General features: G+C 42.6%; 6 protein-coding genes and 3 long non-coding RNA genes across 12 annotated transcripts in view; 5 read left to right on the forward strand and 4 right to left on the reverse strand.

Moving 5' to 3' along the window:
• The window catches only part of LOC307030214 (uncharacterized protein), a 25,267-nt gene extending 19,947 nt beyond the window's left edge, over window positions 1-5,320 (reverse strand). For both annotated transcript variants that reach the window (XM_079666510.1, XM_079666509.1), the window contains exon 1: window positions 1-5,320. This exon is cut by the window's left edge and continues 2,070 nt beyond it. In XM_079666510.1, coding sequence (XP_079522636.1) covers window positions 3,875-5,206 — 1,332 coding nt within the window. In that variant the 5' untranslated portion in view covers window positions 5,207-5,320 and the 3' untranslated portion in view covers window positions 1-3,874.
• Window positions 5,321-8,053: 2,733 nt separating this feature from the next.
• On the forward strand, window positions 8,054-28,258 carry vps35 (VPS35 retromer complex component). Its single transcript, XM_079662778.1, has 17 exons — window positions 8,054-8,183; window positions 10,414-10,509; window positions 11,847-11,943; window positions 13,313-13,436; window positions 14,356-14,538; window positions 15,030-15,249; window positions 15,488-15,571; window positions 16,656-16,765; window positions 16,972-17,068; window positions 17,747-17,895; window positions 18,146-18,353; window positions 20,637-20,792; window positions 21,537-21,659; window positions 21,749-21,928; window positions 22,286-22,525; window positions 22,990-23,133; window positions 26,936-28,258. Exons 1-17 carry the CDS (start codon window positions 8,181-8,183, stop codon window positions 27,113-27,115), a joined length of 2,394 nt encoding a protein of 797 aa, XP_079518904.1. The 5' UTR covers window positions 8,054-8,180; the 3' UTR covers window positions 27,116-28,258.
• Window positions 28,259-29,660: 1,402 nt separating this feature from the next.
• On the forward strand, window positions 29,661-30,792 carry LOC307025811. Of its 2 annotated transcripts, XR_013804285.1 has the most exons (3): window positions 29,661-30,011; window positions 30,113-30,177; window positions 30,755-30,792. It is a non-coding gene; the product is annotated as an uncharacterized lncRNA (long non-coding RNA). The 2 variants fall into 2 exon arrangements; XR_013804284.1 differs by having other exon boundaries at window positions 29,661-30,177.
• A 1,278-nt stretch (window positions 30,793-32,070) lies between these two features.
• On the forward strand, window positions 32,071-52,915 carry cUnh16orf87 (chromosome Un C16orf87 homolog). The gene is made up of 4 exons (XM_079666504.1): window positions 32,071-32,360; window positions 48,474-48,573; window positions 49,889-50,068; window positions 51,991-52,915. Exons 1-4 carry the CDS (start codon window positions 32,295-32,297, stop codon window positions 52,107-52,109), a joined length of 465 nt encoding a protein of 154 aa, XP_079522630.1. The 5' UTR covers window positions 32,071-32,294; the 3' UTR covers window positions 52,110-52,915.
• LOC307030208 (E3 SUMO-protein ligase ZBED1-like) lies at window positions 36,831-46,702 on the reverse strand. The gene is made up of 2 exons (XM_079666503.1): window positions 41,500-46,702; window positions 36,831-41,330 (listed from the first exon to the last, which is right to left on the reverse strand). The coding sequence occupies exons 1-2, from the start codon at window positions 42,730-42,732 to the stop codon at window positions 40,785-40,787; spliced, it is 1,779 nt and encodes a 592-aa protein (XP_079522629.1). The 5' UTR covers window positions 42,733-46,702; the 3' UTR covers window positions 36,831-40,784.
• Window positions 52,916-60,536: 7,621 nt separating the features above from the next.
• LOC307030374 (uncharacterized protein) lies at window positions 60,537-62,571 on the reverse strand. Its single transcript, XM_079666749.1, has 3 exons — window positions 62,561-62,571; window positions 61,754-61,833; window positions 60,537-61,642 (listed from the first exon to the last, which is right to left on the reverse strand). Exons 2-3 carry the CDS (start codon window positions 61,804-61,806, stop codon window positions 60,688-60,690), a joined length of 1,008 nt encoding a protein of 335 aa, XP_079522875.1. The 5' UTR covers window positions 61,807-61,833; window positions 62,561-62,571; the 3' UTR covers window positions 60,537-60,687.
• Window positions 62,572-77,394: 14,823 nt separating this feature from the next.
• Window positions 77,395-84,870, forward strand: LOC307029629 (uncharacterized protein; the record flags this gene model as incomplete). The annotated part of the gene is made up of 3 exons (XM_079665710.1): window positions 77,395-77,413; window positions 77,573-80,439; window positions 84,816-84,870. The coding sequence occupies exons 2-3, from the start codon at window positions 77,642-77,644 to the stop codon at window positions 84,868-84,870; spliced, it is 2,853 nt and encodes a 950-aa protein (XP_079521836.1). The 5' UTR covers window positions 77,395-77,413; window positions 77,573-77,641.
• A 15,111-nt stretch (window positions 84,871-99,981) lies between these two features.
• On the reverse strand, window positions 99,982-109,053 carry LOC307030233. 2 transcript variants are annotated; one of them, XR_013805580.1, is made up of 4 exons: window positions 108,218-109,053; window positions 107,683-107,984; window positions 106,950-107,138; window positions 99,982-101,518 (listed from the first exon to the last, which is right to left on the reverse strand). It is a non-coding gene; the product is annotated as an uncharacterized lncRNA (long non-coding RNA). The 2 variants fall into 2 exon arrangements; XR_013805581.1 differs by lacking the exon at window positions 99,982-101,518 and having other exon boundaries at window positions 102,258-107,138.
• A 24,848-nt stretch (window positions 109,054-133,901) lies between these two features.
• On the forward strand, window positions 133,902-137,216 carry LOC307028051. Its single transcript, XR_013804827.1, has 2 exons — window positions 133,902-136,510; window positions 136,731-137,216. It is a non-coding gene; the product is annotated as an uncharacterized lncRNA (long non-coding RNA).
• The last annotated feature ends 2,715 nt before the right edge of the window (window positions 137,217-139,931 follow it).

Raw genomic sequence — 139,931 nt, forward strand, 5'->3', positions numbered from 1 at the left:
ATGTTTAACTTTGCTTTCGCTCTTTGCCCAGTGTCATTTTAAAACTCTACATCTTGGACGAAAAACAAATGTTATTTCCACCTTAATCTTCCCTCTTGAGGTAATAACCATGCTACAATGGAGAAATCAATACTCTAGATTGGAATACCATCTTTGGCTTGGTACTAGCTCTACCTTTAACATTTTCCATACAAATAAAGATTTGTCTGCTTTTATAGAGTGGTTACTAAAACCATCCCTTTAAACTGTAGGTCTATACTGTAACAAATTAAATCTTCCCCAAATTCACACATGAATAAAAAACTCTTAAAGAATAATTTGTTCATATGATGAAAAGATTGAATAATATGTTCTACCCTCAGTGTGTTTTTAGGGTTATTTAATAGTTTCCTTTTTTTTCTTTATAAATTCACCAATTGATTAATTCATGGCTAATAAATCTTTTTCTTTACGTATTTCTCGTTGGTGAATAAGTGTGTTTATGTGTAAACTCACAAACTCCCGTTTTCCTTCTCTCCCCCTCTGGTTGTCAAGCCACGACCCCCTCACATTCTGCCGGACCATGCCAACTCCTCCGTTCTTTCCTCTCCTCCATCCACCTTCTCCTCAGTCCATCTGCTCTTGGATCCTTCCGCTGTAACTCTTTTCAGTGTCCCATCTGCTTTGCTTTTCATCTCCTCCTTTACAGTCTCTACTAGTTGCTTGGAGGGCGTATTCCGCTCTCATGTCCCACACTCTGCTCTTGTGCCCAAATCTTGTGGCTCAGCTTGGAACTTCATGTCCTGTGGGGGACCGATGAGAGTGTGCCTTTTTATGTCACCTGGTTTTGGTTCTGGATGCCTCAGGTGGAGATAGTTCTGGATGCAGCGTTGGAGTTGTTGGTTCAGCTCTGGTTCTCTGTCTGTTCTATGGAGGAGGAGGAGTCTTCCGTGGTGAGGTCTTTTGTCTGCTTGGACGATGGGGTCGTAGCGTTCTGACAGGTGGAGAGAGAGAGAGAGAGAGATCTCGGGACGCATTATCTATAGTTAATTCTAACACACTGAGGTAAAATAAATCCAACCTTTTCCACTCTATTTTCCTAATCTTACTATCCATCTTAGTTGTTAAATGTCATCTAAACACAATTCATGTCTACTAATAATTTTACCATATCCCTAAACATTGCCTTCACCCACTGTAACATGTTTATTCCAATTAACTCTTTCAGGAAACCATTTTCTTCTATACCTTTAAATACCTACATGTTTCAAGCACCACATATTTCACACACTATAAAAGAACGTCTCCATATTTTCTCCATCACTTTAAATCTCACTGTTATTTAGAACCGTAGTAACTTTTGTGACTGGACATATCTGCAATGTCGCCACTATCTGCTGGGGAATCTTGTTCATAGAGTTTGTACGTACAAAGCTGTACTTGTGGGTTAGTAGCCTGTGTCTAACAATCATTTTCAATAATTGTGCTCAGGTCACCGATCGGTTGTTCATAGCTTAACAGGGGGTGTTTCTGGTACGGACTAAAACATGGATCCAGTGTATTTAGAGATTCCCCTAATCTGTAAATCCCCATGACTTACATATCCCAATCACTTAAACCCATCTCATCATTTGATACAAGAACTGCATATAAGGGGGTGAATCATCTTGATTATAACCGCCTCTTGTTTGGGACCGAGTATTTCTAACTCCTCCTCTTGTTGCTCAGCTGATCGTTTGGCTCTGGGGATAAGTGAAAGTCTCTGAAACCCAGCTGGAGTCTTGTTAGTGATGTGGGCATTCTATGAGTGAACTAATGGATCCATGTCTTACATAATATTGTACTCCCCTTCCAACCAGAAAGGTGCCAATTGTAATGAGCACAATCAACAATGCTATTCTGACTCTTATCCCTAGGGGACCCCACAATTGGTTTGGCTTTGTTCTTGTCATCATCTCTATTTTATCCCTGGTTGTGTCCGTTACAGAATTTAAATAATGAGTACAAAAATAACATAACAAATTGGACTCTTTTTACAGATGTAAAACAAAAACTAGGTTTTCACATTAATGTACAATCTATAAAAATCTATAGACAATTTGTCTTTTGAGCCGTTTCTATCTTTATCTTATTTCTATTTATTGTTTTGTTCCAGCTCTGCCAAATCAGTCCTAACTCCCAATAATGTTCTGGAAGTTGCCAGTGAAGGGTGACAATGTGTGAGGTGGTGTCAATTTGCTCCTTTTTCTTTACCTTTAAACCGGAGCGCGTTTGAAGTTCGTTACAACTTTTCACGCTTCCGTCCACCGGGGATCAGCCCACTGTCTTTTGTGAACTTTCACCCTCACCCAATCACCTGGCCGAACAGGAGTCTCTTCTGATGTCTCGTCTGGTATCTCTGTAGTTTTCCTAGCCTGCTGTGTAGACAAAACTTGCATAATATTACTCAGAGTTCTGACATATTCATCCACTTCTATTTGTCTAATATCTAAAACTGGACCACTCCCTCCTTGGAGAAGGCCCGAGCTTCGGCATACCTCTTGTTGACTACATGTTATTATTTATTAACTACGTCACTGAAATCAACATATCTGTATAATCATGACACTCCCTCCTTTGAGCATAAAATGCTCAATTAATATTGCAATGATTACCCTATTCTGAACAGGACATGTAAAACCCATAACGTTGCATTAAATAAATATAACTTCTCCGTGTACCCACAAGGGGTACAAAAATATCGTATGATTTATGGTTTTCTGATGGTATAAATGCATATTCACTAAAAAAAAAAATCAGCAATTAGCACTTCTAATAGTTTACTTGTTTCAATAATGGCTTTTGTAATGGTATTATGCATCATCGTTGCTGCGAAAAACAATACCCTTGGTGTCGCTAATGCGTCTCAATAATTCTAGGATTAGAGGATTGGTTGACACTGCTGAACTAACATATGATAAAATAATATTTCTCGAAACTGGAGGGAAAATATGAACTATTCTCTCAGAGAGTGACCTGCATGAAGGGCTGGTGCCCCTCACTCAAATGAGATATTGCCTTACGCACAACACTATAAATCAGTAAAGTTACTCAAGAATAAATAAATAAAGACTGATTCTTGAAACTGTTGTAAAAACCCTACAACTTCTTCATCCAAGCTCTCAATCAGTGTTATGTTATTTAATCTGCAGCTCACGCCTTAAAACAGATACTTCAGACCGATTATAAAATTGTGTTTATGAGAAAAATGTAATCTGACTCCATAAATCAAATAATTGTTTGATTAAAAACTGCACTTCTGGCTAAGAATAAATGAAGTTCCCCTTTAAACACAGCTCCGGTCTTCTGACGGGGTCCATCTATGTACTGGCTGGAAAATGTTGGGCCAGTCTCCGTCGCTCCGTCACTGTTCTCCCGCTAACAGTCACTCTCTAGTTCTGCTGGGTTCTTGTTGACTTCTTCACTGGTTTGAGACAAGCGACCCTATCGGACACCTCCCTTTGTAGCCAGACTTCACCACCACAGAATCGAGTTTCTGTTTTCAGGTCTGGACAGCTTCACGTCAGGTGTATCGCCGCCCCTTGCATATTTTGGGTGGAAGCCCGTCTTCTTGACCTCACTAGTTGTGTGGACACAATAGTTTTCTGTGTGGGGGAACAACATCACTTGTAATGTATTTTCCTTCTCATAATTACAAAAATAGTCTGCTAAATGTTCTACTCTGCTACTTCTAATCTGTGGATGCTCTGTGTAAATGCAATATTCTACTCACTATCTTTTAAATAACATTCAACCTCTCCCTCCTGTGGTGACATATGTGGCTCTATGTAGCTGGATTTCCAAATACTCTAGTGCTGAAGATGCATCACCTGATGGTCTGGTCCTCTAAGCTTCCTCATTGTTGTGGTTGATACCAGGCTGTCTGCGGCATTTGGTTCATGTTTGGAAATTCTGTACGTCTTTGACATCTCTGGGTTGCTTGGTATTTCATATCATGGTAAATGAGATGTTGTCTCCATTCTTCAATGGGTATAGCGTCTAATGCCACCACATCTCCCAGGCTTGCCTGCACTGATTGGGGAAGGGCGTTAATGACCGCGTTCTTCCACAGCATTACGACAGACGGTGAAACGTCATGTCGTTCTCCAGTGGAGTCCTCCCACACTCCTTCACATCTCTTCAGGAAGTCATACATGTCTTCCCCCGGTTCTTTTCTCAGGCTGTTGAGGGCATGTAAACTCCGTGTTGTTGGGTAGATGTGACGAATAGCAGCCCAATAATTCGACCTGATGTAGTTGAATGGAGTGTCATCTGGGTCATTTGTGCAATTGGCCTCGGAATCTATTGCTCTCACTTCAAGTCGTCTTTCAATCCGTCCGAGCAGGGCCCTCATGTCTCCCAAGCACAGGTGGTCCTGGGCTGTGTATCTCTTCAGATCATTCACCCACTTCTGACCTCCTTTCGTGAGTGGAGGTAGCTTTGACACTAATGCTTCCATGTCCCTGTGAGTCCATGATTTGTATTGAAATCCTCCTCTTCCAGCCGCTATCAATGGCATGGAGGTATATGCACCGGTTCTTCGTTCTTCTTGTTCTCTCCGTTGTCTATCTGCCATCATGTCCTGGAATCTTACATCTTCTTGTCGTCTTTCCGCCAGAAGTTGTTGGTTTTTATCTTCCTCCCTTTGTCTTTCTGCAACAATGTCATTATGGGCTTCAACTGACTTTCGTCTCTCTTCAATAATGTCATTATGGGCTTCAACTGCCTTTCGTCTCTCTTCCATTCCTCTGTTGAGTTCCTTTTCCATTATTCTGCCGAGTTCTTCCACATGTAAGCTGTTTGTCAATCCTTGGCTGGCATCTTCCAGATGGAATACCAGACTTGCAACCATAGCTTTTCTTTTTTCAGCTCTGTTCATAGCAATGTTTACAGGTCCATACCAAGAGGGTTGTCTGGCTTTGATCCATGCATTTTCCTGTTGTAGATATTCAGCATTCTCATGTTCAACTACAGCTTTTCTATGGGCTTCCGTTGGTCCAGGTTGATCATCTGCTGGAATCAATCCTCTCGTTTGCCACTGTTCTAACAGTTTCTCCATTTGGTTCCATGTCCTCTGTCTTTTACTTGAAACTGTTAAAGCATCGGATCTGATTTTCACCCTTTCCTTGATATCTGCAGTTGAGCCTGGCCCTGCGTCTAGTCTCAACTTAGTTTGTTTTGGTGACATGTTCTCTAATTATTTATGAACTTATCAAAGATGAAGCACTAATCTTCTGACTAGCACCTTCGTTGCTGTTCGTCCGAACTTTAACTTTTTTTTTTTTTTCTTTTTTTTTTTTTTTTCTTGCTCAAGGTTTTATTATTTTTATAGATTTTAAGTTTAAGGTAAAATATTAATAAAGTTAATTAATATATAAAAAATATGCAAAACTAAAATATGAAATGTTAAAATAAAGTTGTACCGTGTATGGTTTTGACTTTGAAATATGAATTTGGTTCAAATTCACAATGTTATGGTGTTTCCGCTATTTGGGTAATAATTCTGTACTACCACCAGAGTGCGCTATTTTAAATTCCAGCTTAATCCACTAGGGAATAGCTGTTTCAAAACTGACTCGTTTTTAACAAGGAGAAACTTAGTTTCCTCAAAAATATCTTTAAAATAGGAAGATCATTACACTATGGTTAAACAACACAGCACATAACCGCCAAAACACATTTGCAAAGAAGAATATTCACAAAACCGCCAATACACATTTACCAGCAGAAGTACTTCCAATAGTTCTAACTCTAACAAGAAGTATGATGTTCTTTAGAAGATGGAATGCCTAGCCTCAGTGTGTTAAAGCAAACAGAGTACTTCAATTAGCATTTCATGAAATGGCGACTGCCGTGTGGCTCACCGTGAACATGAGGTCAAGACAAGATGGCAACTGGTTTTCCAACCTTTGACCTGAAGAACAAAGGGATTTGAGAAAACACCTGGAGTTGAAATTGGTGAGGTGATATTTTGTCTAGTAAATTCAACACACAACACTGTAGTTTAAAATAACATTTCTATTTAGTTTACAATGATAAATGGGCCTCATACCCTTACGTCATAGCCCTCTACCCATGTACGTAAATGTTTTGACTTTAAGAGCCAGTATGGTCATCTCTTCTGTTTAAACACGCTATTTATGGGACAAATAGGACGCTATCCAAACACAATCAGAAGAATATCGTCTATCTAACGCATGAATGTCGCACTTCCTGCCGTAATCCACAACGCAATGTCTTGAAAAACAGAAATAAAGTAACCACTGAAAGCTTCAAACTCCTCAGGCCTTTTCCTTGAAAAATGACTTTTTTAAAACAGCCTCACACTGTTGTTACACAAAACACTCACTCCAATAACCTTAGCTTCAAACTTTGGCTGTGTCTTTGCCTCAAGCAGTCCCGACTGCTTAATGGCCTAAAACCATTCACGTAAAACGTAAAACGCAACAAAAGACACATATAGTGATTGGCCTCTAGCCGACATGTAATAACAGACAAACGAATAGCATGCAGGGTTAAATAGAAAAAAAGAAATTGAACTCACCCTGCCTGTAACAAAGCAACGCCACGTGGTAGGATACCAATGTTTATCAATTTAGGCTTGTTTTAACTTAAATTGCACAGCTATTTTCAGGATCCGCTGGCCGTCGTCAAACACACAGAACTAACATTGTCCTACATTAACTATTGAAGAATTCGATATAACAGGTTTCTCCTTACCTAGTTGATTTGAGCTCTCTGTGTGTTGAACGCATGCCAGCGGGTCCAGCAAGCAGCCTGCTGTAGTCTCTCCCGGTTTTGCGAGATCCCGGCTAGCTCGCCAATTGTTAAATATGTTCTTTATTCTCGCGTCCAGGAGAGAAGCTTTAAAATGAGACTAAATGGAGTCTCTGAAAAGATTCAAATGGGATACTTTAATTAAAAAAGGCGCGGTAGTGTTACAGACAGAATATTGTTCCGGCAGAAAACAGCTGTGATCTGGCTCTCCTGAGCAAGAAGAGAAGAGACTGGATCTCTCCTCCGGCGCTGTTATATATCCTCTGCTGGCTCCTCCCCGCCAGCCGGCTCACCTCGTCTCCAATGTCCGTTATTGCATTTAAACAGAGGATAGGTTCTTTTCATATTCAATATATGCTTAACACGCCGTTTCTCCTCTCTTTCATCACTTTTCATTTAACACATTCTAAACGCTGTAATCAAAACTCTAAACAATACTTCTCGGCTCGTTTGGTTTCCGGTCATTCCGGATGTTGTCACATGCTACTCTCGTCTGTAAACAATAATGTATTCAAATAAACTGTACTTTCATTTAATATTCAACATGGTAGTATCTCGACATCTATCGTTGTAGTGTTAAATCAGTAGGTTTCGGTTTTCACCACACCACGTCATTTCGCTTCTCAATTCACCTCTTTAGGAATTCGTATATTAGCCACATGCTAAATGTAGATGAAGGATTTTCAGAATAAAAGCTTAACTGCTTGTGCACAAGAATTTCTGGTTTTTCAGTATAAAAGAGCGTTTAAACTGACGGTATGTTTAAGCTACATTATACCATCAAAACATTGATTTTAATTTCTAACACCTTGTTCATTACAAATTAAAATGAAAAACATATATTTAAAAATATATATATTTAAAAAATATATTTATATATATATTTTTTTATTATTATTTTTTATTATTTGTAATGTGGGAAGAGGTGGGGCGGCGCCCCTAGCCTCCCTATGGGCCGGCCGCCACTGTCCATCTACCTTACTTTATCATCTGAGAGTGAGTAATTTAGTGAAGTAAGTCATTACTTTTTTTAAGTAAAAGTCATGTTATGCATTACTTCTTTTTTTTTTCACTACCCCAACAGTGATGGTGGTACACTTTATATACAGTTTATGGCTTTACACTTTAAATACACTCTATGGTGTTACACTATATATATAGAGTGTATGGTGTTACACTTTAAATATACATTATGGGGTGTAAAACTTCATTTATAGAGTTTATGGTAGGACACTTTATATACAGTAAAACTATGTGGTGCACTGGCCCCGCCTGCCCTGAGAGGTGTAGCTGAATGCGGACCGTGAAGGCAGCATTAATGTGTCACATGACAGGCAGCCTCTCCGACTGAGCACGGACCATAGGCAGAGACACATCAAATAATCATGGTAAGAAGTTTTCTAAATACAGCATTATTGTATGCATTTAAACGCTTCCTCTGTTTGCCTGCTTGTGTTCGGTTTCGTTGAATGCAACACCTATCATACAGTGTGTCCCTTCAGTTGGTGTAAAGGCTGTACGTGAAGCTGCTGTGGCCTAACGCCTCTGAGGCAGCGTCAGACAGCGACTGGCTAGGCTAACACTGCAGCTGAAAACAAGCCAGAAGCTAGTGGTTTTACTTTAATTGTATTGTATTCAAAAGCACATTCATCACATCCTGATATTCCGTCTCATGTTACAGCTTAATGGGGCCAGTGAGTGTAGCCTGTTTTAGATTTATGGGACTAAAGAAGTGTAACAGTAAGGCTAGCTGTTGTTAGCCTAGCGTTTCTCTTCCGCTCTGCTGTGTCACATTTACTGAGCTAATGTTATGGCCTGCACCGGATAAACAGCAGGAACTATGTCAGCTGATTAGCAGCGGTGCCATTCCCAAAATGCCATAAGGCAAGAACACATAAACCATAATATTTCATAAGTGTTCGTACAATAGAATGCCTATTTTTACACACATTGTTCCTGCGGACATGTATACGTCCTCCGTAAACAGTAGGCTGTCTTTACGCTAGATGTGGGCTTTAGTTGGAATTGGGGTTGACGAGTATTTCACTTATTTGCAGCAGCCAGTGTTTTGGAAGTCAATACATTAAAATAAAACATTGTCATGTCTTGTATGTTTTAATTGTACTCTGTAAGTTTGTATCAAGCATGTTCTTATTTTATTTACCTAAAGTGATGTGGATAAGGTCCTTTTCACGGTTCCATTTGTAATTCAGTCCAGTCAACTGCTTTAACTAGATTAAAACTAAAGATATGGAATGAAACTAAGTACATTTACTGTAGCATTATAGTCTATTTGAGTACAAATGTGGGGTACTGGTACTTACCTGTGTAATTCCATTGTATGCTACTTTTCACTTCCGCTCCCAATACATTTTGGAAGCCATTACTTTATGTTTTACTCCATTACATTTAACCAATTTTTTTTTAGACAACTTTTGCTAATTTACAGATTCAAATGGTTAAATAATACAAAAAAATACTCTTATAAATAAACATAATTATACCATAGGATATCCAGCAGTAGTAAAAGTAATTGAAATGACCTCCTCATTTAGCAGCAGTGATGAACACATTACTGCATCAAAGATCACAATCCACTACTTAAAGGTCCCATGTCATGCTTTCCCGGTTATTACCCGTCTCCTTGTGTGTTATGAAGGTTTTTCTGCATGTAAACGGTCTGCAGAGTCAAAAACCCTCAAAGCACACCCTGACGCGAGTAAAACTCTAACACAGAAAATACCTCTCTATGCTGCCCCAGAACACCTCGTTGGACATTTCTCTTTTTCCATTGTTTTCTTCCTGGGTACAGTGACGTGCCCAAATGGACCAATCCGTGGAGCCGTTACGTTACGTCTGCGGAGCCGTTAGGTTAAGTCCTTCCTCACACACTCAATCTTTTCTCAGCTGCAACTCTGCCAATTTCTCCTCCCTGTGTGTGTGTGTGTGTGTGTGTGTGTGTGTGTGTGTGTGTGTGTGTGTGTGTGTGTGTGTGTGTGTGTGTGTGTGTGTGTGTGTGTGTGTGTGTGTGTGTGTGTGTGTGTGTGTGTGTGTGTGTGTGTGTGTGTGTGTGTGTGTGTGTGTGTGTGTGTGTGTGTGTGTGTGTGTGTGTGTGTGTGTGTGTGTGTGTGTGTGTGGCAGACGGCCACTGGGCTCACAGGGGGGGGGGGGCAGGAGCTCCAAGACAGAGAGTGAATACACATACTACTGTATACAGAGATGCTGTATGAGAAACCAATGTGAGTTTGGAACATTGAACAATATAAATATATTCTAGTAGACCTCAACAATGGAATTATGATCAGTAGAAATGGCCATGACATGGGACCTTTAATGTATATGATTCTGGACTTTCCCATTGCACATAATGAGTACTTTTACTTTAAAACTTATTTATGTTTTTATTATATTTTTCGATGCCAGTACTCTTTCTTCAGTAAAATGTTGAATGCTGGTCTTTGAGTTGTAACCAGGTCGTTTTAAAATGTAGTATCACTTTAGTAAAACATTTCAGTACTTCTCCAGCACTGGTTAAAGTGACTGTTGGACTGTATTGATTTATTCGTCACAGTGTAAATCAAGATTGAAATAAGTTGTGTTTAATCTCCTGGTCTTCAGCCCACCTCGCAGTCTCCCCAGGACGAACAGGAGAAGCTTCTGGATGAAGCGGTGCAGGCTGTGAAGGTCCAGTCCTTCCAGATGAAGCGATGCCTGGTAGGTTGCTTCAGTATGTGAAATATATGGTTTTAGTTGAATAATTGTTTAAACCCACTGTTTTGCTGGTGAGCTACCCTGCCTTTAGGACCTATAATCAGGGACATATTGGCACGTCTTCTATTCCATTGATCAGTTTTCTTTATGGAAATGGATTCATCAACTGGCATCAAAGGACATTAGTGTACCTTGAGCATCTATAGCCAACAGGATGTCACCCTAACAGAAATGTAGAAGTCTCTTCCATTACCAGTCAAATGACATGATTCTTTATATCCTATTCACGGTACCACGGTAATAAACAAAAAAACTATTTACATTTAGAGCTAGGGTTAGGAAGTTGAACACATCACAATAAACACATTTAAAATCTATAAAAACTGTTTCATATGTCAAATACTTTAAACACTCAATTCGAGTTTCTCATCATTTACTACACTTTACGAGATAACATTTATACATACTGCAAATATTATAATTTTCCTCTGCCAAATGGAGTTTGAAGGCGTCAATGGAACCTCGCTCTGTTCACGTTAAATGTTAGCTCTATTGTTTACCCAAGCAGGACTGTTTCCAACGGCTGCTTACAGCTACTAGCTCACAGCTAACGTTACCTTTCTCTCCTGCTGCTAATTCTCAACAAGGATTTGTTGTTCACAGAGTAGCATTATCAGGGCAATCAATCACACTTTCTATCGTCCCAGGGGCGACAGTACAACGTCAGTATCGTCCTGGTAGCTGTGTGATAAAGAGTACCATCACATACACAGAATGTTGGCATGGTACCGAATTTCCTGTTCTTGTGACCCCCCTCGTTCAGTTTTATGCCTAAAATAAATTACAGCTTATGGTTGTACATATTTGTTGGACATATTGGAGTTAACCCATATTCAAAACAAAACACCTAGGAATGCATGTCAGTGCTATGGGCATGCTTTACAATAAGTTGCTAAAAGAGTATTTAAAGTAAATAAAAATGTGTCCTTGTATGTGGTCTCACTGGGAAGTAAATGAACCAGCATGTAGAGTACAGCAGTGACGACAGCATGATTATGTTTTAATAAGATAAGATATACTTTATCAATCCCAAAGTGGGACATGTTTTCAATTCAGCAGCATGTAAAACAAGTATTGCACATCATTCCAAATAAAAGAGTAGAAAATAAACATCTCAAAATGGAAGATAAAACGGAACTATAAGAGTGAAAATATAAAGGTTGACCATGAAGAAAAAAAATGTAAACTATCTGACAAACACAACACAATTGAAGGGTTAGGGTTGAGCCCCGGGTGTGATTATTGTGCATGTTAACAGCCTGATTGGTTTGTTCCTGCAGGACAAGAACAAGCTGATGGATGCCCTGAAGCACGCCTCCAACATGCTTGGGGAGCTCCGGACCTCCATGCTGTCTCCAAAGAGCTACTATGAGCTCTGTATCCTCAACAGCTACAATGTATGCATGTTGGAAATGTCACTTAAATGGACATATGGCTATGCTATGATACATTTGTTCACTTCACATATATCTTTGTAACATCACATACATTTTGTATGTAATCTTATCTAAACATGTTTGTCTGTATAATAACTAGTGCTGGCCTGTCTCCTAGAAAAGCATCTGACAAAACTTGTTTTTATGGACAGTGTCTCCATTTAAGCCAGTGTAGGTGAGCTGTGCTTGCTGATCATGTAAGAATAGATTTGCCACAAAAGCATTTTCTTTATATCTGAATGTTTCACCATTAATCTTCTAAGAAGTTGACCGTGACTTGTTTAGGCTGTATGACTACCGTCATTTTCGGACTATAAGGCGCACCTGAATATAAGCCGCAGCAGCTAAATTGAATGATGTGTACATATATAAGCCGCACTGGACTATAAGGCGCAGGTGTTTTAATGTTTAATTACCATATGTAAGGGTTCGTGCACAGAGGGGATTGTCGGGAAAGAGATGGCTGTTTGAGGAAGCTCCCATTTATTAACATTTCAACAAACAAGTTGCATATTTGCATAACGTATTCAAGTGTTAGCATTTAGTGCAATAGTAGCTACAGAACATGTACTGTGCTGTGTAAACTCTACTGTATCACATAGCGTTTCAGACACACAAACTTTTCAACTTTCAAACTTAAACGGTGCGCTCCCAGCGCACGTACCGGCAGTGATCTACAGCAGTGGTTTTCAACCAGTGGTACGGGGACAAACTGTCTCGCTCTTGTAATGTCTGTCTGTCTCTCGTTCTGTCTCTCGTACCACTCTCGGTTCCACTTTTACTTTTGCGCGCTACCTGTCTCACTCTTTTCCGGCCTCCAGCTTTTCCTGCTGGAGCCCACCGCTTAAAGGTGGGGTCCGCGGACCGGCCATAGAGCCCATAGAGTTAAAGGTGGTGGACTGTAACCTGTAAAATCCATAGATTTAGGAGATCCCCTAGTGGCCGTTAGCTGTAAAAATCCATAGATTAGCCGCACCGTTATATAAGCCGCAGCGTCGAAAAATGGGAAAAAAGGCGCAGCTTATAGTCCGAAGATTACGGTAGTTGTTTCCCCTCTATCATTATAACGGGCTGTTCACAATGAACATAGTAGAGTACAGGCGATATGTCTTGGAGATACCAGAGTGGAACTCCAGTGACTTGGTACTGGAGTTTGAGTGCTGCTGAAACTCTGGTAAAGTGTGCAGTACTGTGCCAAACACTGCCTGTGTAGAAACTTGAGGGAGGGTTAAAGCAGTTGCAATAATGAGCTTATGTTGTTTGTGGAGGGTCCATGGAGGCTGTGCACTGCTCCCTAACTATCCCTTTAGACATGGCTATCTCTGATGAACTGCACTACCTGGAAGTGTATCTGACTGATGAGTTTGCCAAAGGACGTAAGGTGGCAGATCTGTATGAGCTGGTGCAGTACGCAGGCAACATCATCCCCAGACTGTGAGTACCAACATCAAACATGACCATAACCAATATACGTTGTCTTTAAAATATCTGAGTTATTCCCTCTTTACAATAACATGTTTGGTTTGGCTGGAAACAAACAATTCTGATCCTTTAAATGCACACTAAGGCAACACTGTATTTATTTATTTGCCCCCTTTTATTGACTTATTTATGACATTTTACAGTCACAAGGACAAATCTGTTTCGTGCCTAAATATTTGATCAGGCATATGTTAGGTTTGCCAGAGAAGGACATCATTGAATGACTACATGGACATAAGGGATGCTGAGGCTGGGGCAGTGAGAGACAGGAGAGGGCAGCGTTATTGGAAAGTCTTCCAGGACTGAGGCATATATTTGAACATTTAACAAAATGACAAACCTGTTAATACTTCATAGATGTTTGTGTTATTTGTAAAATGGCTCCATTGAAGTGAAATAAAACTCCCAGTAAAGTGTAAACATGTTAACAGTGAAGATGCCCAAAGCAAGGAGAGCCCCGAGTGTATATTTCTATACGCTGTCATGATGTTGGATTTAAGCTAATCAAATGTACAATCCAAGTTTTAGTGAAGAGGAGCAGATTACATTTAGTTCCATTAATACTATTTGATATTTGTTCTTTCAAAAATGTGATTATATACTAGGTACAAAACATATGAATATGATTTGCTTTATTGCACCTCAATTCATTTCCATTAGCTTCTTATCTTTCAAACAATACCAGGCAAATGCATCATGGCTTTCTAGTTGATTCACTATTCATACTTGGTATGTTCTTCACATACTTTGCGTAACGTTGCTCACTCCATTTAAGTTCAGCATGTTCTCTCATAGATACTGCACATGTCAGGCTTCATACAGATTTCTGTTGTCTTTCACCATCAATCCTCTTACGCTCCTCCCTCCCCAGCTACCTGCTCATCACTGTGGGGGTGGTGTACGTGCGCTCCTTCCCTCAGTCCCGTAAGGACATCCTGAAGGACCTGGTGGAGATGTGCCGAGGGGTCCAGCACCCTCTCAGGGGCCTCTTCCTCAGGAACTACCTCCTGCAGTGCACCCGCAACATCCTGCCAGACGATGGAGAGCAGCCAGAGTAAGACAGCCTCTCTGAGTGTCCCTCATCCACAACATCCCGATACTACCATCAAGATGTTGAAAAGTCATCAGTCCTGTGAAGCAGCACCTTTTATGTCTTAACCAAGTTCACAGCAAATCAGGGAGAGAAAATAAATACTAAAACAGGTTTTACAATCTGAATTTGAAATACTTTGGAGAATGAATGTAAAGTTAACATAATACCAAAAAAGGAAATGTACAAATCTAATTCTTAAACTATCACAATGGGATAGCTACAGGAAAAGCTTTTGTTTTTATTTTTTTACTTTGGGATTTCTAAATATAAGACTAATGTACAAGTATAACACTCGAAGAAGACTGACACAATTAACTTCATGAATCGGTTCATAACCGCTCTGCTCACAAAACATGATGTTGATATTGCGCTTCTCGTTTCCATTTTGGATAGAAAGGGAACTTGACTTTAGTTTTGAATACTGCTCTAAACTCTTCATGTTTTGATCTCAGGGGAACAGAGGAGATGACTGGTGACATCAACGACTCCATCGACTTTGTCCTGCTCAACTTTGCTGAGATGAACAAGCTGTGGGTGAGGATGCAGCACCAGGGACACAGCCGAGACCGAGAGAAGAGGGAGAAGGAGCGGCAGGAGCTGAGGATCCTGGTGGGAACCAACCTGGTGCGCCTCAGCCAGCTGGAGGGGGTCAACGTGGAGAAGTACAAACAGGTTTGTGCACAATCAAGTCATTAAGGTTGGGAAATTAATTATGTCAAAGTGTACAACTTTTTTAATAGAGCGAACAAAAATGAGGCCAGATTTGTCTGGTTATTTTAAATTGTTCTAAGACAACAAAATGATGGTTTGGCCTTCACTACGGCAAAATCCAAAGACACAAATGTACAATCATTTGGCTTATAGGGCATTTTGTCCTGTGTGTGTATGTGTTTGCTGTTTGTGTCTCCAGATTGTTCTCTCAGGAGTGCTGGAGCAGGTGGTGAACTGCAGAGACTCTCTGGCTCAGGAGTATCTCATGGAGTGCATCATTCAGGTACACACCGGAGATTACAGCTTTTATTATCGTCAGTATACAGTACATGAAGGGCTGGGAAGGTAACTTCAAAAATGTAAACTGTTACGATTACTCGTAACCTGTAAAAGTCTGAATATGAGTATCAAAGTCAAAAAGTAACCTGAATACTTTCCGTTAGCTTTTGGATAACCTCAATATCAAATGCAATGCACATTTTTTTAAAGCGAAAATAAATATCAATACAATCTTTTTGACTGAAGTTTATTATGTAAGACAACAGAACAATGTGACCATAGAAAAGAAGAAAGAAAGATATTTAGGATCAAAATGTGTCATCTTAAATGATAGGCTAGGTATACAAAATAATGGTTTACAAATTCTGTTTTAGTTTCATACTTTATTAAAAGCTTAAAATATTTTTATTGAATAAATCAGTTGTCCACAAAAAGACATTTAACATAATTGACGTCTACCTATGATACACTGATCTTTATTTGTAAATGTATTGTAAAATTGTAATCCTGCTAGTTATCCCCATTTTTATAAAACGTACCAGTAATCTGATTTAACATTTGTCTTATTTCACCTTAAAGGAATGCAGTTACCTTTTTTTGTCTGATGATTATGTCATTCCAGTACTTGTAATCCATCCCCCCCCAAGCCTGAGTTCATTATTGCATAATGCAATGCAAGTCTATTCCAAATAATTAAATTCAAGTAACATATGAACAATGTTATAGGCAACAACATAGGGCAATCTATAAAAGGGCTAGTTAATAGTACCAATGTTTAAATGACAATTTGGTGGAAACAATGTGTTTGATGTTGTCCCCCTGTTTCCTGGGAAACGAGGACCTCTTCATTGCACAGTTGTTCAACCCTCTATAAGAATATATTTGAATGCTCAAATGTAACTATCTTCAGGACATGTTAGGATGTTCTGTTAATGGAACTACACTTATTGGTAGGGGCTTTCATTGTTGAAGAAAGAGGAGGAGAACAGATTGCACTGAATCCATGTGTATGTAGAATCCACTGTCCCTCCACACCCTGCTACAGCAGAGCCCTCCCCTCCTGGACTAAAAGACTCTTCTGTTGTCAGGTTTTCCCAGACGAGTTCCACCTTCAGACCCTCAACCCCTTCCTGCGCTCCTGTGCTGATCTCCACCAACACGTCAACGTCAAGAACATTATCATTGCCCTCATTGACAGGTACACTTAGCCTCTCTGCTAGTTCGCGTAGCTAATGTCAAAATAAGCTTTGTCTTTTCACTGTGAGAGTATCACTGCATCTTTGGAAAATAAGGTCAATGAACAATTAAAAAGTGGATTTAGTTTGAAGTGACTCTTTAAAGAAAAATGTGTGAGCCCAGCTCTGCTGCCTGTTGGTGGATGCACTCACTTTCTGTTTGTTTCAGACTGGCTCTGTTCGCTCATCGAGAAGACGGGCCCGGCATTCCAGCTGAGATCAAACTGTTCGACATCTTCTCTCAACAAGTAGCCACCGTCATTCAAGTAGGTTATACTGAGTTTAAAAGATCATTTCATTAATCAGTACAAACACATCCAAAGTAGCAAAGCAGCAGTCTGACTACATCAGACCTTAACACTTCTGATGTATGATTTCACGCTTTCACATTTAGATATTAAAGGTTTCATGTCATATACAGTGTAGTTTATATTTAATACATATGAGTTACAAGGAAACACTATTTTGTGTTGAATAGTTAGGTCTGCACAGGTCATTTACATTTGATCAAAATTGCAAAATGGCCTAGTTCAATATCCAAATTGCTGTAAGTGTAATATTTGATAGAGTAAATATGATTCAATGTTAATTATTGTGGGGTTATCCCTCCCAATCTGACAGGGCTTTAACTTTAGAATGAGAAATCCTCTACAAGTCCCACAGAGTTACAGCAAAGAGACAGATCAATTGAAAAATAAAAATGCAAGCACACTTTAAAAAAATAAGAACATATCCAGGGTTAAAATAAGTATAAAACTAAATAAATAGAATCCTGTAATTCATTAAATAAATGTTGCAGATATCACTGTTATAATATCAATAGTGACGTTACAGTCTGAAGTAGTGAAGCAGCAGCCTGTACTAACAGTAATACATTTCACAAAAGCACCAGCACCACCAATACTAACGTTGGACTAACCTCACCCTCTCTGACCCTCCTCCAGTCTCGCCAGGACATGCCCTCAGAGGACGTGGTCTCTCTGCAGGTTTCTCTCATCAACCTGGCCATGAAGTGCTACCCTGACCGTGTGGACTACGTAGACAAAGTCCTGGAGAGTACTGTGGAGATCTTCAACAAGCTCAACCTGGAACAGTAAGTCCTCAAAGTCCTGACACACAAGAAGACAGACGTTTGTGTTCACAGACGAGAGACTGAAAAGGAAAGAGTAATTGTTAAGAGAGGAGGAAGAATAAAGTTGGACAGTGATCAGAAATGATACTCATGAAGCACAGTTACTCCATGTACATGTTGTTATCACTGACAGAATTGAAAATAGATCATTACCCTCTTTGCCTGGCCTGCATTCCCTCTCATGTGTCTCTCTGGTTCCCCCCCCCTCCAGCATAGCGACTAGCAGCGCAGTGTCCAAGGAGCTGACCCGCCTGCTGAAGATCCCGGTGGACACCTACAACAACGTCCTGACGGTGCTGCAGCTCAAACACTTCCCTCCGCTCTTCGAGTACTTCGACTTCGAGTCACGCAAGAGCATGAGCTGCTACGTGCTGAGCAACACGCTGGACTACAACACCACCATCCTGGCCCAGGAGCAGGTCAGACCCTCACCACTGGTTCAGCTCTGAAGGCATTGTTGCTTTGTGACAGGAGGGGCGGGCAGACACACACGCACACCAACACACACACACGCACGGACGGACAGACGGATATTGTGGTCTTAGGTCGCATTCACACCTAATACTCCGCTTCTCTGGTGCTCACCAGACCACAGTTTGTTACATTGTTACATTTATCAGAAGGTTTGCGTTCAAACGGGCAAAACTCAAACAGACTATAAACTTTAAACACAAGTCATGTGCACGGAAATGCTGTTCAACCATTCGTCAGACACTAAGGGGGTAAAAACGCAAATCCCGGCAATTTCTACCGGAGCCACCGCCATGGAGCATCGGCACTTTCGGCAGGTTATTCTCATGCTGCTGTTAATCTGGAGAGCATATCAACAGCAACTTGTGACACGTAAATACTACGCTTCCTATGTTTTGGTGCGGACTGCGTTCACACCAGTGATGAAACGCTCCAGAGTTCACTAGCAAGCGGTCCGAGACCACCCCTTTTAGCGGACCAGAGTCCGATTGTTTAGTTCACTTAAGAGGTCTCGGACTGTGTTCACACCGACCCAAATGAACCGCACCAAGCGGCTAAACGCACCAGGGTTCGATTCAACCGGACTATACAAGGCTGGTGTGAATGCGACCTTAGACTATCTATCACACCCTTTTAGCTGTTCTTGTTAGAGTTGACTTTCTGACGCCAACGGCAACAGGAGTCCGCCATACGAAACTGTGGTGTATGTTTAACGTCACATTTTCCCCTGCAGCACTACATGGAGCATTGTACACCAAGAAGTCCTGCTTTAATTTGATCCCTTACAGCAGTGGTTCCCAAACTTTTTGTCTTGTGTCCCCCTTGAGCTGTTCTCCCTTCTATAAGAACATTTGTGATGATTCGCCTACATGTTATCTTGTGTTAAACCCTTTGTAATCCTTTTTAACCCAACTGCTCATTAGATGAAAATCACTTGAATAACTCACCCTTTACACAAATGCATTTAAACTTTTTTAAATATATATTATTCAGTGAAAGTGAATAACATTAAGACTCACTTCTAGCAGTTTCAACTTCTTTTGTTGAGACTAGAGCTTTCATTGTCTCTCAATGAGGGTTAGGTTAGCTTGCTTGTCTCTACTAAGGTTTGATAGTTCCGTGGGCAGGATACCAGGCTTATGAAAACTGATTTTAAAAAATGTGTGACACAACCCCTATTTTCTACAAACCCCCTCCCTTCCAGTCCCCTAGGGGTCCCCGTACCCCCAGTTGGGAACCACTGCCTACACTAACTAGGGCAGTGTTTTCCTTAAGCCCCGCCTCCGCTCGCCTTCACGTCAGTGTCACGTCTGTCTTGAATAACTCCGTATTCGGCTTTTAGCGCATTTAAACAATTTAAAACCTTGTGATTTAATAAGAGTTAAGTGTTTAATATGGGAAGTGCTGGTTTGCTGATTTCACTTTCCAAATGTCATTTTTGGGCCCTTAATGAAACAGGTGTGCAGTACCACTGTTTGGCCACTACGAACATTCACCTCACCGTCCGACTTACCTCCTTGTTGCTTGGAGTAGAATCCCTAGATCTGTGATCCCTTCAATTACAGTTGTGCCTCAAAATGTAGTCTAGTAGACCATTAAACTGTATACGCTGTAGCGCTGCTCCATCAAAACCTGTCAGTGTGTAGGAAGTCACTGCAGCCTCACAAGTACAGGAAAAAAAGAAAGACATTTGGAGATTTGTAAAACTGTCCCGACAAGCTGTTGCTAATGTTTTCGACTATATATGCAAACACTGAGGTATAATCAGCTGCTGGTGTGTGCAGCACGAGACCAATCTAAACTCGCTTTATCATCATTAGAGCATCTTATCGTTACACTGTCAGGGTAACTATGCAGCATTTAGGAAGCACCATTATTGATTTGTATTGATACTTGGTTTTATTTCCAAATTATTACTCCTACTTTGGCCCATTGTTAATACCAATATACATATTTACATGTTCTTTGTCTCCTGTTATCGTGACACTGGTACAGGACACATACAATATAATGCTTTGACTGAGGGTACATTTTCTAGAAATGTGCCTCTAGGTTATTAATCAAAATGAAGGCCCTTTGTAGTTGAGTTCAGTTGATGAGGTGTGGCCCCTTACTCCTGTGACTTTCTGACTGAGACCCATGACCTCATCACAGTGCTCCACCCGCCAAAATCAGGGAGGAATTTGAATAAAAGAACGTAACATTAATTTCCTCCCCCGCTGTTTCTCTAGGTAGACGCCATCCTGTCCCTGGTATCCACACTGATCCAGGACCAGCCGGACCAACCCGCTGATGACCCTGACCCAGAGGACTTTGCTGAGGAGCAAAGCCTTGTGGGACGTTTCATCCACCTGCTCAAATCTGAGGATCCGGATCAACAGTACCTGGTGGGCCCCCCCCCCCCCCCCCCTGACAGATGAATATAGACACACCAATCTGCTACTGTGTTACTGCTGACTCTTTAGGAAGTCTTGCTGCAGTGCTTCCTTTTTAAAGTATTTTTCCACCAGTTCAGACTTGATGTGTACTGCGATGGATTACATGCTGATTTTGATATCGCAGAGAAACAAATGCAATCAGTGGCTGCCGTGGAAACATGCTTTAAAGAATGTGAAACTCAGCAGCAGTCTTTGGATCTGAAACGTGTGTATCTCTAACTGACTCTGTTAGGGATGCTCCGATCGCCAATTTTGGGGCCGATCGCTGGAATCAGTATCGGCCGATGCCGATCCGATCGAGTGGGCGGGGCCTAAATGGAAGATTTAAACATCACTTGAAATCTTCCATTTAAAGTGATGTTTAGAACTCAGTTAATGGGGATAATTCACTGGAGCTTCCACAAACAACAACCAACTTAATTATTACATTCAAATGAAGTACATTATTCAAGTTTACATTAACTTTGGATAATAACACAGGAGAAATCAGCGGAAGTGCTCTCTTTTCCTCTCTCCCTCTCTCTCTCCCCCTCTCTCCCTCTTCTGACAGCCTGTCAGTATCTCACGCAGCTCACTGATCCAGTAATGAATGACCAGAAAAATAAATATATGTATAACTAGTTTAGCTTGTTCCAGAGGTAGATAAAATTGCTAAGTGTGTTTTGTTAGGTCTAACTCTTGTTTTGTGGTCAGATCCTGAACACAGCCCGGAAACACTTTGGTGCGGGGGGGAACCTGCGGATCCGCTACACACTGCCCCCCCTGGTGTTCGCTGCCTACCAGCTGGCCTTCAGATACAAGGAGAACTCCTCATCAGTGAGCAAACTGTCCTTCACTCTAACTCACATACTGTGTTTACAGTTTCCTCCATCCTGTTTCATGCCTTCACATCGGTCTGCCTTCAGGATGACAAGTGGGAGAAGAAGTGTCAGAAGATCTTCTCGTTCGCACATCAGACCATCAGTGCTCTTATCAAAGCGGAGCTGGCGGAGCTGCCTCTGCGCCTCTTCCTGCAGGGGGCGCTGGCCGCAGGGGAGATCGGCTTTGAGAACCACGAGACTGTAGCTTATGAGTTCATGTCCCAGGTACAGTGTTTCATAAGACTCAGGCCTGTAAAATGTACCGGGTTTAAGATAAAAACGCCTGAAGACTGTGACTCCTCTAATTATAAATGTGTTTCTGTTATACTCAGAGATTCATGTACATTTTCAAAGTAAAATATGTATGGAATGGGGGAAAGGTACAGGTGATGATGTTGATTTTATAAAAAGGAAGCGCTGAGCATCTTGAGTGTACTATTAAAAGAAGAAACCAAGACCTAAAAACTATTTAGGTTCAGGTTATCTATTTGTACCTGTAGGTAGATTTGTTTTGCAGATAAAAGTCCACCGATCCATTGTGACACACGTGTAAAAAATGGCGTCCCCCCCCCCCCCCCCCAGGCCTTCTCTCTGTACGAGGATGAGATCAGTGACTCCAAAGCGCAGCTGGCAGCCATCACGCTGATCATCGGGACCTTTGAGCGGATGCGGTGTTTCAGCGAGGAGAACCACGAGCCTCTGAGGACTCAGTGTGCGCTCGCTGCCTCCAAACTGCTGAAGAAGCCCGACCAGTGCCGGGCCGTCAGTATCTGCGCTCACCTCTTCTGGTCCGGACGCAGCACCGAGAAGAACGGGGAGGAGGTGTGTTGGATCATTCTCTTCCTATTTTCAAACATACTTCATCTGGAATAACATGTCCAGAATCAGTATGGTTGATATAGTGGCGTGCACAGCAGGTGCAAACAAGTAGGAAACACTTCTATACTCACATAGGGACATTATGTATGTGGGGGAGAGGTATTAAATGTTCAGTTGTCCATTAACCACACTTTCATTTCTTTAACTCATTTGATGCTTTTTATCAATTATTCAAGTTTTGTCTTGATTTGAGAAGTGACAGGAAAGTTGATCACATGGTCAACATCTTAAACCCTAAAGCTACCACAATGCCGCAAAAGGCCATAATGTCAAATGTAGATTAAAGTAAAGGGAAACCAGTTCTTTATGTTTTCTAACAATAATCAGTTATATATAAACCTGCCCAGTCACTTTGCTAGCTGTTCCACAGCTGTCAGTGCTCCGTACTGATGCTGTTCCATTTTCAGATCCGCGACGGGAAGCGTGTGATGGAGTGCCTAAAGAAAGCCCTGAAGATTGCCAACCAGTGTATGGACCCCTCGCTGCAGGTCCAGCTCTTCATTGAAATCCTCAACAGATACGTCTGCTTCTATGAGCGGGAAAACGATGCGGTAAGACACTAACGCCTACATGGTTAAGGGTGTTTCATGTTTCTAAGTGAAACTCCGCAGGAACAGGATGTCTGTGATGTTGTGTAAATGATAAAACCTGGTTTCTGTATATATGTAGAGGAAAAAGAGAGATTGCCCTGAGAGAGAAAATCGTGGACCTCTAACCGATGATAAAGATACCAGACAGGGAAAGTATTAGGGCTGCTCGATTTGGCAAAAATCATAATCACGATTATTTTTGGCCAATATTGATACGATTATAACCATAACCCTAACCATCCATTTATTGAACTTAAAAAGTTTGAACAGTATGTTTTTAACAGTTGAATACCCTGAACTTTGAGTGTAATTCAACTGAAAAACCAATACAAAAATAAATTACACATTTATATCTACATTTAAATAAATAATATCAAAATAATAAATACCAATAAAGAAGATCAACCCATATTTTGGAGTGCACTTCCACAACCTACTAAACATATATAAATATGATAACTAATATCACTCACAACCTGTAAGGTTTAATTATACTGCTACACGCAGTGCTCTTATTTTGGTAACCCCTTATCCGGAAACCGGAAGTAGCTGAGAGGCTCCGGCTTGACGAGTTAGTAAAAGTTGACTGAACCTGAGATCGGAGCATGGAGGAGCGGAGAATAGAGACACGACAACTAAAGCTTCCTTGTTACGTGTTTATATGGATTTATTAAACAGACACAACCTGGCCGAGAGAGCTTTTAGAGAGGGGAGCAGGATGTATAACGCAAGACAAATTGAGAGCATCATTGCGAAATGGAATGATGCTCTAGAAAGTATTGTGGCAAATTATATAATTTAATACAAACCCCAATTCCAATGAAGTTGTGTAAATTGTAAATAAAAACAGAATACAATGATTCCTTTTCGACCTATATTCAATTGAATACACTACAAAGACCAGATATATAATGTTCAAACTGATCAACTTGATGTTTTTTTGCACTCACTCATTTTGAATTTGATGCCTGCAACACATTCCAAAAAAGCTGGGACAGGGGCAACAAAGACTGGGGAAGTTGAAGAATGCTAAAAAACACCTGTTTGGAATATTCATTGGAAACAGGTGAGTGTCATGATGGGTATAAAAGGATCATCCATGAAATCATTCGTTCACAAGCAAGGGTGGAGCGAGGTTCACCATTTTGTGAACATCTGCGTGAGAAAAGCAGTCCAACAGTTTAAGAACAATGTTTCTCAACATACAATTGCAAGGAATTTAGGGATTTCATCATCTCCAGCCCATAATATCATCAAAAGATTCAGACAATCCGGAGAACTTTCTGCACGTAAACGGCAAGGCCGAAAACTCCAATGATTGCCGTGACCTTCGACACCCTCAGACGGCACTGAATTAAAAACCGACCTCATTCTGTAAAGGATATTACCACGTGGGCTCATCGTCAGTAACACAGTTAGTTGCTAAATCCACAAGTGCAAGATAAAAACTCTAGCATACAAAGCAAAAGCCATATATCAACCACACCCAGAAACACCACCGGCTTCTCTGGGCCCGAGCTCATCTGAGATGGGCTGGCGCAAAGTGGAAAAGTATGCTGTGGTCTGATAAGTCCACATTTAAAAAATCATGGATGTCGTGTCGTCCGGCTAAAGAGGAAAGAAAAGTTCAAAAGCCAGCATCTATGATGGTACGATAGTGCCCATTAATCATACAAAATGCACTTTTTGATGTCTTTTATACTTAACTATGTGTCCCCGGTGTGTCAGGGAACTCACAAAGTGTCAGAAATAAAACCCTCTCTCTTTTTCCTCCGTACCCTAATCTCTAAAAACGGGGGTACAACGGAGCTGATCCAGATTTGCGTCCGATATGAAATTATAGGAAATGTCGACCCACGGCCCTATCAGAAACGTTGCTATCAGAAACAATGCCCGACTGTTTTGGACGCAGTATGGTGTTTGTTTACATTAGCAAGCATCGCTAACACTCAAAGCTAACGCTGTACTGGAGAGAGCATGTGTAAAGAAGCAGGATATAAAAGGAACTCACCTTGTGGTAAACCCACAAGCTAAAAGAAGCTTCAGAAATATTCCTTGATGTGGTTTGGAACATAATATGGCGTTTAATCACGGCAACATTTGGCTGAGTATCTGCCGGCAGAGCAGCCACTCTTCTCCTCACAGAGCTCACTGCTTGTCTTGTGTGCTTCAAAGGGGGCGGGGCCAGCATCAGCCCAGTTCAAATTTGAAAGCTACAGTCAAAGAATCAGCACTTTAGTAACAGGGCTGAAATAGAGGGGTATGAGGCATGGCTAGAATGGGTGATCTGTTTGGTATTTTGAGCAAAACACTTCAGACATGTTTTGTATAGATATGGCCCTATAATATATTTTCAAATATAGCATAATAGGTGAGCTTTAATTCTGTGGGACATACAGTACATGTTTTAGAGCAACATCTGCTGTGCCATCCAAGCGACGTGTTTGTCAGGGGCGTCCTTGCAGGACAATGCCAAGCCACATTCTGCACACGTTACAACGGCGTGGCTTCGTAGTGAAAGATTGAGGGTACTAGACCGGCCTGCCTGCAGTCCAGACTTGTCTCCATTGAAAATGTGGGGTGCATTATGAAGCGCAAAATACAACAACGGAGACCCCAGACTGTTGAGTAACTGAAGGTGTACATCATGCAAGAATGGGAAAGAATTCCAGCTACTAATAATAATAATAATAACTTTAATTTATATAGCGCTTTTCATAACCTCAAGGTCGCTTTACAAAGAAACATACAAGGACAAAACATAAAAAATAAAAATAAATCTTCAACATTAGTGTCCTCAGATCCCAAATGCTTATTAAGTGTTGATAAAAGGAAGGTGATGTAACACAGTGGTAAACACGCCCCTTTCCCAGCTTTATTGGACAGCAGGCATCAAATAAAAAATGAGAGAAAATTTGCAAAAAAACAAAGTTTATCAGTTTGAACATTATTTATCTTGTCTTTGTAGTGTATTCAATTGGTTGAAAAGGATTTGCAAATCATCGTATTCTGTTTTTATTTACGTTTTCACAACGTCCCAACTGCATTGAATTGGGGTTTGTAGAAGAGAATAGATGTGCTTTACTGATTCCAAATTGGGAAGTTGGTCAGTTACAGAAGCATGTTTACAAGGCATCGAGTTAGAAATGTCAGTAAATGCATATATTATATATTATCTATATAATACACTATCAAATACAGAATAGGTTAGAATACACTGGTATAGACCAGCCTACTACTTAAACACACTTTTATAAATATAGGGGAATATAAACATATATTATACAAGTGTGCAAGTTGCATTTTTTTAAATAATAAAAAAACAGTTATATTAATACTGAAATGTACAGGTTTTTTTGTAAACAAAGTTGCTTAGCTGTTTTCATATGTTAAAATATGTTTCTAACCAACATGTAAGTGTGTGTAATCCTCAACATGCATTTCATCACTCAAAATATTTAAAAAGCCACTATAAACCATTTTTATTCGTCAATTGTGAACAACCATGTTTGCTAGCAAGCATTCCTCTTTGTGTGAGTTGCTACGCCTCATTGTGCGTTACGCCCACCACCACCAGTCAGAACAACAGTGGTACTGGCAGCAGCATGTCTACAGTAACAAAGGGCTCGTTGCATACACAATATACAATCAAATTGGGTGGTCAACTCTTCTATTGTTTTTAATTTTCAAAACAATGGACAGTTGATTATATGATATGAGAGTCCATAAAGCGCCTCCCTCTAACACTATCTCCCCCCCCCAGGTCACTGTCCAGGTATTAAACCAGCTCATCCAGAAGATCAGGGAAGATCTCCCCAACCTGGAGGCCAGCGAGGAGACGGAGCAGATCAACAAACACTTCCAAAACACACTGGAGCACCTGCGACTGCAGAGGGAGTCCCCTGAGGCCGAGGGGCCCGCCTATGAGGGCCTGGTGCTTTAAAACTAGATGTTTAACTATATTATGAATACACTCTCAAGAACTCATTCAATCCCATCATGTAGGATGGGAATAACAATAAATGTCAAGAAGAGCTAAAATAACTCATTCCTTCATTTTATAATTATTATTATTGTTAATTTTTCTGCATAATCTCCTCCTCACTGTCCCTCACTACAGGACGTGTTTCTGCAGCAGGCTGGAGATGTTCATTTGAAGAAGCAACACTCAGCTTCTGTGTGTCCTTTCTAAAGTCCTGCGCCATTGTTCTGTCTCTAACACGTATCATTTCATGTCAGTAGTAGACTTACTTGCTGCTCTAGGTGTTTCCACTGAGTCATCACTTGTTCACATCTTCCCATATTGAGAAGTGAATGTATTAGCGTGAGTGTATTATGGCTACAGAATCTAGCAGTGGTTTTACAGCTGTGTTGCATACAAGCTAGTCTCCTCCCCCCCCCCCCCCCCTCTTTGGCCCTGCAGGATAGGCACTAACTGTTGATGTTTTAAAACAGAACGTCTACATCATGCCAGCCTATTCAGTTCAGAGTTGTGTGGCATGATCCTCAATCCTTCTGTACGAAATTACAAATGACCTAAAAAATCGAGTTATTTGCAGGTGGAGAAATAGTAGTATTTTTCGAAAGAGTCTATCCTCCTACTAAAGCAGTGCTTCTTTTTAACAACATCAGATGTATCTCTCCATCTCTCTATAAACTCCATAATGTATTTTATTTCCGGAATCCTCATCAATGGATTGAGAGCTGCAGCATGTGTGTGCATGCTTCAGTGAGCTTGTACAGGCTTGGTTTTTAGTTTGCTGTACATGAATACAACCACAATAATGTCTGACTGTTCCATCATTTAGTTTTTCAATGAGATCCTGTTGCTCAGTGACGCTTGTCTAAGACTGTTGTGGGGGGTGCAGGGTTCCTCAGGTCTATGTGCTAGTTGACAAGTTGCCATGGTGAGATCATGATGATGTACATGTTTGCTGCAGCTGATTCCTCTCTTAGCTATTATTGATTTGTTCTCTCCCCTTTTTAAATCTGTGTGTAAACCCACATGTAAATCAGATGAATAAAAAAGCAGATGAAATAGCAATTGTCATTGTCATTTGCTGAAATAAAATTGAAATTAACAATACATATTTGCATTCTGTTAATTTACACAAGGCATATGAATATAATACACTAAACAGAGGCTGGATCTAAGCGGACATTAGGCGAGAGGCCGGCAGACTGTCAGTCACATTGCTAACCAGAAAGGCTAACAACTATACACACATCCAGGGCCATTTGGAGGACCTGTTAACATGCAGGGCTGCATTGTCAGATGCAGCTGGAGAAACTGGAAGAACATTCCAACTCCACATGGAAAGCCATGGATGCTTTGCGCCAGAGCAACTTACAATTCAGATCAGCCATGAAGATACAAAATCAAAACAGCAAGTTCATTGGAATAAGCCAAACCTTTTGAAGTGCAACATTCAGAAATGAGAAGATTTTAATTTTTTTGTAAAAAAAAAAACGTTTAAAAGGTTGGTTTTTCAGTCTGCGTCGGAAGATGTTTTACCTTTCTGATGTCCTCATATCGATGGGGAGCTCGTTCCACCAGTTTGGTGCCAGGATAGAAACCAGCTGATAAACAATGGAAATACTCAAGTAAAGCACAAGTACTTCAAAATTGTACTTAAGAACAGTGCTTTAGAAAATGTATATATTTTAGTATTGCAGTAGAGAACCCTCCTGATGTTGAAGAGCTTATGCAGCTAAAGCCCTAAGGTGTAGGACACATGCTATTGGCTATTGCTGTAATTTACTGTTAATACTGGCGCCCACTTTGGAGCCGAGGCAGGTGAAGGTCCAGGGGACAAGTACATTGGTGCAGAAGACTGACATTTAAGGTTCTGAGACAGAGGTAAAAAGCCATGAGAAAAAAAAGTCAGATGCAGGAGCCTGAGACTTCAGCAGTGCAGTAGGAATCTGAAGGCCTGTGGGAGCTTGAGGACATTTTTTAAGTGTTTATTACGGTGGCCGGCAGGTGCAAACGCGGAACAACGGCCAAAAACACATATATTTGCAGGAAACAACTGCAAATCCTGAAATGAAAAACAAACAAATCCTGAAAACAAATACAACCAAAAAACGCTGCATTTACAGAAATAATGCAAACTAAATACAACACACAAACCCCGAAAAAAAAAAAGCTGCAAATACCAAAAGATATGCAAAGTCCAAAGCACGTACAAATCCCAAAATACATACAAAAAAAATTCCGGAAGTGCTCCAGGGCTCTAGGGGGCACGCTAAGTGGAACAGATTGATGTCTGACCAGCCATAGAGAGAACTAACAAGAGTGATGGAAATTGAAGCCGGAGGAAACATCGAAGTGGAAAAAGTCGAAGAAGGTAAGTTTTGTTTTGATACAAAGAGCGTCATATTTACCCAGCTAGCGTTAGCTTGTTTGGTAATAGTTTGCAAGTCAAGAGACAGCACTGTGCACCTAAATGTAACTCTTGACATCATATAGATATATTAGGTGCAGAGAGGAGTTGGTTTATTGTGCCCCAATGTAAATCCTAATGTGAGAGTTAAAGGACGCTCAACAAAATAATGTACCTTTGTCAGTTTGGATTTATCGTGGCATCTATTCTTAATTAAAGTGAATTTATTTTATTTCAGTCAGTCATTTGTGTGTATGCAGGTGTGGGACATTCCAAATGTTCCAAAAGTGAGCACTCCACGAATGGACAAGTTTGCCAGGGTAAAATAAAACGTTGTCAACATATTATTTTGCGCCACAAGAAGCAGAATGTTTTAACAGTACAGTAGTTTGAATATATTTGTTGTTTACCTTTAGCAGACCTCTCAGGCACCCACAACCAGCGTCTGATCGGGTAAGACTAATTAAAAATGGAATTATACCATGTAGGTTTGAATTTGTGAACATGAAATCAATAAATACCTTTGTGTGCACTTATTTCCTGGGTAAACATAGGATGGAGCACTAACCCCATTCCAGGAAGAGGTCCAGTCTGCCCCGGGTCAGAACAACTTCTATAGGTAAACGATGTTGACAGTTGCATCGTGACACAGTTTTTTGCTGTGTATCTTTATTTTACATGTGTTTGTTTGTGTAGCCTCCAATCACAGTGGGTAACATTGCCAGGAAGCAGAACAATTATACTTTCATACATTTCCAAATGACACCCACAATATCTGACATCTTAGTGAAGACGATACAAAAAACACCCACAAATGTTTTTCAAAGATCAGATATTGCTTCTTGCATCCATTTCAAATGTTTACAAGGATTGTGCTGGAGTATGACAAAAGTGCTGTTGTCAGTTTAGAACCCAATGTATTAAAAAAACAGGAAGAGGATCGACATCCTTTTGTAAATATGACTGTCATGCTTATATAATGTATTTGAAAATAATTATTCAACAGTCTTCTCACTGCAGCAACTACACAAATGTGTATGCACTTATCATTATTGATAGCCAGTCTGAGCCAGAAGACAAAATGGAGCAACGGTATTAATTGTTACTATTACCACTTAATTGTTCTATTCTATACTGTAAATCTTATTACTAGCTTCATCATTTAATATTACAATACATCACTTTGTCTTTCCCAGCACAGAATACCTGACTGCGGAGGACATTGTTGCAGAACTCTGCAAAAAGAACAAACACATCTTACAGCAGGTTCAATATTAATAGAGCCAATGTGTGGGATGGAGCAATCCGCGGCTTCAAAGGTGCCTCATTCGACCCCTCTCATGAGATGTCCTTTAAGTTCACTGATGATGAAGGACACACTGAGGATGGAGTGGACACTGGTGGTCCCAAGCGTGAGTTCCTGACCCTCCTTATGGAATGCCTGAGAATGAAGAAAACATCATGTCATAGCAACTGTTTGTGCCCCATGGCGATGTGACTTTCCCAGCCGTTCACTGTCTCAAAAATGTATAATGTTCTCTATAAAGATAGAACTAATACACAATTATGAATGTATAATATAAGCTGTGTTGTGTATTTAATCATGCATTGGTCTACAATTGAATGATGGCTTCTACATATTTCACATGAACAGACAATGAAAAAATGTGTCCTTCATGCCGATAACTAGTGTATGCATCTGCCAATTAGTATTCTAAACAGAGTAGTGAGTTGACTCCTTATTTCTTGCGTTTGAAACAGATACAATAAAAAAAGTGAACTTACTGTTGTGTTCAACTTCTGCCAAAAACTGTACATTTTTGCCACAGGAGCCACAGAACACTTGAACTGTCCCCAGATGTTGGCCACAGAAAGGACAAAACATGGCAGCCTGAAAAGACATATATTGATGTAGTAAATCCATTTAATCAAGTCAATCAAAAACACATAGTCTAAATAGTTGTTAGCTAAATAAATAGAAAGATACATCATGTTTATCGTTGAATCTGTGTTTTGTCTCTCTCTCCTTGAATGTCTTCTCTATATATGTTCTGTATGTTGTAGGTTTAGCTTGCATCATTTCTGTAAATGCAGCGTTTTTCTGTTTTATTTGTTTTCAGGGTTTGTTGGTTTTTCATTTCATTATTTGCAGGTGTTTCCTGCTTATGTGTGTGTTTTTTGGCCGTTTTTTTGCGTTTGCACCTTCCGGCCACCGTAGTTTTTGAAAATCAACACATACATTAAGTTAATATACATTACATGATTATTTACATTACCTTTTTTTTTAATTCCAGGCTGGAGTGAATATGTTTTTGCCCCGCCTTATTTGGTCAGACCAAGGCACAAGCTGTCCAAACCCAACGCCTGTCACATGCACAGGATAGACACAATCTGCATTATTCATATCAGCAAGTATGGAAAACAAGTCCAACCGTCTGTGTTTATCTCTTTATTATAGACCTGATGAAGAGAACCAGAATGCGGAGAGCCTTTGTACCGCTTTTTTCAATGGAACTTGAATGCAACACAGCAGCAGGAGGACTCTCTCTGCGCATGCTCGCCTCGCAGCTTTAGCATTATTAGTCCACTGTAATGTCTGTGTGCTCCTAAGGCGTGTTGTCATCTCGCCACATCGCTGTGTTTCTTCCTCGCATGAGTTGGAGTACCTGCGGCTGTCAGGGGTCGTCCATGATTCACAGAGAGCTGTAGCTACGGTACAGCTGGAGGAAAAGCACTATGTCGGCCAATAAAACAAAGAAAGTCAAAATGGCTACTAAATCTTGTCCTGAATGCGACCAACAGGTGAGGAAAATGCATTTGTTCAATTGTGAACGTTGTTACTCATAGTGTAGCTTTGTGTATTGTTGATAATTGTGTTAATATCAGTCAACAAACACCCCGCCAGGCAGGGGGGGAGGGGCTTCAGCGGCCACCCCGCACGCGCTGTGCATTGATACAAGTTAGCACAGAAAGCCTTTGGATTTAGTCACATTTCGATAGAATTTCAGTTGATAACGTTTTCTGACAATTTTGTTTTCAATCTGACATTTTAGTAAAATTCATGCTTTATTTTGTGATTTTAACGTTGGTTATCCTCCCATGATTATTGTTGACGTTGCACGGTGGAGAAACGTAAGCAGTTGAAGAGCTGCTTCCTGTCTGCACCAAAGCACACTGCTGCACACTTCAAAGCAGTATGGGCAGGGGCGGACTGGCCTTCGGGATGGGCCGGTGTTCCGGATTAACTTGTTTCCCGATCAACTTGTTTCCCGATCAACTCGTTTCAGTGGGGTGCGTGGCTTTCGACTGAAATACACATTTCGATCGCTTTCTTCTGTCGTTTACATACATCTTTTCGTATATTTGGCTTCTTAGGAACACGTTGATGCACATCCAGTACCAGTGTGTGAGGTTGTGATCACGATGGCGATATCCGGACGCGAACAGTGAGGACTACAACAAGACAAACGAGTTGCTCGAATAAATCATTTAAACCGGCTATTGTTGCCAGACTTATTACGGAATATCGTTGTTAATGTCCAAGTCCATCTGTGTATACCAGGGGTCGGCAACCCCTGGCACGCGTGCCAATGCTGGCACGCGGCACCGTAACCAGTGGCACACTAGGAATAAGTGGAATAAGTGTGCAAAAATATTTAAATTGTATTTTCGGATCCTGATCGAGAACGCCGCCAGAGCGTGTCTCCCCGTTACCTGCAGAAGGAAGCCATGCACGCAACGCAGCCCCGCTCTCTTTAACTCCAAGCGACTTTCTGCCGCTTTCCTCCGTGGTTTAGAGCTGATCGTTTCACCACGGAGGAAAGCACTTCACTAATTGCAGTACCCATAAGGAGCTGTACAAATGCCGCAGTTTTTGCGTGGCTGTGTATTTAGTTGAAAGCCCAGTGGCGATCTGCTCATCTCTCATCGAAATAATATGCTACAAAGGGGCGGACTGGCCATCTGTGTGTTGAACTTTCCTGTCGGCACGCAGACCGTAGTCAAGGAGGGCAGAAGCAGCAAGCTTCAGGTTCAATAACCCACTTTAGCTTAAATGACTGGAGAGAGGCGAGCTCTTCTTGGGAGGCCGTTGCATTTATTTAGCTGTTCTTCTGTTTCACAAAATACATCACAGACCTCTGTTTTTCTGCTGCTTCGTTTCACTTCCAGAAACATACACGTTCCCTCACTGTCGCTCTACCATCCACACACACATGCACAAGCCACACACCCCTCTCTCTCTCTTAAAGGAACAGCGATCTCATCTCACTCTGCATGACCCTAATACAGGTGTGCCCTGGAGAATCACAGAACGGACGATCGTCCTTATTATTATGCCGTTTAAACCAATTATTTAAATGTGTTTGTTAAATTCGGCATCATGTAAGTTGCAATGACAGGTCCACACACTGCTTCCAGCGAGGCTCCCCCGCCCTCCTGCTGATAGTTCTCGATCGTTGGCACGCTGACAAACATTTTTTTTTTAAATGGCACTTCATATCAAAAAGGTTGCCGACCCCTGGTGTATACCTTCAGACAGCCTCCAAGTGAAGCACGGTGATACTCACAGTTTGAAAGCAGCGTGGAGAAGTCTTCATCTGTGTTAAACTGTGATCCTCCCAGGGAACTGGGACCCGCCCACGTTAAAATGTGACCCGCCCAGGTTAAATTGTGTTACGATTTCTGTGGCTATCTACCAGCGATCATGTTTAATATGAAAGACTACCCACACATGTATCCCTTTATAAAAACGGTATTGTGCAGCACTCATCCAGATAACATGTGACTGTTACCTCGTTTTGCAAAGATAGCAGCAGAAATGTCATTGGGGATATTTAGACTTTAAAATGCTGCTTGGTCATGAATGTTGGTGTCGGCAAACAATATTAAGAATCCTCTATTCAAACAAAATATTCAATGTGCATCTACATGAAAATAACAAAAGTTCATGCTGGACTCAAACCCGAGTCCCAACAGTAAAAATCAATCATGCCCTGCGCGTTATGAGTGCGCCACGAATCATCACATCCTAACAAATCACCACAGCTCATTTTGCTACATTAACATCGTCAACAAGTTATAGAGAAATGCAACCCGACCATCATTTATAATGTGAGCGAATGTATGTACACTTTAAGCAATATAATAAACATATTATAGTAGGCATTTGCTTAGAAATAGTATACTGAATGAGGTCTGTATCAAGCCTCATTAAGACCCACAGAGATCAGATATCATAGTTTATCAGCCTGCGAGCCCACATTATGTTGTGATAAGTGTTAATTTTACATATAAATGTGTTCTAGTGCAAACATTAACTTCCAATATGCAAATCAGGCCATGTGTTTCGTGATATTTGGCATGCAACATTATGCTGTACAATATAATATTTTGCCTCTATCTATCTCTATAATAATATATATTGGGGATATATAAATATCCCCAATGACATTTCTGCTGCTATCTTTGCAAAACGAGGTAACAGTCACATGTTATCTGGATGAGTGCTGCACAATACCGTTTTTATAAGGGATACATGTGTGGGTAGTCTTTCATATTAAACATGATCGCTGGTAGATAGCCACAGAACTCGTAACACAATTTAACCTGGGCGGGTCCCAGTTCCCTGGGAGGATCACAGTTTAACACAGATGAAGACTTCTCCACGCTGCTTTCAAACTGTGAGTAACACCGTGTGCTTCACTTGGAGGCTGTCTGAAGGTATACACAGATGGACTTGAACATTAACAACAATATTCCGTAATAAGTTTGGCAACAATAGCCGGTTTAAATGATTTATTCGAGCAACTCGTTTGTCTAGTTCAGGGGTCTACAACCTTTTTGACCAAAAGAGCCATTTTGCTCCTTTTTCTCAAAAAATGTTTTGTCTGGAGCCGCAAAACATATTTCATAGTTTGATAGCTAATAAAGTTGTATTTATTGTTATATCAGACCAAAACTACAGTTTTTTTGCATTTATTAGGCTATTTATTACATTATATACAACTGTTAACCTCTAATAAGAAACAAAGAACTCCTATAAGGAGAATTAGAAATAATACACAGGCCTACTTTAAGATAAATTAAACACAGCACTTGGGGAGTCCTCTGCACATTTGAAGGAAAAAAAAATATTAAAATGGGCCCACTTTGAAATAAATAAAACATATAGCTGCACCCTAAAAAGAGTTAAAGGTAGGGTAGGTAAGAATGGAGAAACCAGCTTGAGTGCGCTAGAATTTGAAAATACACAACCGGAAAAAATAGGCCTCTTCCTTCAGAGTTTCTTACAGAGTCCCTCCTCCAACACACACGAACGCGCATCATCAATGAGGCCACGAGATAAATTTGTGCACAGATGGAAGGCTGACAGGCAGGTAGGCCATCCAGTTATTTTAGCCGGGCCGGCTAAAATGATTGGTCGTGATTTTTACAGCGCTACGGCTTCCAGAGATTCATTTTTGTATGTATTTATTGTCAAAGCATTTAATATATTCATTGCTATCGGGACGTTAAGCGCATTCCATGGAATATAACAAAAAGTGTTTTCTGAAATAAATTACATACCCCATTGAATTATGACTGAAGATCGTCAGCTGTCTTCCTCTCCCTTGTTGTTCCTCGATACGTAAAGGCTGCAGCACCGTTGACAACTTCTCTCTTCATATCAAACATACCGGTAAACCAGCATCGTTTGCTGTGAAAGCATATAACTCTGTCCACACATAATTAAATCCTGTGTTCCTCCGGTACTTTTCTTTGATTTATCCATAGTTCGCTCATCGAGCCGAGGGTCCCCGCGCGAGTGCCTCCAAGAAAAGGCGCTCGCGCGGGACCGTAGCAGGATGTGACGCATATTTTAGTTGACCTAATTAAAACCGTTTTGTTTTTTATTTATGTGTCACAGTATCGCCTCAAAATACAAGATACGAAACATTTTCAACCGTGCAACAAAATATAAATAGTCCTACAAATACTTTTATTTTATATCCTTCTTATTTTTTTTCTAAGCTCAAGGGAGCCAGCAGAGGGCTTAAAGGGCCGCATGCGGCCCGTGGGCTGCGGGTTGCCGACCCCTGGTCTAGTTGTAGTCCTCGCTGTTCGCGTCCGGATATCGCCTTCGTAATCACAACCTCACACATTGGTACTGGATGTGCATCAACGTGTTCCTAAGAAACCAAATATACCAAAAGATGTATGTAAACGACAGAAGAAAGCGATCGAAATGTGTATTTCAGTCGAAAGCCACGCACCCCACTGAAACGAGTTGATCGAGAAACAAGTTGATAGGGAAACAAGTTAATCCGGAACACCGGTACTGAAGTGGGCCGGTCGGACGATGAGGGCCGGCCGGTAACCGGAAGGACTCAACATTAAATGGCCCACTGGCCCGGAAGCACTATTTAGACACCCCGGGCCAGCATAATGTACTTTTCCCGCTCGGGCCACTAAAAATATTGCTTTTTAAATTGTTTCGTTTATCAACGCTACAACATAGCGTTTTGTGAGTCGGTTGTCGTTGTTGGGTGAAAAGCAAACAGCTGTATGCTGCGGAGCGCAGCGCGAAGCAGGCTCCCGTGAGCGCAGCGCGAAGCAGGCTCCCGTGAGCGCAGCGCGAAGCAGGCTCCCGTGAGCGCAGCGCGAAGCAGGCTCCCGTGAGCGCAGCGCGAAGCAGGCTCCCGTGAGCGCAGCGCGAAGCAGGCTCCCGTGAACGCAGCGCGAAGCAGGCTCCCGTGAACGCAGCGCGAAGCAGGCTCCCGTGAGCGCAGCGCGAAGCAGGCTCCCGTGAGCGCAGCGCGAAGCAGGCTCCCGTGAGCGCAGCGCGAAGCAGGCTCCCGTAAGGAAGAACTGATGATTGAAGTAGTTAGTGCATAAATTACTATTGCAACAAATGTGTTAATTTTCTTCATTATTATTGGGGGTTTTTTTTGGACGAATGCTCCGGGCCAGTGGTTACAATGGTGGGGCCAGTGATAATACAAGTCCACCGGCCCAGAGGGCCAGCGGCATTTTAACCTTAATGTCTACCTCTGCGGTAAGTCACCCCCCACTCCCCCCCCCCCCGTCGACAATTTACTAAGGGTATTTACTTGCGGTACCGAAGTGGGCCAGTCGAGAGTCCCGGGCTGATTTGTAGTCCCAGTCCGCCCCTGAGTATGGGAAATATGATGAGCAATAGCAATGAAATAAGGAAAAGCGATGAGCAACGAGTTTGAATTACAATTGTCAATCGAATTTAGCATGGTTGGTTCTCTAAATCTTAAACTAGTATGCAAAGCTGAAGGTGAATTACAGCAACACACCTACAGCTCATATTCTCCTTATAAAGCCAAAGTGGCATACCAACCATTCCAAGATGTCCTTGGTCAACATTTGATTTTAATTGTTTGGTTGTTGCTTGTTCTTAGGGCCTTTTTTAAAAATGTAAAGGGTTTTATTTTCTAATCAAAGTCTGCAGGGCTTGGGAAGTAAGTTATGACCTTAGAAGTGGTACAATTGTGTCTTGAGAAATGTTTAGGCTCAATCAGGAGCTGCCAACGTCTGATAAGATCTCAGGTGATGTCACTGGAGGCATGAGGGTTGTTAGGACAAATATCACTCGTCACCGGCTTGGTCTTCAATATCAGGATACATGTATTTATTAACCTTGCAAGAATGGAAGTAGTCACCACACACAGCTGCGTGGGACAAATAATTTCCAGAATAGTGTCCTTCACATGCTTATATACAAGAGTGTTACAGTCACAATATGCAGAATACCGGTTCAAAGCAGTATTCAAAGTCTAGTTCAGATTAGCTAAGACCTGCAGAAGCAATACACATGACAGTCATATGTCTATCTCCATAGAGGCTGAATCATCATGTTAATCACACAGCTATCATATGCCTAAAACAGTCCTGATGCTCTTCTAGGTAATCATACATCCCGTCATGTACACAGCTGCATAGGGGTTATCATGTGTACTCTGATATAGAAGAGTACATTCAGTATTTTCCCAACAAGGGTGAAAGAATGTGTAGTTAGAGGGAAGTGATCTTTTCAGGCCTTTGTAGCCCTCTCCTCATTTCTGCTTTAGGTTAGCATCTCTAGACTACATTAGTGCTACCGGCATCAGGCTACATTAACACAATATCATAGAACTGGGAATCGCAGTGCATTCTGGGGTGTCGCAACCATCTTTGGAGGATAGTGTCTATAGAAATGGCAGCAGCCGTCAATATATATCAGCTTTCCCCGGTCAGCTGTTTTGAATAAAGTATACGCAATAATAAATGCCCTTACAAAGTCAATTTGAAATCCATGGTCCTTCTTTTATTGTGCTCTTTGGTCATAGGAGTGGCTGTTATAGCCAGTGACATAACAGTGCCTTCCAACCATCTTTAAAAATTGAAAGTAAAAAAAGATAGGCTACTTTTCTAGCCATACAGTTTACGTCAATTGGTTACGGTTGCTGGTATTCTCCAAAAATGGACAAGTAACAAGGAAAAAATAACTAGTTTGAGTGATTCTTCTTCTCTTTTGTTCTTTATGGGGTTTGTTAAACTGATTTCCAAACTGATTTTGTGTACATTACCACCACCTTCTGGAGTGGGGGGTTAAAGTTCTCAGCATAATGTCACACAAATGGAGAATTGACTCCTCCGCCAGAGCCGCACATCCTGTGACGACGCTGAAGTTGGCTTCCGATTCAGAGCATCCGATTCGGCAGTTAAGGGGAAAGTTAAGGGATATTTAATTTACAGCGCTGAGCGAACCATCCTCCGTGTTTGAACCTCTTAAATCGCTGTATAGCCGATTTATTTGGACTGGATTATCCCAGAGAGTCTAAAGATTATTTATAACCCAGTTTGAGATTTGTGAAACCTTTATTCTATTTGTGAAAATACAAACAAGGGAGATTTCAGTGCTTTTTTCGCATCCTGACCACATTAGACCAGGTCCTGATCTAAAACCACTAGACCTAGACTCGTCAAATCTGGACTGGATTATCCCAGAGGGTCTAAAGATTCTTTATAACACCGTTTCAGATTTGTGAAACCTTAATTCTATTTGTGAAAATAGAAACAAGGGAGATTTTGCAGCTTTTTTAAAATCTAGACCACCTTAGACCAGGTCCTGATCTGAAACCACTAGACCTAGACTCACCAAATCTGGACTGGATTATCCTAGAGAGTCCAAAGATTCTTTATAACACAGTTTCAGATTTGTGAAACCTTTATTCTATTTGTGAAAATACAAAAAGGGAGATTTTGATGCTTTTTTTTAATCTAGACCACATTAGACCAGGTCCTGATCTAAAACCACTAGACCTACTGTAGACTCATCAAATCTAGACTGGATTATCCCAGAGGGTCTAAAGATTCTTTATAACACCGTTTCAGATTTGTGAAACCTTAATTCTATTTGTGAAAATACAAACAAGGGAGATTTCAGTGCTTTTTTCGCATCCTGACCACATTAGACCAGGTCCTGATCTAAAACCACTATACCTAGTAGGGATGGGCATTTTAAGAAATCTCTTTAATCGATCATCGTGAGACGTTAACGATCAATTATCGATTAATCGTTAACATTTATACCCGTCAAAAAAACTGTATGACGTATTGTAACGTCCACCCGGACAGGTCGGAATGACGAGCGAAGCGTATACAATCTTAACAGCTTTATTGCGGTTACAGGAAGGGTCACTGTGGGCCGGGACCACGCCAAAACAACCAAAAAAATATCCCCGACGCCTCCGCGACATTAAAAAAATAAGAGCCAGTGTTCTTAAAACAAACAAAAACAAAATAAATACAATTCCGCCTCTTTTAGACATAAAACATTAACTAACAATAGTATAATGAGAAACTCCTGTGTTTAAATGTGCAAACAATAAACAAAAGAAATGTCGCGGAGGCGTCGGGGATATTAACAAAATAAGAGCCAGTGTTCTCAAACAAAATAAATACAATTCCGCCTATTTTAGACATAAAACATTAACTAACAATAGTATCAGAAACTCACTTCTGTGTTTAAATGTGCAAACAATAAACAAAACAAATGTCGGAGGCGTCGGGGATATTAACAAAATAAGAGCCAGTGTTCTCAAACAAAATAAATACAATTCCGCCTATTTTAGATATAAAACTTTAACTAACAATAGTAAACACAAAACAATAACACGTTATAGGCCTCGGTCTGACTAAAGGCTACGGTGGTTAGGAGGCTATAGCTTACTTAACCTACTGGTTTTTGTTGAGGAAAATTAGCATGTTAACATGCTCGGGGGTGAGACGTGAACGGAGCCGAGTGACGGTCAGTCCAGCGGCTGAAAAGACCCGCTCTGACGGGACCGAGGTGGCGGGGATGCAGAGATAGCGTCTAGCTAATTTAGCCAGCCTGGGAAACTTTCCACCGTTCACTTTCCACCAATCAGTCGGGCTGCACTCCAGAGGTGGGGGTATGTCCCTCAGAAAGTTCTGAGTCTCTGTTTCAATGCCAGTGTCCTGTGGGGTAGATGAGTATTGCTCCCCCAGGAGAAGTGCCATCGCAGAAACGTGCGTAGTGGCAGTGACAGTTGTGGGACTTCCCCGGCATGACAACACCGCCTCCTCTCTCCCAGTCTGTGGGATAGCCGCCTCACCTGCATCAATTGCCTCTCCCAGTTCAACCAGTTTAGCATTAGCAATTAGTCTCTGTGGTGGCGAAAGAAAGCTCAAATGCTTGTGACGGGGATCCAGCATGGATGCAATCATTGGGGCGGATGTCACAAACTCGTCAGACCAAACCTGTATAAATAAATTATAGAAAAATGTCGGATGATCGATAAAAAACGTTTGAAAATATGCCATATCTAAATAAGCAAAGCACATAAGCGACATTTAGCTATGCCTATGTCAGTCTCGTCATCAGCGGCTATTTATTATGAGTGTCATGTCAACTAATTAGTTAGTTTACCTTCATTCTGTTGCTGAGGGAGGACTTCACTTTGGTCTTGAATTCGGTTACTCTGGTCTCGTCTCCTTCTCTCCGCATGAGATGGGTGTTGATGAGGCTGAAGCTTACTGGATAAATGTTTGAGATGGAGACGTCCTTCTCGGCAGACATGGCAGTTGTGACCCACTTAAGTGCTGCTAACACAGGCTGTGTGTCCTCCATGAGCCGCCAGTGCTCATCCTTCAGCTCCAGGACCCTGGCATCTTGAAGCTTGGTCAGGGTTCTGTCCGAGAGGACAGCAACAACAGCCCAGCGCTGCTCCACAAGTCGCTCAAACATCTCACAGACTGAGTTCCACCGTGTTTTGCACGATTGAATAAGCCGGTGGGTGGCGAGGCCCATTTGCTCCTGCTTCTCCTTAAGCGCATTGGTTGCCACAGTGCTGTGATTAAAGTGGCTAACGAGTTTACCAGCTGCAGAGATGACCCGATGCAGGTATAGAGCAAACCCGTCATTTATGGCTAATTGGAGAGTATGTGCAAAGCAAGCAACAGACACCCAGCTGACTCTGGTGGGATTGTTGGCAGCCGTAATGTTGGCCGCGTTGTCGTGGACGCAGGCGATAACTCTGGCTTCAAATCCCCACTGCTCTACAGCTTCATTCATCTTCTCAGCGAGAAGGTCGGCAGTATGCCGGCCTGGAAGGCTTTCAGTGAGCAGGACCGCTGAATTCATTTGCCAGTTGTCGCAAATGTAGTGGCATGTGATAGTGATGTAGCTCTCCGCTGTTAAAGCGGTCCAACAGTCTGTTGTTATAGCAACACTAGCTGCTGTGGCTAACTTGTTTAGGAGCTCCTGTTTTCGCTCCTTGTAGTGGGTTTCTATGACCCTGGTGATAGTGCGCCGTGAGGGAATCTGATACGCTGGTTCAAGTAAACTAACCACATCTCTAAATCCTTTCCCCTCGACGACACTTTTGGGGAAGATGTCCACTTCAATCATTTTGGCGATACTTTCTGTGATTTTCTCCGCCCGCTTCGCATCACAGCTCCTCCGGTTTAAAACTGAGGTGATGGTGGGCTGAACGGAGGATTCAGTGCCTCTTAACACGCTGGGATGAAGGCTCTTTAAGTGGTACATCATCGGAGTTGTTGTCGTGTTGTACTTGTAAACCGTGTCGCAGTGTATACAGTGAGCGGACTCGTTTTTTATCTCAAAATGGTCCCACACCGGACTTCGTTTCGCGCGCTTCATGTTGTTATCTTTGTGAGTGAGCAGCTCGCAGGAAGTTTTCTCTGCTGTCGCGACTCCTTACGCTATATCGCCCCCTGCTGGTAGGATGTTTTATTACCGATCATCGATAAGAAAAATACGAAATCGACAAAATCCTTAACGATCAATTATCGATCATCGATTAATCATGCCCATCCCTAATACCTAGACTCATCAAATCTGGACTGGATTATCCCAGAGGGTCTAAAGATTCTTTATAACACCCTTTCAGATTTGTGAAACCTTAATTTCTATTTGTGAAAATACAAAAAAGGGAGATTTTGATGCTTTTTTAAAAATCTAGACCAGGAGTTTTCAAAGTGTGGGTAGGTGAGCCTCCCCTCAGAGAACATAAGAACAGCCGCGCCCCCCCCCTCCCAATTATTATTGCTGTTATTATTATTATTATTATTATTATTATTGTTGTTGTTGCTATATTGCAGGGGTATTCAATTGCATTTCAAAGAGGTCCAGTAAGAGAACATTTAATTAAATGCTCTGTTTTCGCTGTCTACCTTCCGCCATTTGAAATTACTCCGACTGTTTCTCTCCTCTTGTCGTGTCTCTGTGTATGTTTGAATCTATCGTGCTGACTGCACCGATTTGATTGGCTGAGTAGCGTCACCTCCTTAAAACATTAAACAATAACTTTTTAAAACCTTTTTATTTTTATGTTTTAAACATATTGTATAAAACTCCCCCACTACTTGGACTATTCCTTGCATCCCTCTAGAATAAGCCCGAATGGTCTCAACCATATTGCATCAGTAACGTGCACTTGTTATTATAACAAGATCGCAAGGACGCTGGTAGCGATCGGAAAATTGAGTGTTGTTAAGTTTGTGTGTTGTGGAACATGCGTGTGTCCGTGCATGAAAATATACCACACACCCAATTACAATTGCATGTTCAATTCACTACCCTGGGAGTTAATACAGTTGTTAAAGTTGGAACAGCCTGTGGACAGCCGTTCTTCCTTGCATGTCAGTCGCCTACACCTTCTTACAGAGGACAGGCACATCTAGCTGCAGCACGACCCGTATATTTCCGCACGCCGTGTTCTCAAGACATCTTTTTTTTAACATTTTCAACATGGTGGATAAATCCTTATATGCTCCCGGTAACACACTGAACGTCAACTTTGCCTCCTTATTACACTCACCCCTACTTTAGTGGGAACAATGAGTCTGCGTCTTTGATGCACAGAGGAATAAACGCAGATCATCCTCTGGCTGCAGCCTTGACCGGTACTTGCTTTTGATCAAAGTCAATGCGGAAAACCTGCACTCACACAGGTAGGTGGAGGTGAAGGGAATGAGCACTTTTACAGCCTTTTTGGCGAGGTGGGGGAACTCGGTCTCCACAGACAGCCACAAGTGGGCAAGTGTCACTTTACTCGTCTTTTTCTCGTTCTTTTGTGTCTCACGCTGCGCCTCCCCTGAAACTCTCTGGCGCCCCCCAGGGGAGGGGCGCCTCACACTTTGAAAACCTCTGATCTAGACCACATTAGACCAGGTCCTGATCTAAAACCACTAGACCTACACTCATCAAATCTGGACTGGATTATCTCAGAGGGTCTAAACATTCTTTATAACATAGTTTCAGATTTGTGAAACCTTTATTCTATAAAACCTTATACCTTATACCTTATTATACCTTAAAACCTTATCTTAATTCCAAGGGCAGCGGTCAGTGCAGCTGACAGTAATACACCTCTGTGCTGCTCACATGCTGAAGTTGATCATTATGAAGTTGTCCATGGTTCAGTGCAGAAAGGAGACAAAACTATTTTTTTTGTACTGTTTTGCCCTCCTTCAAAATGCTACTGTATTTGGCCAGGTATTGTCAATTTCAAGGTGTATGGTACATGTTTTTTCATCAAAGACTGAAACTAATGGGTGCAAGAAACATCTCTCAGCACTGCAGGAGGCCATATGGATACATAAGTCAGAAAATATACATTTCAAAAATGAAGGTGAAGACCACACACCTTCTGATTTTGAAGACATGCACAGATCTCTCACAAAATCATCCCCTTTCTTTGCTCCTATCGAAGAGGTGGTCACACAAGCACAGGAGGAAGCAGGAAAGGAGGATGACGCAAACGGAGCATGCCAGACAAATCCTCATTATTGTGAGACACTTGTGGAAATAATTCTCCATTACGCTGGTACTGTGCCTCTTTGGACAGGTCTGATGCTTAAAGATCTTGGCAAAACCTGTGACAGTAATGCTGTAGAACTGGTTCCGCACAACAAAAAAAGTGATCCTTTCATCAAAATTGCACAGAAGAGCAGGAGACTTTCTCCAGCTACAGCAAGAGTTTGTGGTTGGAAGACTCAAGGGCGTTGCAATAATGAAAAAACAGGTGCATCCTTCAAAAACATACGCTGAAGACAAAATACAATCTGAGGGACCAGAGACACTTCCTCTGTCACAAGAGGAGACATGGAAGAAGCGAAGTAAAACGCAGAAAAGAAAGTCGAAGTACTTCAGCCCCCCTACTCCAACTGCTCAGAGAAAAAAAGTATAAACTGTCTGAAACAGATGCAAGGGAAGGGATGCTGTCCACATTGGGGAGGAGAGGGAACAATTGGACAGCAAACTGTGTCAATGACAAACACTTGCACAGTGGACAACCTCCTGTACACCCTGCATCTCGCAATAAAAAGGAGACATTAAATTACTGTACATTACATTTAGCCGACACTTTTATCCAAAGCGACTTACAATAAGTACATTCGACCAGGAAGATACAACCTTGAAGAAAACAGAATCATATAAGTACATCAGGTTTCATAGATTCAAACATTTCAAGTGCTACTCAACTGGCTTTAGAAAGCCAGCCCTTTATTAGTATATAAGTGCTTTGTTAGTAATTCTATCGCTCGAAGTGGAGTCTAAAGAGATGAGTTTTCAGTCTGCGCCGGAAGATGTGTAAGCTTTCTGCTGTCCTGATTTCAATGGGGAGCTCATTCCACCATTTTGGAGCCAGGATAGCAAACCCACGTGTTTTTGCTGATGTGAACTTGGGTCCCCTTCGCAGTGCGGGTACAGCGAGCTGTTTGGCTGATGCAGAGCGGAGTGCACGTGCTGGGGTGTACGGTTTAACCATGTCCCAGATCCATTCGCAGCATGGTACGCAAGTACCAGTGTTTTGAAGTGGATTCTAGCAGTTACTGGAAGCCAGTGAAGGGAGCGGAGGAGCGGCGTTGTGTGGGAGAATTTAGGAAGGTTGAAGACCAGACGAGCCGCTGCATTCTGGATGAGCTGCAGAAGTCGGATGGCACATGCAGGTAGACCAGCCAGGAGGGAGTTGCAGCAGTCTAGGCGTGAGATGACGAGAGCCTGGACCAGAACCTGCGTGGCTTTCTGGGTCAGCTGGGGACGTATCCTCCTGATGTTGTAAAGAGTGCAGCAGCGGGTTGTAGCAATGATCTTTGCAGTGAAGGACAGTTTGTTACCTAGGGTCACACCCAGATTCCTTGCAGTCTGAGTCGGGGAAACAACAGAGGTGCCGATTGTGGGACAATCTTTACCCGGAAGGAAAAGCAGTTCAGTCTTGTCAAGGTTGAGCTTGAGGTGATATGCAGACATCCACCGAGAGATGTCTGCTAGACAAGCAGAGATGCGTGCGACGACCTGGGTCTCTGAGCGGGAAAAGGACAGAATTAGTTGGGTGTCGTCAGCGTAGCAGTGGTATGAAAAACAATGCGGGCTAATGACAGATCCGAGCAAGTTTGTGTACAAGGAGAAGAGGAGGGGACCAAGAACAGAGCCCTGAGGGACCCCTGTAGTTAATTGACAAGGGTCGGACTCGGACCCTCTCCAAACCCTGTAGGTGCGGTCTTTGAGGTATGAGGTGAGGAGGGAAAGTGCAGTGCCTGAAACTCCAAGTTCTTGGAGAGTGCGAAGGAGGATCTGATGGTTCACCGTGTCGGGGGGTCCAAGAGGGAGGAGGGGGAAGGGGCTTTGGGGGGGTCCAAGAGGGTGGAGAAGATGGAAAATAGTTTTTGGGGGTTCGAATAGGAAGATTGGATCTTATCTTGAAAGAAAGTGCTTTTTGCCTGAGAGATGGAAGCAGAGAAAGAGGAGAGGAGAGCCTGATAGGTTAGGAGGTCGTCATGGTGTTTGGATTTCCACCGTTTCCGCTCTGCTGCCCCAAGGATGGTTCTATTAGCAAGGTGAGGAGGGCAGAGGAGCAGGAGGGAGAGTGACGAGACAGAGAGAGAGTGAGATGAGAGAGTAGAGAGGAGAGTTGAGAGAGTTTGGAGGAGGAGTGTGGAGAGTAGACGAAGGGAGGGCTGAGAGCACCGATGAGGCAAAGGTAGAGGGGGAGAGGGAACGGAGGTTACGGCGGACAGGTGCAGAATTAGAAGAGATTAGTTTGTTATGTTTGGAAAGGGGTAAAGAGAATGAAATGAAGAAGAGAGGTTAGAAGTAGTGCAGTTCCTTGAGAATATGAGATCAAGGACATTGCCAGCGTTATGAGTTGGTGGGGATGGAGACAGTGAAAAAGCAAAGGTGGTTAACGGAGATGTTAGTTTGTCTATCTTCCCTGTCTGGAGGTTGAAGGTATCATGGTTTTAGATCAGAACCTGGTCTAATGTGGTCTGAATTTAAAAAAAGCTGCAAAATCTCCCTTGTTTGTATTTTCACAAATAGAGTAAAGGTTTCACAAATCTGAAACTGTGTTATAAAGAATCTTTAGACTCTGGGATAATCCAGTCCAGGTTTGATGAGTCTAGGTCTAGAGGTTTCAGATCAGGACCTGGTCTAATGTGGTCTACATGTAAAAAAAGCACTAAAATCTCCCTTGTTTGTATTTTCACAAATAGAGTAAAGGTTTCACAAATCTGAAATGGTGTTATAAAGAATCTTTAGACCCTCTGGGATAATCCAGTCCATATTTGGTGAGTCTAGGTCTAGTGGTTTTAGATCAGGACCTGGTGTAATGTGGTCTAGATTTTTTAAAAAGCTGCAAAATCTCCCTTGTTTGTATTTTCATAAATAGAATAAAGATTTCACAAATCTGAAACGGTGTTATAAAGAATCTTTAGACCCTCTGGGATAATCCAGTCCAGATTTGATGAGTCTAGGTCTAGTGGTTTCAGATCAGGATCTGGTCTTATGTGGTCTAGATTTTAAAAAAGCATCAAAATCTCCCTTGTTTGTATTTTCACAAATAGAATAAAGGTTTCACAAATCTCAAACTGGGTTATAAATAATCTTTAGACTCCCTGGGATAATCCAGTCCAACTAATTCGGCTATGCAGCAATTTAAGAGGTTCAAACACGGAGGATTGTTCGCTCAGCGCTGTAAATTAAATGTCCCTTAACTTTCCCCTTAACTGCCGAATCGGATGCTCTGAATCGGAAGCCAACTTCAGCTTCGTCATCCTGTGTGACCTTTCAGAACAACACTTAGAAGAATGACCCTCTGCTGTACTCAACCACTGCTTCTTGTAATAAGACATGTTGCGTTGCTGACGGTGGAACGATGCTGTATGAAGCAGTTGTAAAAGATTGTTTGTCACAATACTGCTAGTTATTACAGAACTAGCTGATATAAATGGTTACATCTATAAGAAGAAAAAAGGTCTATTGCTAATGATAACCCCATGCTAATAGGGCTCAAGCTAACATTGTTAATGCTTCTTTCCCAAGGAACCCAATCTGAACATTGGTTACATCTTCTGAATGTTTCCTGTCTGACTTTACAGATTCCTGTTGCGTGCAAGTCCTGCCCGTGTGGTTATGTGTTTATTAGCAGAAAACTCCTCAATGCTAAGTTAAATGAGCGCTCTTCTCCGGCCATAGCAGGTAAGGCTCAGCTGACACGATGCTATGATTAGCTTGTTATTTGTTATGATCATTGATGGCGTTTTATGAATAATAGGTATTCTATAGTATTACATCTATTACATTTTTCAGTACTGTTTATTTATTTATTAAAGTGTATCTGCTTGTCTATATCTATATATAAAGTGTATGTATTGTTGTCATGTTTGCATGTTGTTCTTTAACCACACTGTCTGAGCTGTAGGCCTACTAAATGCAACATGCATGTGTCCTTCAGGAATTACTTTAAGCTTGTTTTCAATCATGTTTCAAAGATACATTTGAGGAGAACTGGACACAATGGAGTTTGAAGGAGAGACAGACTGAATAAGTTCAAGTGCTTTCCACTTGTAGTAGCCCCGCTTCCAGGGTGCACCCGTCCCACATTTGTTATAATGTTTCCTGTGTTGAAACAGAACGGAATATTTGTGCTTATTTGATTGGAAAAGGGTATACATGATTTGACACCTTGATAGAGGAACCGTTTGTTAGCAGAGTATTGTGATCGTTCAGACAGGATGAACTGACATGCAGCCTTCCCAACAGTCTGCATGTCTTTCTGCAGAATTGACATTTAAGATCTGAGAAACAGCAAGAACCTTTTTGACTATCTCTCTTAACATTAACCATAGAAGGGCCATGCCAAACATCAACGCTCTCACAATAGTTTAACACTTCAAGAGTCACCAACCGGACAAGACACAGGACAAACTAGGACACCTGTGCTTTTCCTACTATCACACATTCAAAAGTCTTATCACAGAAAATAACATCTTGTCTGAAGCTTAAAAAAAAGCTGTTTTAAGAAATGTTTTATTTCACAACTTTTCATCAACCATGGTCCAAACAAACACTGCTCACCAAGATCATGACATCTCTGATACGTGGGGAAAGTAAACACACGTCAGCTAAAGGAATATTGTGACGTGAGACTTGATATTGTCTTGTGTTTTGGATATCGTAATATCACATGATGTCTTTTCCGGGTTTTACCGACTGCATTACAATAACTGGATTTCATTTTCTGAACTTACCAGAGGGGTCGAGCTGTTCTATTATTTGCTGATTCGTCGTTATATCCACATAGCTGAAGATATTTAGCATTTTTACATTTCATTGTGTAAACACTTAGTATTATCACCAATAGTTTAATCAGTATTTATAATATTTACAATATTGTTTAAATATTGATATTGATAAAAACAAGATTTAGAGAGGATGAAATGAGGAGTGTCGGTCGTCAACCAGACTGCTGTGATGGGGAACTGTTTTTCAGCATCTGTATTTTGTGCTTCAGACAAGCTGGACTTTAAGCGGAGGAGGACGGAGCGCATCCGCAGAGAGAGGATAGACTCTTCTCTGACCAATGACATGGAGAACAGGAGGAGACCCCGCACCAACAGCCAGTCAGATCCCATCCGGAGGGGGCGTGGCAGACCGAAGACTGTGGGACTGAAGAAACCAGATGAGGACAAAGGTGAGGAAGTGGTGTTACACACTTTGTTATTACAGGTTAACTGTGACCATCCTTAACGGAACAGATATCAAACAATAGGGGTTCCTCTCATTAGAGCACAGCAATTCTACTGAGCTTCTGGTATAATATCATTTAATAATGTCATCGGTCTTGGTTACCATTTCAGTCCATAATTGGTAATACATATACAAGCAACATATGTTATTTTGAAAGTGTTAAGGGTCCTGTTGGAGTAGTCCATGGAGATGCTTTACACAGCTTGCTATTCAATAAGAAGATACACCAGTCTTCAGACACACTTTGACATTGGTTGCACTAGTGAGCCTCACTTTGTTGTTTGTTTCACCAGCACATAATTTCAAAGTGACACATAATAATAATAATACATTATATTTCTATAGTGCTTTTCTTGGACCCAAAGATGCTTTACATTTGGGAGGGAGGGTAGACAAACAAAACAAAAACAAAAGAAAACAGAAAAGCAGTCAGGAGGAAGTTGGTTGAGAGTGTGGGGGGGGGGGGGGGGGGGGCTTACGGATACAGAGTTGAAGAGGTGGGTTTTGAGGCGGGACTGGAACAGGTTGAGGGACTCAGACTCACAGAGGTCTTGGGGGAGGGAGTTCCAGAGCTTCGGGGCTGCCACAGAGAAGGTTCTGTCCCCGAAGCTCCGGAGTTTGGCCTTGGGGATGGAAAGCAAACCGGCTGAGGTGGATCTGAGGGACCGGGGTGGTTGGTAGAGGATGAGGAGGTCAGTGAGGTAGGGGGGGCCAGATGGTGGAGGGCTTTGTAAGTGAGGACCAGGAGTTTGTAATGGGTGCGGTGTGAAACGGGGAGCCAGTGGAGTTCTTTGAGGACCGGGTGATGTGATGCCATGATTTGGTGTGGGTGAGGAGTCTGGTGGCTGCGTTCTGAACACGCTGGAGTCTATTGAGGGATGTAGTGCTGATGCCGTAGAGAAGTGAGTTGCAATAGTCAAGGCGGGAAGAGATGAAGGCGTGAATGAGTCGCTCAGCTGAGAGAGAAGGGGAGGTTGGAGATGGGGCTGTAATTACTGAGGGAGGAGGGATCCAGACCGGGTGACACATGTTATGGAACACAGCCTCTGTTTCTTGGAGACATTTTGCTTTGTTAACCTTTTCATCTCAGATTGGATTCATCAACATCTGGAACCATGTTTTCTGGCAGGTTCTGATGTGAAGGATTCAGGGCCTGGCGGTTCAAACACATGTGTATGCTGCAAGTTGGAGAGCAAACAGTGTTTTGATTGCAATGAAAATGATGTTTGTGTAAGACTAAATGTTTAGGGCGGTGGTGGCGAAGTCCATAGGGACTTGGCTTGGCAACTGGAAGGTCACCAGTTCAAGTCCCGGAAAGACCAAGTGCTACCGAGGTGTCCCTGAGCAAGGCACCGTTTCCTAAACTGCTCCCCAGCTATGGGCAAAAATAGCAGGGGCAGATGGGGCTCATAGCCATGGAAGGCAACCCATCTAGGAGAAGGACACTCTGAACTAAAACCAGGACTGCCCCCAGTCCCTCCATGAATAACAAAGTCATCCCAAATCCTATACTTCCTGCGGCGGGAGTCTGCAGGAACATCACAGCGGATGGTGAACTGGCCAGATGTATGGAGAACCGGGATGACTGGAAGCGACGATGGAGGGCTCATCTGAGGACGACCTAGATGGAAATGTCAAATATGGAAAGATATTTGGTTGGACAAACTATCTCTACTTATGACAATAGCAGGAACCTTCATCAACCCTGCTGTGATGGAGACTTATGTTCCCTCCTGCCCAAAGTGCAGTTCTCTGCTTGCTACACAAACAGAAGATTGTTTGTTCTGTCAAATTCACTTTAATGTTATTGACATGACCATAGCTAAATAACCAAAATGGGTTCTGTGTTTGTTTGTGTGTTTACAGAGAAACAGGAGAAGGAGGTGGATATGTATGCCAGTCTTTCAGATGAGAAGGCTTTTGTGTTTTCTGTCGCCTTGGCTGAGATCAACCGCAAGATCCTGGGTCAGAGACTCATCCTATAGACCTGATGGAACCTATTACTGAATAACTTCTCATTGGAGAGGGAGACCAAAGAGCTACACCTGGAAGTGTTTCACTCTGATGACGGGGTGAGGCTGCTGAAGCTTCACACTGAGGCGTTCACCACAGACTGCACACACACGTCTGTACACTAACAGCACCAGCATGGTTTGTGTTGTAACAATGGGACGATGCATTGATGATATTTCCCAACAGTTTTGTAGATTCAAACATCCGAGTATAAATATCCACAGCCATCCACACCATGATGTGCTCTTGATTTAAGTGGATGAAGAAATACTACATTCATCTGAAGACGGGAACACCCTCAGCAGACAGTAGATCACATTAATGGAAGGCAGCAGGACTCAGCTGTGTGCGTTCCGATGAACTGAAGATATATATATATATATATATATATATATATATATATATATATATATATATATATATATATATATATATATATTGGGATCGTCATTGTTCTGTGATCTGTGAGTAATATTGAGCCTCCTTGAAGAGTTCAAGCTTTCACTTCACGTATGAATCCCTGAACAAGATGAAGACGTTTCATCTCCTTCTAAATTTTTACAAACCATAATGTCATTAATAACTGCTACGTACAGTACACATGTTGTGTTTACTAGTTAGTTTTAAGGGCAAGTAAGTAAATAACTGCAATCAACTCAAGACAGTGTGTTGCTGTCCAGCTGTGATACAGGAAGTCAGACAAATATTTATCAGATTGTGAGATAGTGCTGATGTACTGAATATGCTTCTTTTTCAAATAAAATATATTTTTTAGCAATCTGTTTTCTGAAACCTTCCTTATCATTCATCCGATATAATAATGGCTATAGCAGAGGTGTGTGTGTGTCTTTGTGTCACTCATTCCCAAAATTGGGCGATGTTTTCTTTGGGGCAATTTACGATCACAAATTAGATCTACGGAGGGAAATTTTGTATTTTCTTGAAGGCCCACTGACCTCTCCACTGTAATCTGTCCTTATCTACTTCACATAGTTCAGGTTTCCTACCGATATGAAAAAGTATGGAATTAGATTGAGCAGTGAAAGAAGTATGATGTATTCAATTATACCTATCGATGTTAATCTGAATTTTAATGTTTCAGCTGGTAAAGTTGTAGATGTGTTGATCAACAGAAAAATAATTGCCTAATACTTTGATAATCAATTAAAGGAATCTTTCGTGCATTTAAACACATGTCAGATATTAATGGGCAGATGAATTTATAATGAAGAGAAACTTTAGTAGCAGGCTTACTTATGTCGATCCTTTTGTGGCTCTTTTGGGCTATTACATTTGGACATGTGATAAACCATGGCATGGTTTGTTAGCAAGAAGTAAAAGCACTTAATTTGTAGTGAAAGATGGCAGCCTCTGGCGTCAGTCAATCACTACTGGTTTATCTGAACTAGTAGTTTACATCATCAGCTTTATTGAAGAGACTCAAGGTCCATTTTTAAAAGACATAAAACACTCAAATATAAATAAAAAAAGGCAGTGGTACCAATGTTTCCACAGAGGTGACTGGTATAGTACAGCACTGAGACACGGATTTGAAAGCAGCATAATGACAGAGTTATGAAAAACATTCAATCGACAGATGAATTTGTACATTAGGTTTCTCAAGAGAGCATGGAACGTGTTGACTCGTGCATTACAAAACATTTCACTTGCACTGCACCACCTTGGTTTTCTAAGCAGTATACGCAAACTATCATTATAAGCAACCTGGAGCTTCTGGAGGCTCGCCTTGGCCCTGACACACCAAGCAGTCACCAGAGGACTCGCCGACTGTTGCGTCGCCGTGTTCTCCTGCATCTTGGCCATGTGTCGCACGGGAACACACCGCAAAGACTTCAGTGCGTGAGTGGCAATAACTCTCCTTGCCAGCAGGCGGCGGTAGTGTGTATTCGTCATTCAAAAGAGGCAACAACCGGAAGACAGAAGAAGAACAGACTGCGTTATATAAACAGGCGTGTGCGTTCCATTTTCACTCTCGTCCATCGAAAACATTTTTCGTGCGGCACTGGAGCTAGATTTGGGTTCTGCCCGCTCTGTAGTGATGGCAAAATGAAGCTTTGAATGAAGCGTCGAACCACTTGGACAATTGTGTCGGAAATAGGTTCATTTCATCGAAGCTTCAGTTACAGCGACCTCTCCTGGCGAAGTGCAAGGCTGCAGTGGGTTTAACGCATCTTTGCCTTGAAAAATATTCGATACACACACTAAGACTGAATATCATGTTCTATTTGCTATTAAAGATTGATAATAGTGTGTATTGGGTTATTGAGAAGAGACTAGAGAGTGCTTGACATTTTTTTGGACGGAGAGGGCCTTTTATCAGTTATGAAAGTATTAAAATTGAAAAGCAATGATTACAAATGTAACTATTCCGAGCTTGAACCAGCTGCGCGGAGGATATCGCCGCATCCTAGCCCCCTGCTCTATCCACTGGGCTATCAATTCCTTAGACCAGGGGTACTCAAAGACAAATCTTAAAGGTCCAACATTTTTTTTTCAATAAGACAAAGGTCCGTTTATTATGGTCATTCAAACCTTTAAACAATTACAACAAGATTCTTAACACGAGGTTGCAAAAACAAAAGTAATCTGTATGCAGCAGTTTTCATGTTTATTGTGTCTGTGCTCGATCCCTCAGAGTCGCAGTGCAGTTATGAATAAAGGCAGCTGCACCCTCTTTCATTCAGCATCCCCATTATTGCTTTATAAATGTCTTGCCCCCTTGTGTGTCCACTGAGGTTCGTCAGGCCCAACATCTTCAACAAACTGCCCCTTTGCCTCATCATAAAAACTCACTAACACCAGCAACTGAGTCAGTGGACTCATCCACAGCTAAGGAAATGCACTGTGCTTTTTGTATTCCATCACAAAGCTGATTCATCAAATCACCAGCCAGTATTTATGTTCTTATGGTTGCTGTGGAATCTGAGAGGGGGATTTGCTTGATTTGACCTGTTATTTCCTCTTTTAGTTTGCCTTCACACATGGTCTCCATCACTTCAGTCATGCATTATTTTATACTTCAGTTATGATCCAGTGGAAAGCCCTTACCTACTGGCCTAGTTAAATCAAAGTGGTTACTTTCTTTTGGCTGGGCAGTGTCGTTTTACACACCGTCTTATTTGACTTTCTCAGGACTTAAAACAGTTTTTTGGGGGCAGACCCCCACAAAGAAAAACATATATGTTCAAACGTAAGGTCATCATCTTAACAGTTTTGTATGCTCATCCGTGAGCAGAGCATCAAGTTGACATGTCTATTACAGCTGAATTCGGCGATTACCATGTTGTTCAGCAAAACGCCTCACAAACTGATTAAGATCAACAGCTTTAGTGTGTTTTGATTCAATGCTGAGTACAGCCAACCTGACAGGCTCTTCTCTGTCATTGCAGACTGCAAATACCTCATTCCGTCAGTACTTGGGTCCGAATGCTTCTCGTTTTGCGCCGTACCGTTCAAATGAAATCGCCGCCTATCATATTTCCACGCTCGCGCCAGGGCCGGGGGAGGGGTTACAAGGTGTGCGTCTTGTGCTGCATTCACTTGTACTCTGACATTAGAGACTTTCTCTCATAAATATCCGATGAGCCACACATTTTCTTTCAAAACAAAGCTGGCAACTGGGGTGGCAGCTGGGGTGGCAAGGCCTATTTTGAGGGTAGCAGTTGCCCCCCCATGCCACCCCAGTAGGTGAGACTAGGCTACTAACTACAGTACAGATGCAACTAGATGAGCTGTTAACTCTCGCTCTGACTTTTTTTTTTTAAACACACGCATTTTTCCCACCAGCATTCCGCGAAGACCCGCCCTACTGTGCCTCTGATTCGCAGACTGTTGGTGGGGGAAAAAAACGCTGACGGGATGCTGAATCTGATTGGACCAATGCGTTGACAGACACACACAGACAGTGGAACAGTCGGACATGCAGAGCGCTGTTTGTTGTTGGACATAGCGGAACATTTTGACTCGTTGCGTTGCGGCGATGTCTCGCATATGAAAAGTATAATTTGCTCAGAGTCCAGAGACAGTTGTGGTTCGGTCCGGATCCGGACCAGAGTCCGGACTTTGAGGATGCCTGCCTTAGACCATGGAAGTGTTTTTATATTACTCATTGTCTTTTTGTTCACAACTTCTCCACATTTCGAAGTGTTTCACGAGCCAGAACGACCTATTTTTCTTCCTGGCTTGCTCTATGATCCAATTCAAATGCAATGCCAACAACAACTCAACAGCAACAATGCAAACTACGACAACAACAACCCACACATTGCGCATTGTTTAGAGCGGTTATAAAGTGTTGAAGCGCTCACATTTGAAACTGTTTCAACCTGTCACCTGTCAGAATCGAGACGACGCAGTGCATTGAATCACCTGATTGGACGGCGAACCAGTGAGTTGATTCATTCAGGAAATGAAGCAGTTGCTGGTTCGGACGTCACATGTCACGTGATTTGAAGCAGTTGCTGCTTCGGACGTCACATGTCACGTGTTTTGAAGCAAGCTTCGAAGCACGGCTTCTATGGAATAGGAAGTCCAGGGTTGAAGCTCCGTTCGAAGCTTCAGTGTCAAACTGCCATCACTACCGCTCTGTATTAATGTCATGTGGATTTTCCTGTCATGTTGACAGGTTATCATCATGTAGGCGTTGATAAAAGTTCATTCTAATGTTGTGTGTATGAAGGTACGAAATAAAGTTTTGCATTGCCTATCGTGCTATTTGTGTTTATTCTTTTAATCACACAGCGATAATAAACAATAACAATGTGCCTACATAACTGTCAGTTGCAGCCCTAGCATTAGTATTGGTTATAGTAACAGCTACAACATTAAAATACTTGTAGACAGATTGAGGAGGATAATGGGAGAATGAACAGAGGGGCAGAAACATCCATCTGAATAATAATAACTTTATTTGTATAGCACCTTTCATACAGGGGATTGCAATTCAAAATGCTTTATATCAGTAAGAAATAAGATATAAAATCAGTGTAAAACTAGCAGCAAGAGCAAAGCATAAAGTGGGATAAAATAATTCAGATATATATATATATATATATATATATATATATATATATATATATACTAATCCCAACAGGCCCCCTTGTTTATGGTTTGATTCAGTTTTAGTAGAATATAAAATACATGAATGAATGATGAAATGAGCACTTAAAGTGCAGACATACTATAATTATATTGAGGTACTTGAGACTAATCCTGCAACTTTATAGTTCTGCTCCACAACAGTTTGAGAATGAAGACACCATCACGTATGAAAGGCTACATGTGAATAGAGGGGCAGAAAACCGGCTTGCACATTTACATTTAAATCTTGAACAATGAACAGCGGTAGACAGTATCTCATTTAGTATCATCATCCTGCGCTTCGCCGGAGTCCTTCGAGTGCTGAGTGTGCTTGGCCTCTCTCCGAGCGGTGCCGGTGTGGTGCAGATGGTGGATTCTGCCAGGGGAATGCAGATTTCAGCATCAAAGTGGAAGGACTCCTCGGTGGTGCTGGTCGAGGTTTCACTGCTGGTGCCACCGGGGGTTGATTCTGCAGCCACCGGACGTTCCTTAATTTTTTTTAAATAAATTCACAGTTAGTTGGATTTAATACCATGGCTTCTTAAAACTGTTTACTAAGCATTCATAACAAAACAATACCCTGAAATGTGTGTGCCATTAGTTTGGGGTGTGGTCAAGGGTACATTGTAGACACATTGTGATGGCTCTATTCAGATGCTAAAGACATACTTCTAGAAGATTCAGAATACTACAAAATATAATACAGACATATTTTATCATTTATTATTATAGGTTAAGATAAAAGCGTTATTGATCCCATGGTGAATTTCATAAGCTACCCAGAAGTTATCATGTAACTTAAATTAGCTCCTCCTTTATCAGCTGCAACATTAAGGTGAGCACATCAATAATTATAATACAATAATATATATATTATTCTGTTATTGTTATATTTACCACTGTAACCACCAAATGAATGAAAATAATGTTTTTGTAAATGAAAGAAGCAAGAAACACAAATTTGTACTCAACAAATAAAATAGTTACCGTGATGGTGAGGTTCGAAGTACTCTCCTTCCTTCTTGTGTAGGGCTCTAAAAACTGCAGCCTGGTCAGGATCCGGTGCTGTCTGCCAGTCCTTTGTGCTCCACAACTACCTGAAGGGGCAAGTTTCCTGTACCGGGTGTACTGGGTTCGCAGAGAATCCCACTTGTTCCTCAGCTCTTTCTCTGAAGCACACAAATAAACGATGTATTATTGTGGCTAGTTAGCATGTCCAATTCATATCTATATGCAGTGCCAAACTGCACAGCTAGCAACAGCTAGCAACAAGATAACAACAAAACACAAGGTTGAAATAACAAATTACATTTCACATTAACGTCACTGTACGCTAGCAAACAATAAAAAGCCAACAGTATCTGCTAAAGAGCTCAATTGACGAAAAAGATAATCTTACCCGAGAAACCATCCCTCGCCAGAGTCCGGTTTTAACTACTCGGTTCGAGTACCTTTTCTCTGTGATGTCGTACAGAGCTGGCCTCTCCTGGATCAAGGTGATGAGCAGGTCTTCGTTTCCGTCATTCCAGATCGCCATGATGAGATGAAAATGCAGTCTGTGTGTGCCTTCTTTAATCGTTTGTTTACGTCCCTCACTTCCGTTTCGCTTCTCATGCACTGATTCGCTAGCTGAACAGCCAATCAGAGTGATTGCTTGGTCCGACTGCCTGAGCCGATGCATGGCTGATTCAACATGTTGAATCAGCCATGCATCGGGTCAGGCAGTCCAAATAAGGCGTTTCACGGCCGACGGTGCGGGACACACCAAATTGAGTTTGGGCGACAGGACACGCTTCGTCTTCCGACTAACGAAAACGGCCGAAATCGGCCTGGTGTGTCAGGGCCCGGCGTGTCACGGCTGACGGTGCGGGACACACCAAATAGAGAGGCGAAGTCCATCCCCTTCCGGGAGCCTCCATGGGACCCCGGAAGCGGTAAATTATACATTGAAGTCAATGGAGAGAGAAAAGTTATCTTTTGATCCTGTTTGAATTGTGCCACGAATGACACATATGATGTTTGTCAATCTTAAACAATCATTTCCATGTAAAAAAAAAGTCACAGTTTGTCGTAAAACTGTTGAAATATAAGACTATGAAAAATACGCAACTAGAAAGACTACAAATCGCATTCTGGGTCGCGTAAGTGATGTCATAGGCGATAATGCTCCAAGACTGGTGGTTGCGACTCGCAATAGGCTCTGTGCACAAGATGGCGTCTATCAACTTCCGGTGGCTGGGTGTGCGCACCAGTACTTCCGGTCGGCGGTGTTGTGGAGTTTGAGCGGGTGGTTAGCGATACATACAATAAATAGAGAGAGAGAGATAGATCGATAAATAGATAGAGAGAGAGAGAGAGAGAGAGAGAGAGAGAGAGAGAGAGAGAGAGAGAGAGAGATAGATAGACAGATAGCAAGATACATAGCATACAGATAGCGATATATAGTTAGGATAGATAGAGAGAGATAGATAGATAGATAGCAAGATAAATAGCATACAGATAGCGATAGAGTTAGCATAGATGATGAGCGGTAAATAAAAGCGATTGGCCTTCCAGCGGTTAAGAAAGTCGGCACTACATTGCTGTGTGCCCCTTTGTACACATTCGTCCCGTTATAATCGGGAGATAAGTTTACATGCATTTCCCATTGATGCTGAGTTAAAGGCTCAGTGGCTGATCAAGGTCCGTAGGGACAATTTCAGCTACACAAAAAATACCCGTGTGTGTAGTAGGCATTTTCGACCAGGAGACTTATTGGTCACAGGACTGAACAGAGTAAAGAAAGGAGCTACACATGTTGTCTTTGCTTGGAATAACTACGAGCTACCTACACCAAGACGTAATGTTTGGGAGCGTCGGCCGAGGGCAGAGAGTCCCACCCCGGACTTGACAGCTGAGTACGAGGTGGAAACAGTTGCGCCGCCGGATCATGACTACTCTGTAAATGCAGCGACGGCAGTGATGGCAAATCAGGTGGCCGACGAGAACGAAGCCTTGAAAATCCAGGTTAGTGCATCCAAATGCTACTGCGTTTGGCTCATTTTCCATTTTTTCATTTTCAAAAGAATCGGCTCGCAATGATTAAAAGATTTCTTGCTCCCAAACCAATTGTGTATTTCATTGTGGTCATTGCAAAAAGCAGTTATACCATACTAGGTTTCGGTACTAATGAATTATAACCTCAAAACAAATGCACACAAAAATAACATAGGACAATACATTATATAATAAATCAACAATATGATAACATTTTACAGATTCATTTAATAAACTTTTACAAAACAGAGGTTGATGTTATATCGGAGAAAACAAATACATATTTAAACATTTCAATTATTCTCTGCATATTTAAGTAATGCTAGTTTATGTAACAGATGAATAGATCAATGGAAAATATTCATGTTAGATCAGTAATGTAGTATGCTGTAGTGTGGTACACAATAGTGCATATCAGTCCATGTACAAATAAAAATAAAAATGATCTCCCTTCTCCCTAATGGTTTTAGCCACCTCATAGTCTCTGAAGATACGCTGTATCAGGATATCATCCTCCGCAAAAACAACAAAATCGCACCACTCCATCCCTGTGAGTAGGAGCTGGCCTTGCACCTGCCAATAGTAGCTGTGCGACTGCTTCAGTTTTAATGTGCCACTTTGCATTTTTAAGTAGCTACAGTCCACATAACTTTTTGCATTTGGGCATTTGATTTCAACAAGTCCAACAGGTGGGCTCTCAGTTGGGTCAAACACCAGACCGTCAGGAGATGACCCTAACCAGGGGGCATCTGGGTGAATGACAAACCCACACGGCCAGTAATTTGTGTTTTTAATCCGGCAGTATTCCTGGATGGCAACCGGTTCCAGTGCCAGTCCCCTCTTCATTGATGCAGTTTGCGCCACTCCCTTCCGAATCCGTTGTGCCAAGTTTTCAGCCGAATTCTGACCTCGAACATGGCATACTTCCCTGAAACGGGAAGAAGTTATTCTTGGCCTCCTAACACGGTGCCATTCCACACTGTCGCTCTGCTCCCTTGTGGCCACCTCGATTTTCCTTGCCATGGGCAATGTTGTCGCAAGTGACAGTAGATGGAGGTGCTGTTGGTGACTGCACACAATCTCACAGGTGGTAGGCTCCAGCCTATAGCCATCCACAGGTAGAGGTGGTGGTGGAGGGGCATCTGGGTGACGCACTATAACCCGGCTAAGAGGTAGTGGATGCTGGAATGAGATGGGGCTACCTTCCTGAACTTTTCCAAAGGTGGAGTTAACCAGTGGCACGTCTACACTTATAGCCATGGTTGTGATCAGTGGTGCGATGTCTGCTGAGAAGTCCTTATATGCCTCGCAGACTTTGAGGACATCTGGATCTGGCAGCTCCCCCCGTACGGCCTTGTAACATGTACTCCTTTGAACAAGTTTATATGATAATTTGGACTTTAAGAACAATTCTACACTCAAACAACAATCACAAAGTTGTAGCAGGCTACATACAATTACTTAGGACAATAGATATTACCTTACGCCATCAGCAGCTGTAAACTGCTTTGGCTTAGTGGAAATGAACACCATGTCACTCACTCTGCCTGGTTTCACACCCTATTAATTACAAAAAAGAATTATCAAATTAATTGAAATGGTCATTGATGCAACATACTAAATCAGTTCTTGGCAAAAAGGAAATACTCATTAAACCGTGGATTGGTTGTGAACACATACTGTACTTACCATGGTTCTTGGCTTGTGCCATTGCTGCTCGGTTTCAGTGCAGCTGAGGACAGGGGGTACAGCAGCCAGGTTGAGTGTAGAGTATTGTGCGGTCTGGAACAGCAGTGCAACATTGTGGTTGCAGAGTGCTGTTCCAGCTATCTATCTATCTATTTATCTATCTCTCTATCTCTCTATCAATCTATGCTAACTATATATCGCTATCTGTATGCTATGTATCTTGCTATGTATCTATCTCTCTCTCTCTCTCTCTCTATCTATCTATCTCTCTCTCTCTATCTATCTCTCTATCTATCTATCTATCTATTAATCGATCTATCTCTCTCTCGCTATCTATTGTATGTATCGCTAACCACCCGCTCAAACTCCACAACACCGCAGACCGGAAGTACTGGTGCGCACTAGGGGTTTCACAACTACCAATATTTACTAGTCGACTAGTTTTTCAAAATAGTAGTCGACTAGTCGTTACGTCATAATAGAGACACACAAAGAGAGGTTTACAACTGTATTTTCTATTGGAACTCATACAGTAACATTAAACACTGCATTTTAATTTGTGTTACATGGCTGAGTAAATAACAAACACTGGACTCACCAAAATCGACAGCAAAAAACTCTTGTTTACATAAATGCCACGTAAATCCAGTGCGCAACAGTGCATTGCGCAACACTTTATTCGCTGTCCTCCACGATAACGTCCACCTTTCCATATTTTTGGTTTGAACACCAACGCATCGACATGTGAGGGAAGGAGGCTTGACCGCTTTCGGGTGACAGTGTTGCCTGCCAGGGAAAAAACCCTCTCACTCGGGGTGCTTGTGGCTGGAATAGCCAGGTAGCTCCTCGAAAGCGGTGCACGTTTTCTGCCCACCACTCCAGTGGATTATCCATTGTGGGGATATGCGGTGTCCGCTGGCAGTAATCCCGTAGCTCATCATCCGGATCACTGTTGACCCGTGTTTTCTTGCTGTTCGTTTGCCTCTGTTCAGTGCTGACGCCGGTCGGTTGCTCACTGGTGCTAGCATTACTGCTAGTGCTAGCTGTCGGCAGCGGGTGTTTCATCTTCAGATGGTTGCGCATAGCAGATGCATTTGTATTGTACTTCAGTACAGCTGTACACAACTGACACTTCACTGTGGAGTTGGTTACATCTTCGTTGAAGTACTGCCATACATAAGAATGTCGGACGTGTTTTGTAGCATTTTGCAGCACCTCGTTTACCTCCATTTTTTTCCACGACTAGTCGACTAGGTCCTACAGCGCCGACTAGTGGTAAAGGTAGTCGACTAGTCGACTAGTCGATTAGTTGGTGAAACCCCTAGTGCGCACACCCAGCCCGCCGGAAGTTGATAGACGCCATCTTGTGCAACTAGCCTATTAAAGCAAAGAAGAAGAAGAAGAAGAAGATCTCATAACTGATTTATTCCCTCCAATAAATATAAGAGATTGCTCTAATAAATCCACTTTTACAAGATGCCTGTGTGCTTTGTACCAGGTTGTAATCACAAAAGTGATCATACCACTTGCTCGTTCTATTGCTTCCCGTCTGGTGAAAGGACCAGGACCAAACATATCAGGTAATATACATGTTTTGCATGGAACATAGTCAAGTTAGCTACATAGCTAGTAGCGAGCACGTTAGTTAGCATTACATTACATTACTTAGCCTTGTCATTTGTATTAGCCTTAACATGAAGTAAACCAAAATGTTAAACAGTAAGAGTAGTCATGATGGTAAGTATTTTGTGAAAAATTTGAAGAGTAGCCTATCGACATGTGAGGGGGCGGGAGGTAGGCTAACGCCACATTACTATCGGGGATCTTTTCTACTTCATGCTATCTGCACAAATGGTTAACATTGAACATTAAAATATCAGGCAGTTCAGAAAGAGTCGAAGGAAGGCAGGCAGACAGGCAGCTTTGCATGACATTCTTCTGGACGTGTTTCATTGTGATGATAGTGAGAGTGAGTCAATCTGTTTGTTGGAAAGACAGTAGTTGAGTGATTACTGAGAGAAAATTATTAAAAGATCTAATTATTCAGTGTTGTTACTTTAAAGTGTTGTTACTGACCTTTTTCTCTTTTATTTTCTTTACTTCACCTGTAACCAGTGTTGGGTGTAACGCGTTACAAAAGTAACGGAGTTACAGCAATATATTTTTTTTATCTTTTTGCTGTAGCGAAGTAATGTAACGCATTACTAATGAAATTTGGGTAATATATTACCCGTTACAATTCTCAGTAACGCAGTTACACAACACATTTTAACCCGAAATTAAATGGTGTTTTGTTTTTTAAGAATTCACAAATATCGCGAGACATTCCGACACCAGAGAAAAAATGTGCGGGTAGATTAATAAACCTGATGCATTGTTTACTATTGGGTTAAGATGGCGGGAGGAACTTTTGAGCGATGGGTGTTCTCACATTATTATCAGTTCATTAGAGAAAAAAGATAAAAACATAATAGTCAAGTGCAATCTATGTTCGTCGGCAGCAAAGGAATTGTCTACATCAAGAAATAGCACTAGCAACTTAAAGAAACACCTGGACCGGTGCCACGCTAACACTAAGTTAGTCGAGAGATCTGCCGGCTCGGAGAAAAGAAAACATACAGAAGACGTGAGTGCAGGCCCGCCGAAGCAACACAAGTTAACATTCTCTCGGTCTTCTATGATTCTGGAACCCCGAGAAGTTAAGAGACTCGTGGCAGAGTATGTTGTGGAAGACATGCAATCTCTGTCAACTGTGGAGTCGCCGGCATTTAGAAAACTTGTCAGCAAAATCCCTGTCAACACCACCAATGACAAGCGACGTGTTAGCGACCAGCGACGTAATTGTAATGTTGTTATTTTGTGTGTGTGTGTGTGTGTGTGTGTGTGTGTGTGTGTGTGTGCGCGCGTGCGTGCGTGCGTGCGTGCGTGTGTGTGTGTGCGTGTGTGCATGCGTGTGTCTTGACTCGCATCTTATTCCAATCGCTTTGTACATGGTTAGCTTAAATGTTATACTGCTGCCTGGTGGTAAAAAGATGCATTGCCTATACATAAGCACCTATCATTACAGTAATATTACCGGTATCCAAATATTATTTAGCCCAGTTATAAATGGAGCATTAGTTTATTATCTAGCATGACTTTAATATCTCTATCTTCTTAATTTTCAGCAAGTGTTGCCAGATAGAAAGACATTTGCCAAAGAGTTGGATAAAGAATATGCTCTCATGGAAAAGGAGCTGAGGAAAACTATCGATGCCCAGGATTATGTGTCAACAACGGCAGACATATGGAGTGCTAACAACAAAAGTTTATTGGGGGTGACTGTGCATTGGATCGATGCAGATACCTTGAAACGAAAGAAGGCTGCGGTCGCTTGTAGAAGATTTAGGGCTCGACACACGTACGACGCAATAGCAGCAGAGCTGGAGTACATTTTCTCTCAATATGGACTTACCAACGATAAAGTGACTGCACGTGTGACGGACAACGGGAGTAACTTTGTGAAGCCGTTCAAGGAGCATCAGCAGCGGCGAGTGGAGTCCGATGAGGAGGAAGATGAGGTGGATGGCGATGGTGAGGCAGACTTTACAGACCTTCACAGTGTGCTTGCCGCCGCCAAAGATAATAATGCCCGGGACGGGCTATGTGTACTGCCTCCCCATCATAGATGCGCAACCCATACACTTAATCTAATTGCGAACAATGAGGTTGATAAATGGCTGTCATCTAACGTAGAATCTAGAGCTGTGTATCGTAGTGCTACAGCCAAATGTTCAGCGTTGTGGACGAAGGCCAGCCGCTCCACAGTTGCATCAGAGTTCCTGGAAAAGGTCAGTGGTAGAAAGTTGATTGTTCCCACAGTAACAAGGTGGAACTCATACTTTGACGCCTATTCTCGGATCACAGAAATTCCTCTCACTGACATCAATAATATCTGCACACAATTTCAAATGAAATGTATGAACGACAGGGAATACCAATTTCTCAAGGAATACTGTTCCATTATGAAGCCTTTCACAGTTGCACTGGATATCTTACAGGGTGAGGACACTTGTTTTTATGGAACGCTTCAACCAACACTAGAAGTTCTCATGGTAAAAATCTTAGCAATGAAAACTGGCCTATCAGCAATGACCACTGGGCTGCCTGAAGTTATTGTGGGAGCAATCAAAACTCGATTTGCCGCAATAATTGACTCCAAGGAAGCGCTCCTTGCCGCTGTCTCACTGCCTAAGTTTAAGCTGCGTTGGGTAAAAGAAGAAGCCAGAAGAGACTATATCAAGATACTCCTCATGTCAGAGTGTCGTTCCCTAACAACACAAGAGCCTGCAGCCCTCATGCCCGATGTCCCTCAACCTGCTGCTGTTGCCTCCAGCGAGGAGGATTTTTTTGCCTTTGACTTACAGCCCGTTACCACAGCTGATGCGCCCATGTCTGTGGAAACAGAGGTAATGTCTTATTTCAATTCTGCCCCTACGATGGAAAGTCTGCACCAGTTTCCAAGAATTAAAAAAATCGCACTCCGCTGTAATGCCCCAACGCCATCCAGTGCACCAGTAGAAAGATGTTTCAGTCTTGGAAATCTTGTGCTCACCCCAAAACGCAACCGTCTCGGTGATGGACGCTTTCAACGCCTTCTCCTGATGCGCTTCAACCGTCATTTCAGTCAAGGCGGTAGTGGAATAGGCCAGCCCCCCACCATAGAAAAATAAGTAGGCTATAGGTCAAGGCTTTAAGGGCTTTCATACTTAAATGTATTTTACGAGCATTAATTGGCTATATTCTACCTCTGTTTTGGCAGTAACAGGTTTCCTGTTTATTTTTTTATTTTCAATATTCCAATGTGTGTGTTAAATATAGTGGAGCTTCATTTGTTTTGTGAAGTATTTCCTAAAAGGACTTTTTTGTATTTAGATTTGACCAGACTTTGTTTGGTAGCCTATGTTCTAGGCGTTGTTTGGCAAATAGCAGGGCTCCTATTTTTGGCCTACGTTGCATTTAGTAGCAATCTTAAGCAATGTTTGGCTTACATGTTAATAGTGTTCGACTGAAAATGGCTGAGCCGAAAGCTATTCCTTGAGGCCTAATCCTTTTCGTATTTTTGATAAAGCTTCTTCTTTGTCCACTCAATACATTCAAACTTCTTGTGCTTGGAACTTGAATTAAATAAAAGAAAGTAACAAAAAGAAAAATATATTGCACACCTTGTCATTTCATAATGTTATAGATTTCATTATAGTGAGCTCTAGCTCTATTGTATTTAATATATATAGGCCTAGACTTATAAATATTTACACTATCTCTACTATAATTGAACCGACTTTGATCCTTTGTCTGCTTTAAATAAGTTTATAAGTTGTTAGTAGCCTTAAGGGCCTACAAAGTTGTTATGCTATACCACATTGCCCTTCACTGGATGTATAATGAGCTGCACTAAACTACATTTTAGCATTTAAAATACCTAGCCATTCTTTTGCGGTTACTTTGGTGAAAGTAACTAAAAAAGTAACTAAAGTAGTGTAACTCATTGCATTTCAGAGACAGTAATATTGTAATGTAACTTATTACTTTCAAAAGAGAGTAATAAGTAATATGTAATATATTATATTTTGGAAGTAACTTGCCCAACACTGCCTGTAACTGCTGAGACCCTGAGGAACATGCACACTGGACTGACCTGCTCTGGCAACCTGATTTCCACTGTACGTAATAGTTTTTGGTAATGGTATATTATTAATATACATCAAAGGCACAATGCACCCCCCAGAGACACACATGTATTGAGTGTGATATTTTGCATTGGTCATGTGAAATCATCTTTACATACTAGAAAACTGTAGGAGCGGCAACTTGTTTTGAAATTGAATTTTTAATACCCGATAATAAAGTTGATCTGTTTTCTTTATTCTTCTCTCTTCCCAGCTCCATCCATCACCATTCTCTGTTCCTGCAGGTCCTGCTTGCTAATCAATATTCATATTTTTTTACACAATTACAAATAAAGTCAATGTATTGTATGACATGAAGTTGTGCTTCATTCTGAGTCAATAATAAATGAATTCTGCCTTCAACTGCAAAATTATTGTGGACTGCACCGACATCCATGTAGCTGCCCCCCAGTAAGATGAACCAAGCAAAGTTGACACTCAACATACAGCTGTGCTCTTAAGTTTACATGAATAATTTGTGAAATATTGGTAATAACAGGTTTAAATGATTATTAGTAATTAATTATATAATTTTCTCATCGTAGATGAGCAGACAGGGAGCCAGATGAGAAAAGCAGAATATGCAGCTGCCATTTTCCACATGGAAAAGAGAAATGGCCAAGTGTATTTGAGTGGACAAAAGAGAAATCCCAAATACGAAAAATAAAATTATACAATTTACAGATATGTATACAAATATATACATCCTATATACACCATCATGTATAATGATGGTGTATGATGTAGTAGGAAGTGTGGTAGATAACAAGTAAATATAGAGTTACGTACAGATCCATGTTACAGCAAAAGATGGGATAACTAAGAAGCATGCAGTATAATAATAATAATTAGATGCAACAATTAAATAACTGCTCAGCATCTCCACCACAATCCCAATCTGCTGTGTCCTGTTTTCCTCCCCTCTGCATAACACCCCATCACACATACGAAACACAACACAGAGTCCGAGGGTGTTAAGAGTATGTTTATTTAAATGTCCTCCTCTCTACTGGCCAACACAGGGAGCATATGCTGGGTGTAGAATTTTTCCAGGAGGTGGAGATTTCCATGCCATGCAGGGTCTTTGGGGATGGGGATGATGATCGCCTCCTTCGTGGTCCACAGTAGCAGAGACTCCGGTCTGTGATGTGCAGCTGTTATATAATATACAATACATTTTTGAAAAACATTTGATCAACAAAAAAGGATTTGGTCAGGATCTAGAGTCAGTGTGTAGTTTATTAATTAATCAATGCTCTCTACATTAGGAAGACACATACCAGTGTACCAGAGGGAGTCACACACAGCTGTGCCTAGATAACCAAACAAATTGACAAGATAACCAAAATCCTTGAATCTACACACAGCAAATAAACTCAAATGACACAACGAGATGTAAAAGGAGATCACACATTTAGTGGATATAAAACTGTCCGCTTCAATCTGAAGAGCAACTAAAACAAAACACGGGAGTGTATCTTGTTCTTGTGAACACTAATGTTATCCACAGCATACCACGAAGTTCTTAAGGAGAAAACTAGTTGGTAAAACAAAACACGTTAGTGTACCTTGTTAGCTAATGTTAGCTAGCTGACATGAACGTTAAACATTGCACTCATATTACTCACTGAAACCTTGTAAAGCCGGTCCCGCATGCTGGCTCTTACAGAACCGACTAACTGCCCTTTTGTGTATGTACAGCTCTCAACATGCCCAGACTTGTAGTGATTTTCAACTTGTTTTATACTTTTTCGCCTCATTCTGAAAGAAACAGGTGAAATTTGCTCGTATTGTGCGAGACCAGAGACCTGTAGTTCACTGAGCGGTTTCACACAAAAAAATGTGTAACTTCACAGTTTTACGACACATTTTTATTTTTTTGACTTGCAAAATGTTCTTTTAAATTTGAAAAACATCATATGTGTCATTCGTGGCACAATTCAAACGGGATCGAAAGATAACTTTTCTCTCTCAAGATATTCAAGGTGGTTTTAAATAACATATCCGTATTTATTTATCCAAGTTACGTTTTTGTGTGCACTGATGAGTCTCAAACAGGCGTTTGTTTAATCATTTTAAGATTGGCTTTAATCAATGTTTGAAAATGAATTCTTCATATATGATAAATGAGAGGTAAGATTTTATTTATGGTATTATTTCCACATATTTTCTCCATTCTTCCTTCTGCCCGTGTTTGTGCTTAGTGCGTACGCATGGGTTAGAGTTTGCGTGGAGGACCGCCATAGGCGGAGTTTGACATTTGCGCTTGGGGGGGCAAACCTTTTTTACTGACGTCACTCAGTACACAGTCCCAACTATTTCGTGCTCACCGCACTGATTATGACTTTTCCACATACGAACACAACTCGTCCCGTCATGCACGCCTCATGCCCGCCGTACACACACACTCATATGGAAGGGGCGGTCTCTCCCCCCAACAACAGTGCATTACATAACTGTAAAAAACGTATCAAAACTGTGTATATCTTATACTTATTTGATAACTACTATATCCCTTGGTGTCCTACCTTAGTTCAGAAGTAGACGCCGTTTTTTACGTTCCGCATATACGTCCACTATCCCCTCAGGTGACAGCTGTGCGGTTATGTCGTCCTCAATGTGAAGAACCGCAAGTGAGCAAAATCTTGTTCCTCCCATCGTTGACCGTAGCCAGTTCCGAATTCTCCTCATTGCAGAAAAACTTCTCTCAGAGGTGGCAGATCCGATAGGCAGAGTCAGTGCCAACTGGAGCATCTTGTATAGATTTGGATAGCTCTCCTTTTTAACAGTCTTTCGGAGATGCTCAAGTGCAACAGGTGCGACAGCAGAGGCTTTAACAAGGTCCATCTCTGCTCCAAGAAGGAGAGGGTGAATTTTGAGCAGCTGTGCGTATTTTTGTACGAGAGGTTCAATTCCTTTTTTCTCACATTTAAACACTGCTCCACATGCTCGTGCCAGCTCTATGGACTCTCCCGTGAATCGTCTGTCTAGTTCGTTGATGAGGGTGTCCAGCACAGGGAGATAGAGGTGCTGCTGATATCCAGCTGTATCACTCTGTGACATTTGTGCGCCACTTTCATCAGTTTCTCTTTGGCCCAAAGTAGTTGTAACCAGGAAACTGTCGAGGGAGGTCGGGGGTTTTGTAACCCGTTTTCTTTTGGATGCAAGGGGACCCGGAGTCTGACACTCAACATCTGCATCCCCAAGTACTGGCACGTTGTTGTCCCGGCAGAACTGTTTCACTGATCCGCACATATTGCTCCACGTATCTGCTTGTCTCTGAGATTTGAAGTGCGCCTTCAGGTTGTCGGTAAGTGCTGCAGCTTCGGAGAGTGTGCAGCTGGAGGACTGTAGGGCCTTGTGCGTAACATGAATCACACGCAGTATGTCTTCCAATACAATAACACATGTAATGAAAGACCTTCTGGTCATGTGGGCATAAAGGCCACTGGCCTCCACAGACCACTTGTCTCCCTCGTCACTCATTTCTCTCAGGCACCCTATAATTGCAGAGTAGTGAGTTTTAACGGAATTCACAGATCGCCACTTGTACGCCCATCTTGTCTCACTTGGCTGTATTATTTCAGTTTGTTTCAGATTCAGTGATTTCTGCATTTCAATGAATCGATGATGGTTTGACGGCTCTGCAAATACAGAGTAGAGTTTGTCAATGACGTTCAGGAATGTTTTCACGCTGCGGTTGACAGCACAACACTCCACAAGCACCAGATTTAGTTTTTGTGCCATGCAGTGCACGTACACTGCGTATGGGTGGGTCTCTTTGATAAGCTGCTGCACACCAGAAACGTGACCAGACATGACGGAGGCACCATCGTAACTCTGGGCAACAATTGGGATATGTTTCAGTCCACACATCTCAAGTCCTTTGTTTATTGCTTCCACAATCCCAGCCGCGTTGCGAGATGCTGAGCAATCAATAAAACACAAAAAACGCTCCTTGATTTCAAGCTGCTCTGCCTATCTGATACATACTGATAATTGTTCCGTTTTGCAAGACCTGGCCTCATCTGCAATTATAGAAAAAAATCCAGTATCCTGCACTTTCTCTTCAATTTCTGCACAAACTAAGTTAGCGCATATGTCAATGACTTCGTTCTGGAAATCCGGGCTAGTAGCATTGAAATAGTTGGACTACATGTTTCTAAAAGCAGAATCATACTTGGAGAAAAATCCACAAACCTCAAGAAAATTCCCACGCGACTCTGACTCGCTTCCCTCCCGATGCCCACGAAAAGGCAATCCGAGTTTGGACAACAGCCTCACAATATCAACAATTTTGCACAAATAAGATCTGTTCTTCTCAACAGAATCTTTGTGGCTTCGGGAAAGTTTCGCTGCAATAGATCCAGAAGATGCAGTCACTTTATAGTTATCCCATTTAACCATGCAGTTCAGATGGGCCTGGGATTGTGCATGTTTCTCCAGTTTGCTGCTTAGTTTTTTCCGGCGCCGTATAGACTGAGAGTTATGTCATCTCCGTTCACTCCAATGGACCACTTTTTTACAGCAATGGCGGATCGTGGAGCCTCTCAATCGTTCCCCGGAAGTTAGCGCCAAGGCTAGCAGAGCTGTAGAGTTGCAGCATAATAGACCGTTCGTGACGGACTTTTGAAAGGTAAGAAGAAGTTTAAAGATTTATATTGCGGATATTATCAGTACATCTGATTCAAATTAACATGTGTATTAAAGGATGTCAGTGGGTTATCCCTAAATTAGTAGATTTAGGGAACGTTTACAGATAACAGATAAAGCTACCGGATCAAGTTAGCAGCACACGTTGAAAAGCCTTTTAATTGTAAATTCCGTTCTCTTAATGTCATTTCGTCCAACATTGTTGAATTAGAGAAGAGGGGCTTATAAACGGGATTGTATGCGGGGGTGGAGGGAGTTAAATATTAGATAAATATAAAGTTTGGTGCGTGTAAGAGTGAGTGTTTTTAGCAGAGCCATATTGTGTCCTTGTGATTATGTTGATTATTACCTGTCTGTATTATGTTGCAGCTCAGCTGAATTTGGATTGATGTCAAAGGGAGAGGGACTTAAGTGAGAGTGAAAACACAAGGTAAGTTTAATACTACTGTTTTATATAAGTAAGCATACTAAACATGTATTCTATCACTGTATTATATAAGTAATCTTTTTAGTAACCTACTGTATGGCAGGTGGAGGGGCAGTGATGTTACAGGTGGAGGAGCAAGACTGCAAACTCACAAGACAGAGAAATCAAAGTTTGTTCTCCAGAGAAGAGGTTGATTTCACTTCAATTTTTTATTTCATATTTTCTAAAGATGTAGAAATGCCACAAAAAAAACTTGAGAGGTGTAACCAAGACAACTGTAACAACATGAGTAGAGAGCCACCAAGGTTTTTCAAGTCCCTCTCTCACTCCATTTTGCCAACCCAAACTTCCAGGTACATGACGGGACACCTTGCTTGTTTTTGTCTGCCCACATACATATTCCATAGTGGTTGAATACACGGTATTAGGAAACACTTTATACTTACTGGACATGTTATACTCATTACATACTGTATATCAAATATGACCAAGAATGTGAGACAACTTTATAGAAATTAATATCACATCTGTCACTGATGCCATTTGTCATACTTTGTTAAACTCACAAATAATAAAGTTCCATAACTTCAGTTGGGAACAAAGACCACACCTTATCTCCCCAAGGCTATTTCCCATCCAATAGGTGTGCTATATAGGTGTGTATAACCCTTTATCCTGTCTGTTACTCCCTCTTTCAGCACAAGAACCAGATGGGGATTCAATGGAGCCTGAATACCTGCACTGAGACCCTCACCCTGCACCCTGAGTCTCAACTCTGTGTTTTTCAAGCCTTTCCCTGTTTTTTTGTATTAAACAAAACATTAAGCTTTCCCAATGGTGTGGTTTTCGTTTTGTGAAAAAGTGCAACTGTAGTGTTTGTATATAATTACCTCACATATGTTTTTGCTGTTGGTCGTGAAATTGCTCCTGCTGATTTGAGCCAGCCATTTTTTTCTCCGCTCTGTGTCAGTGGGGAAGCCGTACATTCGTACTCCTTTCTCTGAGCGATTTGAGCATCCCCAGGCAGCACAGCAAACCATGGTGGCGACTAGGAGGCAGCACAGCAAACCAGGACAACACGGAGGAAAAGGCACAGACAAACTGCATGATATGCTATTCAATTTTTATTGAATTCCATGTATTTGCAATGGATGTTCCTAAAACAACACATTTAACATCATCATCATGCTGCTGCTGCTAGTCCTTTGATAGTCACCTGTCGGTCTATGTCCTTTCTGAAAGCCATAAAGATGACATTAGTCATTTCGATAACTTGTGTCCTCAATTACCATGGGATTACTGAAACTACCATGAATTTAAGAAAATGGTAGAAATTAATCTAATCTGAATTTTGAAGCATTCCTTTAGATCCCCTCCCTCTAAATATATCAATAAACATTAGAAAGTGATGCTCCTGACTACTATACAAGTTTAAGAAGATAATATTGGTTTGAAAGAATTCAAAGCTATAAATAAACAGCAACAGGCTCTTTAACCAAGGCACTGTTAGCCTAACATGTAAACTAGTTGTTCACACTAATCCTAATATTATCACTTAATATTAGCAAATTCTATTTTATTTTTTAAAACATATTGATGTAAATACATACACATATCGATTTTTTGTATAAATATTGCAAATCAAAACCTTTATTCACTAATAATTACCAAAAGTCGAAGTTCTATCTCCTGTTATCAATGCATTCACATTGCCCGCCATGAACTTCCGGGGAACGATTCTCGTCTGCATGAACCACGTGACGATAACCGTTTTTGGACTTCCGCTGTCGTAACTCTTCTATCTATACGGCGCTGGTTTTTTCCAGTCACTCAGGCCCTTTCTAAAGGAATCCTCCACACCGCTGTCAGTCTGGAAGTGGCGGCATGAAAAACAGAAGACGGCATCAATTCGTACTGAATATTCCAATCAGGGATAGTTCCTAGTAGGGAGGTGTTCCAGGCACGTCCAGCTGGGAAGAGACCAAGGGGTAGACCTAGAACCAGATGGAGGGATTATATCTCTTCTCTGGCCTGGGAGCGCCTTGGGATCCCCCAGTCAGAGCTGGTTGATGTGGCCAGGGAAAAGAAAGTTTGGGGCTCTCTGCTGGAACTGCTACCTCCGCGACCCGACCACGGATAAGCGGGAGAAGATGGATGGATGGATGGATGGATGGGATAGTTCTTGTAATAGTACGTGGAAAATGATCGTTTCGTTTTCCCAAACATTTTTGAGGGGAAATCGGATAAAGTAGGCTGCTTGGGACAGCTGTGCTTTTCCCCAAGATCATCATGACCCACTGATGGCCCCGGTGCCGGTGGTCTCCCTGCTGTGGGGTTAATGTTAGCTGGTCCTGCTAATCCAGAGCTCTCCGCTGTGGGGCTAACGTTAGCTAATCCAGAGCTGCTCGTTTGCGTGTCTGCCACTTGACATTGTGACGGCTGCTGGTTGGTAAAGTTAGGCTCAGTCGGTGGCTCTTCTGTTGTTGAAGCTGAAGACGAAATTGGACGTTTTAAAAATCGCAGAATATCCATTACTGCTAATACAATAGCTGAATCACTTGGATACAAAAAAAAGCGAGGGAACTTTTGTCCTTAACCTCACACGTCACACACACACACACACACACACGTCACAACCCTTTATATATACAGTTTATGGTCACAACATGCGACTGCTCAAAAATGAAATTATTTCAAACAAAACATGATATTATTCAGATTTGTATTGTAACAATCATTTTATTACATCTATTAAAATATTTATAAATACAAAATATTTGTATTGGAACAGTTTTAGACTTAGTAATGCTATAACATATTTCAGCCACCAGGGGGGGCAATGCCCCCCCTGCCCCCCCGCAAAATCCGCCTATGAGGACCGCACGTTTTCCCGTCAAGTTAGTATTTTATAAATCTCAAACATTGCGTAGAAACTGGCGTACGCCATTTTTTGAGCGTATATCCCTTTATAAATGAGGCCCCTGGTCTCAGGTTACCCTGTAGGAAGTGTAGGTACAACGCTACATTTCCCGCCCCGCCGCAGTCAAACAGTAGGCTACTGAGAGCGGCGAGAAACATTTCCTCAGGCATCGAAAAGCGGAACCGAAATTCACATTTCTAAATGATGCCGTTGGAATCGAAATGAGAATGGAACTGTTTCTCGGTACCCAACCCTACTGATGGGTCCTCCACGGATGTATTTCCGGCAACAGTGATGTTTCAAAGAGTCGTGACGCACGGCCAGACTTATTTCAGCCAATGACAGCTCTGCATGCATCCCCTGGAAATGTATTTACATTAAATTATTACAGCTGTGAGGTCCGTGCACAAAGCAGAGCAGTGTGTATAATATATATCACTCAGTTTAATAGGCCTACATTACTCTCTGTATTTGTATGCTTTAGTTTAGTAGATATCTACAAACAAAGAGTCCATCTTTTTCTAAAATGATTTAGTGCTTCACATAATAAAATACAAAACGGCTGTATCCTGATATATACGATATGCTTTAGGAGCTGTAGGTGCATGTTGTACAGCGTGTAGTAGGTGTGTGTTGTACAGTGCGTAGATGCGGCGGACAGACAGGTCTCAGCCAAGCCCCCAGGAAGTGCGTCGGATTCAGATGAAACGCATACGCATACGCATACGCTACAGATGTTGTGGGTCGACCCGACACATAGCAAGAGACTGCAAAGCAACAGTGAAGTGCTTTGAGTGCAACAGTGAAAAACCCATTGCAGCCCTGCATCCACAGTGCATGACATTAAGGATTTTGGGAGATGGCCCTGTGGGCCATCAAAGCTAATTTACAGATGGCCCTGAGCCCAATAGAGATTGCCCTGAAAAATTGGCGCGGACGAAATGAGGCATGAAGGGTTTGGGGGGCATCCCCCTAGAACAGGGGTTTTCAAAGTGTGGGTAGGTGAGCCTCCCCTCAGAGAACATAAGAACAGCCGCGCCCCCCCTCCCAATTATTATTGCTATTATTATTATTATTATTGTTGTTGTTGCTATAATGCAGGGGTATTCAATTGCATTTCAAAGAGGTCCAGTAAGAGAAAATGTAATTAAATGCTCTGTTTTCGCTGTCTACCTTCCGCCATTTGAAATTACTCCGACTGTTTCTCTCCTCTTGTCGTGTCTCTGTGTGTGTGTGTTTGAATCTATCGTGCCGACTGCACCGATTTGATTGGCTGAGTAGCGTCACCTCCTTAAAACATTAAACAATAACTTTTTTAAACCTTTTTATTTTTATGTTTTAAACATATTGTATAAAACTCCCCCACTACTTGGACTATTCCTTGCACCCCTTTAGAATAAGCCCGAATGGTCTCAACCATATTGCATCAGTAACGTGCACTTGTTATTATAACAAGATCGCAAGGACACTGGTAGCGATCGGAAAATTGAGTGTTGTTCAGTTTGTGTGTTGTGGAACATGCGTGTCCGTGCATGAAAATATACCACACACCCAATTACAATTGCATGTTCAATTCACTACCCTGGAAGTTGAAGAGTTTATCGCCGGCCACTAGAGGGCAGTGTCACTGCTGTCGCTGCCTGGTTATGCCGTGCTCTGACCCGGAAGTGCCGAGCGGCCATTTTAGTTCAAACATTGTTCATGCACTCCGCCTCGAGTTGAGACGTTCGTCCACTCATTCATGTAAGACTGTTTCCACTATTATATTATACCATATATTATACTATATATATATTATACTATTATACTACTATACTCTGTTTCGTGGTATATATTTGTGTTGATTGAATTGCATGGATGTAATACTTTGTCAGCTTATCTTGCTGCATTATTCTGTTTTAGGGTGTCGTCATCCTTGTCAATAAATCACCGAAACTGACATTGAGGAGTGTGTTTCTTCATGACGACACCATGGTCGTTGTTGGATGCCCTGTCCCCGGCTGCGAGTTCAAATCCGATGACTTGTCTGAAGCACTCGTCATTGCTATATTGACGATTCATGGATGTAGCCACCAGCACGCAGCGCCTGTCATGGCCGCGCCAGCCCAGGCCCCAGCCCCTCACGGCCCGAGACTCGATCGGCCCAAAGTTGATGTGGGCGTGTCAATAGAGGAATGGAACGTGTTCATCCGCCGTTGGAATGTATTCCGCGCCGGCTCAGGCATAGGGGACGCACAGGCCCCCTTCCAGCTGTTTCAGTGCGCTGGGCCTGTACTTGGAGACAGCCTGTTGAAAGCCGTCCCCGACGCCGTTTCCGGACCCTTGCCAGACCTGATCACCGTCATGCGTTCCCTAGCTGTCATCCCAGTTGCTACATGCGTCCTGCGCACCGAACTACTTCAGTTACGCCAGGAACGCGACGAGACATTCCGCGCATTCGCTGCCAGAGTGCGGGGTAAAGCAGAGACATGCGCATATAATGCGGTATGCGAGTGTGGTAAGGACGTGGACTATACCGACCACATTATCCGCGATGTGCTGCTCAATGGCATCTATGACTCGGACATACGCCGCGAGACGCTAGGGACAACTGACGTCCTGGTCAAGCCAGTTAATGACGTGATTGCACTCGTCGAGAACAAAGAGATGGCCCGTAACGCTCTCCCGTCGTCCTCCCTATCAGCCACGTCGTCATTCCGGCGCTTGAAGACGACTCCACAGGCGAGCCCCGCCCCGAGCCCCGCGGACGGGGCTAAACGTGCCTCGTGTCCGGAATGTAAGAACGTCTTTAACGTCTTCACGGAGGGGCCTCGCGGGTGGAACCCTAAGCCTCACCAGGTGTGCATCGGCTGCTACAGGGCCCGCCGACAACAGAGGCGTCAACAGCCGTCATCCGACAGTCAACAGGCCGCCATGGGGTCGGAGCTGGTATCCCAGGTCTCGTCGGTGCAAGCTGGAGCCCGCCCTGGCCGACGTCGCGGGAGCCTTCGCCGACGCCGCGCCCCTACGTCGCACGGCTGTGTCGACAGGCCTTCACCTATCATACTCGAGCACCACATCTTCTCCAAGGGCGAATGGAGGCGAGCCAGGCTGAGAGACCACCCCCGGGCGTTAATCACCATCTCGATGGACATGCCAGTCGGGCCGAGGGATGGCACCAGCAACCGGGGCTCGGCCGACGGAGCTCGAATATCCGCCGTCGCAGAGACTGGCGCGCAGTCGGACCTTTGGTCTCTGGAGGAGTTCCTGGCCTGCGGTTTCGCGCAGGACGACCTGCGACCCGTCAGCCTCAGCCTGTTGGCCGCCAACCGCTCCCCTATAGCCATCGAGGGAGCGTTCTTCGCTAGGCTCTCGACGACCTGCAGCGGGGGCCGTACTACATCCTGCCGTTCCATGGTATATGTGAGCAGCTCAGTCCGGGCCATGTACCTCTCCTACGAGTCGTTGCTCAACCTCGGCCTCTTGCCCAGTAACTTCCCGTCGGACGACGTTGCAAGGGGGCCCAAGGACAGGCGTAGCCCTGACACGGCTGACACGCCAGTCCAGCCCCTGTCCATCAATGCGACGAGGTCAACCAACGGCGGCTGCGTGGGGCCAAGTGACCCCGGGGACGCCCAATGCTCATGTCCTCAGCGCACGGTCCCCCCGGCGCGCCCCGCAGCACTGCCGTTCCCTTGTACGCCAGAGAACAATAACCGGATGAAAGGTTGGCTACTCGGGAGATATGCCTCGTCGACATTCAATACTTGCCCCCATCGGGCACTACCATGCATGGAGGGGCCGCCTATCGAGATGCACGTGGACCCCGCAGCTACGCCTAAGGCATGCCACACCGCGGCTACGGTGCCTCTACACTGGCAGCGGAGGGTTCACGATGACCTCCTGCGGGACGAAGCCCTTGGGGTCATTGAACGCGTGCCGTACGGCGAGCCGGTGACGTGGTGCCATCGTATGGTAGTCACTCGGAAGCACGACGGTTCCCCCCGCAGGACCGTGGACCTCTCCCCCCTCAACAAGTTCTGCCAACGTGAGACCTTCGCCACTGAGTCCCCGTTCCACCTCGCACGCCGCGTCCCGAAGGGCACCTGGAAGACCGTCACGGACGCCTGGAACGGCTACCACAGTGTTCCCCTGCGTGAGTCGGATCGCCACCTCACTACCTTCATCACGCCCTTCGGCCGTTGGCGCTACACCAGGGCACCACAGGGTTTCCTGTCGTCAGGGGATGGCTACAACCGTCGGTTTGACGCCGTCCTCTCGGACTATGAACGCAAGGAACGTTGTGTGGATGACACCATCCACTATGACACCGACCTGGAGCAACACTGGTGGAGGACCATCGACTTCCTGACGCGTGTCGGCCGATCGGGGATCGTGCTGAATCCGGACAAGCTTCAGTTCGCGGAGAGGTGCGTCGACTTCGCTGGCTTCAGGGTGTCGGAATCTACCATCGAACCGCTCCCAAAATACTTGGACGCCATCCGGGACTTCCCCACCCCAGGCTCCACGACGGACATCAGGAGTTGGTTCGGCCTTGTCAACCAGGTGGCTAACTACGCCCAGTTGCGTGACACGATGGCTCCATTTAAGCCGTTCCTCAGCCCACGCTGTGCGTTCCTATGGTCCCCCGTTCTGGAGGAGGCCTTCCAGACGTCCAAGCAAGCCATAATGGAGGCCATCCGCGAGGGCGTGGAGATCTACGACATGCAGAAGCGGACCTGCCTCCGCCCTGACTGTTCCATGCGTGGCATTGGCTACTTCCTGCTCCAGCAACATTGTCACTGTGCCTCGGGCATACCGGACTGCTGTCCAGGAGGGTGGAGGGTCACCCTCGCGGGCTCGCGTTTCCTGTCCCCTGCGGAGCAGCGCTATGCAGCCGTCGAGGGAGAGGCCCTAGCTGTGGCATGGGGCCTGGAACAGACGCGGTACTTCACGCAGGGGTCCGACAACCTCGTCGTGGTCACCGACCATAAGCCGTTGGTGAAAATCTTTGGCGACCGTACGCTGGATGAGATCACAAACTCGCGTCTGTTTAGACTGAAGCAGCGCACCCTCCCATGGCGCTTCGACATTGTGCATCTGCCTGGCAAGAGCAACTATGCCGCTGATGCCACGTCGAGGCATCCTTCCCCCTCGGGTTCAGCGAACGGCCTCTCATTGGGGCTGCCGAGCGGGCCTGACGCCATGGAGTCAGCACTCATGGCCTCCATCCGCGACGACGCACGGGAGCTCGGAGCCGTCTCTTGGCCCCTCCTTGCACGGGAAACAGCGGCTGATGGATGCCTCGGCCACCTCCTCCAACTCATCGAGCAAGAGGGTGGGATTGACGTTAACGACCCTGCCCTGGCGAGTCTGTCATCGGTCTGTGAGTCCGTCTACGCCCAGGACGGCGTCCTGCTCTATCGGGACCGCGTCGTGGTTCCCCCATCCCTCCGTGGGAGGGTCCTTCGGCATCTCCATGCCGCTCACCAGGGGACCTCAGCTATGGGGCAGCATGCCCGAGCCATAGTTTACTGGCCCGGGATGTCCGGGGACATTCAGGCCACCAGGGACGGGTGTGCAGACTGCAACCGCAATGCTCCGTCACAGGCGGCTACACCCCCCCGGCCGTCCCCACCCCCGTCCACTCCATTCGAGGCGGTGTTTGCTGACTTCTTCGACTATGGGGGCCGTCACTACCTAGTTGTCGGGGATCGGCTCTCGGGCTGGGTAGAGGTCCTGAGCTCTACGGCGGGTACTGCCCTGGCGGGCTCAGCTGGCCTGGTCCAACACCTCCGGTCGTTCTTCGCCACCTTCGGCGTACCGGAGGAGCTCTCGAGCGACGGTGGTCCGGAATTCAAGGCGAGCCACACCGAGGACTTCCTCCGCTTATGGCACGTCGAACACCGTGTGTCTTCCGTTAGCTTTCCGCAGTCGAATGGGAGGGCGGAGGTTGCGGTTAAGACTGCTAAGCGCCTCTTGATGTCCAACACCGGCCCGTCGGGCAGCCTTGATCAGGACCGCTTCCTGCGCGCTATGCTGCAGTTGCGTAACACGCCTGACCCCGACTGCGACCTCTCGCCAGCACAGATCATCTTCGGCCGCCCACTTCGTGGCTCGCTCTCCTTCGTGAACCGCCTCGAGAAGTTCTCGAACCCGCATATCCGCCTGCTATGGCGCGAGGCATGGGCGGCGAAGGAGGACGCCCTTCGGACCCGTATGTCCCGTACCACCGAGTCTCTGGGGGCTCACTCGAGACCGCTCCGCCCATTGGCACTCGGCGAAAGGGTATTCCTCCAGAACCAGCAAGGCCCGAGCCCCCACAAATGGGACAGGTCGGGGATCGTGGTGGAGTCGCCGGGCCACGACCAGTATCGGGTCAGGGTTGACGGTTCGGGACGTCTGACACTGCGCAACCGGCGGTTCCTCCGTGCCTACACGCCGGCCACACCCTGCGCCCGCGAGCAGTCGGCTGCGCCGTCGCCGCCGCCCGCTGCCCTGGGTCATCAGCCCCCACCTATCCACCCGGGCTGGGCGACGCCCCAGGGGATTGCTCAGCGGCCGGCTGTCGGGCCCCGCGACTCGGCTATTGGCGCTTCCCCACCGACGCCTGCTGATGGGGCGTCCTCTGACCTCGCTGTTCCTACGGGTGCCTTCCTGGGTGCACCGCTCCCGGTGCCGCAGTCGCCGCCGACGCTGCCCCAGCCGACTCGGCCGGGCCGCTTGAGGAGGCCGCCTGCACGTTACGAGCCCGAGTCTGGCAGCTGGATACGGGATGTAGACCGTTAACCTATTCCGGCCCATAGCTTTCCGGTCTGGGGGGGATGAAGAGTTTATCGCCGGCCACTAGAGGGCAGTGTCACTGCTGTCGCTGCCTGGTTATGCCGTGCTCTGACCCGGAAGTGCCGAGCGGCCATTTTAGTTCAAACATTGTTCATGCACTCCGCCTCGAGTTGAGACGTTCGTCCACTCATTCATGTAAGACTGTTTCCACTATTATATTATACCATATATTATACTATATATATATTATACTATTATACTACTATACTCTGTTTCGTGGTATATATTTGTGTTGATTGAATTGCATGGATGTAATACTTTGTCAGCTTATCTTGCTGCATTATTCTGTTTTAGGGTGTCGTCATCCTTGTCAATAAATCACCGAAACTGACATTGAGGAGTGTGTTTCTTCAGAAGTTAATACAGTTGTTAAAGTTGGAACAGCCTGTGGACAGCCGTTCTTCCTTGCATGTCAGTCGCCGACACCTTCTTACAGAAGACAGGCACATCTAGCTGCAGCACGAACCGTATATTTCCGCACGCCGTGTTCTCAAGACATCTTTTTTTTTTACATTTTCAATATGGTGGATAAATCCTTATATGCTCCCGGTAACACACTGAACGTTAACTTTGCCTCCTTATTACACTCACCCCTACTTTAGTCGGAACAATGAGTCTGCGTCTTTGATGCACAGAGGAATAAACGCAGATCATCCTCTGGCTGCAGCCTTGACCGGTACTTGCTTTTGATCAAAGTCAATGCGGAAAACCTGCACTCACACAGGTAGGTGGAGGTGAAGGGAATGAGCACTTTTATAGCCTTTTTGGCGAGGTGGGGGAACTCGGTCTCCACAGACAGCCACTAGTGGGCAAGTGTCACTTTACTCGTCTTTTTCTCGTTCTTTTGTGTCTCACGCTGCGCCTCCCCTGAAGCTCTCTGGCGCCCCCCAGGGGAGGGGCGCCTCACACTTTGAAAACCGCTGCCCTAGAACATTTAGATTTGTGCAGGTCTTAGATGCTGTCTGGTGCATTCTCTAGACCAGTGGTTCTCAACCACTGGTGGTACGCCAGCTCCCGCTAGTGGTACGTGGAGGAATCTGACATATAACAAATATTTAAAAAAATATATATTACATTTTTTTTTTTTTTTACTTAAAGGAGACCTATCATGCTATATTTGAATAATATATTGTAGGGCCATACCTATATATAAGGTATATTTATAAGTTTTCTTTTTCAAACTATCAAACATCATGCATTTTAGCCATGCCTCATTTCGCTCTATTTTCCTCTCCTCCCCCCTGTCTTTGGCTGCAGCCGACCACGCCCCCCCGCAAAGGAGGGGGCCGAGCGTCATGTTACCATGCTATTACCATGCCACGGCAACCTCTCATTCCCCTGATTAGTGGAGAGTTGGCCATATAGGCGGAGCTCCTCTTCACTGACGTCAGACTATTTTCAAATCTGTAACAGTCTTTTTTATTTTTTTTATTTAACCTTTATGTATAGCGACAGCAGGAAACAAACAAAGTCGCTGAGAGGCTGAGGCCGGGCCTGTTTGATATGGTATGACACGCTAAAAAAGTACTTGCTGAGATCAAAAGCTCTGTTTCATAGTATTGTAGTTTAATGAAAAAACTCGGTGATCAGACATATACATTGTTATAATAATCAAAGCAATCGTAAACCTTGCGGTCAACAAAAAAGTACAACGGCCCTGTGTCACCCTCTCTTCCACACACACACCTCACGCAGGTGAACAAGATTATAATGAGTGCCGCCCATAACCATGTGACCCAAGCCAACCAATCGATAGTGATCAAACAAATATCTTATATTAAAACATAAAGGATTACTAAACACGTTTCATGGCTCCTACACACCAGCCTCTAATTATTAGGTTAGTATACATAATAATTACTAACATTATTCAAAAGGGAGACATGTGACAATTATAGCTTGGTAATCAAGTCCATGCAGTTGCAGTTCATGCATCTGTAGTTTTCCTTCTTCTTTTCTGTATACGAGTCATAAGTCAGTTAGGCCAAAAGGTACCACCACCTAGGCTCAGTCAAAAATAATCCTTGTGTTCTTTCAGTCAAAAAGAGTCAATATTGTGGTAAAGATGTCACAGAGGTACATCAGCAACTCTTTCTCCATGTTCAGCCTTTTGTAATAGACAGATCTTAGTTATTGGCCGATTGAAGCAGCTGGTCTTTGTTTTAATGCGTACCTGACGCACAAATCCTCTTTTGTCTGGAAAGGTTTGCAGAACTTTTCCCATGACCCAGGAATTACGAGGTGCTGTGTTGTCTACTATGAGAACTATATCACCTGGGATGAGGTTGCGCTTCACTCCTGACCATCTCTGACGTTCCTGCAGTTGGGGCAAGTATTCTTTGACCCACCTTTTCCAGAACAAGTCCGACAGGTACTGAACCTGCTTCCAGCGCCTGCGGGCATACATGTCCGCCTTTTGAAAATTTCCTGGTGGTAAAGAAGGTAAGGTTTTTAACTGCAACAGGTGATTTGGTGTCAATGCCTCCAAGTCGTTAGGATCCGTAGATGCCTTAGTAATTGGCCGGCTATTGATGATAGCTTCTGCCTCACAAAGAACGGTGTGAAGGCCCTCTTCGTCCAGGTTTTGCACATTCAAAGTGGAGTTGAGGACTTTTCGCACTGACCTGATTAACCTCTCCCAAGCACCTCCATGGTGAGAGCCAGTAGGGGGGTTAAAAGTCCATTTGATTCCTTTCTGAAGAAGCACATCATTGATCTTTGACTGATTCCATTGTTCAATGGCTGTTCTCAGCTCACGCTCTGCTCCAATGAAGTTTGTCCCATTATCAGAACGCAGTTCCAAAACTTGACCCTGTCTTGCTATAAAGCGTCTGAGTGCATTAATGAAAGAGTCCGTGTCCAGTGAAGGTGCCACTTCAATGTGGATTGCTCGTATGGCCATGCAGGTAAAAATGACACCGTACCTCTTCACTAGGCTTCTTCTACTCTTCACTTGAAACGGACCAAAAAAATCCACTCCAACATGAGTAAATGGTGGTTCGTCCGGAGTAACTCTTTCAGAAGGTAAATCTGCCATTTGTTGGGACATTGGCTGAGCATTCAGTCTCCGACAAGTGACACACTTAGATAGAACTCTCCGTATGGCTGTACTAGCGCCAGTGATCCAGTATTTCTCTCTCAGCTTAGATAACAAATGGTTACGTCCACCATGTCCAACTTCTTGATGAATATGTCTTAGGAGAACTTCTGAGATAGGGAAATCATTGGCTAGTATGACGGGATGTTTAGCCTCTGCGGGCATAGATGACCTACTCAGTCGACCACCAACTCTTAGGACATCATCTTCCACTAGTGGGCATAGTCTATAAATGTGGCTAGAACCCAGAACGCTTTTGCCCTTTTGCAGTCGGGAAAGTTCATCCGAAAACGTTTTCCTTTGACAGAACTTGATGATTTCCAATTCAGCCTTCTCAAGCTCCGCTACTGACAAGCAACTGGAAACTGTCTCCTTCTTGAAAATGCTCATATCTTTCTCCAATATCTTTCTTTGTTGTTCAACATCTAGAGCAGATTGTGCAAGAGCGATGTTTAATTGTTTCTTCTTCTGGGCACAAGACAAGAGCCATCTCTTAAACCTCAGGATCCAAGCAATGGACTTCCTCAGAACAGTCCAGGAAGAGAAATAATGGATCATGCAAGTCACAGCATCAACCCTTTCACTGGCCTGTACTGCATTCACTGCAACAGCTTTCTTGACCTCAGGGTCACCTGATGAAACTTGGTGGACATTTTCAGGATTGATTGGCCACATACTCTCTGGTTGAAGGAGAAAACGTGGACCTGACAACCATGTTGCGTTCTTGAGAAATGCGTCCACTTTAGCACCTCTTGAGGCCACATCAGCTGGGTTGTTGGCACTGTCTACAAATCTCCATTGAATGGGTTTTGAAACCTTGCGAATTTCTGAGACTCTGTTGGCAACAAAGATTCTGAATCTGGAAGTTTCATTCTTGATATACTTTAGCACTGATGCACTGTCTGTCCAAAACACAGAATCTTGAAGATCTATGTGCAACTCTTTTCTCCACAAGACATCCAAGCGACTTGCCATTGTTGCAGCGATGAGTTCCATGCGAGGAATGGTAACAGACTTCAATGGGGCTACTCTAGCCTTTCCCATTACAAAAGCGCTATGTACGTGTGAGTTTTCATTATGGGACAGCAGATAAGTCACTACGCCATAGCCATCCTCACTTGCTTCACTGAAATGGTGCAGCTGTGCTATGGTTAACTCTCCAAAGTCCAATGGCTTCAAGCATCTCATGATGTGGAAGTCTTCCAACAGGCAGAGTTCCTGAAGCCAACTTATCCACTCCTTAGCAACTGACTCAGGTATAATGTCATCCCAACTGAGCTCTCTCCTGCACAGATCCCTTAAGATTTTCTTTGCAGACAATACCACAGGACTCAAGACTCCTAAAGGATCAAAGATGGAGCTTACAGTTGAGAGAATTCCTCGTCTGGTGAGTGGTCGGTCCTTGATTACAATTTTGAACTTAAAGGTATCAGATTGAATGCACCATTCCACACCAAGTACTCTCTCCACAGGTAGCAGATCTTTGTTCATGTCCAACCCTTTCATGCCCTTAGCTCTGTGACGTTCAGGTATTGCAGCTAGAACATTCCATCTGTTGCTTATCCATTTTGTAAGCAGAAATCCACCTTTAGCACAGATAGAGACAAGGTCATGATAACAAGACACTGCTTCCTCTTCCGTAGCCACTGAAACCAGACAATCATCAACATAGAAGCAAAATAGAACCTTGTCCAGTGTTTCCTTGCTAAACTGCTCCTTGTTGTCTTCAGCACATTTCCTGAGAGCGAAATTTGCGCAACTTGGAGAGGATGTCGCCCCAAAGAGATGCACCATCATTCGGAAGTCAGTGAGGTCTTGATTTAAGTCCCCATCCGGCCACCAGAGAAACCTCAACAAATCAGCATCTTCAGGTGATACCCTCACTTGGTGAAACATGGATTCAATGTCTGCCATGATCACCACTGACTCTTTTCTGAATTTGGTCAGTACTCCCAGCAATGAACTAGTCAGATCTGGTCCCTGAAGGAGCTGAGCGTTAAGAGATGTTCCCTGGAAACTTGCCCCACAGTCAAATACAACTCTGATTTTCTTTTTTGTAGGATGGTAAACACCATGATGCGGGATGTACCACACTTTTCCATCTCTGCGTTCCAATTCACCTTCTGGCACCCTCTCAGCATAACCTTTGGCAACAAGGTCCTTCATAAATGCAGTATAATCTGCATGATAAGATGTATCCTTTTGAAGCCTCTTCTTCAGGTACAAAGCACGCTGCTCAATAATCTTCCTGTTGTTGGGCATGCTAAGGTCATTTTCCCTTAAAGGTAAGCCAATTTGGTAATGGCCATTCACTTGTTTTGCAGAGTTTGTGACTAACTCCATAAACTTGACATCCTCTCTTGACATTCCAGCTTGTTCCTCCAATCTGCATTCAGGGAAGTCTGTGCTGAACTGCTGTTGCCAAAGTTCATCCAAATTCATAACTGAAATTCTGTTCACTGATACTTCTGGTTTGTCAAAATCCATTGCATTTCCACTCACTCCTTTAAGTGGTCCATTCACTGTCCAGCCTAGGATTGTCCTGATTGCATAGGGTCCATCATCCACGCTGCGTATGACTTCCAATGGTTCCAAAGCCTTAGCAACATTGGTTCCTATCAATAGTCCAATCCCTGCATTTATTTCAGGTAAATTCACGTTTTTCAGATGAGGCCATCTCTGTAGGTCTGCTTGTCTAGGAATGTTCCCACTGTGGACAGGCATGCACTCTTGGGTGTAGGTTTGTGGCAGTTCACAGAAATTGTCATTCTTTAAGCCAGCCACTTCTAGTCCGAACACAATATGGCTATTTACGACCCTCTCCTGGCCCATGGTTCGTAAAAGAATCTGCGCCTTCTTTCCCGTTAGGCCGAGCTCATGCATCAAATCCTCTGTACAAAACACTGCTGTACTTCCTGGGTCCAAGAAAGCATAGGTGGTGACAATCTGGCTGCCCTTCGTTGACTTGACTTGCACTGGAACAATAGGAAGTTTACAGTTGTCATCACCAGCCCCTGTAAGGCCACTTGACACCAGTGTGCTGTCCACTGATAGCTCTGATTTATTCCTGGCTTGAGCAGGATTGTGTCTTGCTTCATTGGAAGGGAGGTGAAGTATGGTTGGATGTCTGAAGCCACATTTTGAACAGGAAATTCGCTTATTGCAATTTTTGCTAATGTGCCCCACGCACAAACAGCCGAAACAGACACCTTTTTCCATCAAGAAGCCTATCTTCTCTTTGTGCGTTTCTTTTTCAAGCTGATGGCACGAGTCCAAGGTGTGACCTCCTCCGCAGCACAGACATGTCCTCCGTTTTGTCAAAATGTGTTCCTTCCATTCAGTATCTGTCTGGGTTTCATTTTCTACAGGGGCTACAGTAGTGGCAAAGCTAGTTCCTCTTAAACTTGAACGAGGCTGTGATCTGTTTAAACCAGTATTTGTTGTTATGAAGGGAGCATCTTGAATGTTTCCAAACACTGGGTCGGTCAAGATTTTAACTTGTCTCTCAATGAAATGTGTGATGTCAAAGAAGGTTGCTCTGTGGCTGTTCCTCTCCTGCAGCTCACAGGCTAACGTTCTCCACTTGTCTCTGAATTGATAAGGTAACTTTTTTATTATGATCACCATATTTGCAGCCATGTCAAGCTCATGCAAATACTGCACCTCTTCCATTGCGTTTGCACATGCTCTAAGGAAGAAACTGTAGTCTTGCAGAGCCTTAACATCCTCGGTTCTTATAGGAGGCCATGAAAGAGCCTTTTGCAAATATGCAGATGCCACTTTCTGCTCATTTCCAAACTGCTCCCTGATTAGAGCTTTAGCCTTGACATATCCCCTCTCTGGATCCATATGCTGGCAACTTCGAACAAGTCCTTTGGGATGACCCTGAGTGTACTGCTCCAAAAAATAGAGTCGGTCACTGTAGCTGTTTGTGTTTTTCTCAACACCATTCTCAAAAGCCTTCATAAATGTATATTTTAACGGGTCGCCATCAAAAACTGGAATCTCTCTCTTTGGCAAGGAAGAAAGACATTGCTATTGTATTAACAGTGTGGTTATTTCATTTTGTTTTCTCATAATGCCCAGTATGTTGTTTTGATCTTCACTTGCGTTCAAGCTATCTCCAGTATTCATTTGTGGAGTATTTATATTGTCCTTGGCAGTGTAGGGGGCTTGTGGTTTAAGATTTCTTTGTTCAATATAGGAGTTCATTCCATCCGAATGCTTTGTTTTTGAACTTTTCCCACTTAGGATGCTCCGTGTTTGCAACACATCTAATTTAGCCATGTGTGCTGCAATATCCTCCTCCATGTGAAGTTGCTCCTTTCTCCTCCTTATTCGCTCCTCCTCCATCTGAAGTTTGCTCCTTATTCGCTCCTCGTCTTCCTCCAGTTCATGTTTGTCCTTTAATAGTTTATTTCTTGCCACTAAAGCTGCCAGGTCAGCCTCTGTTTTAAGGCATGCAGACGAAGCACTAGAAGCTACGGACTTTTTCCCCAAAGCAGAATTTTGTGATCGGGTTGCTCTTCTTCTGATTTCCACATTTGACACACTGTCACTAGGTTGTACATCATCCTGTATGTCATCTGTTGTTGGAATATCCAGCACGGCCGCAGTTATGGTGGCAAAATCCTCTTGTGGCTCCTTTAACCACAGTTTAATGTCCCTCTGAAAGCTTTCACTGTAGTGCAAGATACTGGCCAACCATTCCTTTTGTTTCTTTAGTTCATCCTCTGGGAGTAAAGGAATCAACATTTCATGTGAGATAATGGCTTTTTCACTCAGTTGAATTAATTTATCTAATTGAGTTTGCACACGTGAGGCATTTCCCCTTTCTCTCATGTGTCCTTTTATTTCTGGTATGAGTGCTTTTATTTTGTTCACACTGGTTTTACGTTCCCGTTGAAGTTTTTCGATGTTATTTACCAATGCCTTCGCAGTGAGTTTGCTTTCTCTTTTCCCATAGTCCATTTCAACACTTTCCACGTCAACATTTATTTGACTCATTTTCTCCGTTTGATTATTCAAGCTTCCTCAGTGCATTCGTTTGATGGTAAAACACTCAAAGATCGGAAGAAAATTCCTTCAAATCATCACATTTCCACATCAACAGAGCAGCGCAACTTCCATGCGACAGAGCGGAGTTATACAGCGGAGATACACAGCGGTGAATATGTTCACATTCAGTGGTAAGGCTTACCTGGCTGTGATCCGCGTTGAATGCGGCTTCCAAAACTGCAGTCTTTATTAACAGCCAGTGCTTACCTCCGTGAATTATTTCCATATCTCCATTCTCATCCAATAGATCCTCAATCCATGCGCTGTTTGATGATGATCGCCTTACGCCTTGTGTGGTTGTTGTTTTTTTTGTTGACAAATGTATAGCGACAGCAGGAAACAAACAAAGTCGCTGAGAGGCTGAGGCCGGGCCTGTTTGATATTGTATGACACGCTAAAAAAGTACTTGCTGAGATCAAAAGCTCTGTTTCATAGTATTGTAGTTTAATGAAAAAACTCGGTGATCAGACATATACATTGTTATAATAATCAAAGCAATCGTAAACCTTGCGGTCAACAAAAAAGTACAACGTCCCTGTGTCACCCTCTCTTCCACACACACACCTCACGCAGGTGAACAAGATTATAATGAGTGCCGCCCATAACCATGTGACCCAAGCCAACCAATCGATAGTGATCAAACAAATATCTTATATTAAAACATAAAGGATTACTAAACACGTTTCATGGCTCCTACACTTTATTTAACCAGATAAAAAGCATTGAGATAAAATCTCAATGCGGGATCTGTATCAGATCCCGTTTTTAGAGATTTTGGGTATGGAGGAAAAAAGAGAGGGTTGTGTTTTCTGACACTTGGTGAGTTCCCTGACACAACGGGGACACATATTCATGTATAAAAGAAGTACAAAGGTGCATTTTGCATGATAGGTCCCCTTTAAAGGTGGGGTAGGTAATTTTGGAGAAACCAGCTTGAGTGGGCAAGAATTTCAAAATACGCAACCGTAAAAAATCGTCCACTTCCTTACAGAGCCCCTCCTCCAACACACACAAATGCGCACATGACCAATGAGGGCACAAGATAAGTTTGTGAACAGATGGAAGGCTGACAGGCAGGTAGGACATCCAGTTATTTTAGCCGGGCCGGCTCAGATGATTGGTCGTGCTTTTTACAATAGTACGGCTTCCACAGATATTTTTTTAAGTATTGTCAAAACACTTCAGATATTCATTGCTATCGGGATCTTAAGAGCATTCCATGGAATGTAACAAAAAGTGTATCTCGAGCCGGTTTCTCAAACTTACCTACCCCACATTTAACCTTTACACATAACACAGACATATAAAATACAGGACACACAACTAAGTAAACAAAAAGACGAAAAGCAGTCACTACATTGTGCATATTTGGGGCATTAAGGTACACTACTTATTACTGCAACAGCAGCTGATGGTAAGGACCTCAGACAACTTCAATTTTAAAACAGGCTATAGGGACAAGTGCCATCAGTTTGAGGCTTGATTGAATAACATTAATTACAAAATAAATCATAATATCAAAATACTACAATGAATGAAAATAAGCTTGAGATAATTGAAACTGTGGTTTAAATCAGTTCTAATAGGCTATTGTTATTTTTAGATTTAGAAACGAAAACATTTTTTTTTTTTTTTCTGGCGTTGCTAATGACGACCATAGTACCTGTGAATGATTAGCGAACGTTGCAAGCAAGCAAAAGAAAGAAGAAAGCTGAATGATGTTAAAAACGTGGCTTAAAACGGGAGGTATTCGGAAGAGAGGTACAGAGAAGAATATTACCAGCGAAAGTGAACAAGTGAATGAGGAGGAGGACAGTCATCAACCGAGTACAAGCGTAGGCTCCGCCAGCAACACAAAGTGATATGCACAGCCGCTGTGATGGACGAGAGAAGTGACTCAGGAAGAAGGCATTTGCTCAAAGGATGGAGAGAGGTCAAAAGCTGAAAAAGCACACACTTGTCCTTAATTGTTATCTTTTTTCTTATGTTTTTTCTTTTCTTTTTTGCTTTGCCACCACAGAAATGGCAATAGCAAACATCAGCAGACTGAAGATGAGCTATTAGCCCTTAGGCTCATCTGCTCCTGGAGGCTTCATTATTATTGGAACTGAATTCCCAATAGGACATTTTCTGTTTCGATGTGGGTTGTTGCAGGAAGCCTACATTCACACTTTGGTATAGGTCCAGGAAATGACATGTGTGTACAGTTGACATTTGTTGTGTGAGAATAAGTTATTATTTTGTTCTTTATATTCTCACTTGTGGTGTGTGAGTGACTGAGTGAGTGAGTGAGTGAGTGAGTGAGTGAGAGAGAGAGAGAGAGAGCACAATAAATAATGGTATTATGAATACATTTGCCTCCGAGTCCTGCATGAACTGTGCATAGACTGTATTTTAACATTGGTCATATGGTGGTACTTGGAGAGCCAACTATTTTCTCAGGTGGTACTTGGTGGAAAAAGGTTGAGAACCACTGCTCTAGACTGAATTATAAGATGAACCACCACAATATTATATTGTACAATTTCAATTTTATTTTATATTTTGTTTATTGTTTTTTGTTTTTGCTCGCTTGCATGCCCTGAATAGCTATAAGAAATACTTAGGTTGTTGGTCAAGACACTTTCCATCTGATGAAGGCAAATGCCTTCCCAGATTTAAAAAAGTAGAAAACATTACATTCAGTTATAACTGCCAAAACAAACATTATTTACACTATTATGACCCCTGGTCGAACGAATGCCTCCTCATCCGAAAGCTGACCGAGCAGACCCGAGCAGCGGTCGAGAGGAGCCGAGCGCATCCGCGAAGCACACAAAATGGTGACGTCAGAGTTCCAGTTAGCCGGCAAATCTAAATCTCCTCGGTCAAAATGTCCGGTCAAAATAATTTCACTTTAGCGCAATACCGCTTCAGTTGCGCCACTTATGTGACAGACAAGAAGAGTATGTGAAAGACAAGAATAGTCAATTCTAGTGTCTAACACTTAATGTGGAGAAAGAGATGTGCTGTATGGGTTGATTGTGCGTTGATCTGTTGGTAATGCCTCTGGGTTCCGGTGGGCATGTAAACAAATGCATAATGCTGCGCTATACTTTGTGGCCTCACCCAGTTGCATTGCGACGCTTATTGTTTAGGTGTCTTTTAATAAGCAGGTAGTCATATCATTAGCTGAATGAGAACGAGCTGGATCTGATCGATATGGACATAAACGCGAGTGAAGTCTAATCTGACGGGAGAGAGAGATCAGCTGCTGCTGATGAGTCGACACGCAGCTCAGCATAATCACATGCAGCGGTGAGCGGAACAAAACACACACTTCAGGTTAGAATATCACACGTAGCTATTTTAATTACCTCTCAAACTACCGTAACTAGTTATAGATATGTTTAGTTTTACTGTCGGGTCACTCATTACTGGATCCGCGAGCTGCATGATACTGGCATAATAGATTGCCCGATCGGGCAACCAGCAGGTGAGGCTTCATTGCCCGAGCTAAATACTAGATGGCCCCGGGCCATCGGGCAGTCGTTAATGTCGAGCCCTGATCCAGGTCCTCTTCCCTCGACCACAGAGAGTTTTATGATTGATAAAGAGGAGAGCTATGAACAAAGTGAGAGTGTATCTTCTTCAGTCACCTCAAAGTGTACAGAGGCATGCTGACAGCCCACGTTCATGCTCAAAGATCTGTTTGGTCAAGGCATATCCTGCAGGAAACAAGGAAACAGCTATCAAGATGTATGCAGTGCTTGATTAGCAAAGTAACAGGTCTCTGGTAAAGACAGAGTTCTTTGATCTCTTCAAAGTCATGGCCAGCTCGTCTCCATACATGCTGAAAAACTGTTCAGGAACAACAGAGACTTCAGGTAGGAGAGCTAGTAACTTCATGATAGAGTCTTTGCATGGGAAATTACAGTTTCCTCTCCCCACCTTAATCGAGTGGGACCTGATGCCGGATGATAGGATGGAAATTCCCTCCCAAGACGTTGCTCGCCATTACCCCCACCTACTGCCAGTTGCTGACAAGATTGCAGCTGTGGACCCAGACGCTCCAATCCTCTAACATCTTAAGGGTGCACAAGGTGCGCGAACAAATCAACGGGCCTCACAATGCTCCTTATGCGCAGCGACTTGACCTAGGATGGGTCATAGTCGGGGAAGCCTTTTTGGGAACAGTCCACAAACCAGCGGGTGTCAAAGTCTACAAAACAAACGTGTTGAACAACAGTCGCACATCCTTTCGTAGTCCATGTGCAAACAGTATTCTGGTGAAGGAAGATTACAGTGGCATGACACAACATCATAGGCCAATCTCTTCTGTCTGTGGGAAAGACACAGGACTCACTGTTGGTACAGATAGCCTAGGGTGTTCAGTCTTTGAAAGGTCCAAGGATGATGACAAGCCAGCACTATCCATGGATGACAAGGCCTTCCTGAGCATCATGGATGAACAGGTTTACCAAGATGACAGAAACAGCTGGGTGGCACCATTGCCATTCCGCTCTCCCAGACAGCGTCTTCCTAGTAACAGAGAGCAAGCTATGAAGCGTCTCTGCTCATTTCGGAGAACTCTTGAGAAAAAGCCAAAAATGCAAAGTCACTACGTTGAGTTCATGCGAAAGATGTTGGAAAATGAACAAGCTGAGCCTGCTCCACCTGGTAAAGAACATTGGTACCTCCCGACATTCGGTGTGTATCGCCCACAAAAACCGGATAAGATAAGAGTTGTGTTTGATTCAAGTGCTGAGTGTAACGGAGTGTCGCTGAACAGTGTGCTCCTCACCGGCCCAGACTTGAACAACACCTTGTTGGGAGTCCTTCTGCGGTTTCGAAAATAACCTGTAGCCTTGACAGTAGACATGGAACAAATTTTCTACTGTTTCGTCGTACAAGAAGATCACAGAGATTATCTTCGATACCTCTGATACGAGGATAATGACATCAACAAGAACGTAGTAGAGTACAGGATGAAGGTCCACGTTTTTGGAAACAGTCCTTCACCCACGGTAGCCATCTACTGCATGTGGCGAGCTGCGCAAGAAGGTGAGCGAGAACACGGATCTGACGCAAAGCAGTTTGTGGAGAGGCAGTTCTATGTTGACGACGGCCTCACCTTGTTCACCACATCTGAAGGAGCCATAGATGTTCTGACAAGAACCAGAAAGATGTTGGCAGAGTCCAACTTGAGACTTCACAAGGTAGCATCAAATAGTGGACATGTGATGGAAGCCTTCCCTGCAGACGATCGTGCAAAGGATCTGAAGGATTTGAATCTTGGAGTTGACCCTCTCCCTCTTCAACAGAGCCTGGGACTCTCCTGGAACCTGGAAACAGACAGCTTCACGTTCCTGGTGTCCAACGAAGAAAAACCATTCACACGGAGAGGTATCTTGTCCACAGTCAACAGTCTGTATGACCCTCTTGGGTTTGTAGCACCCATAACGATGCAAGGAAAAGCATTAGTCAGGGAGCTTTCATCTGAACAGAGTGAGTGGGATTCTCCACTCATCCCTGAAAAAGAAACTGAATGGAACACATGGAAGGACTCTCTGAAGGCTCTTGAAGACCTAAACATACAGAGGTGCTACATTCCAGTCTTGTTGTCTTCAACTCAGAGAAGAGAACTTTGCATCTTCTCAGATGCTTCCTCAGTAGCTATAGGAGCTGTTGCCTACTTGAGAGCTACTGACACTGAAGGACGATATCATCTTGGATTCATCATGGGGAAGTCCAAATTGGCCCCTCGGCCTGCTCACACCATTCCACGTCTCGAGCTGTGTGGAGCTGTACTGGCTGTTGAACTATATGAGTTAATCAGAGATGAGATTGATTTGGATGTGGATGCTGTCAAGTTTTTCACGGACAGCAAGATTGTGCTTGGGTACATCAACAATTCCACAAGAAGGTTTTATGTGTATGTTTCCAATCGAGTGACTCGCATCAGACAATCCATGCACCCCGACCAGTGGCACTACGTCTCCACAGACAGCAACCCAGCAGACCATGCAACCAGGTCTATACCAGCGGCCCACCTGCAGCAGAGTACGTGGTTCTCAGGTCCTGCCTTCCTGTCTCATGCCAATGCAGAGGAGACACTTGAGTCAAGTCTTTTCACCCTCGTGAAGCCTGAAGCCGATGCAGAGATACGGCCAGATGTGACGGCTCTGGTCACTAAAGCCTCCGGATCCCAGTTGGGTTCTCAACGCTTTGAGCGATTCTCAAGCTGGAGAACTCTCTGTCGGACTATAGCCAGACACATCAATGTTGCCGCATCCTTCCATGCGGAGAATGCAGAACACATGGGCTGGAAGTGTTTCAAATAAGCGTTCAGCACAAGTAAGCTTTCACAGGCTAAAGACGCCATAATTTGCTCCGTGCAGTACGACGCCTTTAATGACGAGCTCAAATGTCTTGAAAAGGGAAAGACACCCCCTAAGCAAAAACTACTCAAGAAGCTCAACCCTGTTCTTTCCGAAGAAACCTATAGAAAGGACTGAGTATGTTGAAGCCTAAGGGTTGTTTTAAGAGTATGTTGTATTGGTAGTGGTACAATGGTATTATACCAAGCGGGGAGTGTGTTGCCTTTCTTGGAAGATGAATATTAGTTTCAAAGTAAAACTGCTCAATATACATCATTAAGGTTGATTTGCATTGTTTATACTGCCCCCCTGTGTTCGTTTGTGGTACCTAGGATGTCTGCATGTAATAGGGAATTTCTTTAGTTGATGTCACGACATGCAGCCGACTCCCGTGCCCTTTCTCATTTCTCTAACTCCCCTCCTCGACTCCTATCCTCGAGACTTAGTCCCGCCCACAGGAGATGCGAGCGGGGGACTGAGGAGGGGAACCGAGGAGAGAGGAGGGGAAGCAGCAGGCGGTTCGAGAAATGAGAACTCCTCTCCTCTGAGCGGTCATTTTAAAGAGACGTCCATTAATGATGACAGGAGGCACAGCAGCCCTCTGTCTGATGGACAGATGTGTTCATGACCACTTATATATTTACTTTGATTCATTCACAGTGCGGTATAATGAGACAATAGTAGGCTGCAGATGCGGAAACACACACACACACATATATATATATGTATATATTTATATAAATATATACCATTTCAGAATCAAACAGAGCACTCTCATAATAACGTAACACTATCAGAGACTGGATATATCCCCTCTCCCCTCTATGGTCGCTACAATGAGGAAAATAAATTACGGGCCAAAAGTTGTATTTACAAGTATTAAAAGTAAGCAGAGGACACCAAACCAACTGAGACCTGTATGTCCGCTGCATCTACGCACACACCTACACCACACACACGCACCTACAGCTCCTAAAACAGGCTACAGCCGTTGTGTATTTTATTATGTGAAGCACTAAATGGTTTAAGAAAAATATCAACTTTTTGTTTGTAGATATCTACTAAACTAAAGAAAATAAAGAGAGTGCTGTTATACTGAGTGATATACATTATACACACTGCTCTGCTTTCTGCACGGACCTCACAGCTGTTCTCTCTGTAAACATCGCGTCGCGATGAAAGCAGTTAATAAAATAATATCCAGGGGACGCATGCAGAGCTGTTATTGGCTGAGATAAGTCCGGCCGTGCGTCACGACTCTCTGAAACATCTCTGTTCCCGGAAATGCATCCACGCAGGAGCCCAGCACAGGGAGAGTTAGAGGGATTCAAAAGACAATTAAGAGTGGTAAAAAGGAACTGGAGCCTATTTCTGTTGTTGGACACAAGATTTGAAATAAAATGTGTTTTTGCATATTTAACAGCCCATGAAACAGAACTGTAAATCGATTTTCAATTTCTTTATGGATATTTTACAAATCACTCCCCTTTTAAACTGTATTCTTTTTTACTGTCATATAGTATTTCATACCTGTTTTTCATTTATGCTCTTGTTTTTTCATACCTATAATGATCATATAAACGTGTGCCTCAAAAATATTTATTTACATTAATCGATTCGTGTCCAAACCGTTTTGAGATCCACTGAGATAACTTAGACCAAAATTAACTATCCAAACACTGGTGAATGAGGTATCATACCTCATTCACACCAACGGTGTTTCAGGACCGGTTCGGAGCTGGAGCTTGAAAAGCACCGGGTTTTCCTGTTCACACCGCAGCGGAGCAGCCTCTTAGCTCCGGAATCCGGTTCGTTTCAAACACCAAAAAATTGTCCGGCTAGAGCAAAGGCACCGCATACGTCACGCTTACGTCGAGGCGGGGGCAGGGGCGGGATCAACTTCTGAACAACAACAGAAAGCCCGCGTTTTATCCAGTTTGTACACAACGATCGAGAAACTTAACAAGCAGCAGTGGTCCACTGAAGAGACCAGCTACCTACTGGGAGTCCGGTCTTCTGAAGAGCTACAGAGGAAGCTGGAGCACAATCGGCCATTGTTGTTTTTGTCGGTGTGAGCTGTGAGGGGTTTCCGCGCAGTTTGGCTTTATGAAGCAGGCACGCAAACGGTTACGTCATGACCAAGCGGCAAACTTTGGGGAAGAGCCGGGACACTAATACGGAAGTGCCACACACTGCAGTTCATATATTGGCCGATAGGGACTGACTGCAGAAAGGAGCAATTTCCATAGGCCCCCATGTTAAAATGCCCAACTTTACAGCATAACAAAAACATGTTTCTACCCTTGGATGCAATAAATATTATTATGAATATCGTTAGATTCCACCTGGTCAGTTCATCCAGGGAACACAACTTAAAGCCAGCCGTGGTTGTTAGTTGTTCATGCTTATATATCGGACTATTGTGACTCGCTCTGCGGTTAAAATAGACGGTGCATGAATGCGGTTTTGCGGTAAGTGAAATTCGAGTAATTTATTTATGTGTTACGTAACACACGTAGCTACGTAATGAATGTTAAGGCTTGGGTTAGCGTGTAAGCAAGTGGTAGCTACATAGGTGCTAACGATGCTAATCGTAGCCTCCAAGTTAAAATCATAGACTGTATATATAAAGGTTAAAACGAAATAGACAAGTTTTAAGCGTTAAGTGGGATAATACTGTAGAACAAACCGCTTCTGTTTGAGGTTGATAAAATAAGGTCATCCTTGTAACTTAGAGAGGTATTTTATTATGTAGGTAGGAACTGTATGCATCGCTAAGGTTAATTTAAATTGGCTATGCTCAAGTATGTAGACAAGCTAATGTCGAAGTAGTGTATGTGAAATCAACCTCACAATAAGATGTGTGTATATTACAATTATTAATGTCATATTTCAAGATGATTACTTTGATATTACAATATGGTTGGTTGAGCTGGAGTTCATTATTGAGCTTACACGTTAACGTCACAGTCATCTGAAGAACGAACCCAAACCTTGTTGTTTTTATTAATTGCATTAGCAAATGGGTATCAAATAAACAGTAAGCATTGGTAACACAACTTCCAAAGTTACAGTAAAATAAAAAGGACCCTGACTCGGACAATACACAATCCAACATGTTCAACAGAAGATAATCAGTTATATTGTTTGTACACATGGTACTTTACATATATATCTGTTTGTTTAAGGTGTCCAGGTGATGCAGACAGGTTGGACCAGAGAGTGAGAGACAGAACTGGAATCCTCACAGCAGTGAACTTCAGCTCAGGTACAAAGACTCTTTTTTTCATACTGTACAAAGAATCAAGAAAGATATTGGTTTAAATGAATGAAGTATTGACTTCAATACACTGATATACATTCCATTAAACAATACTAAATACTAGATCACCTACACATCAGTTAAGTTGAGTTTTTTCCATGCAAAAAGTTACATTTAGATGTTAACAAGCAATATGATTTTGTCAGCTTTCGAATTTAATGTATTAAAGGCAAAGCTATTTAACACATAGTGAGAACTGCTACTATTTAACTCTCAATATTGTCTGTAAAAAACGTGGTAAAAGTTATTCTTTCAGTGAGACGACAGAGCAAGCTTCTACAGTTGCACTACGTTTTGATAACAGTTACATATTATTTTGATAACATATATTTCAATGTTGATGAACTTCATACTGTTCATTCATAATCTGATTGTCTTTGTAGCTCACTGTTGAAATAAAAAAAAAACATTACAATTACAAAATAATTATATCCACAGCCCCTAAACATACAAACACACCGCTTTCATAAATAACACACTTGTTCTGCAATAATATGTTTTATGTTTCCTGTAATTTTTGTTAGGAAAGGACATGCCTGAAAGACACAACATTTTCTCCTTCTCTGAGGGTCAAGAAGAACATCCAAGAGGAACATTAAAAGCTGATGCTATGAGATTTTAAGATCAGTACAGGACATTCACTAAGAAACTACTTTTATTGTGAAAACACAGTCAGCTGATCGAATGCACCTATTTCCACATCTACACTACACATCAGCTGATTATTTATATTTGCCTCACTTAATGAGCTTTACATCACTTGTGCCTTGTACCACAGAGTTTGCAACGTCACAAATAAATGGGGTCAATCTTCAGTCAGATGTGAATGTGTAATCTAACATTTTCAGTAAGAATAATGGACAAAAGGAGTGCAAATACAAATACAATTTATTGAAATGTGAACCAAAAGTTAATCAAACATATTTTAAATAAAAAGCACATATGGACAGAAGGTGTAAACCTATTAAATTTATAAGTAAACACATTTAGTCAAATAAAGTGACGGACTAGGCCTGTGCAGGTGGTATCAGCTTTGCCCAGCATGGGCTCCTCCATCAGGCCTGGTCCTCCTCGCAGAGGAAAGACCCACAGTCCTCTCCAAACCAACAGACAGGACGTTCATCACACGGAGATTTCTCCCTGAAGTCTCTGCAGCTTTCTGGACACCACGCTGTGTCAATCCGTCCACACTGAATATGAGAGGGGGAAAATGAAAATAATATATGCTCTAGACAATAAGAAATATATAAAATTGACTGTTGAGTTGCTCAGTTTTTTTAGATTGTCAATACTATTACTGTATAACTAATACATCAGGTTAAGAGGCACATTCAAATAAAGATTGGTCTTTAAATACCTTTTGTCTTTTGAATTGTTTGTCTAAAGTCAAGGATCTAGAACTGGTACTTAGTTTTAATGATACAGTCTGGTTATTATGCTGTTTTGGAGGAGGCCTCACAGGTAAGAGCACACTGAAAAAAACGGGGAGTAAGATTTACTTAGGAACATCGAGGTAACAAAACGCACGCCTAAGTAACCTAAGTAAATTTAACAACGTATATTTCAAATAGCTTCTACTTACAGTTAAGAAGTGTTTGTTACTAAAGGCACTTAAGTAAACTTTACTGTCACACTCAGTTTTGTAAGTACATGTTATTTACTATTGTATAGTAGATTTTACTTAAGATTACATGTGCATCTTATTACAAATCTCGAGTAAAAGATATTTGGCTTTTCAGGTTATTTTTACTTGCTATTCTTATCTTTCATTTAATAAATATCTAGGTAATATTTAAATATAATTATTAAGTAACATCAAATGCAATTCTTATTCAATAAAACTGTTTTACACTTTTAAAACAACACTATTCTGCCCCCACTCCCGTAGCGGGGCAGACAGACAACAGGAAGAACACTCGGCTTTAGAAGTTCCGTTTTAAAGTTTTACTCAGAAAGCACTGTACAACTGGACACACAAGAAAATGTACATTCATTTCAAGCATAGCAATCATTTAACATATTATCATACATTTCACGCGTGTGTTAACCATATCATAAACGATGCGTTAGCTTCATGCTAACCCCTTTGGGAACTTACATTGAAAGGCTAGCGGTTAGCATACATCGTTGCAACTATGAATTAACAGCAGTATTTCCACCATTTAACAATGTATCCCTCAAACATACTCTTCATTAACAATGTTGAAACAACAGAGCATAGAAACACTTACAGGCATAATGTTTTCTTAGACAACAATGCAGAGTAAAAACGTGCGTCTGAATACAAGAGACCAGCGCCAAGAGACGAGTTCTGCATAACTACGGCAACACTGAAAGTACAATACATAACTCAAAGCACTGTAATTACCATTTGTACCCACTAGGTGTCCTTTTGACCTAAACACAAACATATCAATTTTTGTTCTGTTGTCTGATACAAGCCATGATTAATCTACAGTTTACAATGATTTTAACAAATACTGCACATACATCCGTTAAATTAAACAAAGCAGGCGCAGAAACACATTGATATACTGTCACTCAGAGGTCCAAGGAGTATCCGGCCCTTTTCTTAAGTAAAACTATTTATACCACACTGTAAGAATACTCTATTAAAAGTGAAAGTCTGGTAATGAAAATGTTACTTAAACAGGGATGCAAACACACGTATGGTGAAAAAAGAGAGAACTATTCGAAGCAGAAAAAAAACTGCGTAATATACCATCTGACAAAGGCCTGTGCTATAATGCTTCAATTAACTGGCTATTCTTTATAATATACTCAGATCAATAGGAGACAGAGATGTTAAGTTATAAATCAAGGGTTTTTATTATTATTTACAGCAGGGGTGGGGAACCTTTTTCCTTTCAATTTTTACAACATCCTCCGAGGGCCGTACAAATGATTGAACTGCTTAAAAAAACTAAAATCACAGCCCATTAATTTGGCCTTTCTTTCATGCTGTGCAAAGAAAAAGCTACCTCTTAATCCAGATATTTTACCATGACTCGCGCATGCACGCACGCACGTGCATGGTTGTGGCAGAAAGATATGGACACAAGATGTGTGCAAATGTATTAAGTATCCTATCCATGTGAACATGATTTAAGTGGGGGGGACTTTACCTCCTCTAGTGGGGTCCGGGGGCATGCTCCCCCAGGAAGATTTTTTTTTAAATATTGAAGTTAAAAGCATCAATCTGGTGCACTTTGAGAGCAACCTGAAGAGATCTATGGATACATCTCAACACCCATATGAAACAGAACTGTAAGCAGATTCTTCTTTTTGGATATTTTACAAATCACCATCAAACCCTTTTAAACTCTATTCTTGTTATTTTTAACAACTTTTTTGTTACTGTCATATTGTATTTTATACCTGTTTTTCATTTAGACTCTAATGTCTCATTAATAACTATAATGATCATATCAAGGTGTGCCTTAACCTCACTGAGCTGAGGTTATTTTAGCCTCTCAGGAGAGAGCTCTCTTCCACCTGGTTGTAGAAAAGCTCTTTAAAGAGCATCTTGCAGGTTTTTATTTTTTCTACATTTATGCTTAAACTTGCTTGAAAATTACAATTAAAAAAGTGAATGCAGGATTTGATATGTTTTACGAGACATAAGGGCACGAATTCAGAGGGAAAGGAGCAATTTTGAGCTCTGCTCTTAAAAACGGCTTTTTTTTAAGGTCATAGGTCAAACGCGTCATATTACATAACACAGGGGACACATCTCCGCTCTCTGACCGCGGGTATAGTAGAGTTGCGTTGAGTAGAGCGGTTGTGTTTTAAGGAGCTGGTATTTTTCGGTAGTTTTACATTGTATTTCACCATTTGTAATTATGGTGCAGTATTGTGTTTGTGCAGGTTGCACAAATACCAGCCTGTCAGGACATCGAGTCCACAGTAAAAAGGACCGGAGCTAGCGTTCGTTCCTGGGTGCGTTGTGCATCCACCTCCCTGCAGCACATACTCTCCACAGCTTTATCAGTAAACCGTATTACTTCTCTCTCCCCCCCCTTCGCTGCTCTATCTCTCTCCCCTCCGGTACACGGCACCGTAAGACTAGTGTGGAGTTGCATTAGGTAACGCTTTGGTGGCTGTAGGCCTACTGCTCCAGCCGTCTCCTTTGTGTTTGTTTGTTTCCCCCTGTCTGTGTTGTTTGTGTGTGCGTTGTGGCTGTCACTCCCGGCTCCCGGCTCAACCTCCACTCACCTGCTGCAATCAGCTGTGCACCCTCCCCAACTACACACCTGCTTTCCATCAAGCCATTTACAACGGCATATCAACGGAGGCTCCACAACCTTTCTCCGCCAGATCGTCAAGTATCAGCCGTATCTCGCGTCTCTCCTCCGGTACACAGCACCGTAGTGTGGAGTTGCATTAGGTAACGCGAGATACGACTGATACTTGCGCATTCGTTTCTGTTACGGATCAGTATCAACAGTCCTGCCAGTAACGTTACTATATTATCAATGCTGCTTTAGTTATAGCCTGATATATGATAGCTAACTTTACAATGTTGTGATGTGACGTTAGCTAACATTCTGTAGCTAACGCCGGTCACTTACCAAGTTCTCCACTGGTTCTCCTCACACCACAGCTCAATTTCTCTCCGATGGCCGTTATTTCTTCTAATCCTTGGCTGCTCCTGGTCTCTTGGACGCCTAGCAGGCTCATAATTATAAGGTTGTGGTCCGTCATATGCATTCGAATATTCATGTTCAACTTCTTCTGTGTCTTCTGTGTCGAAACTAGCATTGGGATCCATGTTTATTAATACGTTACACCTGCCGCTCTCCCCCTTGTGTCCCCCGTGTTACGTCACACGCGGGAGGTCACGTGCCGAGGCTTTTTTATGCGGAAGTGAACATTTCTTACAAAAACGACGCCAGATGTCACTGTTGTGTATATTTCTGTATATTTTTTTGAAAATCTAGTGTATTCATCTTTTTCCTACACATTTATTCACAGGTGTCTTTAACCTGGAAGTTGCTCTTTAAATTCGTTAGCATAGCTCGCTAACCAGATGCTAATAACAACAGATCGCCACTGTGCTTACAACTAAAGACAGCCACGCAAACACTGCGGTGTGTACGGCTCCTTATGGGTACAGCAATATTTGAAGAGCTGGAGCGGCGTTCCGGTGCTCTCCGTCAGCACTCTAGTCTACACTCCTTTCCGACGAGACATATACCATGTGAAGACACGTTACGCTCGTGTTGTGTTCAAGGAACCTGCCCTTGGCCAGGAAAAACAGGCACTCGCTTGTTTAATTATTTTGCGGTCTAGATTTCTTCTTCTTTTTTGAAGTGAAAAGTTGTCCGTTAGTTGGACCCCAAAACGAAAACTCTTCGGTTCTCCGCGAAATACACAAGTCACCCAAATCAGCGTTAAAAAAGCGGGTGGCGCCGAAAAGCGACTAATTTGCATCACTCTTAAAAGGTCCCATGTCATGGCCATTTCCACTGATCATAATTCCATTGTTGAGGTCTACTAGAATAGATTTATATTGTGCAATTTTCCAAAATCACTTTGGTTTCTCATACAGCATCTCTGTAAACTATGTGTATTCACTGAATTTCACCCTCTGCCTTTAACGGCTCGTTGTAGCTCCAGTAGCTCCAGCCCCCACCCTCCCTGTGAGCACAGTGTGCTCTGATTGGTCGGGACGTTGTGAATCGCGCTGAGCTCCGTGGAGGTGTGGTTTCCTTGTTTAGCGACAGCGAAACACAGCCAAACTCACCCTGAGCACACACAAAGTCACAGCCGAAGTAAAAACAATAAGTGTGGCTTGATATTGAGTAAGAAAAAGGTTGATAAACGCTGTGGAGAATGGGTCTGCAGAGAGAATTTCGCCACGATCCCAACTGTCTGTTATCAGCCTGCGGCCAGGGAGGAGAGATCAGCAGAACTGCATGCACTGAGTGTGTGGGTGAGGAAGTCCGTGGATTGGTCAATTTGGACCAATCAGCGGGGGCTTAACATAACGGCTCCGCGGACGTAACGTAACGGATCCACGGATTGGTCCATTTGGTTCCGGGTAACGCATGACATCATGCGGTACCCGGAAGAATCTATGGACAGTGACGTATCTCCAACGAGGCGTTTTGGGGAGGTATTTTCTGTGTTAGAGTTTTACTCTCTACAGGGTGTACTTTGAGGGTTTTTGACTCTGCAGACCGTTTACATGCAGAAAAACCTTCATAACACACAAGGGGACGGGTAATAACCGGAAACCATGACATGGACCTTTAAGTAAAAGTATAATTAGCTAAATGCTGTTTGAGTATTGAGTAAAAAGTACCCTGTAGTAATTGTAGTAACCCTTGAGAACGTAATAGCTCAAGGATTTCTAACAATATTTACATTTTTTTGTAAATTAAAAAACAGAACCTTATACTTGATCAACTCTATATTAGATAGTGAACCACAAAGTACAATATTTTCCTTTGATTTGTAGTGGAGTATAAAGTGCAATGAAAAGAACATTCTCAAGTACCTCAACATTACACCACTGCTTCTGCAAAGATGTGGACTTTCAAGAGAAATGTGGAGGAAATTCAGTTTAAGAAACATGTTTGCAAACGACAGAAGCGTATTTCAACTTTGATATGTTACTTAAGTTCATTGCGTGGATGATGTCCGTGAGCAGAAGGCAGGCGTTCACCCTCATCAAGCACCGCCGATCCCTCGATGGAGATGGACACGTTGGGAGGTGCGGCGTCTTCTTTTGCTGCACTTCATGGGGGACATGGATCTTCACGACACTCAGCATAGTCTTTTTTCCACGATATCTTTGCCTCCATTCTGTCAAAACATGTAAATCAGTGTTAACATACAATACTGTAAACCTTTCTGTGAATTTACTAAAAACTGATTGGGTTGAGTTAGCTATTTAATTTAGTGTTTAAGTAGCCATGTTCTTTTTAAGCAGAGGGGATGGGGTAAGCTTCAAAGGCTATGCAGTAGCTACAGTGTGGATATGGGAATTTATATTAATTCTTATTTGTTACGGTCAAAGTATGACCACAAGTAAGGAAGCTCAGTTCATTAAATGTTTGCCTTGTTCCCAACAGGAAGTAAACCTGATTAAATAATTGGGTTCTACAAGCTCAAACTATCAATTCTCCTGAAAAACACATTTTGAATCAGAATATATATATCAATATTATACAGTTAAATTAGATTCCAATGTACTTTATCTAAATGTTAACTTAAAAACTGGAGACTGAAGAGGTTTTTCACATACTGGCAAGATGTAGCCTACTTACTTTTAGAGTTTAGAGAATAGAGATATTCATGTACAAACAGAACAGCAGGCATTTTAACACAAATCAAGCAGAACATTTACCTGGTTCTCTTTAATCAGCTTCTCTGCAGACTCTTCCAGAAGCTCCATCAGGCAGGACGTGGTGCTGTTTTAACAGACATGTCGATTATTGTAGCGAACACACATTACTGTAAGTACAGAAAGATACTGGAGACAAAGAGTACACCTTAACTTCAATGTAACGCGCTACGGAAGGAGGCACCAACAGTTCAACTTCGCAGTAATCTTCCTGGATCACCCCTCTGGCCGCATCACAGACTGCCCCACAGAGTCCATGGCAGTGAATGTGACATACCCTTCTTTAAGGAATCTGGTGCCGCTATCTGTCTCAGTGTACACAGGAAATAAAAGCACACATGTGCATCACACACAGTCGGATGCATGTGAGTGAACGGACTTGACTTCCATAGTAAAAGGAAAACTCAGTTTGGCAACACACTGCTAACTACCGAGCAGGATTTGAAAATGTAGCGTGAACACCATCAACAGAAAAACTCTTCTGAACTACTAGTGCGGTGCCCCACTGCCACATGTGTTTTATTCAAAATATACTTACATGATTCAAAATCCACGAGTATTCATATTAGACGAGGGTCCATGCTTTCATCTCTTCTACTTCTTCTTCTTCTCTTTAATGGCGAATCGCTTCTACTTGGAGCATATATCGCCACCTACTGTTTAGTTATTAAATGTTCATACTAAATCCTTGTCCTCAGACCAGTGCTTTTGAGGAATTTGAAGATCAGCTTGTTTGCTTCATTTCTTGATTTACTTTCAAATATTGCCTTGAAATCCATTTCCTTGATGTTGAGTTGTTCCAGTGCAGTTTTCAGAATGAATCTTTGTCTGTTATAGTCCGGGCAGCTAAAAAATACATGATGTATTGTCTCTGGTTGTTGGCAACCATCACAATTGCCATTTGGATGTTTTCCAATCAGATGCAGTGATGAGTTTAGTCCAGAGTGTCCCAATTTTATCCTGCTGTTGATGCTCTGCTCTCTTCTACTACTCCCCCAAGTGCTTCCTGTTCCTACTTCCCTTTGTATCTGATATAAATGTCTTCCTTTGGTGTTACTGTCCCATAGTTTTTGCCATTGTTGCTTGATAACCACTTTAGTAAAAGATTTGACTTCTGCTCTACTGATGGGTACCATAATATCAATCTCGTTTGCTTTCAAACCACATTTTGCCAGTTGATCCACTACTTCATTCCCTCTAATGCCCACATGCGCTGGAACCCACACAAATTGAACAACAATTCCCAGATGAACTAACCTAAACATGCTTTGTAAAATTTCATGTAAAATATCCTGACGACATTCTGAAGAGAAGTTGTTTATACTCTCCAGAGCTGCACTGGAGTCAGAGCAAATGACCACTCGCATTGGCTTTATTTCCTCTACCCACTGAAGTGCTAGAGAGATAGCCATCATCTCTACTGTATATACTGCAATGTGATCACTTGTACGCTTTCCCACTTTGACTTTTAACTCAGGAACATAAAATGCACAACTCGTTAGACCATTTTCTGGATTTTTGGATCCATCAGTAAATATTTTTATAAAGTGCCCATATTGTTTATGTAGAACAGTGTTCACATAAGCCTGTACATTGAATTTGTTTTTCATTGAATGTACCCGTTTCAATAGTGATAAATCTACTATAGGTTGAGGTAGCAACCATGGTGGAACAGCTGATAACAACACCGTCGGACTAATATTCCATTCCTTAACTTTGAATTCCTTACATATTTCCGAAACACAAAAACAAAAACTTTCTTTTTTTATTTTGTTACTTTCCCAACTTGTTTGTACAGTTTGTTTAGTAGGGTGAGTATCTTTATGACCCTGTAGATTTGCCCAGTAATGAACAATTAACTGCTTTCTCCTCAAAGAAATAGGTACTTCTCCGACCTCTACCTGAAGTGCCGACACTGGTGTAGATCTTACTGCCCCACAGCATATCCTTAGTGCTTGTGCCTGGACTCTATCTAATTTTTGAAGAGAAGAGTATGCAGCTGACCCATACACTATTAGTCCGTATTCTATGGCTGATCTAATTAAGGCCGTGTATACGTTCCTCAAAGCAGCTTTATCAGCCCCCCACTTAGTGCCTGCCAAGCACCTCATAACATTTAAAACCCTTTTACATTATCTACGACTTTATCAATGTGAGTACTCCATGTGACTCTCTCGTCCAACCATATTCCCAGAAATTTAAATGTCTTCACTTTCTTTAGATCTTGTCCATAAAGTTTTAACCTAACCTCCTCACCTATCCTTTTCCTCGTAAAAAATAAAGTTTCAGTTTTTTCCACCGACAATCTAAACCCCCATGTCAGAGACCAGCTTTCAATTTCCCTAATGGCTTCCTGAATCTTAGCTACAATATATTTTACATTTCTGCCCCTTTTCCAAATAGCTCCATCATCTGCAAAAAGTGACTTACCAATATCAGATCCTACTTGTGTATATATATCATTGATCATGATAGAAAATAAAAGAGGACTGATGACACTCCCCTGCGGGGTTCCATTTTCAACTTCATGCCTTCGAGAATATGACTTGCCAACTCGGACTCTGATGGCACGGCCAAACCAAAAATCCCTAATCCAATTATATACATTACCTCCCAGACCCATAATGTCCAGTTTTATTAATAATCCTTCCTTCCACATCATATCGTAAGCTTTTTCCACATCAAAGAATACAGCTACAACACACTCCTTGTTCGCTTGGGCTTTCCTGACTTCAGACTCCAGGCACAGCAGTGGATCTAAAGTACTCCGCCCTCTTCTAAACCCACTCTGATAAGGAGTCATTAGTTCATTTTTCTCAATGTAGTATGTTAGCCTTTCTGTTATCATTCTTTCCATAACTTTACACAAGTGTGATGTCAGAGCTATAGGTCTATAACTGCCTGGACTGGTTGGATCTTTCCCAGGTTTCCTAATAGGAATAATGACTGACTCTTTCCATATTATTGGCAGCTTCCCTTTCTCCCAGATCTTATTGTACATCTCCAGCAGCTTTCCTAATTCAAAATCACTTAATTTGGTCAACATTATATAACATACATTATCTTTCCCAGGAGCAGTCATTTTACACTTACTTAATGCCCTTCTCAACTCTTGAATAGAGAAAGGTATATTTACAACACTCTGCGACGAATGTCTTTCTTCATATACATTAGGATGCTCATCTAACACTTCCTGCCTCCTGATCTTACCTTCTTCTGTTAAATTTTCCGAAGAATGAACTTTGACAACATTTTCAGCTAGAATTTCTGCCTTCTCCAAAGCACCAGTGGCAACTTCCCCTCCAATCTCTAATACTGGCAGGTTACTCTGATGTCTTATTCCCCTCATCTTCTTAATCATTCCCCATACTTTATCTAATGGTGTAGTTCTCCCAATACTTGAACAGAATCCTCTCCAACACTCACTTTTTGCTCTTTTAACAATGTTCCTTACCTGAGCCTGTGCCTTTTTATATTCTAATAAATTATGTAATGAATGTGTCTTTCTTAGCTTTCCAAACAGCCTGATTTTGTTTCGGATTGCATCATTACAGTCTTTGTTCCACCACGGTACCATCTTAACACATTTACCAAGTTTCCCAGTTTTATTCCCAATAGTTTGATTAGCGCTTTTAATTATATTTGAAGTAAATTGCTCATTTATTTCATCAATACTTTCTGCCATATCAATCTGATCCAATTCATTATCGCACAATTTAGCAAACATCTCCCAATTTGCTTTAGAAAAAGTCCATCTCATGATACCGTCTAGCTCAACCACATGATTTATATCAAACTTGATTATAATTGGAAGATGATCACTCCCAATACTGTTATTTGTCAATACTTCCCAACTGCTACCAGAAGCTAATTCACTTGTTACAAGAGTTAGGTCGATCGCAGACTCTGTTCCATCTCTAAAATTGATCCTTGTACCTTGCCCATTATTTAAACAAACTAATTCCTTTGCCTCCATTAAATCCTCCACCACCTGTCCGTTGTAATCTGTTGATCTCCCTCCCCACATTGTATTATGTGCATTAAAATCACCACACCATATTATTTCATTTCCTTGGCAAAGACTGTCTAATTCCTCTATTCTGAGTTTATTACATGGATTATAAAAATTCAGGACACAAATTTTCCTTTTATTAATCCAAACTTCTACACCCACTATTTCTAAATCATGACTGTTCTTAAAAGTTAGCTTACTATAAGACATGATTTCTCTGATAAAGATTGCACATCCCCCTCTCTGGCCATCATTTCTATCTTGTCTTATAGCAGTATATCCCCCAATTATGAAGTCCAAATGAGTCTTCAGCCATGTTTCTTGAATACAAATAACGTCTGGTTTTTCTTTTAACTGATATATATAGGTCTTGAATTCTTGTCCATTTGCAATAAGGCTTCTAGCATTCCATTGCAGAATGAGAAAAACCATTAATCTACTCAATCTGTGAATCATCATTATTGGTGGCTAGCATTTCATGTATCATTTCAACGGTTATATCCTTTATCCCCAAAAATTCACCTGCTGCCTCCACTATTGTTTTCAGTCTTGACCTCTTTTTTGTCTGTTGTAACGCAACATTCACCACTTTTCCAATAAAGGCCACAAACTTGTACTTATTAACAATCAATGCATCCTCTCCTATCACACACTTATGTGAACACTTTGTGGGGCTTTCCTTTGCCTGTGGGAGTTTGGGAAAATCTTTTGAAGAGAAAATACTTGATGCTACTTGGGATTTCCTAGCTATGTTTAGTGAAACCTTTTCTGTTGCTTCAGCATATGAGACTTTATTTTGCACTTTGTATCTCTGCACCTCCTTGGCCTTTTTCTGCACTTCACAGCCCTGATACGCAGCACTATGTTCCCCACCACAGTTACAACATTTCACCTTAGCACCTGCAGTACAACTATCATATTCATGTTCCCCCGCACATGTTGGACACCTGGGCTTAGTTGCTTTGCAATTGTCTCCCACATGCCCAAACCTTTGGCACTTAAAGCACCGCAGAGGTTTAGGGATGAATTCTCTTACTGGAAAGCTCATGCAACCGATCATTATCTTCTGTTGCATTGTTTCTTCAAACTGAAGAAGAACAGACAAACTATCCACTATCTTACCTTGATACCTAGTAGGAAGACGCTTTACTACAGTCACTTTCCCCCCTTTAATTTCCTTCTTGAGTTCTTCTATGCCTATTTCTATGGGAACTCCACTGATAACTCCAAGTATTTTCCGATTTGCTCCAGGAACATGACATTTAATTCGAACTTCATTCAGGGTCTTCATTTTCAGTAACTTTTTCTGTTGTCTTGCATTAATCAACTCAACCAACATCCGTCCTTTGCTCAGAAATCTTGCTTGTTTTATCGATCCAATTTCTTTGTGAATTGCTTTAGTCAGGGCCACTGGATGTAGCTTAGCTGCGGATTGCTCACCAAACTCCACAATCACTTTCCACTCTTCATTCTCAATCCTTTTCTTTACTTTCTTCAATTCATTCTGTGAATCAGATTCACTAAGACTGTCACTTGACATGTCTATCTTCTTTCTTGAAGTCTTTTTCCTTACTTCATTCCATCCTCCTTCAGATGCACTTTCCATATCCTCCTCTCCAGGACTCAAAGAAGCCATTCCACCAGCCGCTCTCAATCTCGCACTCACTTCAACGTTCACTCCTATCCAGGGGTGAAAGTGGTTTGAATTTCTTGCAGGTACTATAATGCTACCCCGACCTTCATTGGTTCATATTGTTCTCCTCCCGCCCCCAGCTTCATGCATCCCTGAACACAAACTTCAAATTTGTAATGTCTTTATGGGGTAGAAATTAGAAACACTTGACAATATGTATAGTCAATTATTTATTTTCAATTGTGCATACAACTTGTGTCAAAACTTAACAGACCATTAGCAAGGCATGTTGAGGGAGGTAAACTACACACTTTTCCACATTTTCCACAGAGGGCTGAAGTAGCTCTCCTCTTCTGTGTACCGGCGAGCCATGCAGCTTGTTGAGTGGGCTGCTCTTCTTCCTTTGCCCAGCCAGGTCTTCACATAAGGCAGTGGATCCCACTGTCTGCATGGTGGTCCCACAGAGCTGATGAAGAGGAGATTTGCTGCATTTGTTGTTGTAAGTTTGCTCCTATACTCAGTTATGATGTTATTCATTGTGCTGAACCCCCGTTCACAGTCAGCATTGCTTGGAGACAGTGCCACTGCCATGAGCAACTTCTTCATTTTGTTGGGAATGTTTCTTCCTCCACTGGCCTTGTATTCTGTGAATCCAAGATGGGCCTATTGTTGGTTCACATGTAGGACATCACACAAAGCCCTCACCTCATTATCTCCAAATCGAGGATTGTCATGGTCCCAGTTGTCAGGGTTGAGGACTGCCATTTGATTGATAAGGCTGTTATAAGCCTCTTTTCGGTTGGCTGCAACACTGGCCTGTGCTCTGTTTGCTGTGGTTGTGAAGAGTCTTTCTTTCATATTGTCTGCCACTGCTTGGATGAACTGAGCAGAGTCAATGATGGGAGACCTGCCAACTCTTAAATCCTCTCCCTTGAATTCCATCACTTCCTCTGCCTGACTGGCATCAACTGCATGTTGTCCTGGGTAGCAATTGAAACTTTCTATGCGTTTGACATACGTCGTCATGATGTCATGGGCCTTTGGGAGTGTGGTCTTCCTGTTCTGAAGAATTTCTGACAAGTTCTTAAGTTCAGTCAGAACATCTGCCATCAGTGCAAGACTTTTCAGGAAGTTGATGCAGCACAACTTAGAAAGCAGACCTTTGAATTTGGCCCTCTCTCTGCTGTCCCTTGTATCATCCTCTGATGCCTCACGGAAATGTTGTGCCAAGACTGGATAAGACTACCAAACTGCAGAGACTGCCCTCCATGAAGAAGCTACCCAGCGAACACTGAACACTTTTCCAATCCTCCTGAGGGCGATGTCCAGGTTGTGAGCAAATTCACTCAGCTGCCGCATGTTTTTTGGTGACTGGCTATATAATGAATATAGGCTGTCCATGAATGCCTGGAAGTCCTTTGTTCCCCCTGTCACATCCAGTGCCTGGTCAACAGCAAGCTCCAGTCTGTGATTAAGGCAGTGCCATAGTATGATGCCTGGGAAGTCATCCTGGAGCAACTTCCCAACACCTGACTTCACTCCCAGCATGACACTGGCCCCATCACTGCAAAATCCAATGAGGATTTCTCTCAGCAACTCAACAGTAAAGCCATTTTTAAGCAAGCAACCCATAATCTGTTCCTTGATATGAGGAGCAGACATACTATCCAGCTCAACCAGGTACAACGGAAAGGCAATGGGCTCCATGTCTCCATCAACACTAGCCTTCAGGAACACAATTAGTGTTGATTTGTGCCCAACACTGGTTGACTCATCAGCCAATACTGTGATTTTGCTTTTGGTCTCTATTATCTTTTTTAGAAGTTCCTTTTTCATCTGTGATGACACATGCTCAATTATGTCAACAGACAGTTTTGCTATGCAAAACACGCCCCAAATCAGCAGAATTTGCATGCTGCAGGTCAATCAGAATCTCAAAGTCTGTGAAAGGCTTGTTGTTCTTGGCCACATAATAGGTTGTCATGAATACCTTGGCAGTAGACTCAAACACAGACTCCTGACTACTCGCGTTCATGTTCAGAAGAATATCTTTATTTGCTGTCTGAATAATCTTGACTGCTTCATTATGTGCTGCAGAGTTCTTGTGTTCACGGATTTTTTTGCGCAGTGATGAAAGCTGGACATCCCTTGATGGACCAGCTGGGATTATCTTTCCATCAGCCTACTGAATAGCAATATTAACACCACGGGAGGCCATGACACCCAGATCCTTCACATCATGGCATGGGGTACAGCCTAGCCTTCCATTGTGAGCATACATCCATTCATTTTTCTGTTTGAACTGTTCATATTGTTCTTCTTTCCATATAGAAGGGTATGCAGTAGGGCTAGCATCACCTATGGTGGCTTCTGAGGGACCTGCTGCCACTTCTTCTGGCTGAGTCTCCTCTTCCTCCCTCTGGGCCTCAACTGTTATAAATTAGAATAAAGATGTATAACTAAATTCAGCAGACAGTCAAAAATGTACAAGTCTCTGTCTTTCTTTGAATTTTCAGAATATTGGTTACATAAATTAAAATACTAATAAAATAAAATGTATGCCACAATGTGCAGATTAAAATAGAAGATATCAAAGCAAAATATTTAATGTTAAAATAGTATGCTGTGTACATGTTGTGTTCTGAGTAAAATAGCCATTGACTATATAGAGCAGGGGTGCCCAATCTTTTTTTAACCAAGACGGCGGCGATCGTTGACGGGGGGGGGTTATTAACTATAGTTATTTGACCACAATATTTGAACACAATTACAGTTTATTTTATTTTCAACTATATTCTTCTTCTTCTTCTTCATATTACTACTACTACTATTATTATTATTATTATTATTATTGTTATTGTATATGTAATATTTTTCACTCCCTTCTCTTTTTCAAGTGAGGTTGCTTAACATTCAACTGGGACCCTTATGCACCCCCGTAGAACCGGGACTGGAGGTGGCCAAACTACGGCCCGCGGGCCACATGCGCCCCGTTGATGTGTTTAATGTGGCCCGTCCAATATTGGTATAAATGAGCCAGGGTTCCCGCGCTGATCTTAAAAAGCCTTAAAGTCTAAAATACAACGATCCAATTTTTATTTATGTTATCCCCCACTGTCCACACGCCGCGCGCGCCGCGAAAAGTCCCTTCCTCCCTGGTCGTCGCAGCTGCGCGTGGACGTCACCCCGCGCGCGGGAGAATGAGATTAAAACAACCCTCAGCCCGACATGAATCAAGACGGAACCAAACAATGCCCCCCGGCCCGGCTGTCACATTGATACATCATTGTGGCCCCTGAACCAAAAAGTTTGGCCACCCCTGTTGTAGGACATTAACTGAATATTGTTGTTCTACTTTTAGACATCTCGAGATCGACTGGGGATCGACTGGTTGGGCACCCCATATAGAGATACAGTTTGCTAGTTAGCTAACTTATTATATTCATCATGGCCATGTTCATGTCCATTCTCTGGGCTAAATAAGCATCATCACCTGTGTCATCTGTGGGCGTTGTTTTTCAAATTTTAAGCACATTCTGAGTTTCTTCATCTCTCTCCTTTCTCTTAAACATCTAAAGAGTCGTCGTTTGCATTTTTGCTTTAATTACCACGTAGCCTAATTTTCTAGCTGTCATTCAGTCACTCCATTCTTTTCTCCTCCCGCTATTCTGATCAAGTGGGAAAAAGCTAATATGTGACCCGCTCTATCGAAATCAGTCGGAAGTCGCAACGGCTCATTTCAAAATAAACGTGGATTTGCGTAAAAAAAATTGTTTTTCGGGGTTCGGGTGTTTTGTTTAATAAACAAAGTCTTGGCTTTCAGAATATGAAACTTGTTTCGGCAAATTCAGATGATAAATACAACTTAGAAGCTTGTAACGGCATAATTACAAGCGAAGAACGGAGTAACTTGAGGTCACAGCAGGCATAACAGCAGCCGGTGTTTCTCGTTAGTGTTTTCCCCGGGACACAAACACAATACGCACAAACGCAAAAATACACACACACACACACACACACACACACACACACACACACACACACACACACACACACACACACACACACACACACACACACACACACACACACACACACACACACACGCGACCAGACCAGTAATCCAAACCAAAATATCTGCCCTTCGTAGTATAAATTCCACGGGTGGAGCTATCAATTCTTCCCGGTCCTCCGGACCGCCTGGAAATCTCTTACCGGTACTAAGGACCGGGTAGGACCGGCACACTTTCAACACTGCTCCTATCTCCGTCTACTCAGTCTCAGCACGTGTGTCCCGGATCGTCCCCAACTAATCATCTCTTCTACTGGAACCGTCTGCATTTTTTCAAATATCTGTACCGTGCGCAAACTCCTCTGACGTCATCGGGGGCGTCGCCCAATTTTACTCACATCGCCCAGGTACATTTTACTAGCTTTTCACAGGTTGTCGGTCAACACATTACTTTAGTTAACATTTACTTGGTGCTATGATTTAAATTTACTGATCAAAATGAAGATACAAAATTACTCCATAAATTCAAGAAACACATTAAATAATAGGAGAGATTTTGAGTAAAATAAAATTATTAGTAATTTCTTGTATAATTTAAACACATAATCATAGTATTATTTACTAGAGCAAAACATAGTTTTTATCAGTGCACTAACTAGCTACCATCACATGTACCTTAGCTTGACTTACATGTATTAAACGTATGGTTAAGTGATATCAAAATATAAGTAACTAATGTCATGCAAACATATTATTTGCTTGATTCCAGTGTTGAATTTAGCACAATTGCATACAAACGTTAAGGGATTTTAAGATTCTGAAGTATTATGCTAAAAACTCAATAACTTGGATTATTATTTATAGTTTTGCTGAATTTTTTCATGTCCGCTTACCATGGGCGTTGCCTGGGGTAGGCATCCGGGGCTTTAGCCCCGGGGCTTTTTTCTTTAGCCCCGGACAACTTCCCCCTCAATAATATAATACATTAACCTACTTTACCTATAGGACGGACGGCAGAATTGTAATTTCCCATGTTCAGTGAATGCAACACAGAGGCAAGAGGACGCCACCAGACCAATCAGAGAGTTGCATGGAAATAAACGTGTTTTATTGGCTGATAGGTACGTACCTCTCCTCTGTGACAATGTTTAAACTTTAAACCAGGGTTCCCCAGACTACGGCCCGCGGGCCGCATACGGCCCGCCACGCCCCTTTGACCGGCCCTCCACCTCTCTGCACCTCACCATTTGAACTGGCCCAAAGAAGAAAATAAAAAAATAAAAAAAAATATATATATTTTTTTTAATATTTTATTTTAGTTGTCCAACTTGTTTTGTGAAATAATAACATGACTCTCCAAACGAGGGCGGTAATCGCTGTTCATTCCGTCACCTGAGATTAGAACTCGAGGCTCTGGTAGTGGCCATGAGCCAAACAGTGGAACTGTCAATCAGATCGCCAGCGCCTCTATCACGCTTTAAAAGCAACGTTATGTAACGTTCTGGTTGACATCTGTTACATTTGCATCTTGTTTTTTTAACACTAAAATATTTTTTTATTAACCATTTATATTTTATATAATTTAATATGTGTGTCTGTATTATTTATATGACGTATGTTTATGACCGAATTTCCGCCACCTTACAAGCTGATCGAAGTCATGCGCAGAAAATATTATGCTACAGTTGAACAGCAGTGTAATGGCGTGCAGTAAAGTGAGGAAAATTGACAGAGAGTGTCGGGTTTTTAAAGAACAATGGACCAAGGATTATTTTTTTGTTCCATGGAAGGACCGTGCCATTTGTATTATATGTAAAGAAAATGTGGCCGTGTTTAAAGAATTCAACCTTCGCCGCCATCACGAAACCCGGCACAGAGAGTATGCTAGCTTGAGCGGGCTAGCGAGAGATGATAAGGTTCGGCGTCTGAAAGGCGGACTAGCTGTTCAACAGGATGCCTTCCTTCGTCAATCCCGGGTCAACCTGGCTGCTGTCCGAGCTAGCTACAAAGTAGCTAACCTACTGGCTACCCACGGCAAGCCGTTCACAGACGGAGAATTCGGGAAGGCCATGATGCTGGCTGTGGCCGAGGAGGTGTGTCCCGAGAAGACAGATGCCTTCCGTGGGGTGAGTCTCTCAGCACAAACGATGACGAGACGAATTGAGGAGATGGGGGTGTTAGCAGATTTAGACTTAAACCTTTTGTCTCCTACAGCAGAAAGGTGAATAATCTCAGTCGTTCAAGTTTAGCCATTCATCACGGCGTTATTTATTTTAGGCACACATCTCAAGAGGCTTGAGGACAGACAGAGAAGGGGCGTGACTTCCAACGGTCTTATACCCTAGGTAGTGACATCATCAATCATGTGGTACAGCAGCTAACCAATGAACACAGTTAGTAGTCACAGCTACTTACATAGACAATGTGGTGCACAGTAATAATATAAGTCATATACAATATACATATATCTATGTCATATTCTAACACTCCCACTTATTACTTATGTGCTTCTGTACATCTGTTCATATTTATAACAAAACAAATGGAATACATGGTACACTCCAATGTGGATTTCTTCAACACATTTTTTTTTTTTTTTTATGCACCAAACATAGCAACTGCAAACTTTTTCAGTTTTATTTTGGACACAGGTTTAGTCATGACATCTGCTACCATGTCGTCCGTAGGGCAATAAATCAAAGACATCTTTTCTTCCCTTATGGTAGACCTGATGAAGTGGTACTTGATGTCCACGTGTTTACACCTTTGCCTACACACCGGATTCCTGACTAATGCCATCGTCCCCTGATTGTCCTCATTGATGACTGTCTTCCTGTACACATAGGTATCCATACCTGCCAGCAGCTGCTCCAAGTAGATACACTCTTGTATTGTTAAAGCAAGCGCCATGTACTCAGCCTTGCATGTCGACAATGCTACTGTGGGTTGTTTCTTGCTTCTCCAAGAGACAAGTGAACTGTCTTTGGTCAAGCCCACACAATACCCTGTCGTACTGCGTCTGTCGCCTGTATCTGCAGCCCAGTCAGCGTCACTATATGCCACTAGACCCAGTTGCTCGCTGCTCTTTTTGAAACAGAGCTGTTTATCTGAGGTCCCCCTGAGATAACGCAACACATGTTTCACGGTAACCCAATGTTCATCTGAAGGTTCCGCAAAATTCTGTGATAGTTTTCCTACCACAAAACACAAGTCTGGACGTGTACAGGTCGTCAGGTAGATAAGGCTGCCGACAGCCTCTCTGTACATCGTCACATCTGCCATCTTGGGCGCTTCTTCGGTGTAGTCCAACTTTTGATCACAAGGTGTCTCTCTCACCCTACACTCGCTCATATCAAAACGTTCCAGTATCTTTGAAACATATTTACTTTGCGATACTGTAACGCAGTCATTCGACTGGTTGAAATCCATCCCCAAAAAGTGCTTTACCCTCCCCAAATCCTTCATCTTGAATTTGTTAGAAAGCATGCTTTTTACTTTCTCTAGACACTCGATGTTGCTTGCTGCGATGATAAGGTCATCAACCCAGATAGCAATAATTACTTTTGCTTCTTTAGATTATTTTGCATAAATGCAATGGTCTGCCTGGTTCTGGGTGAAATAGTCATCCGTTAAGCATTTGTGCAACATCTCGTTCCAGTTACGCCCAGATTGCTTTAAGCCATAAATCGACTTCTCCAGCTTACAGACAAGCTTTTCTCCCTCCTTTACATACCCCTCAGGTTGTTCCATGTAAATATCCCGATCGATGGGAGCATGGAGATAAGCGGTTTTTACATCCATTTGATGCAAGATCAAATCCTCTTGGGCTGCCTTCTGCATTAGCACCCGTATGCTAGTCAGGTTAGCTGTTGGTGAAAACGTTTCACCATAATCTATTCCTGCCCGCTGACTATAGCCTTTTGCTACAAACCTAGCCTTGTGTTTGTCGTTTCCGTCAATGTCCCCTTTAATTGAGTAGACCCATCTACCTCCCACTGCTTTCCTGCCTTCTGGCAATTCAGTCAGGGTAAACGTATGGTTGTCCTCAAGGGACTTGATTTCCTCATCCATCGCTTTACCCCATTTTCCAGATTCAGTGGATGTCATGGCCTCTTTAAAAGTCAGAGGTACACCACAAATTGCTTTGTAGCAATAGTCTACACTGATGAGTGTACTGTCGTCCTCCTCAGTTTCTCCCTGAGCATAGTCTTTAAGGTACCCCGGGGCTTTACGCTCCCTCCTGGGATATCTCACACTGTCTGAGGCATGTGGCGTCACCCTAGAGTGCTCCTCGCCATCATCCTCTCGTGCAGACTGTGGACCGTCAGTCAGTACAACACCAGGCTGTGTGGTCTCTACCTCTCCCTCAGAGTCTCTCTCCAGGTCCAGCTCTAACAGCTGTGTCTGAGTCTCGCTCTCACAAGTTGTCTTAGTGACAAACTTCACCAACCTGTGTTTCTGCACTCTCTCCCTGTCGGGGTAGTAGATTAGGTAGGCGGGACTGCCCTTGTCATGCCCGACAAAACGCCCCTTTTCACACCTAGAATCTAGCTTCCCCCTGTCCTGCTGGTACGCATAGCACACTGCACCACATTTTTGCATGCTAGCCAAATTGCACTTTTTCCCGGACAGTGCTGAGTATGGTGTAGTGCCCGTGTGCTTATTAAAACACCGGTTCCTCGTATGCGCTGCTTCTTGGATAGCATAATGCCAGAGACTCTTAGGTAGCTCACTGTCAATGAGCATACACCTGGCCATCTCAAAGAGAGTGCGCCCTTCCCTTTCAGCAGTACCGTTCTGGTGAGGTGAATAGGGACAAGACGTCTCGTGCCTTATCTTGTTCTTCCTCAGTAGCGTTTTGAACTGCTTACTGGTGAACTCAGTTCCATTATCCGACCTGATGCATTTTACCGTCTCATAGGGAGCCACATCAGCCAGATAATTCTCAGTGGCTTGAGGTGTATCGCTCTTTGCTTTCAGGAAGTAAACGAACACTGCCCCTGTGTACACATCAGTGAATGACTGTAAATACTTAAAGCCATCAATGGACACATTGTTCATTGGACCAACTAGATCCGTATTCACCAGCTCAAGTGGTGATTTAACCTTGTCTGTCGGATCCCTGTTCCTTGTTTGTGTAAACTTCCCCTCAATACATACTGTACATTCTTTAGCAGGTTTACACTTAGTACCCTTGATATGCATGCCTTCGGTAACCTCCTGCAACTTTAAAACGTCTTCCTAATTGCAGTGCCCCATGATCTCATGCCATGTTTGAATATCATGGCTGACATGACACATATCATCATCACACTCGGTTGGTAAATAGTACATCCTCTTATGGACATAAATATTAAACCTCAAACCATTAGGTGATACTAGTACATCATTACCCTCTTTAAAGAATACCTTAGCACCGTTGGTGGTTGCAGACTTCATGGAGAAAAGTTCCTGGGGGTACGATGGGATGTATAATGCGTTCTTTAAGGTCACATTACGCCGTCGTCCCTCGCTGTCAACCAAACACACCTGTGCTTCTCCTCTGCCTCGTGCCACTCCGAAAGTACGCCTCCCGTCAGCTAACTCCATGGAGTGGGTCTCCGGCTTGAAGTTGGTGTCGAAACGCCGGAACTTTCTCTCGTCGTTGATTATGTGCGACGACGCTCCCGTGTCGACAAGCAATCCCTTCTGGTGGGTCCGCATCTGCTGTCTCAGTAGGCTGGCACCTCCTGTTTGCACCTTGAAGGTGCAGTCGTCTCGTCCCGCAGCATGTCCACCACCGGTCCGATGTCCGCCGCCATCTTGTGCGTGTGCCCTCCGGGCGCCATCTTGTTGACGATTCTTCTTTGTGCACGCGTTGTCCGTGTGCCCATTGCTCTTGCAATGACTGCACCACGCTCTCTTGGTGCATTCGTCTTTCCGGTGGCCCGTCTCTCCGCATCGCCAACACACCAGCCCGTTGCGCTCACCTTCCTCGGCTCGGGGGAAACGTTTGGCAAGCTTTTTCCCCGGCGTCGCCTGGGCCTTCAGCACTCATTCTTCCATCACGTCCGAGGCTGAATCTGTGTCTTCTGCGGCCTCAAAGTTCCTTAGCTTCGCCTTGAACTGTCCCAACGTCAGCTCCGTATCTCCGTGTGTCACAAGTAATGTGAACGGCTTGTATTTCTCTGGTAAACCACGCATTACCATCGCCATCATCAATCCTTCACTCGGTGCTTCGGCAGCGTTCCTGAGTGCCGTGATGATCTGTTCCGCTCGGATAATATACTTCATCATCGTCTCGTTGACCGTCTTCTTCAGCGCGGTTAACGTCATGTACAGAGTTACAATCCGTGGTCTGCCTCTACCGATAAAGTGTTCTCTCAAAACTTTGAGACTTTCTCGGCCTTGGTCCTTAGTGTCTCTGAATATAAGTCCAAGACTAGTATTATCGAGAAGTGGAGCCAACGCACAATATGCGTCCTCGTTCAGCTTCTCGTCCGCGATCCACTCCTCCGCGGTCCGGTCTCCCGTAGGTGCTCGTAGGATCGTTTCTTTCAATCCTACTCCATGCATACAGCACAGCATCCTTTCCTCCCAGAGCTCGTATTCCTCTGCGTTCCCGTTGAACGAGGGCCATTTACTTCTGTGGGAGTTTGCCATGTCTTTCTGTGTTGTCGCTCCCGGTAGCTCAGCTTAGCGCCCTGTTAGCTTAGCTTTAGCTTCCCTGCTAAACTTAGCTTTAACACGCGGCTGCTAACTAGCACTCTTAGCGCGTACTCCCGAACTTGAGAATCATTCGTCGTTATCTGGGCCCATAACCTGTTAGCAGATTTAGACTTAAACCTTTTGTCTCCTGCAGCAGAAAGGTGAATAATCTCAGTCGTTCAAGTTTAGCCATTCATCACGGCGTTATTTATTTTAGGCACACATCTCAAGAGGCTTGAGGACAGACAGAGAAGGGGCGTGACTTCCAACGGTCTTATACCCTAGGTAGTGACATCATCAATCATGTGGTACAGCAGCTAACCAATGAACACAGTTAGTAGTCGCAGCTACTTACATAGACAATGTGGTGCACAGTAATAATATAAGTCATATACAATATACATATATCTATGTCATATTCTAACAGGGGGGAAACGTGTTTGACCAACTGAGAGAGAGAGCCGCAGAATTCAAGTGTTTTGCTTTAGCCATGGATGAAAGTAATGACGTACAGGACACGGCACAACTGTTGATTTTTATTTGTGGAGTCAACACACGTTTTGAAGTGTCAGAGGAGCTGGCATCACTGAGAAGCCTAAAAGGCACAACAACTGGAGAAGACCTTTTTGTCGAAGTGTGCAAAACAATGGGCGAACTTGGTCTGCAATGGGCTAATTTTGCCAGTGTCACTACAGATGGTGCGCCTAGCATGGTCGGATCTACGAGGGGTCTAGTAGGGCGCTTTAACGGCGAGTTCGAGGAACGAGGTCTCGCCCCACCGATTCAAGTCCACTGCCTGATTCACCAGCAAGCGCTGTGCTGCAAAGTTTTGAAGTGGGCGTCTGTGATGAAGGTGGTTGTGCACTGTGTCAACTACATCCGGAAAAATGGGCTGAAACACAGGCAGTTCCAGGCCTTTCTCTCCGAGCTGGGATCTGCTCACCAGGATGTGCTGTACTACACCGAAATCCGGTGGTTAAGTCGAGGCAAAGTATTGCGCCGTGTCTACGACCTGCTGCCCGAAATCAACACCTTCCTCCAGTCTAAAGGTGAAACGGTACGGGAGCTGACCGACCCGGAGTGGAAATGGGACCTCGCGTTTTTAACTGATGTGACTGAACTGTTGAACCACCTCAACCTACAGCTCCAAGGCAAAGGGAATCTCATCAGCGACATGTATTCCCACTAAAAGCATTCGAGGTCAAACTGCAGCTCCTTGTGCAACAGGTCCAAAAGCTGGACTTCCCACATCTCCCTGCCACCCAAAGCTACTGCGCCGAGAAACCAGCCGCCCCTTTCCCAGTCACGAAGTGCAAAGATGCCCTGGAGATGCTGCAGCGAGAGTTCAGTGTGCGCTTCCGCGAGCTTCATGTCAACAACAAAGACATAAGTCTGTTCCAGAACCCCTTTGCTGCTGACATTGACGACGCACTTCCCTCTCTTCAGTTTGAACTAGCCGAGCTGCAGAATTGTGATGTCCTTAAAGACGCATTCAAGCCTGACCACCTCCTTGAGTTCTATGCTGAGCTACCAGAGGGCACTTACCCAAACATTAAACAACATGCTCTGAAGATGTGTACCGTTTTTGGCAGCACCTACACCTGCGAGCAGACGTTTTCCCGCATGAAGCAAATAAAAAATCCAACGAGGAACAGACTCTCAGATGAACATTTGCATCAAACTTTGAGACTGGCAACCACTAGGCTACACCCAGACATCGGACTTCTCACCAGCCAGAAGCAAGCACACAGTTCACACTGATATGGTAAATATACTGATTTTAACTATTACAATTTTATATGGCTGTAAACATGAACTATGATTTTTTGATGAAATATGATTAATGTTTTTAATGAATTTTAATGAATAATGCTACACTGTATTTGTAAAATCACATCACAAGGAACAACAGGCAGCATATTTATGTAATTTACTGAATGTGTCCAATGTCATCCCTTTATGCCAGGTTTCCAGGCAGCAAGAGAGGGGACTGCAACTGCTGACCTCAAAGATCACTGCCCATCCATCCTTCCTTCCACCCTGGCTACAAGTACCAATTCAGTTCACCTACTGCACATATTGCTGACTTCCCATTCTGTTACTCTCTTCTAGTTTAACCTGCCGAGGGTTTACTGCTCAGTCTCTCCTCCCAATCTCTTCTCTCAGCATCTGCCTCTCCATCGTTGTCTCTCTCTCTCCCTCTCTCTCCTCTCTCTCCTCTCTCTCCTCTTTCTCCTCTTTATGCACTGCCCCTCATCTCAATCTCCTATTTCAAAGGGATGATAAGTGTGCTGTAAAAGTGTTTGGGTGCTCATTGCATTTTCACCTTGAACAAAAAAAATCTCACCTGAATATACAAATAAGAGTTGGTTAATTGATATATTGTTCACCAAGTTTCTTGTCTTGATGATTTCTCATCTCACTGTAATATAGGCCTACCATTTCTATTGTATCACTCATAAACTGTCAATCACCATGTTTTTCTAACCTTTCCTTGCTATTTTTACATGGTTGTTATTAGAAAATAAAAGGAATACCTGTGGTATTTCAAATTGAAAAACATGTGAAGTACTCACTTCTTTTGCAAATCACTTGTAATGATGAACTATTTTGTGCTAGAAATTATGGCTATAACAGGCAGTGGCCTAGTATACAGCCCACATGATCGATCCCGGCCCCTCATCACAGTCAGGAACGATAATGTGACCCCCAGAGAAAAAAGTTTGGGGACCCCTGCTTTAAACTGTCAGCCCCGGACGCGGAGATTCTTAAGATGGACATTTTTAATAAAAAAGACGGCAATTCTCAAGTGGTGGCTCACACAAGCACCCCAGAGCCACCACCTGAGCCAGGTGAACAAGGTATGTACTGTTAAATATGTTCGTTATTCTCGCGTCCAGGAGAGAAGCTTTAAAATGAGACTAAATGGAGTCTCTGAGAAGATTCAAATGGGATACTTTAATTTAAAAAGGCGCGGTAGTGTTACAGACAGAATATTGTTCAGGCAGAAAACAGCTGTGATCCGGTGTCGGTACCAGTGTAGAAGTTGTCTTAATAGATGCATGTGTGTATGTACAAGGAATACACAATGCATAGGCAAGTGGTGGCTTTATTTATGACCACAGCATGAACAGTGAACATGTACATTTCATGCCGACTAACAACTGAATGCCTATTATCTTAAAACGTCACCGGGTGGCGCACCAGCTACGGTGGCCTGCAAAGGACAAACTTAATCATATGAGAATGATCTACATCCCTTCTCTTTAGCTGATGTTTCTATCTGAAAGTAAATAACATTTAAGGCAGAGGATATTAAACATTCCTTTAGCATTTGGTGACACAAACAATAAACCATTACTAAATACCTTACCAGGTAACAGGAAAAGGAAATGACTAAACATATCACTTTAACAAGATTGTCCAACAGTGTTACTGCACATATTTAGGGTTTGGTTTGCATGTGCGACCTGATCGTGTTATGTATGGTGTGTCACTGTTGTTGCAAGGGAAATGTGATGTGTGTCTTGGTAGTGAAGGGGAACTGTTCTGTGTCAGCCTGCTGTTTCTCTCAGGTGTTTGTGGTGTGTGGGGTACACAGTCCCTCATAGAGGGGTCGGTGTTTTGAGGGTCGAAATCTTGAGGCTGCTGTTGCTGGGGCAACGGCTCGAGAACAGGAATGATGTGGCGACGATTCCGTCTGTATGAAGTCCCGTTGGCTTGGATTATGTAAGAGCGTGGTTTCTCGCTCACGTCCTTGACAACGCCAAGCCGATCGTATCCTTTTGGGGTCTGCATCCTGATCACTTGTCCCTCTGCCAGGGGTTTTAGAGGAGAACTTGAGATGTCATAGTGGCGCTTTAGGATGAGCCGCTTGTTGAGGAGTTGTGTTCTGATTAGTTGTGCATCTTTTGGGTTTGGCTGTAACAGTTTGGTGCTCACAGGGATGGCTGCACGTGTTTGTCGCGACATCAGGCGTTCAGCAGGAGAGCCTAACGTCAGATCACGGGGAATGTTTCTGAGATTTACCAGGTTGAGGAAGACATCTGTGCCATCTCTGTGTGAACGTTCCATCAGCTGTTTTGCACTGCGAACTGCTCTCTCTGCTAGTCCGTTTGACTGTGGGTATTCAGGACTGCTGGTGATGTGAACAAAGTCCCACTGTTTTGCAAAGTCCTTGAAATGCTGACTGGCGTACTGTCCAGCATGATCAGAGATGAGTGTGTGTGGTGTGCCGAAAACAGAGAAATGTCTCTTCAATTTAGTTATCACAGTTGATGAGGTCACATCCCGGAGAAGGTCGATTTCAAACCAGCCAGAGTATGAGTCAACCAGCACCTGATACCGTTTTCCATGCCACTCGAAGATGTCTGTTGCCAATGTTGACCATGGGAGATCTGGCACAGGATGAAGCTGGAGGGGCTCCTTTTGCTGATGGGATCTGGTGCTGTTGCACACCGCACATGAAAGCAACTCCTCAGTGATGTCTCTAGACATTTCTGGCCAAAAGATGATGCTTCTTGCTCTGCGTTTGGTTGCTTCAATGCCGGGGTGCCCTCTGTGCACTATTTTGATGTACTCTCTGTGCAGGGACTGAGGAATGACAGTTTTGTGGCCTTTCATGACAATTCCCTCTTCTACTGTCATTTCATCTCTGTAGGGAAAGAAGAGACGGACAGCAGGTTGGAGCTGATTCTGTCGGATGGGCCATCCTCTATTAATGACTGCACTGAGGGCTTGCAGATCTTCGTCCTCTGCTGTGTGCTTTCTGAGTTCTTCCAAGCGGGCTGTGGAGATGTAGCTCACAGACATAACTTCATAAGCATCATTTTCAGCAGGGCTTTCAGATGTTTGTGTGGTTGGGGCACGTGAAAGTGTGTCTGCTACATACATATACTTGCCCTTTTTGTACACCAAACTGATGTCGTAGCTCTGCAGCCGGAGCAACATTCTCTGCAGACGGGCAGGGGCTGTGTGGATGGGCTTCTTTAAGATAGTCACTAAAGGTCGGTGGTCAGTCTCCACCACTACAGGCCTTCCGTACACATAGTCTTTGAATTTTGTACAGGCAAACACGACAGCTAGCAGTTCTTTTTCAATTTGTGCATACCTTGTCTCTGTGTCAGTGAGGGTGCGTGATGCAAACGCTACTGGCCTGCCATCTTGCATGCACGCTGCTCCAAGTCCGTAGCATGACGCATCACAGGTGAGCGTGACTGGTCTTCTGAGATCATAGTATGACAGGACAGGTGGACTTGATAAGCATGATTTAAGAAGGTCAAATGCATCCTGATGCTGCTGAAACCAACACCATGCAGTGTCCTTGTGGATGAGTTTTCTCAGTCGTGCTGCGATGTCGCTGAAGTTCGGGATGAACTTGCCGAGGTAGTTAACCATACCGAGGAAACGCTGTAGTGAGACAACGTCTGTGGGGACTGGCATGTTAGTGATTGCATCTGTCTTAGAATGGTCTGCCTTTAGGCCTTCACTTGTGAAAATGTGACCTACATATCCTACATGATCCAGGCGAAACTTGCACTTGGCTGGATTCAGCTTTAGGTTGACTTCTCTCACTCGTTCCAGCACCTTCTTGAGGTTGGCATCATGCTCAGCAACTCCGCGGCCACCAATGATGATGTCGTCAACGATGACAGAACATGGGTAACCTGCAAATAGCTGTTCCATCGAGCGTTGAAATACCTCACTAGCAGAGCTAATGCCGAAGGGCATCCTTAGGAATCTGTACCGCCCAGAAGGAGTACTGAAGGTTGTCAACATGGAGGATTTCTTGTCGAGACGTATCTGCCAGAAGGAGCTTTTAGCATCTAGCACAGAAAACACTTTTGCTCCTGACATCTGTGCTGCAACTTCTTCTACTGTTCTCATAGGGTGATGTGGTCTTTTCAGCACTGTGTTGAGGTATTGTGGATTGATACACAGTCTTATTTCCTGCTTGTCTTTTATGTGTGCTGCCACCATAGATGAGACCCAGTCTGTGGGCTCAGTAACTGGTATAATGACACCTATGTTTTGCATGCGGTTAAGTTCAGCTTTAACTCTGTCTTGCATTGCAATAGGAATGCGGTGGGCAGGTCTAACCACAGGTTGTAAACTAGGATCAACTGTCATGGAGTAAGTGATTGGTAGTTCTCCAAGTTCATCATCAAACAGGTCTTTGTACTGCATGAGTGTCTGTGTGGTGAAATCCGTGTTGCTTTCCGTAGTGATCTGGTGGACATCTTTGCTCAATGTGACAATTCCCATGTCCACGCATGCCCGAAATCCCAGTAGTGGCTGCACATCTTTGTTCACTATGAAGAAAGGCAACGAATGGTGCTGCTCCTTTAAGCAGCAAGGCAGTTTGGCCAGGCCTTTGGTCTCAATCCTGCTTCCTCCATAAGCAACAAGGTTTATAGCAGTCTCTTGCTTCACAAGTTGCTCGCCATTGGTCACTTGTGTGAACGTTTCTTGAGACAACACATTGCATTTAGCTCCTGTGTCAACTTTCATTTCAGTTGGTATGCCATTAATGTTAATTGTAACAAATCCTTCTTCTTTGTCTTTAGATTGAGGATTAACACTATCAACATGTCTTTCGATATCTACGCCATCCACGTAGAACGTGTCTTCTCTGTGTGTTGTGGGCTCTTCCACTGTTACTTCATGTACAGACTGGTTAAAATTATTTCTATTTGAATGACTGTAGCTGCGTGGTTTAGACTTGCAGCATTTTTTGTAGTGATTCACTTTTTCAGTTATGGCACTTTTGCCCGAAAGCTGGACACTTTTCTCGCATAGCTGGATGGCTGCCTCCGCAATTATTACAGTTAGAGATGCTCTGGGAGTGAGCGAGTGACTGTGGCTTTGGCTGATATCTTCTGCTAGAAACAGGTCTCACTGCATCAACACTGGTAGCTTGAACGGCTAACGTCCTGCTGCTTTCCTCTGTCATTTCGTGTATACGGCAGACTGAAACAGCTTTAGCAAGTGTCAGTTCAGTGTCTCTCAACAGAGTTTTTCTTAAAGAGTCATTGATTATGCCACATACTATTCTGTCACAGATTAGTTCCTCAGCTAAGTCTCCAAAATGGCAACTTTTAGCTTTTATCTTCAGATCACTGATGAATGACTCAATGCTCTCACCTTGCTTCTGATTTCTTGAATGAAACCTGTGCCTTTCCATTATTTTGTTATGTTGAGGGTTGCATATTTCTCTGAATTTCCGTATCAAACAGTCCGGGTCCTCCCTTGATTCAGCTGGGGAGATCACTGCACCGTCGGGGCCTGGCGCGTGCACTTCAGCTGCATACATAAAGGATCGTTCACGTTCAATGGCTTCTGGTCCAGCAAGATTGAGGAGGATGTAAGCCTTAGTCCTGGCAGCCTTGTCTGGGTGCGCTGCGGCGATGAAGATTTCATATTCCCTCTCAAAGATCCGCCAGCTCTCTGCAACGTTTCCTTCAAACATAACAGGGTCCGGACGGCGAAATCCATCCGCCATTGTAGCTGGGGCTAGCTTCAGCCAGCTAGTTAGCGTTAGCACGGTCCGTGGAAAAAAATTTCTCCAGACGAGAGGAGAGGCTCGTGCCGTCTTCTGACACCATGTAGAAGTTGTCGATACTTCTTAATACATGCATGTGTTTATGTACAAGGAATACACAATGCATAGGCAAGTGGTGGCTTTATTTATGACCACAGCATGAACAGTGAACATGTACGTTGCATGCCGACTAACAACTGAATGCCTATTATCTTAACACGTCACCGGGTGGGGCACCAGCTACGGTGGCCTGCAAAGGACAAACTTATTCATATGAGAATGATCTACAGTAACAGATGTGTTCGGGGTACCATATGTGTTCCGGGGCCGTCTATTACCAATGACGTCATGCATTGTACGCATTGTGATTGGCTGTACGGTAATTTACCCAAGGGTGCTCAGGGGCAAATCACATCGACAGATCATGACGAACCGAATTGAATTATTCCTATGCTCCTAGCGTGTGAAAATGTTTGTGAAAAACATGTTTAAAAAACATGAAAACGGAGCAATGGCTGTACGCCATTGGCTGTACGGCAACTCAAGAGGACCATCATACAGGGTCAAATTCCGAACATTTAAACATAGCCTACACTTCATTCTTTACTTTGTCCATTATTATATGTAGAAGATGAACTACCTCTTTGAAAGGTCCCAATGTGTTCATTTTGATGGACTGTCTTCTGAGTGGTTAAACATCACTAATGATTTTCTGACTTCTGACTGCTTTGGATATATAATTACACCACAATAAGGTTTTACTATCACAGTGCACTGAGATTTGTGACAAACTGTAAAGCACTTACGCATCACTGTACACTGTAAACCAAGGCGGTTTTGCCATCACTTACTGTGCTGAGGCTCAGTCACTGGTACATTTTCATTTACAAAGCCATTTTGGATAAAGTAACATCTTATATCTGCTCCCTGATCTCTCGGCAAATTGAAAGTACTTATTGCCTGAGATCTCATGCTGTGGTTTTATTAAATGTGCCAAGTGCTATGACTGTCTTAGGGAAGAAAGCTTTTAGATGTGCAGCTCCACTAACTTGGAACAGTCTGTAAAAAAAATGTAAAATTACCAACTGGTACCACTACATGTTTTTAAAGCTTGGTTGGATGCTCCACAGTCAGATGCTGTTGGTACCTGTACATGTGGATAGATATGTAAATTGTAATCCCTGTAATTTTTGCTGTACGATGTCCTTTTGTTGTTCTGTTTGTTTTTATGTCTTCATGTGGAACTTACTGCTGCAGGTCTGCCTTGAAAAATAGATCATTGATCTCAATGGGATTTTACCTGGATAAATAAAGGTTTTGAATTGAATGTCGAGCATTAACTGCAAGTCACTCAAATGCATAAACTGGAGAATAAGTATGTTACAAGTGTTACAGAAAACATATCCAAGTGTAACAAACATCCAGTATTAACCTTACTGTTTTTTACAGTAACCAACTAATAATTTTCATAAAGCGCATATTTATTCCAAACTCACAATATATATATATATATATATATGTGTGTATATATATATATATATATATGTGTGTATATATATATATATATATGTGTGTGTATATATATATATGTGTGTGTATATGTATATATATATATATATATATATATGTGTGTATATATATATATATATGTGTGTATATATATATATATATATATATGTGTATATATATATATATATATATGTGTGTGTATATATATATATATGTGTGTATATATATATATATATATGTGTGTATATATATATATATATATATATGTGTGTATATATATATATATATATATATATGTGTAATAAAACCTAATGCACAATGGTACACAGTATCCAAACTCTTTAGGCACTGGTCAGAGGCATTCATGTAAAGCAGATCACCAGAATCCAATACTGGTAAAAACGTTGCAGGGATCAAATGTTTCCTTGTCTGAAAGGAGAAACCTAATTTTAAAACAACATTTTCAGTGTGTGACTTGAAAGATAAGTTCTGATCCATAATAAAACCTAGATATGTGTATGTAGTGACCCTTTCAATGTCAATGTCAATGTCAGTCCCTTGAACAGTACACATGTTGGGGAGAAAAGAAGTTAACTTTTTGCCATTTGAGAATATCATGAGTTTAGAGTTGTCTGCATTTAATACTAACTTGAGTTTAGATAAATGGGATGGAATAACATCAAAGGCAGACTGGAGGAAATCAAGACTTTGATCTATAGAAGAGGATGAACAATAAATAACAGAATAATTTGCATAAAAATGGAAAGCAGCATTTGAAAAATTATTAGAGATTATTTACATACAGTATATGGTGAAATTATTGGTCCTAATATGGAACCTTGGCGCACAGCCTTTCAAATCAAATCAATCAAATCAAGTTTTATTTATATAGCACATTTATAAACGATTTTTGGTCGAGCCAAAGTGCTGTACAAATAATAAAAATAAAGACATTTTACAGCTAATACAACAGCAGTTTGTTCAGAATATCAGTATGAGAAGAAAACGACACCCTCTGTCCTTAGACCCTCACATCGTACAAGGAAAAACTTCAAGAGAAAACCCACAGTTTAAAGGGAAAAATGGGAGAAACCTCGGGGAGAGCAACAGAAGAGGGATCCCTCTCCCAGGACGGACAGACGTGCAATAGATGCCGTGTGTAAATCGAAGAGATAATACATTTTACAACATAGGTAGGCCGAATGTTAGGAAATGCATGCGTCTATAATAATAGGATGAATCCACGAAGATGTCAACAATCCTGTGGGAGCCTTCAGGGAGGCAGCACGACGAGACCCAGGCAGGACCGCAGAGACAGGTTCAGCCACGACCCGAAGTCCACGACTTAATACAGAACTCAGGATAGAGGATCCAGGATGCGGGACCACAGCAAGAGGATCAGCCTCGACTCAAGATCACATCAAGACACAAAAGAAGAACAATTTGGCTGGGTTAATCGGAACATGAGAATACACAGATACAGACAGACAGAAGGAAGAACAAGCACTCCCTTTGGAGTGATTTTTTTAAAATATTGAAGTTAAATGCATCAATCTGGTGCACTTTGAGAGCAAAATGAAGAGATATATGGATACCTCTCAACATCCATATGAAACAACTGTAAACAGATTTACTTTGTCTTTATGGATTCGATTGTGGACTTGATTGTGATTGCTGCACATTATCCCTTACTTAATAAATACTTTTTTTGATAATCTATTATATAGAAAAGTATATCATATTGATATATAATATATAATTTATTGATAATATATAATATAATCAAATATAACAATCAAAACGAAATAAGTAGTATTTAGTATTAGGGCTAAGAAAATATTGTACATGTGAAATAGTTGTACGTATTGATTTAAATTGACATGCATACGCTAAGAAAAATAGTCCGTTGTTACTGTTTGAACTAACGTACCAACGGCACTGAACATATTACATATTACCTACCATATTACGTTATATACTTCTTACCTTCGATTTCTCTTGTTCTTCTCCTCATTCGTCTTTGTTTTTCTTCAAGTTTTATTGTATTTCTTCAAGTTTTTATCTTGTTGGTCGAATGCACTTAAGCGTCAGCTAAATGCAATGTAATGTAATGATCAAAAAAAACCTCTATACTCGACAGCGTGGGTAAATTACCGTACAGCCAGCAGCCAATCACAATGCGTGACGTCCTTGACGTCATTACGTCGTGACGTCACTGGTAAGAGACGGACCCCGAACACATATGGTACCCCGAACACATCTGGTACCGACAGGGGGTCTCATGAGCAAGAGAAGAGGGCGAATACCTCCCCTCGTCCGGTGCTGCTATATATAGAGAGGCGAAGTCCCTCCCCTTCCGGGAGCCTCCATGGGACCCCGGAAGCGGAAAATTATACATTGAAGTCAATGGAGAGAGAAAAGTTATCTTTTGATCCCGTTTGAATTGTGCCACGAATGACACATATGATGTTTGTCAATCTTAAACAATCATTTCCATGCAAAAAAAGTCACAGTTTGTCGTAAAAATGCTGAAATATAAGACTATGAATAATACGCAACTAGAAAGACTACAAATCCCAAATGCATTCTGGGTCGCGTAAGTGATGTCATAGGCGATAATGCTCCAAGACTGGTTGTGACTCGCAAAGCAAAGAGGAAGAAGAAGACTGATTTATTCCCTCCAATAAATATAAGAGATTGCTCCAATAAATTCACTTTTACAAGATGCCTGTGTGCTTTGTACGAGGTTGTAATCACAAAAGAGATCATACCACTTGCTCGTTCTATCGCTTCCCGTCTGATGAAAGGACCAGGAGTCGTTGGACCAAACATATCAGGTAATATACATGTTTTGCATGGAACATAGTCAAGTTAGCTACCTAGCTAGTAGCGAGCATGTTAGTTAGCATTATATTACATTACTTAGCCTTGTCATTTGTATTAGCCTTAACATGAAGTAAACCAAAATGTTAAACAGTAAGAGTAGTCATGATGGTAAGTATTTTGTGAAACATTTGAAGAGTAGCCTATCGCCCCCTCCACCAGGTGCTAAGGGGGCGGGAGGTAGGCTAACGCCACATTAGTATCAGCGATCTTTTCTACTTAATGCTATCTGCACAAATGGTTAACATTGACCATTAAAAGATCAGGCAGTTCAGGGAGAGTCGAAGGAAGGTAGGCAGGCAGCTTTGCATGACATTCTTCTGGACGTGTTTCATTGTGATGATAGTGAGAGTGAGTCAATCTGTTTGTTAGAAAGACAGTAGTTGAGTGATTACTGAGAGAAAATTATTAAAAGAGATAATTATTCAGTGTTGTTACTTTAAAGTGTTGTTACTGACCTTTTTCTCTTTTATTTTCTTTACCTCACCTGTAACTGCTGAGACCCTGAGGAACATGCACACTGGTCTGACCTGCTCTGGTAACCTGATTTCCACTGTACGTAATAGTATTTGGTTATGGTATATTATTTATATACATCAAAGGCACAATGCACCCCTCAGAGACACACATGTATTGAGTGGGATATTTTGCATTGGTCATGTGAAATCATCTTTACACACTAGAAAACTGTAGGAGCGGCAACTTGTTTTGAAATTGAATTTTTAATATCCGATAATAAAGTTGATCTGTTTTCTTTATTCTTCTCTCTTCCCAGCTCCATCCATCACCATTCTCTGTTCCTGCCAGGTCCTGCTTGCTAATCAATGCTCATATTTTTTTTACACAATTACAAATAAAGTCAATGTATTGTATGACATGAAGTTGTGCTTCATTCTGAGTCAATAATAAATTCATTCTGCCTTCAGCTGCAAAATTATTGTGGACTGCACCGACATCCATGTAGCAGCACATACCAGTGTACCAGAGGGAGTCACACACAGCTGTGCCTAGATAACCAAACAAATTGACAACAGGGATGCAAACTCATCAGGTATGAAAAAGGTGACAAGGATCCGAGCCCCCTGACCCCACAGAATATCGGCTTTAAAATGAGGAATAACAGAGGATTTTAGCAGTCAGAACAACTAAAGCAGCAGTGTTAATATTAACAGAAACGCCATAGAGTCACATCTAATAGAAATATATAAAAAGCATTTATTTTAATTGTGTAGCAGTCAGTTTATAATTTTGGCAGCACTGTTGAGCATTTTGAAAATGTATTTTCAGGCCTCTGTGCAAGGCTTAGTCTTTCTATCTTTATAGCCACTGGTGTAAAGTAACTAAGTTCATAAACTCAACAAGTACTATACTTGGGCACAATTTTGAGATACTTGTACTTTACTTAAGTATTTCAATGTTTTGCTACTTTGTACTTCTACTCCACTACAGTTCAGAGGTAAATGGTGTACTTTTACTCCACTACATGTATGTAATACCTTTAGTTACTTTACAGATGTGGATGAATGATGTGAAATATAATCAAGTGTTAAATCAGACTTTAGTTCCACCTGGAGTAAATCCAAAAGCTACCCTGCAGTATACAAAGTCATTCAGACTAGCTGCACCTTTACCAGCTTTGAGAACACTTTCATGATCAATCATTATAAAAACGTATCATATTATTCTGAAATGGACCAATCTGCAAAATGACTACTTTTACTGTCGCTACTTTCACTATATTTTGATAATAATACTTTTCTACTTTTACTTGAGGAACATTTGGAATGCAGGACTTTTACTGTAACAGAGTATTCCTACACTCTGGTACTTCTACTTTTACTCAAGTACAAGAACTGACTACTTCTAATTTTAATCAATTACAAGATATATACTTATACCACCTCTGTTTATAGCCTATGAAAAAAACGATTAGAAAACGAAGGCTAAAGCTAACGTTAGCAGATAGTGACAATGTATGCTAGTTAGCTAGCTCAACGATAATATTGCGACGGGAAAAAAAAACTTTTCAGTGCACATCACGCTCTGCCGCTCCGACAGGGAGCTCTATTGTGAACACCTGAACGGCCCGTTCTAACAGCTGTTCACCAGCGGTCCAGTCTGTGCCACAGGGACTCCGGACGCACAGTTAATATTAACGAACGCACCGTAGGTAATGTAGCTGCTGAAGCTAGACCATCATCGCCGAGCAGCAGAGGCTTATTATACATCATGAGCAGAGCCGACAGGCAGGAAGACTCGAGCACACAGCTCGCGCTTCATTATAATATATATAAAAAAAGCTCGCGGCCGCACATTAATCCGGGTCCCAGACCCCCTCCCATACCCAAAAAATATTTTTATTGCAGATCTACAGGAATCACAAAAAACGACCTATTTTGGATTCAAAACGGAGAATTTCGCCGAAAGGTGACAAGTTTGCATCCCTGGACAAGATAACCAAAATCCTTGAATCTACACACAGCAAATAAACTCAAATGACACAACGAGATGTAAAAAGGAGATCACACATATAGTCGATATAGAACTGGCCGCTTCAATCTGAAGAGCAACTAAAACAAAACACGGGAGTGTATCTTGTTCTTGTGAACACTAATGTTATCCACAGCATACACAGACACCACAAAGTTCTTAAGGAGAAAACTAGTTTCTAAAACAAAACACGTTAGTGTACCTTGTTAGCTAGCTGACATTAACCTTAAACATTGCACTCATATTACTCACTGAAACCTTGTAAAGCCGGTCCCGCATGCTGGCTCTTACAGAACCGCTCCCTTTCGTGTATGTACAGCTCTCAACATGCCCAGACTTGTAGTGATTTTCACCTCGTTTTATACTTTTTCGCCTCATTCTGAAAGAAACAGGTGAAATTTACTAACGTGACAGCCATCTTTGTGATGGTAACGCGTATTGTGCGAGACCAGAGACCTGTAGTTCACTGAGCGGTTTCACACAAAAAAAATTGTAACTTCACAGTTTTACGACACATTTTTATTTTTTTGACTTGCAAAATGTTCTTTTAATTTGACAAACATCATATGTGTCATTCGTGGCACAATTCAAACGGGATCGAAAGATGACTTTTCTCTCTCCATTGACGTCAATGTATAATTTTCCGCTTCCGGGGTCCCATGGGTCGGAAGTAGATGGGCGGGACTTCGCCTCTCTATATCCTCTGCTGGCTCCTCCCCGCCAGCCGGCTCGCCTCGTCTCTAATGTCCGTTGTTGCATTTAAACAGAGGATTGGTACTTTTCACATTCAATATATGCTTAACCCGCCTTTTCTCCTCATATTCTCTTTCATCACTTTTCATGTAACACATTCTAAACGCTGTAATCAATACTCCAAAATATACAGAAAATACTTCACGGCTGGTTTGGTTTCCGGATGTTGTCACATGCTACTCTCGTCTGTAAACAATAATGTATTCAAATAAACTGTACTTTCATTTAATATTCAGCATGGTAGTATCTCGACATCTATAGTTGTAGTGTTAAATCAGTAGGTTTCGGTTTCGAAACCTACTGATTTAACACTACAACTATAGAGTGGAGTGACATGGAGTGGTGCACTCCATGTCATTTCGCTACTCAATTCACCTCTTTAGGAAATCGTATATTAGCCACATGCTAAATGCTAACTGTAGATGAAGGATTTTCAAAATAAAAGCTTAACTGCTTGTGCACAAGAATTTCTGGTTTTTCAGTATAAAAGAGCGTTTAAACTGACGGTATGTTTAAGCTACATTATACCATCAAAACATTGATTTTAATTTCTAACAGTCCGTCCTTGCACACCTAAAAGGTGTGTATAATACTGAAATCAATGAGTTCTTCATCTGAACTTCGCATTGTACATATCTCATATTACAAACATGCAATCTAAATGGAATGGTTCAATAGGCTTAACTTTACAAAAATACAAAATAAATTATTTGCCTGTGCTCAAACATAAAAG

Source organism: Notothenia rossii (assembly GCF_949606895.1).
Source record: "Notothenia rossii genome assembly, chromosome: 2".
NCBI lineage: Eukaryota > Metazoa > Chordata > Actinopteri > Perciformes > Nototheniidae > Notothenia > Notothenia rossii.

Bases quoted from the DNA above. Each gene is read 5' to 3' on its own strand.
- vps35 (XM_079662778.1), top strand. The intron at 11,944-13,312 runs GTATCCTCAACA...CTATCCCTTTAG, and splicing joins AAAGAGCTACTATGAGCTCT to ACATGGCTATCTCTGATGAA. The intron at 22,526-22,989 runs GTGTGTTGGATC...TTCCATTTTCAG, and splicing joins CCGAGAAGAACGGGGAGGAG to ATCCGCGACGGGAAGCGTGT.
- cUnh16orf87 (XM_079666504.1), top strand. From the start codon at position 32,295: ATGTCGGCCAATAAAACAAAGAAAGTCAAAATGGCTACTAAATCTTGT. The intron at 32,361-48,473 runs GTGAGGAAAATG...CTGACTTTACAG, and splicing joins GTCCTGAATGCGACCAACAG to ATTCCTGTTGCGTGCAAGTC. The intron at 50,069-51,990 runs GTGAGGAAGTGG...GTGTGTTTACAG, and splicing joins GAAACCAGATGAGGACAAAG to AGAAACAGGAGAAGGAGGTG.
- LOC307030208 (XM_079666503.1), bottom strand. From the start codon at position 42,732: ATGAAGCGCGCGAAACGAAGTCCGGTGTGGGACCATTTTGAGATAAAA. The intron at 41,331-41,499 runs GTAAACTAACTA...TTATTTATACAG, and splicing joins CCCTCAGCAACAGAATGAAG to GTTTGGTCTGACGAGTTTGT.
- LOC307030374 (XM_079666749.1), bottom strand. From the start codon at position 61,806: ATGGTGTTCATTTCCACTAAGCCAAAGCAGTTTACAGCTGCTGATGGC. The intron at 61,643-61,753 runs GTAATATCTATT...ACTTGTTCAAAG, and splicing joins ACAGCTGCTGATGGCGTAAG to GAGTACATGTTACAAGGCCG.